Source organism: Oncorhynchus nerka, linkage group LG5, assembly GCF_034236695.1.
Source record: "Oncorhynchus nerka isolate Pitt River linkage group LG5, Oner_Uvic_2.0, whole genome shotgun sequence".
Classification (NCBI taxonomy): domain Eukaryota; kingdom Metazoa; phylum Chordata; class Actinopteri; order Salmoniformes; family Salmonidae; genus Oncorhynchus; species Oncorhynchus nerka.
Window position 1 is genome coordinate 55,023,059 of NC_088400.1, and position 135,756 is coordinate 55,158,814.

At 44.0% G+C, this 135,756-nt stretch overlaps 4 protein-coding genes and 1 pseudogene across 4 annotated transcripts; 3 read left to right on the forward strand and 2 right to left on the reverse strand.

Moving 5' to 3' along the window:
- The first annotated feature begins 5,748 nt into the window (after positions 1–5,748).
- si:ch211-246m6.5 (von Willebrand factor D and EGF domain-containing protein) lies at positions 5,749–54,376 on the forward strand. The gene is made up of 35 exons (XM_029660244.2): positions 5,749–6,075; positions 12,990–13,174; positions 13,779–14,007; positions 14,203–14,268; positions 14,369–14,604; positions 16,777–16,866; positions 17,063–17,204; positions 17,702–17,931; positions 18,529–18,602; positions 19,474–19,621; positions 21,560–21,700; positions 22,741–22,943; positions 23,218–23,677; positions 23,784–24,062; positions 24,319–24,574; positions 25,628–25,764; positions 26,852–27,016; positions 27,790–27,894; positions 28,955–29,069; positions 30,647–30,912; positions 31,659–31,878; positions 34,205–34,342; positions 38,541–38,798; positions 40,622–40,801; positions 43,857–44,861; positions 45,521–45,616; positions 45,965–46,060; positions 46,718–46,813; positions 49,565–49,660; positions 49,912–50,007; positions 50,613–50,708; positions 51,347–51,442; positions 52,158–52,253; positions 53,568–53,665; positions 53,880–54,376. The coding sequence occupies exons 1-35, from the start codon at positions 5,976–5,978 to the stop codon at positions 53,898–53,900; spliced, it is 6,315 nt and encodes a 2,104-aa protein (XP_029516104.2). The 5' UTR covers positions 5,749–5,975; the 3' UTR covers positions 53,901–54,376.
- A 5,380-nt stretch (positions 54,377–59,756) lies between these two features.
- On the forward strand, positions 59,757–62,232 carry LOC115129656 (basic helix-loop-helix transcription factor scleraxis-like). Its single transcript, XM_029660259.2, has 2 exons — positions 59,757–60,322; positions 60,549–62,232. The coding sequence occupies exons 1-2, from the start codon at positions 59,822–59,824 to the stop codon at positions 60,579–60,581; spliced, it is 534 nt and encodes a 177-aa protein (XP_029516119.1). The 5' UTR covers positions 59,757–59,821; the 3' UTR covers positions 60,582–62,232.
- A 370-nt stretch (positions 62,233–62,602) lies between these two features.
- On the reverse strand, positions 62,603–73,513 carry LOC115129652 (eIF5-mimic protein 2-A-like). Its single transcript, XM_029660253.2, has 12 exons — positions 73,397–73,513; positions 72,561–72,634; positions 72,278–72,454; positions 71,945–72,039; positions 71,774–71,839; positions 71,482–71,617; positions 71,078–71,187; positions 65,857–66,027; positions 64,566–64,712; positions 63,810–63,948; positions 63,492–63,614; positions 62,603–63,383 (listed from the first exon to the last, which is right to left on the reverse strand). Exons 2-12 carry the CDS (start codon positions 72,622–72,624, stop codon positions 63,352–63,354), a joined length of 1,260 nt encoding a protein of 419 aa, XP_029516113.1. The 5' UTR covers positions 72,625–72,634; positions 73,397–73,513; the 3' UTR covers positions 62,603–63,351.
- A 209-nt stretch (positions 73,514–73,722) lies between these two features.
- On the forward strand, positions 73,723–98,520 carry aox5 (aldehyde oxidase 5). The gene is made up of 33 exons (XM_029660245.2): positions 73,723–73,826; positions 74,941–74,998; positions 75,388–75,484; positions 75,691–75,799; positions 75,923–76,049; positions 76,226–76,287; positions 76,426–76,518; positions 77,350–77,430; positions 77,531–77,675; positions 77,855–77,947; positions 78,037–78,188; positions 78,771–78,864; positions 79,013–79,125; positions 79,456–79,640; positions 91,299–91,461; positions 91,650–91,739; positions 91,835–92,004; positions 92,607–92,733; positions 92,964–93,183; positions 93,279–93,403; positions 93,644–93,777; positions 94,426–94,513; positions 94,615–94,701; positions 94,897–95,088; positions 95,206–95,436; positions 95,928–96,152; positions 96,366–96,440; positions 96,547–96,599; positions 96,761–96,875; positions 97,056–97,121; positions 97,257–97,445; positions 97,660–97,827; positions 98,059–98,520. Exons 1-33 carry the CDS (start codon positions 73,770–73,772, stop codon positions 98,107–98,109), a joined length of 4,035 nt encoding a protein of 1,344 aa, XP_029516105.2. The 5' UTR covers positions 73,723–73,769; the 3' UTR covers positions 98,110–98,520.
- A 346-nt stretch (positions 98,521–98,866) lies between these two features.
- LOC115129654 (aldehyde oxidase 1-like) lies at positions 98,867–104,531 on the reverse strand (annotated as a pseudogene).
- Between the last annotated feature and the right edge of the window lie 31,225 nt (positions 104,532–135,756).

Sequence of the window (135,756 nt, forward strand, 5' to 3'; positions counted from 1 at the left end):
TATAGGACTCGTTTTACTATGGATATAGATACTTTTGTACCTGTTCCCTCCAGCATTTTCACACTGTTGTTCTGGGATTGATTTGCACTTTTCGCACCAAAGTAAGTTTATATCTAGGAGACAGAACGTGTCCCCTTCCTGAGCAGTATGATGGCTGCGCAGTCCCATGGTGTTTATACTTGGGAACTACTGTTTGTACAGATGAATGTGGTACCTTCAGGCATTTGGAAATTGCTCCCAAGGATGAACCAGACTTGTGGATTGGCTGATTTCTTTTGATTTTCCCATGATGTCAAGCAAAGAGGCACTGAGCTTCAAGGTAGGCCTTGAAATGCATCGACAGGTACAAAGTAGATGTCCTAACCGACTTGCCAAACTATAGTTTGTTAACAAGAAATGTGTGTAGTGGTTGAAAAACAAGTTTTAATGACTCCAACCTAAGTGTATGTAAACTTCCGACTTCAACTGTATACTGAATATATATATATATATATATATATATATATATATATATATATATATATATTGTAATTTACAGTACCAGTCAAAAGTTTGGACACTACTCATTCAAGGGTTGTAATTCATTATTACTTTTTTCTACATTGTAGTTTCATATAGTTTCGTTTTTCTGAAAAACTGCTGTACAATGAGTCTACCAAACATTAGGAGCAGGACATGGACTCTACAAGATGTCGAAAGCGTTCTACAGGGATGCTGGCCCATGTTGACTTGAAGTGGATTCAACAAGTGATATCCATAAGGGATCATAGCTTTCCCCTGAATCGGAATCCACGCTTCAAGATTATTTTGATCACCATGGACTGCGATATATTCTGCCTCTAAGAATAACATTGACGAATACACTGATACGGTGACTGAGTTTATCAGGAAGTGTATATGAGATGTAGTATCCAGTGTGACTATTATAACCTACGCTAACCAGATACCGTGGATAGATGGCAGCATTCGCGCAAAACTGAAAGCACAAGCCATCATATTTAACAATGGCAAGGTGACTGAGAATATGGCCGAATACAGTGCCGTTATCCCCTCCGTAAGGCAATCAAACAGGCAAAAGTCACAGTATAGAGACAAAGTGGAGTCGCAATTCAACAGCTCAGACACGGGGACGTATGTGGCAGGATCTACAGACAATCATGGACTACAAAGGGAAAACCAGCCATGTGGATAGATGGCAGCAACGACGTTGTCCGGAAGCAACGATGTCTTGCTTCCGGACAAGTTAAACACCTTCTTCGCCCACTTTGAGGATAACACGGAGCCACTGACGCGGCCCACTATCAAGGACTGTGGTCTCTCCTCCGTGGCCGACGTAAGACTTACTTGTTGGAAAGGTGGCATTCTATGTTGTGCTACGTTGAAAGCATGACTCATATGGTGGGGACTTAAAACTTCCGTATGCTTCAGTGGTCTCTCCTCCGTGGCCGACGTAAGACGTTTAAGCGCGTTAACCCTCGCAAGGCTGCCGACCCAGACGGCATCCCTAGCCGCATCCTCAGAGCATGCACAGGACCAGCTGGCTGGAGTGTTAACGGACATATTCAATCAATCCCTATCCCAGTCTGCTGTCCCCACATCATTGTTCCTGTACCCAAGAAGCAAAGGTAACTGAACTAAATGACTACGGCCCTGTAGCACTCACTTCTGTCATCATGTGCTTTGAGAGACTAGTCAAGGATCATATCATCTCTACCTTACCTGACACACTAGACCCACTTCAATTTGCTTACTGCCCCATTAGATCCACAGATGATGCAATCACCATTGCACTGCACACTACCCTATCCCATCTGGACAAGAGGAATACCTATGTAAGAATGCTGTTCATTGACTATAGCTCAGCATTCAACACCATAGTATCCCTCCAAGCTCATCATTAAACTCGAGGCCCTTGGTCTGTACCCTGCCCTGTTCAACTGAGTCCTGGACTTCCTGATGGGCCAACCCCAGGTGGTGAAGGTAGGAAACAACACCTCCACTTCGCTGATCCTCAACACTAGGGCAACCCACAAGGATGCGTGCTCAGCCCCCTCCTGTACTCCCGGTTCACCCATGACTACGTGGCCACACACGCCTCCAACTCAATCATCAACTTTGCAGACGACACAAAAGTAGTAGGCCTGATTACCAACAATGACAAGACAGCGTACAGGGAGGAGGTGAGGGCTCTGGAGAAGGTGGAAAGCTTCAAATTCTGAAATGGTGCACCCACACAGACAGTGTGGTGAAGAAGGTGCGACAGCACCTCTTCAACCTTAGGTGGCTGAAGAAATTTGGCTTGGCACCTAAAACCCTCACAAACTTTTACAGATGCACAATTGAGAGCATCCTGTCGGGCTGTATCACCACCTGGTACGGCAACTGCACCTCCCGCAACCGCAGGGCTCTCCAGAGGGTGGTGCGGTCTGCCCAACTACCTGCCCTCTAGGACAACCTACAGCACATGATGTCACAGGATGGTCAAAAGATCATCAAGACAACAACTAACCGAGCCACTGCTTGTTCACCCCACTATCATTCAGAAGGCAAGGTCAGTACAGGTGCATCAACGCTGGGACCGAGAGACTGAAAAACAGCTTATATCTCAAGGCCATCAGACTGGTAAACACCATCACTAGCACATTAGAGGCTGCTGCCCCATACACATAGACTTGAAATCACTGGCCACTTTAATATAGAACACTAGTCACTTTTAATAATGTTTACATATTTTGCATTACTTATTTCATATGTATATACTGTATTCTATGATATTCTACTGTATTTTAGACTATGATGCTCTGACACTGCTCACCCAAATATTTATATATTCTTAATTCCATCCCTTTACTTTAGAGTTGTATGTATTGTGTGTTGTGTTGTGAAATTGTTAGATATTACTTGTTAGATATTACTGCACTGATGGAGCTAGAAACACAAGCATTTCGCTATACCCACAATAACATCTGCTAAACACGTGTATGTGACAAATACACGTTATTGTATTTTATTTGAATTCACCTGATTAGTCTATGTCATTGAAAGAACAGTATTTACTTTTACTATAAGTCCATATAACCTACTATAAGACCAGTGGTGTAAAGTGCTTAAGGAAAAATACTTTAAAGTACTACTTAAGTAGTTTTTGGGGGTATCTGTACTTTACTTTACTCTTAATATGTTTGATTACTTTTACTTTTACTCCACTACATTCCGAAAGAAAAGAATGTACTTTTTACTCCATATATTTTCTCTGACACCCAAAAATTACTTGTTACATTTTGATTGCTTAGCCAGACAGGAAAATGGTCCAATTCACACACTTATCAAGAGACCATCCCCGGTCATCCCTACTAGCTCTATCTGGCGGACTCACTAAACACAAATCTTAGTTTGTAAATTATGAATGTTGGTGTGTGCCCCTGGTTATCTGTAAATTTAAAAAACAAGAAAATTGTGCCATCTGGTTTGCTTAATATAAGTGAAATGATTTATACGTTTACTTTGATACTGATATTTTTGCAATTATATTTACTTTTGATACTTAAGTATATTTAAGACCAAGTACTTTTAGACTTTTACTCAAGTAGTATTTTACTGGTTGATTTTCACTTTCACCTGAGTCATTTTCTATTAAAGGTATCTTTACTTTTACTCTCAAGTATGACAATTGGGTACTTTTTCCACCACTGTATCAGACCATGTTGAACACTGCTTCAATTAACCCATTATTCAGAACATAAGTTTGTAATCTATTTATTCCATCCTCACTGGCGGACTCAATTCCACAACAGCAGCAGTGAGTATTACCAGACTTGTGAAGTTCACATACTGCAAGAGTAGTAAAGATTAGCAGCAATCCCAGTAAAGCCTGCTCCAGGAACGTAAACTTTCTATTAGCCTTCATCTCGTCTTTGACCCAATGACCTGCTCACATCAGCGTCACATACACAACGTCTGACTCAAGGCTTGTGTCTCAAATGGCCTCTTATTTCCTATATAGTGCACTACTTTTGACCAGTGCCCTATGTGCCCTGGTCAAAAGTAGTGCACTATGTAGGGAATAGGGTGCCATTTGGGACGACCCATGGTAGATAGGCTGTTAGGTATATAGTCTGACTCATTGTAGAGCTGTAGAATCCAGGCCTGGGTGAGACGGATAGGAGGGTGGCTCCTGGGTCGCATTTCTTAACAAACAATCATTTTTCTCCCCAATTTCCAATTGGTAGTTACAATCTTGCAACTCCCGTATGGACTCGGGAGAGGCGAAGCTCGAGAGCTATGCGTCCCCCTCCAAGCCGCACTGCTTCTTGACACACTGATCGCTTAGCCTGTATGCCACACCAATATGTCGGAGGAAACACAGTACAGCTGGCGACCAAAAAAGGAGTCACTCAAGCGCGATTGGACAAGGACATCCTGGCCGGCCAAAAACTGTGCGCCGCCTCATGTGTCTCCCGTCGCGGACGGATGTGACACAGCCTGGGATCGAACCGGGTCTGTAGTGACGCCCCTAGCACTGGAATACAACGGCTTAAACGACTGCGCCAACAAACCAATTTTCAACCAAAAAATACATTCTGATTCAGGTAGTCCAACCATGTTTTCGTCCTGTTTCCATCCAGGCCTGGGTCATCCAGAGGCAGACAGGAGGGGAAGTTGGCACCTGCCTTCCAGCTTGTCACCCTTAACCCAGGGCATGTAGCATCTGGCTAAGGGAGACCGCCAGGACACAACTTCAGACTCATGGTAGTCTGTCTGTGGAATCGGATTTGAGGCAGATGGAAGAAGAGGGAGGCACCTGCCCTTCAGTATGTCTCCAACCCCTTTCCCTCCATACTGTATTTGTTCTACGTTTACTGGACAGAGACCGTGTGGGACAGCAGAACCCATCCTGTCACCGGCATACGAGTGCTTCGTTGGCTGCGCAGTGACTCCTAGACCACCCCAGGACACTGTCTCCAACCATTAATCCAGGGCATCTGTCTGGGGGAGGCTGGGAGAATACAGAGGCACTGCAGGACCGTAGCAGGGCCATGCCATTCAGCAGAGCCCCAGCTCTACTACTACTTCCAGAGCAGGCTAGAATGAGGGCAAGCCAAGTCTAATAGATGGCATCTGGACAAAGCAATAACTTTAAATTGGGACAGAGCCACATTCTGTGGCACAGCGTCGACAGTGTGATGACCCTATCTCTCTCTCCAGGCGACAGAGTGCTTATTCTTCTCACATACATTTAGGGGATTACAGTGTTATTGGCTGGTCACCCTGACGGTGAGAATAAACGGTGAGAATAAACAACATAGCTGTAGCATTCTAAATCAGATGGAAAAAGGAGCATGTGGGAATAGTTCCCAGGACTTATGTTAGTTCCCAGAACGAATGTCTAGGCTTTAGCTCAGTGGACTAAATCAGTTTTGAGATCACACCAACAAGCTGGATTCAATTTACATGATTCGAATTATCATTGAGCTAACATCATAAATTGGTAAATTATAATTTTGTATATTATAGTATAACCGTAATAACTTTTCTATTCACGAAAAAAAGTGTAGATATCCCACAAAAATATGTGAGGCTTTTGTCCCTGTTGGTCAAGGAGGAGTTGAATTTGCCAAAGACTATTGTTACAGTATGGATTCTTCAAGAGGGTCCACCTACACCCCAGGGGGTAGTATGGAGACTTGAAGGCGGGATGTGCTGTCCTCCCTCCTCCTTGTAAGACTGAGCAACTTGTTGTGTCTTGATTGGAAAAGTTGGTTGAAAAGAAAAGAACGCTCTAAAACTACCCACGGATTCAACCTTTAATACAATCTGAGGAGCCACGGTTCTGAACCGATGCTCCGAAACAACTAAACGATAACTATTTCGTCACTCAAGAACATTTGGAAAACTTTCGAAGATTCTCAAATGGGATCTAACATCTGTGAAAATTTGTGGCATATTTTCCTTCGGTGAAATTGTGAACCGCTACTATGGATTGCGTAGTTTGCAGCCTCTTACAGGCGTCAGTCCCGGGATATCTGCGCATTGTGTTTCTCTGTTTGATGCAGTTGAGAGCGCTTGCCCAGTTAGGTAAGTCGAATAAATCAGAACGTTTAAAAAAAAAAGTACAGTAAGACGTGAATGCCTCGACTATTGCCCTTAATAAAAAAAGGAAGATATCACAATTTAGTTTAGCGCACAATTGTTGACTGATGAGAGCTTTGCAGTTTGATTATTTTTTATGATCCAGGGAATATAACAAAGTGTATTGTCAGTGTTCTTTCACTCCTCCAGATACTTTTTAATAACAAAAATGCACAGATAAGACGTGAGAGGATCAGAACATTTTCCCAAACTTTTCCATTGTCAGACAGCTGCATCAGATTTAAGGCAGTGTGATATGGCGGTATGGACCATATGGTAAGAAAGCAGCAGTTTATTGGACACATCCGTAGACAATATAGCAGGGCTGAAAATCATTATAGCCTTACATACAGTTACAGTCTGGATTGCTTTTGGGGGAGGTGGAACACATGTCTCCCTTGGTACCTAAAACCAGCCTTTTGTTGTTCTACTTATACATTAAATACTGTTAAACAATCATAGTATAGTATGGCATAGCTCTGTATAGGTCTATGGCAAGTGTTGTGCTTTGACACCTTACCTAATGATGCACTGGACTCTCTATTATTATAAGTGATCTAGAAATACAACCAGCTGGAGAACTTGGCACTGTGTTGCTTAGGTCTCTTTCTCAACACCTTACAGTAGGCCTATAATGTAAGTTGTATATAATGCATAATACTGTAGGCCTAAGTGTTTTAGAAATGCAAGCTGCTGGAGAACTTGGCACTGTGGCCAGTTGCTGAGGAGGACACAATTAGAGGTTGTGTGGCTGTGTCATTTGGTGTCTAGTTCTAAAGCCGTGCATACCTGTCACTCACCACCAGCCAACAAGTAGATAAGTAGATATGCATAAGGAGTTTTGTCGTGGGCAGCTTTACAGGATTGTAACCATGTTACCAGTAATACAACCTTAAAACAATGTCAATACAGAGTTGTAAATATAGCCTATGTGGGACAGTACAGAACAGACAGCACATACAGTACATGTAATGAATTTCATTTTAAACATAGAAAATTGTAGACTTGGAGTTGGACGTTTTCTCCCCAACACTGTAAGCCCCAAGGCATTTTTTACTCAAAAACGTCTAGTAAATTGAACACAAAGTAAATTTAAAAAATCATTATTGTTTAAATTGTTTGTGCGGTACTGATCTTTTTTTTAAGAAGTTATGACAACAAATGTACTTTTTTCCCTAGCATGGGCTATTACAGAGGTAGATTTTTGTGAATTGTATTTAATATCTGTGTTTTTGCATGGACATTAAGTGATTGATGAAACAATCGTATGCCACACATGCTATTTAGTTTGATTTTTTTTGCACCCGTTACTGAAATGGTTGTTTCAGTTTAAATGGCTTAGGTAGTCTCCTCACACTGTTCCTAACCCTGGCAGTCATAACGAATGCAGTTTGTGGGTGAATAAATATTTTAACTGTTGGATATCTTAACTCTGGCTGGATTCCAATAGGAATTACACATCACTTTGCAAGCCAGCATAATGTGACTTGCAGGTAGGGTTGCAAAACTCTGGTAAATTTCAGAGGTTTTCCAGAACTTTGGGTTGGGAAATTCCTGGAAATCCTTCATCCAGGATTTTTTGAAAATCTGGGAATTTTGGGAAAGTTACTGGAATTTTGCAACCCTACTTGCAGGCCTGATGTGGCCTATAAACCATGAGTTTCAGGCCACTGTATTAGGGTAAAAAATAAGGCCATATGAGATTTATACTGAATAGAGTTGAATTATAATGATAACATTTGCCTAGGAACTCACTTGGTGAAGGCCACAGGACTGAAAATGAATGAATTCAGCAGCTATGTCTCTGTCACTAACAAATACATTCATGGGTGGTAACTCTACAATTCACTCAAAAAGGCAAAGCACACTGGGAAATTATACTAGAGAAGTGGCTTTGTGGGGGCATTACTCAAAATGTTCAAGCTGATTAAAAAAAATATATAAAAAATTGGCCAATCAGCATTGAGCTGACCTCAACTGTGGATTGTCCTGCTGCAGCAAAATGCCCCCAAGGGAGGCCAGTTTGGATTTGGTTTCACACTCATTTGGACTTGTGGTTTTGACTTAATTCTCTGTACAGGCCAATTATTATAACGGAAGTTCTGATCTAACCATAAATTAACGTATTGTGCCACTGGCCTGAGACGACTGAAGTTCAATACAGTGTGGCAAAAAAGTATTTAGTCAGCCACCAATTGTGTAAGTTCTCCCACTTAAAAAGATGAGAGAGGCCTGTAATTTTCATCATAGGTACACTTCAATGACAGACAAAATGAGAAAAAAAATCCAGAAAATTACATTGTAGGATTTTTAAATTAATTTATTTGCAAATGATTGTGGAAAATAAGTATTTGGTCACCTACAAACAAGCAAGATTTCTGGCTCTAACAGACCTGTAACTTCTTCTTTAAGAGGCTCCTCTGTCCTCCACTCGTTACCTGTATTAATGGCACCTGTTTGAACTTGTTATCAGTATAAAAGACACCTGTCCACAACCTCAAACAGTCACACTCCAAACTCCACTGTGGCCAAGACCAAAGAGCTGTCAAAGGAAACCAGAAACAAAATTGTAGACCTGCACCAGGCTTGGAAGACTGAATCTGAAATAGGTAAGCAGCTTGGTTTGAAGAAATCAACTGTGGGAGCAATTATTAGGAAATGGAAGACATACAAGACCACTGATAATCTCCCTCGATCTGGGGCTCCACGCAAGATCTCACCCCGTGGGGTCAAAATGATCACAAGACCAGTGAGCAAAAATCCCAGAACCACACGGGGGGACCTAGTGAATGACCTGCAGAGAGCTGGGACCAAACAAACAAAGCCTACCATCAGTAACACACTACGCCGCAAGGGACTCTAATCCTGCAGTGCCAGACGTGTCCCTCTGCTTAAGCCAGTACATGTCCAGGCCCGTCTGAAGTTTGCTAGAGAGCATTTGGATGATCCAGAAGAAGATTGGGAGAATGTCATATGGTCAGATGAAACCAAAATAGAACATTTTGGTAAAAACTCAACTCGTCGTGTTTGGAGGACAAAGAATGCTGAGTTGCATCCAAAGAACACCATACCTACCGTGAAGCATGGGGGTGGAAACATCATGCTTTGGGGCTGTTTTTCTGCAAAGGGACCAGGACGACTGATCCGTGTAAAGGAAAGAATGAATGAGATCGTGAGATTTTGAGTGAAAACCTCCTTCCATCAGCAAGGGCATTGGAGATGAAACGTGGCTGGGTCTTTCAGCATGACAATGATCCCAAACATTGAGATATTGAGATAAACTTTTGTTATTGACCAAATACTTATTTTCCACCATAATTTGAAAATAAATTCATTAAAAATCCTACAATGTGATTTTCTGGATTTTTTTTCTCATTTTGTCTGTCATAGTTGAAGTGTACCTATGATGAAAGTTACAGGCCTCTCATATTTTTAAGTGGGAGAACTTGCACAATTGGTGGCTGACTAAATACTTTTTGCCCCACTGTATATTAAAGGGATACTTTGGGATTTTGGCAATGAGGCCCTTTATATACTTCCTCAGAGTTAGATGAACTTGTACATACCATTAAATTGTCTCTGTGTCAAGTATGAAGGAAATTAGATATAGTTTCGCAAGCCAAAGCTAACTAGCATGAGTGCAATGACTGGAAGTCTATGTGTATCTGCTAGCAGATACCATAGACTTATGTGTATCTGCTAGCAGATACCATAGACTTCCAGTAATTATGCTAACGCTAGTTAGCAATTGCACTACCGCAAGTTAGCAACGTCCTTCAAACTGCCTGTACGCAGAGACATAAGAAATGGTATCCACGAGTTCATCTTACTCTGGGGAAGTTAATAAAGGGCCTCATTGCCAAAATTCTGAAGTATCCTTTTAAGTGCAACGGGTTTACTCAAAGGTTTTGAGTAATTGGGTTACACAGTGCAGGGGACTAGTAGTTATACCATTAGGGAAAGTAAGCACTAGTTCCTTGGTGTTTCTCCTCTCCCACATCCAATTTGCTCCTTCAGCAGAGTTGTCACAACAAATAAATCAAAGAATGGGCCCTGACCCTTCAGTTCAACACAGCACGGCGTGTGTGTTGGTGAGTGCGCACATGTGTGCGTGTGCCTGTATGTGTGTGTGCATTTGTGCATGTGTGTGTGTAGCCAGAGAGTTAAACCACTAAACAACTGCCCTGAGAATGGACTCTGATGGCCATCTCTTCATGAGACAACAAAGCATTCTTTCACTAGCAGCACCATGGTTGGGGTCATAGGTCAGATCATGATGGGGAGCCTGTTGTTGTGTGTCACCCACTCTGTGTCTAAAATGGCACCCTATTCTCTATATAATGCACTTGTATTGCACTATGTAGGGAAAAGGGTGCCATTTTAGATGAAGTCTCAGCTTTTGTGTTATGGCTTTTCAACCTCTGCCATATTGTAGATTCAGAGCTATTTATCTAATAGAACTCAAAGGGTTTTCTTTAATGGAAGCTTCTCTATTGTCAAACATGTAAAGTGTGGTGTACCGCAGGGCAGCTCTCGAGGCCCTCTTTTCTATTTTTGCCAATGACCTGCCACTGGTATTAAACAAAGCATGTGTGTCCATGTATGATGATGATTCAACCATATATGCATCAGCAACCACAGCTAATGAAGTCACGGAAACCCTTAACAAAGAGTTGCAGTCTGTTTTGGAATGGGTGGCCAGTAATAAACGGGTCCTGAACATCTCTAAAACTAAGAGCATTGTATTTGGTACAAATCATTTCTTAAGTTCTAGACCTCAGCTTAATCTGGTAATGAATATTGTGGCTTTTGAACAAGTTGAGGAGACCAAATTAGTTGGCATTATCTTAGATTGTAAAGTGTCATGGTCAAAACATAGATTTAATGGTTACAAAGATGGGGAGAGGTCTGTCCGTAATAAAGAGGTGCTCTGATTTTTTGACACCACACTCCAAAAAGCAAGTTCTGCAGGCTCTAGTTTTGTCTAATCTTGATTATTGTCCAGTCATGTGGTCCAGTGCTTCAAGGAAAGACCTAGTTAAGCTGCAACTGGCACAGAAGAGAGCGGCACGTTCTTCTCTTCATTGTAATCAGAGGGCTGATATAAATACTATGCATGCCAGTCTCTCTTAGCTAAGAGTTGAGAAGAGACTGACTGCAATACTTCATTTTATAAGAAACGTTAATGTGTTGGAAATCCCAAACTTTTTGCACAGTCAACTTCCACACAGCTCTGACACATACACTTACCCTACCAGACATGCCACTAGGTCTTTTCCCAGTCCCCAAACAAATTCAAGTACAGTATTATATAGAGCCCTTATTGCATGGAACTTCCTTCCATCTCATATTGCTCAAATAAACAGCAAACCTGGTTTTAAAAAAACAGATAAAGCAACACCTCACGGCACAACGCTTCTCCCATATTTGACCTAGATAGTTTGTGTGTATGTATTGATATGTAGGCTGCAGTACATGTGCCTTTAAAAAATATATATGTGGTTCTATCCTTGAGCTGTCTATTGATGTTCTGTATTATGTCATGTTTCATGTTTTGTGTGGACCCCAGGAAGAGTAGATGCTACTTTTGCAATATCTAATGGGGATCCTAATAAAATACCAAATACCAAATTCCATCCAACCAAGTTACTCCATACAGCAGGGGTGTCTAACTCATTTTGCCACATTCAGTCTTCAACAAGGTCCGGAGGGCCGCACTGAAAATGTGTATTTATATTTCTTTGCCGTCCAAATGTGTTGTATTTACAAATCCTCTATCTCTCTGCATACACCCACCTTGTCTGGTAGCTTTACACCTCGTCTGTGTCTGTGTCTGGGAACTAATTCTCTCCCAGCACTAAGGTCAAAGGTTTTCCAAACAGCCATGTTTTCCAGAGGAGAGGAAAGGAGAGGCTGTTGCTGTTGGGTAAACCTAGTCAAATTGGCCTTTAACAGAGTTTACAGTGCGGTAGGGAGGTAACCTCATAAATAGTCTCTAGGGAACTCTCACCCCAGGACAAACCTTCATCATTAGCCCAGGGGAGCAGACTGTTGCCGCATCCAACTGATGCGAAATATGTAACGTCATTTGGGGGTACTGTAAGAAATGTGCTACATGCCATGTTTTGTGATTGATCATTCAACATACATTTCATAATATGGTCACCTAGGTAGGATTTCTAAAGTATGCTCTTCATTAGGTAGAAACGCAGTAAGGCCTTCCTATTCCTCTGTCATAGCTCTGACTGATATCCTGAAGTCCTAGTCGTTTTGACCCATTTTCAATTTACAGACAGGGAAGTGTGATATTGGTGCAGGTTCTTTGACACTTGAATGGACATAGGATGTGAGAGGTCTGACTTTAAAGTCATTTTCTCTCCATTTTTAGCCTTCAGCTGAGAGCTATGTTCAGAACCTGTCATGGATCGCTGGCTTTATTGTCTAACCCTCCAGGGGTGAGTTTAGAAAGGAGGGGAATTAGGTAAATGAATGAGTGTTATTTTTACCTGTTTGAATATACCCTCCTCATCTCTCCCTCTCAACGTTACAGTAAATTAACTCTAGTTCAACCCTTTAAGGAACTGACTGAAGTTATAGAGCCACTGGGATGACATATTTTGCTACCTTTTTGTGGTACCATGCCCTGCTCACTCCCTCCCTCCCTCCAACCCTCCCTACCTTCCTCACTCCCTCCCTCCAACCCTCCCTTCCTCCATCCCTCCCTCCCTTCCTCCCTCCACAGTCCAGGTTGACATCACAGTAACTACCCAGAAAGACTCCTATATTCCAAATACGTTCATCTTTAAAAAAAATGAATGTAACGTATTTTCTTACTAACTTTATCCTTCTGCCTCCCCCAGCTCCAGAGTGCTACCCGGGAGGTTACCGCATGTTGAGAAACCCGTATCGCAGCGTGGACTTTGACTCCAGTGACCTGCAGAACACTGCTATACAGGACCTGATCTGTGATCACTCCCTCTCCCCAGGATGGTACCGCTTCAGCATTAACAACAAGCCTGCAGAGATGCCCACCAGCTGTGTGGAAGTAAGCTAAAGCTGTTAAACCATGCCGTCTTGCCCCTAGTGTGTAAAGTGGTTCCACCAGGCTCCATTTTAGGGCCTCTTTTATTTACCATTCACATAAATGATACAGGCAAAACTATGATTAACTCTTCACAGTGCAAGGGATTTTCATTAATTACGTTGTCCACTACAGGAGATAATGTACTTAATCAAGTGGTTTTCTTGATGGAACATGTTGTGCATCCAATATTTAAAGTGTGGTGTATTATGAGAATCATAAAGATTATTCTTTATAAACATCCCAACTGTAGTTACCAATGCAAGGTATGAATTACACGGTTCATTCCCATGTAAATGAGTTCATACAACTGATCTCATTCAATACAGCTGTGTTTGGTTTTTGCTTTTTGCAGGGTTTTTTTTTACAGTGAAAAGTTGAGTGTAATCTGTATAATGAGTAGCTACAGAACAGGTGGAAGCTTTTTCACAAAGCGTCTCAAAGTAGGAATGCTGATCTAGGATCAGGTCCCCCCTCATATCCATTACAATTTAAAAGGCAAAACTGATCCTCGATCAGCACTTACTCTGAGATGCTTTGTAAATACGGGTCATTGTCTTCTCTCCAGATGAACAGATGTGGCACCCAGGCGCCTGTGTGGCTGTCTCTCACTGATAGCTCATTGCCCCGCCCAGGGGAGGTCCGCCAGCTCTCGGCCTGTGCCACCTGGCAGTTCTTCCACGGGAGCACCAAGGACTGCTGCCTCTTCCGCATCCCCATCTCAGTACGCAACTGTGGGGAGTTTCTCCTGTACTACCTGCAGCCCACCCAGGGGTGTATGGGATATTGTGCCAAAGGTGAATTAGAATGACAGAATCACTGTCAGTTTGTTGTGAATGGATGTATGGGTGACTGCTTCGCTGGAATTTGGAATTTGTTATTAGCCTTAAGATATGTCTGCTGCTCTATTTGTTCACTCTGGTCTAAAGCCTTTAAGTACATAGTGGAACTGAGGAAATAAAAATAAAAAACTGTATTTTTCTTGTTTTTAGTCATATCAGAATTTGGACCTAAATTATGTGCCACGGGTGAGGTGGAAGTCAATGGGCAATGCAAAGGTAAACAACCACAACAAGCTCAAATAAATATTATTCACATTTATTCTTTATTTAATCATGTCTGGGTGGTCCTTGATATCAGCTTTTGTTCATCCCTCAGCAAGTCTCCCTGCATTATCCTACAAGCCTGTGATCATCCCAGAGCTGGTGGGCAGCAGTGTCCACCTGCGATGCACCTTCAGTGGGGTGAAGACCTCGGGACTCCCCTTGGGCTATCTGGTGGTCTGGGCCCGACACCTGGCATCCAATATGAAGGTGGAGATCAGGAAAGATTCTATCATGGAGACCTTCTCATTGGTGGAGATGGACGGAGTCCACTTCAGACTGGGGGAGACGGTAATAATGCCTACCAGACGTGTGTGTGTGTTACGTGTGTGTGTGTGTGTGAGCTTACATGCATGCGTTTGTGTGATGGGGGTTGACCATCTTCGGTGGCTTAACCAATGGATGGATCCTGTTGACCTCTTGACCTTTATGGCTGGGGTTCAACATGTAGAAAATGTAAAAGATTAGAAGAAGGTGTGTCAGATTGTCAGGGAAGAGAAAGGAGGTCAGGAAGGGTAGAGGAATACATCAGACTGAGTTTAGGGTTGGTCTTTCTTACTTTTAATTGTTGCGAGGACTCTTTCACATGATTCCCATCAAATGCTTTCTTTGCAATTGGTATGTGGCATTGAGGCTCTTCTTCTAACGCAGATATTAGATATCTTCAACCGGTCCCTGTCACAGTAGTAGTCACCACTTGCTTCAAGGAGACCAGCATAGTCCCAGTGCCCAAGAAAGTCATTTGGCATGTAATCTTGGTTATCGCCCTGTCACACTCACTCCTGTAATCGTAAAGTGCTTCGAAAGGCTGGTCATGGCCCACGTCAAGGCCAGCATGCCAGGCACACTGGACCCACTCCAATTTGCCTACCGCTCCAACAGATCCACGGAAGATGCCATTTCCATCGCTATTCATGCAGCCCTAAGGCATCTGGACTAGAGGAACACCTAAAGTATGTAAGAATGCTGTTCAGTGACTACAGTTCAGCATTCACCACTATTGTTCCCTCCAAGTTCATCACCAAGCTCAGAGCCCTTGGTCTGGACACTACCCTCTGCAACTGGGTCCTGGACTTCCTGAAAGGCAGACCACAGGCTGTGAGGATTGGCAACAACACCTCCACCACACTGACTCTAACACTGGGGCCCCCCAAGGGTGTGTCCTCAGCCCTCTGCTACACTCCCTGTTCACCCGTGACGCCATGGCTTTGCATGATCCCAATTCCATCATTAAGTTTGCTGATGACACCACGGTTGTAGGCCTGAAAACCAACAACGACGAGTCAGCCTCTAGATAGGAGGTAAGTGACCTGGCATTGTGGTGCCAGGAAAACAACCTCTCCCTCAACGGCAGCAAAACCTCAACGGCAGCAAAAAAGGAGTTGATTGTTTACTTTAGGAAGCAGAGGGAACATGCCCTATCCACATCAACGGGACTGCAGTAGAGAGAGTCAGCATTTTTAAGTTCCTCAGTGTCCACACCACAGATGACTTCACATGGACCAACAACATCACCACTGTTGTCAAGAGGGTGCAACAGCGCCTCTACTTCCTAAGGCGGCTTAAGAAATTTGGCCCGTGCAGGAGTGTTGTGACACACAGGAGGAAGACATTGAATAGGACCACCGCAAGCACACACCTTTGCCTCACACTAGTGCCAACTCCAAAGGGTTCAGACTCCTGACCTCCAACTGTTATCCTACACACACATCACAACTGCTGCTACCAATAGTTATTTACTATTGTTAATACTGCACTATTTAAACAGTTGCCCCCAAATCCACCCCTCCCCAATACACGTGTAAATATTGGACTATAAATTGTGCCTTCCTGTATTATACTTATGCTTAAATGTTTATTCTATTCTACTCAGCCATTTACTTTATGTTCGTATTCTTATATTCTCTTATTTCTTATTGTTGTTGCATTGTCGAGAAGGAACCTGCAAGTAAGCATTTCATTGGACAGTGTAATACCATGTGTATCCTGTATACGACTAATACAACATGAAACTTCAGATAGCAATTACTGTATTAGCCATTAGAAGCCATGTGTGGATGGATACAACGTGCGATGCTAGTTGTGTGTATCCATGACAAGCTGTGCAGTACAAAGCAGGCCTGGCCTCACTCATCAGGCTCTGTTCCACACATGCTGATGTCACAGCTGGGCTAGATCAGGGGTGACTACTTTACTGAGGATGGGAGTTAAACACACAACGGCTCCAGCCCTAGCACATTGCTCATGTAGCCTACAAGCCACATGACTCAGTGAAATGTTTGGATGAATTACACATGCAAGCCAACACAAATTAGAAAGACCATTTTTAATGGCCTTGTGCTTTTTTGAAGGGAAAATATTGGTGTTTCATTTGTGTCATAGATAGCTTTGTCACTGACTTGCCAGGTGAACACTTGATAGTAGCTACTTGTGTCATTCTTAACGTAGGATTATTTTTTACAGTTCTCCTGCAGTGTTTCCACGTTACTGGGTAACTCCAGCCGGACACAATCTCTGGCCAAAGAGAGTGAGAGCTTCTACGCTGGAATTAAGGTAAACCATCATGACTGATGCAATTGACTAAAACCCTCATCGTTCTGAATGTGTTTGAAGCTGGGATGGTTGTTGGTTGACCTCTAAGTTGTGTATAATCCATTGTTGAGCATTAAACTCCTCCTGAACTGCATGTACTCTGTGTGTCTGTACTCTCGCTTCCTCTCTCTCTCTCTCTCTCTCTCTTTGCCTGCAGTTTGTTCCAGATGTGCTGCACATTGCGGAGGACGGAAAAGAGCATGCTGTAACCATCCACAGTACAGTGCCTATCCCTTGTTACGGGACAGAGCATGGCCGACCATGTGGAGTCACTCTCACTCTGAGTGTCCGTGACTCAGGTGAGAATTAGAATAGCCTAATTTCCATGACCATGCCATCTCTGTGTTTGTTTTTCTTTCTTTAATTGAACCTTTATTTAACTAGGCAAGTCAGTTTAGGACAAGTTCTTATTTACAATGACAGCCTAGCCTGGCCAAATCCTAACCCGGACGACGCTGGGCCACTTGTGCGCTGCCCTATGGGACTCCCAATCACGGCCTGTTGTTATACAGCCTGGAATCAAACCAGGGTCTCTAGTGACGCCTCTAGCACTGAGATGCAGTGCCTTAGACCACTCGGGAGCCCCACTGTGTGAGCCAGTGCTTACTGTACTAGTGCCAGAGGGGTTTAAAACCAAAAGACTCAACATGTGATTAATTCCTGTTTGTTTACACCCATCCAATCCTTTCTCAGATCTAGGGGCTAGGGGTTGATTTCATATTCAGGCTATCTGTCTTGCAGCTCTGTGGGGGTATTTACTAACCAGACACTGTTATGTGTCCTGTTGCCCTCCCAGACAGCCTGGATCCCAGCGTGGAGGCCCCCAACATGGCCCTGTCTACCTGCCAGGTGGAGCTGCAGCCTACTGCAGCCTGCAGCCGGAGACAGGGGTGTGCCTGGGCCAGCCTCACCCTCACCGCCGTCACAGACTTCACCCGCGACGGCAACCGCCCCAGCCTACTCAGCGCCACGCCACGCTCTGACGCACCGCGCCTCTGGAGGGGTTACAGCCCCACACCTCTCAAGGTCCGACCGGGAGACCCATAGAAATATAATTAGAACACATTACAACACTACAATGGAATTAGAACTTTGGAATATTCTAATTCACTTTTTTTTTCTGCAAACCCTGCCTCCGGATGGGCTATAGCCCACTCCACTCAAGGTCCGAGAGAGAGAGATAATGTAGCTGTAAGCCTCAGAACAGCTGCTTATAACACTAACAGAACTGCAGTAAATGTCTGCATGACATAGCACCACAGTGTTTACATGGTTAAAGAGAAGACTGTTATGAACCAACGACAAATCACTCACACTGCTTTTCTACGTGGGCTTCCACTCTTTCCTTTAAACTAAGTCTTAGCATTACTCATGTAGCAAAACCCGTTGTGTCCTCCTAAACCGCTCGACTTCCCCTTTGTTTTGTCATCATTCAGTCATGCAGTCAGGCTAGCCACATCTGTGTTTAGTGTTTTAAGCCAGTGAGACATGAAAGCATTTCGGCCTGTTTTTCAGACACTAACGCACACGCACATGCTCACGAAAGCCCTGTGCTGTTGCAGACACTTTAATCAGCACGACCAGAGTGGGTCACGCCAAGCTTTGTTCCTCATACCTCTGTAGGTCACAGTTCAAGATGTTCCCACTGCAAGCTGCTACTCTCTGACTGATCCACACATCATTACGTTGGATGGCAGGTAGGTAACTGGGGCATTGGTGGTTAGCATGCTGTGTCCTCTGTTGCTCAGTTGGTAGAGCATGTCGCTTGTTAGATTCCCAGGACCACCCATTATGTAAATCACTTTAGATTTACGATTTATGTCACTTTGGATAAAAGCATCTGCTAAATGGCATATATTATTATTATATATTCGTGTGTTACATACAGACTTGGAGACTAGACCCAATAGACCTTCTTGTACATTGAAATACAGTGTGTTTCAAAATTGTTCTCATTTACTATGCATTTTCCCCCACATTACCTTGTTTTGGCCGATTTTAATGATCAAGAAGAGCTATTTAAATCACCACTCCACCTCCTGCTAACTGATTAAGTTCTTTCCTGTAATTATTATTATTAACTATACTCTCAAAGCTGGTACTTGAAAACATTGCAAAAAACACCCACTAATCAGAGATAAATATGTTTAAAATGTTTTTCAGACTGAACAGGTCCAAAGGGGACCAGTCCATAACCTTCTAAATAGATAGAACATTTTAAATCCTAATTATTTTTAAATAATTGCTTCACCTTCATCGTGCTTATGCAATCTCTAGATCCCATAATCAAAATACCCTTTTTGCTTGATTAGATTGAAAGGTGTTTTTTTTTTCGATGATAATTATTGGAAACTAGGTCTTACCATTTATTTGAACTTGCCAGTAAAATAACTTTAAGTTGAACTTATTTGATGCACATGTTCAATTCTAACAAATTGCCACAGACATTTTCACGAGCAAGATGCCCAATACATATATGTTGTTTTGGTATTTTCAAGTAAGAACATCACAGCTATGATATCAGTCCAATTTATCACCCCTGTTTTAAGACCTGTTTCTCCCCACCAGACGCTATGAGAACCAACAGACGGGTACCTTCCTCCTCTACAAGAGCCTCCACCGAGCGTTCGAGGTCCAGGCTCGTCAGTGGGACTGTGGCAGCCGCCATTACGCTGTGTCCTGCAACTGTGGAGTGGCGGCCAGGGAGGGAAACGAGGTTGATTCATTCAATTGTTATTTTTGTACCTTTTATTTGACCAAGTTTGTCTCATTGAGATTAAATATCTATTTTACAAGAGAGACCTGGCCAAAAACGGCAGCACGAGAAGTTGAATACAAAGACACATTTACAACATAAAACACAAAGCACTATAGTTTAACACGCCCATTTACACATTGATCAGGCAAGATGGTTTGAGGAAATCATTTATTGATTGAATGAATGATTCATAGATTAATTTAATTGATTTGAAAATTAACCCTAGAAGTCGTCAAATGGAGGTCAAATGGAGGAATGAAACGTAAATCACTCTTTTCTATACTAGTGGTGCGTGGCTAAGCTTTAAATGTCTCAAGAGGAAACTTTGTGACAAAAGCACCAAATTTGGCACAGAGGTAGATGTATGTACCCTGAACAGATATAGATATTCTCATTCTCATCGACGGGGCTGCAGTGGAGCAGGTTGAGAGCTTCACGTTCCTTGGTGTCAAACTAACATGGTCCAAGCACACCATGACAGCTGTGAAGCGGGCTGGACAAAACCTATTCCCCCGCAGGAGACTGAAAAGATCTGGCATGGGTCCTCAGATCCTCAAAAGGTTCTACAGCTGCACCATCGAGAGCATGGTTGCATCACTGCCTGGTATGGCAACTGCTCAGCCTCCGACCGCAAGGCACTACAGCGGTTAGAGCGAATGGCCCAGTGCATCACTGGGGCCAAGCTTCCTGCCATCTAGGACATCTCTACTAGGTGGTGTCAGAGGAAGGCCCTAAAATGTGTCAAAGACTCCAGCCACTCTAGTTATGGACTGTTCTCTCTGCTACCACACATCAAGCAGTACTGGAGCGCCAAGTCTAGGTCCAAAAGGCTTCTTAACAGCTTCTACCCCCAAGCCATAAGACTCCTGAACATCTAGTCAAATGGCTACCCAGACTATTTGCATTGCCCCTCCCCCTCCCCCTCCCATCTCCACACCACTGCCAATCTCTGTTGTCATCTATGCGTAGTCACTTTAATTAACTCTACCTACTGTACATGTACATACTACCTCAACTAACCGGTGCCCCCGCACATTGACTCTGTACCGGCATCCCCCCTATATATATATAGTTATTTGTTACTGCTTTAATTACGTCTTACTTGTATCTTTTTTTTGTCCGTATTTTTTGAAACTGCACTGTTCGTTAGAGGCTCGTAAGTAAGCATTTCACTGTAAGGTCTACTTTGTATTCTGCGCATGTGACTAATAAAATTTGATTTGATTTGCTATGGAGCCACCCCAGATTTGGACCCCGGGAGGGTGTGGCAGCCAGTATAAAAAAAAAACATAAATGCGCTTTCATTCAATATCTCGATACCAATTGGAGAGTCTCATCTTTGATATGCAAATTGAACTGAGTTGATAACCCATAGCATTCCAGAGTTAGAGCTAAAAGTCTGATGGCGCCCATATCACCCATTTTGGTGGCTCAATCGCCAATTTGTCAGCCTCTGAGTACCACAGAAACACTTTGAATGACTAACAGACAAATGTTCATAGCAAGTGGCTATGAATAAAATTGATCAAAGTATCTCTTAAAACATGGAAAACATTCAAAACTTATATTTTGAAATATCACATTTTGATTGTAAATGTATGACTTTTTTTTATATATATGCTTATTTTGGGGAATTTAAACTGTTTACTTGTGTTTCATCGGTTAATAAAACAAAAAGCGATACTTGCTGACAGACAGTGTCTCTTTGCAATCATTACCAATTTGGGGTAAAAAAAAAAGACACCACAATTGGCGCTTTTAAGCTAAAAAATATGTTGCCGCTTTTATGGTTAAAGAAATGTATATATACAGTATATACAGCTTGTAAATACAGTAGAGAACTATAAGGATAACACAATACAGTCAATTACTTCTTTTATTTTGTGGTCCTTTAAGGTGGTCATGCTGGACATGTGTAATGGTCAGCTTCAGGAGACCAGGCCCCAGCTCTCTCTGAAGAACCTGGGAGGATATAACAGAGGCTCCAGTCAGTATCGGATCAAGATCCATGAATCTCACCAGGGGAAGAAAATTACAGTAGGTATTGGTTCATTTAACGGGATTACTTTTACCAAGTAGGTTTACCCATTAAATTGTTGGGAGAATATATTGCTTGTGCGACTTTCTTTTTCTTCCCTTTTCGTGGTATCCAATTGTTAGTATTTACTGTCTTGTCTCATCGCTACAACTCCCGTACGGGCTCGGGAGAGACGAAGGTCAAAAGCCATGCGTCCTCCGATACACAACCCAACCAAGCCGCACTGCTTCTTAACACAGCGCGCATCCAACCCGGAAGCCAGCCGCACCAATGTGTCAGAGGAAACACTGTGCACCTGGCGACCTTGGTTGGCGCGCACTGCGCCCGGCCCGCCACAGGAGTCGCTGGTGTGCGATGAGACAAGGATATCTCTACCGGCCAAAACCTCCCTAACCCGGACGACGCTAGGCCAATTCTGCGTCGCCCCACGGACCTCCCGGTCGCAGCCGGCTGCGACAGAGCCTGGGCGCGAACCCAGGGTCTCTGGTGGCACAGCTGGCGCTGCGATGCAGTGACCTAGACCATTGCGCCACCCAGGAGGCGACTTTCTATCTTTTTGTAAAAGAAATTCTCAAGCATTTTTGTTTATGCGTCAGCTCATGCTTTTTTACTAAAGTCATTAAAACCACTTTTATGGGCTGTTTCCTCCCTCACTGTCTAGACAGGTTTAGGGGATGTGTGAGTTTGTGAGCCCAATGAGCCCAATATTGAATGAAACGACTTTTACAAGTCATGGGAAAACACATTTCTGCTCGCGGCAATCTGCAACACTGTACGATTGATGTAATGTAATGTCCAACACTAGTTCACCAGATAGAAAGATTTGGAGTTTGATGTTGTTGTTTTGATGAGTCCCAGTATGTACTACACTGATCCACACAGGAAAACAATGAGTGAACTCTTTCTATAATATGCAGTTTGCATTAAGATCTGTTAGAATTGGCGTCTGGGTGTAATAAAAGTGAACTCTTACTTTTATAATATATAATAATATATGCCATTTAGCAGACGTTTTTATCCCTTCTTATTCCTTTTGTAGTTGATCTTTCCATCTGGGGCCTTTGTAAGGGCGGACATCAGTGATTGGGGGATGAGCCTGTCAATCAGAGCTCCCAGTGTGGACTACAGCAGTACCACAGGACTCTGTGGGACGTTCGACCGGAACGGTCACAACGACTTCCATGGACCTGATGGGACCACCTATGGGAGCACTGAACAAGAACGCTTTGTGGAGGAATGGAGGTAACTATTAATGATTCTATATAGATCTGAGAGTGGTCCCCTGAGCTAGTAACTGTTCAGTGTACAATCCCCCACCCCTTTCCTTTTTTGTCATTTAGTTTGTAAGTGAATTGTTGTTCCGTAATAACCTTGGGTTACCTTTTCTATTTTAGCTGGCATGAGAAAAGAAATCCTTTATCAAATCCTGTGTTATCCCCAAGGCTTACTCTAATTCAGAGTCTGATGAGATAGCTCGTTGTCTGATCCATATCCCTCTGTTTCTTCTTCGTGTCAGGCTAGCCGCGGGGGAGAGCTTATTTGACACCATGCCCCCTGTAATGGAGGTGGAGGAACTACGGCCTTTCTGTCGGTGTCAGGAGGGCTACAGCATGTCTCTGCATTTCACCACGGGCCACACTGGCGATAGCCACTACAACTTTAACCCCTCGTCACCCCAGCACCAGGCCCAGTGCCAGTCTCATGACAACGTGGATTACACCTCTGTCTTCCCCTGGGTGGACACTACCACTGAGTACATTAGTAGCTCTGAGCCAGAACAAAGTGACCACCAGGGAGTGTCCATCCTGAACGGCCCAGCTCTGCCTATGGAGATACACAAACAGCCGAGTTCCCAGATGGTGGACTATGGTGGGTTTGGGGACCACGGTGATAAGAGTGAGAGAGAGGTTGACAGGGAGCTCAGAAGAGACTTCCTGGTTGCCGTAGACGACAACAGGCCCAAGACAAAGAGACAGGTGCTCATCCTTTGAATTATTTTCTTCTATTTTGTCCTTGAGTTTATTTGAATGGCCCTTTGTTGTTGTTATTGTCATTATTGCTCTTATTACTCGTCATTATCAGGCGCTGTACGAGTTCCAGCCCATCTTCACCTCTCAGTCCCTGAGCCAAGCGGACCTGGAGAGCTTAGCCTATTTCTTCCCTGAGGACCACCACCTGTCTGCAGAGCGACCAGTGGCTCAGCCTGTGTGGCCCACCCCGAGTGGGCTTACCTCGGTCAAGGCCCTGGAGGTGTGCCAGCTAGCCCTGGGGAACTCCACGGTGGGAACAGTGTGTAGAGGGCTGCTAGGCCGGAGGCTGGATGAGGCAGTGGACCTGTGCATCCTGGATCTGCAGCTCAAGGTATTTCTGTTTGTGTCTGTGTCTGAAATGACCTTCTATTCCTTATATAGTTCACTACTTTTGACCAGAGCCCATAAGGGCGAGGAAATCTTGTGTCATTTTGGACACTACCGTTGTTGATTTTGTAACTTGTTAGTATAGGTCTTGTCTGCCCTTTTGTTAAGCCAATTGTACAGTATGCTCATGGATTTCAGTTTCCATATTGACTGCAATGTGAGTGCAGTTCAACTTGAACTTACTGATCTTGATGTTGTAGGATGACCTGGCCTGGGAGGAGGCTCTGGTGCACTACCTGGAGAACGAGTGTGAGAGGAGGCTATTGGAGAACCGGACCCAGAGGGTCCTGGAGCTGGGGGAGTCCAGGGCTGGGCTGGAGGGGGTTGAGGGGATCATTGGGACGGTACTCACCGCACTGCGCTGCCCCAACTTCTGCAACGGGAACGGCCAGTGCACTGAGTGGGGTTGTCAATGCTATCCTGGCCACAGCTTCTACGACTGCAGCCTGGCTATCAGTGAGTATTCACTTGCAAACTGCTCAGAGATTGGGCATAATTTGAATCAAAACATCTTATCTTAAAATTGGATTTCACCAGCTTATTGGTCATTTTGTTGTTAAGTCTGCAACATTAGACTACTGCAGTCTCAAGTTATTTTTAATATTGGATACAGTGAGTAATCCTAATCCACATCCACAAAGGTCCATATAATTATAATGCAAAAGACAAAACTGACCCGAGATCAGTACTCCTATTTTGGTATGCTTCGTGAACATAGATCCTGATTGAGAGATGGGAGATAGTAGGATGCTGTTTATCACCAGGTAGTGGACCTCTCTCTGTGTGTTGTGTGATTTATAGTAGCTGATCTGGGATCAGGGTCCTAGGGGAATATGGCAGGGCGCGCCAATAAATCCAGCTAATAGCTCAACTGATCACAGGCGAGCATCAAGTCTCCCCCTGGGCCAGAGCACAGGGGGAGGAGGGGACATTGAAGGGGAATTGTTTCCTCTTTTGTGTTGATTGTTTGTTGTCATTCTTATTCAAGCAAATGCCATCGACTTCAAGAGTTTAATATCACTTAGGACCTTGTTTTCTGTAGAAAGTAGAATCAAACTAGAATCAAAGGAGGCAGACATACTAGTACTGTACTTTATGCAGACAGAGTCAAAGGGACTCTTTGTTAAACTCATTCTGGCAGGTATTATAAAACAGCTTGCTGCTTCATGACAATGTACTTGAACACGACCTCCCAATTCTACGACTTTGTGTCTGGCTGGTGATGTTTTTATTGCGACGGTCTCTGCAAATGTACTAACTGTGTTGTAGTCATGGACAACGTGCCATTTTGTCACATCATACGTAATGTATACATGAGTGCCCTTGAATTGGTGAATCTTCCATTTTGGTTTGTTAGCGAGTGGGCTTGTAATTGCACTAGACTTGCATATTGAGTCTTTCTGTTTTGGCGCTTCCTCACTTACACATATTCCATTCCGTCTTTCCTCAACTCTGATGATCTATCTCTCTTCTCCTCTCCCCTCTCATCCCTTTCTCCTCTCTCCTCAGGTCAGCCCGTGGAGTTGACAGACCTGGAGAACAGTGGTCTGTGTGACATCAGAGCGTTCGACTGTCGCAGCGTCCGGGTCTTCGGCCTCGGCTTCATCGACTCTCCCAACCTGGGCTGCCACCTCACACGACTGATGGTGAGAGAAATACCTCAGACAATCGTCACGGTCATACAAGGACATACCTCCAAAGTGTTGCTGCATTCAACAGAGTGGGGAACACAGAAAAAGAAGACAGGATGCTGAAATCTCTCCAAATCAGTATTTTTTCATTGAAAGAGTTCAGCAAAACTATGGTGCTCTAGATTCCCTTTTTCTATCATAGGAGGGGGGCTCATTTCAGTAGGCCTCATAATCATCCCTCAGACAGACTGGTAAACTGCTAGTTTTACAACAGGACTCCAACGTCAGCTATGTGAATAGGCAGAAGGTGGTGGGAGAATGGGTCTGTCTAACCAACCCAGTATCACAGATTATTGTGAAATAGACATACATTGCTTATTGGACTGTATATTTTTGTGCGTGCAGTTTACGGTTTTGTATAGAGTGCATTTCAATCACAGATGAGGACAGTGGGTTACTTAAGACAGAAATGATAGGAGGGAGGTTGGTCAGGGAGGATGGGTTGGCATGTAACGTGAACGTCTTTCAACCCAAAGGTTGTGTGTTCAAATCTGATCACGGATAACTTTACCATTTTTGCTAATTAGCTACTTTGCAACTACTTACTACTTTCTAGCTACTTTTCAATTACTTAGCATGTTAGCTAACCCTTCCCCTAACCTGAACCCTTTATCCTAACTCCTAAATTGAACCTGTTAACTACTTAGCTAGCATGCTAACTAACCTAAACCCCTAAACCCCTAACCCCTAGCCTAGCTAACATTAGCCACCTAGCTAGACTACCTAACATTAGCCACAAAAAAATTGAATTTGTGTAATGTACACCAATGCGTTATGAAGAAAGAAAATCATGTAATACACACAAAATGCGTTGTGATGAAAATTGTGCAATACTCTTTTTTTTTCATGTGCCTGTCACGAATTTCGAATAAGTCATTTGTGTCTATTTCACAATTAAGCTGTGATATTGTGTAGGTCTTAACAAACTACTGCTCTGCAGGACTGGGGTTCAGCCATGATCAACGTTGTAATTACACATTAGACACACAATATTCACATGCTCTGATGGTGACCTATCGATCTATCGATCTATCTCCTCTAGTACCTGAATGGTGAGCGGGTTCCACGAGAGAAGCAGAGGACCAGAGCTACCTTCCTGAGCTCCAAGGCTTTAGACTGTTCTGTCCCCTCGCTGAACAGCATGATGACTCTCAACTCTGTCGACTTTATGGTGGATGACAAACCCTATGCTCGCTGGGAAGTCAAGGTAAAGTTATTTACAGTATTATATAGTTATATCAATCAAGTTCATTCGTTGCGTCGTTCATTTTACTAAAGCGCATGGAAAGTCACCTCGTTTCCTTGCAAGAAACTGTGATTATGGCTCACTTGTTTTTAAAGTCAACTTGAAGTCTTCTGCTTTGCCCTATTCCTGACCTTCTCCTTGCCTGCTCTATAGCCTATATATCATGTTCCAGCATGTCCCTGAGTGGTTTGGGATCGCTGTTTGTTTACTGCCGTATTAGAAGACATTAGCATAAATCTCAATGTAGGAGACAGAGCCGTGGGGCCTCTCTCCTCACCCCCAAGGTTAGCCCAAAGTCAGGTCTGTCTGCTGAAGTGGATTATGTGAGCCTGGGTAAGTGGGCTTAGAAGATGAGCCCAATATTACCTACCTTAGCCCTGGCTCTGCCATTAATCTACAAGGTTTAGGGGAGCTTGAGTCACCCATCCCATAGGAGTGTGAGGTACATTTGTATTGGATGCTGTGAAAATGTCTAAGTGTGCATAAGCATGAATTTCAAATCCTATATCAAATTGTTTTTATGTTGTTGTTTTTTGTTTTTTTTACAGTATGTGAGCTTCAACCTTCTGTAATCATCGTAAATAATTTACTTAGCTAAACCACCAAACCATTTGTCCATCCATACCAAGCTCAAGACACGGAAGCCCTCCTAATTGATATGAATGTCTGAAACTGGTTAGCACTAGAGTGTGTTGAGTATTGTTTGGTTACAGTGTTGTTCCTTCCTGTCTCAGGTGACCAATGACGGCTCTCAGTACAGTGAGCCTAAGTTGCTAACAATCTACGATGGTGTGTGCCAGGTGTGTGAACCAACCCACTCCGGACTCTGTAAGTTAAAGGTAACTACTATACACCACACAAACCCGCGCACACATGCATGCACGACCACACACACACACACATTCATATTTCCCCTAAAAGACGCAGTGTATCTCCTCAAGAACCATGCAGTATTAGGACAACTCTTCACCACTGAGAAAGGCGTAAGCTATTCGTATAACGAGAAGAAGTGAAAACCAGGCTGTCTCGTAATGTCTGCAGGGTAGCTGTTGTTGAACATGCTGTGCAATATGTTTAGTGAAGTGTTGTTGTACATCTTTACTCTTGGGTTTACTGTACAGTGGAAACCAGGCTCTGGAATACCGGTTGTCTCTAGGATGACTAAAACAGACACTCACAACATCACTTTCAGAGCTCCCTACGTCCAAGGATGTTTGTTCTACACCACAGATGTTATGAATGTCCTCCCCACACACCATACAGTACGCACACACACACACACACACACACACACCACGCACCCCCCACACACACACACACACAGACACACACACACATTGGAACGCAAGCACAAACACACACACACACACACACAGGGGACTACTGTAGCTGCTCCTGCCAATTATGTTTTAATCAAATTGAGTTACATTTTGGAAGATATGGATTTGTTAGTGTTTGTTTTCTGTTCATTTCCTGCTGTGATTTTCTTCTATGGTCTCCAGAGGGAGGCTCAGACATGTCCTAGTGCTAAACATTGAGAAGATCATATTGCATGACACTTTATCAAAAAATTGTTGCTTCATAAATTTGTACAAGTTCATCTCTCACACACTCTTCCTTGAACCTTTTTATTCCTATGTATCATCTCAGTAAATGTAGTAACAGTGAATGTCTTCCTTCCTTCCTTCCTTCCTTCCTTCCTTCCTTCCTTCCTTCCTTCCTTCCTTCCTTCCTTCCTTCCTTCCTTCCTTCCTTCCTTCCTTCCTTCCTGTCTTTCTGTCACCCTCTCTCTCTCTCTGTCTCTGTCTCTGTCTCTCTCTGTCTCTCTCTGTCTCTCTCTGTCTCTCTCTCTCTCTGTCTCTGTCTCTGTCTCTGTCTCTCTCTGTCTCTCTCTGTCAGGAGAGGACATGCAATATAGATGGAATGTGTTTTGCTAAAGGAGACTCCAATCCTGCCAGCCCCTGCCTCCTCTGTAATCCAAACACATCCAAATTCACATGGTCCGTAAATGAAGGTAAATCAAATCCGTCAAATGGAAATTACTGCTGAATATTGTGGAACAAAATATGCTTGAAAAGTCTCAAACTACACACTGATACAACAGACTGCAAACAGCTATGGTGACCGTGATCGGCATGTAAGGTTTGAAAAAGGATCAACATGTTGTCAATCGGAGAATATCAATTGCATATCCTTGATTCATTGCGTCCTCTCTCCTCCTTTTCAAAAACCATTCGATGAGAAGGTCAGATCTCCCTCCCCTTTGATCTCATCCAATGGGTTTTGAGAAGGAGGCGAGGAGAGAGGACGCGAAGGATCAAAGAAATGCAATTCAAATTCTCGGCAAAGACTAAAGTGGTAGGTGACCGTCTTGAGGAATGATAGAAGGAAACGATAGATAGCGGTGCTCTTGATCACGGTCATTCATTTTCACTTGGAGGGGGTCTGTCACACTGGTATAGAGAGGAGAGACAATCTCTCTCTTTCTCCATTTTCTCTCCTTTCTTCTCTCTCTCCCTTTTCTCTCCTTCCTTCCCTCTCTCTCACCCCCCCTCTTTCTACCCCTCCTCAGGTATATTTACAGTCTGCCTGCCGGCCTGCAACACACCCACCCGCCCAGGGCTACAGATGCTTCCTATATCTTTGCGCTGCATGGTTCACTTCATTAACACCGTCTAATAGGGATTAATAATAGACCGTCAGACAAGATTGATCATGATTGGCACAGGGTACATTTGATGGAGTGGAGAACTTTGGAGTTTTATGACTTTTATGACTCAGATGACATGATTCTCTTTTAGTTGAGTTAGAGGTCAGGAAGTTTCATTTATGGGCTTTGAACAGATTTCCCTTTGAAGGTTAAATTGTTGGATTTATACTTGCAAACACACCCATGCACAGGCACACACACACACACACACACACACACACATGAGAAAATAGTCTCTTAGTAGGCCTCGAACAGGCCCTGCCTTCCTCTCTTCTCGGGGGCTGTGTGTTTCTGAAGCAGCCTGTCCCTGTGTTACTGTCTATGTCATTAGGTCTCAGCTCTGAGGAAGATGTCTGGTCCCATTAGCTGTGTCATCAGTCTCTGTCCCAGTGTCAGATCAAAGGAGAGCAGGCCATCTGCAGGGGCTCTGTTTCTTTACCTGTCAGGACCTGTCTAAATGCACTCTGCAACAGAGGAGCCTGTCTTCACATGTCTCTGTGTCCCTGTAGAGAGACTGTACCCCTCCCTCTCACCCTTCACCCCCTCCCTCTTCCTCTCCTCTCCCTCCCGCCATCCCCAATCCTCTCTCTCTCCCTTCCTCCTTCCCTCCCTTCCTCCATCCCTCCATCCCACCCCGGACACTAACATGTTGTGACACCCCTTTGGGGCTTCACAGTGTCAGTGATGCTCTCTGTAGTAGACTACAGTACACCAGTTCCCCCTCAATTTCCCTGTGTGCTCGGAACTAACCTCTCAAACAGCTGGAGTACAATAATGAATACCGTCTGTCAACCACAGTGGATAAAAAGAGAATACTTTTGACTGTTTTATCTTTTGTCTGTACCTCTCTCTCTCTCTCTCTCTCTCTCCCCTACCCACAGTCAACCAGCCCCCCATCCTGCACCAGCCTCAGGGGGGCCTCAGCACCTTCGCGGGGGAGAACTTTGTGTTCCAGTTCACGGCGGCGGACCCCGAGGGCTCGGCGCTCCTCTTCCTCCTGGAGCAGGGCCCTCCCGACGCCAGCCTCTCCCCCGCCGGCCTCCTCATCTGGAAAGTCCATCCAGTGGAGACACAGGGGAAGTCTCGGCAGAGCTTCGAGTTCACGCTGTCCGACGAGTGCAATGCCCAGAGCAGCTACACCGTCGAGGTGAGAAAAGGGGGAGGGAGTGACTTGTAAACAGTTTATTCCTACCTCCCTCATTCCCTCCCTCCCTTGGTGGGTGGTGCACCACCGTTTAGCCCCCAAAGCCTGAAAACAGACCTCAGTCAACACATGCATTCATCACGGATGTGTTTCTCTCCACACCATAGCTCCTCCGTACGTGCTTATCCTCTGTTGACGTGACGTCCGTCTGCTTAGAGCTGGAGAGGACACTGGTTACCATGGGATGCGTGTGACAACAAGTTGAAAACCCAGGGTTTTGTCATTCCCAGGTTCATGCCCATAGTTGGTCATGTGGTTATAAAACCGTTTACCCCAGAGCTGTGAGACAGCTGCAGTATCTGCACCTTAGCCTGTGAGCCCAGGTCTGGCTTGGCACGGACAGCAATAAAGAAGTCATTGATATGATGCTGATAATCACCCTCAACTCCCATGGTATAAAACAGTAATACGAGGATCTCTTTCCGTGATCATAAGAGAGCTGGAAGCAGATGGTGGTTTCCTGTCTGAGGGTATTGTAGAGTCAGAGTGGGTATTCATCTCTTTATTAGCAGTGAGAAGACTTGAGGATCTAGGGAAAGTGAAAATAGCCATACGCTGTGATTAAGGAGACCATATGAAGCTATTCTGTTCCTATAACAGGCTGAGTATGATGCCATTTAATTGGCTATGTTGAAAGCTATGTAGGCAACAGCTGTTTGTCTGTCCTTCCGTCTGTCTCTTCTCTTCAGGTGGCTGTGAAACCTTGTGGGTGTTTGAACGGCGGGACGTGCGTGACCAACGTGGCCTTCCCGGCGGGCAGCGGAGAATACCTGTGTGCGTGTCCCCAGGGGATAGGAGGGGTCCTGTGTCAGGAGGACTTTGACGCGTGTCTTTCGGCTCCATGCGGTGCCGGGGGGTGTGTTGATACCGTTGATGGCTTCCTCTGTGAATGCCCTGCAGGCCTGAGAGGTAAAGGCTACAGGAACACACACGCAGGTGCACACACACAAAGGCAGAGAAACCCAGAACTGTGTATTGACACTGTCAGAGATCTGATATATTTTACCCCCTCCCCGTTCACCACTAGCAGCTGTGCTGTCGTGGGTTAACAAACAGCTGCAGGCTAGTTCCAAGCATCCTGATCACTCCCTCTAGGCTGTGTGTGTAACTAGTAAGTGTTGAAAGGTCAGGGGTGAGGTGAAGTGGGCGTCGGGAGTAGCTAAGAGCTGAAAACAGTGACGTGCGTTGAGGTCTGACGGCGTGCAGGCACTTTCTATTGAGGCCCCCCCCTGGTCCCTGTCACTCACTCACTCACTCACTCACTCACTCACTCATAAAGTGGATTATTGCTACGGTGTTTATCGGTATGACACGATCACAAAGATAACCATCAAACAACCACAACCATCCATCAAACAGCATCAGGTAGGCGGCTTAACCCTTGGACACACGCCCTCACAGGCCCTAATAGGTTGTGCCCCTCTCAACTACTGCCCTGCACAAACAGGCGACTTTCAGCACCACGGACAGCAACCCAAATGCCAGCGAAAAGGCCTACTTGTGACAGCGCCTGCAAACGCAACATGGTAGTCAGCACTACCGATTTGAGAGAGATATTCTGTCCTCACACAATAGACACGCAATGTAATAATAGTAGACGGCACTACTGTAAATAAACACTTGCACGCGTAAACAAAGTCCATCCGTCTGTACTTCTGGGTTAAGTCATCAGTGACTGAACTGTAACACTCGTCCCAGTTGGCCCTCGGTTTTAAAAGTCGGTCTGATGATGGCAATGGTCTTAAGACGTTGGTGGCACCCGTGGGGGAACTGGGTTTGTATCCCGTAGGTTAGACAAGCTCTTGTCTGTACATTGATATTGTCCATTATGTTATAGTAGATTAGCCCCCTCTCTACTCTGATCGACTGTTGAGTTTTCGCATACCTCCAGGCCCAGTTCACAGGTCATAGAAACGATCAAAGTCTTGTCGCTGCCCTTCCAGTGCTTTCGTTGTGATTCTGATACTGATAAAGCATATGCCAATATCCATCACTTTGTTCTGCAGAACACGGAAGAAGCAATTTTACATAGAAAATTCCATCATATGAGTAAAAAAACGAACAATTTGTCAGTCTCTACATGGGTTGCTAACTGTTTAATAGTTCCACATAGGGGCCCCTGGGCCTGTTTGATGAGCTGGCGCTCTCATCGTCGGCACGGAATGCCCACTCCCACCGAGGTAGCGTGACGTAGCATTGTTTAAGCAGGTCTTTCGAAATCTCTCGGTTCTCTTTCTGTGCACCCTGAACATCTCCGGTGTTCATTCATTGCCACATGTTTGAAGAACTACCTGGCTTTGGATATGAGACTTAGACTTCTCATGCTTGTTGAGTGCTATGTGCAAGTTGTTCAAGTCGCCGTAACCCGGCTCTCGTCTACACGCTGTCGCTGGTGAAGAAGCAGGCAGGGGAAGTAGTCGAGTCGGCTGTTAGCAGCGCAGCCACAGAGTCAGTCTTTCCGTTGATGCCACTCATATTGAAGTTATTGTGTTGTTTTCTGTGTTGGTCGTCGATCCCTTTTATCACCCGCTGTTTCGCTAGAAGATTCAACTTTGAAAACGGTTTCAGATGCAATATGTTAGCCATGCCGATCAGCTTACTTTATCTCGCTGTAAAACGAACGTAACTGGCAGATGACGTGTGACGTCCACAGCCGGGAGCTGGCTGTCCCCCTGCCTGTCCCATAACTCCCATAAGTGCCTTGCTTTGAGTTTGGAGTTTGGCCTACTTGTGTCTTTTGTAGCAGATCACCGCAAGTTCGGAAAGCGCGTGTTCAGAAATGGATTTTATCATGCAGAAGAAAAATGAATGACGACAAAAATTATTATTGATAAAAATGTATGTTTATTTATTTTTCATTGCAGTTCTTCTTTCATTCATTGTGCCTGCCCTGACCGCACGTCACCGGCTGAAAATACATGAACTCTCTGTTGTTGTATTGGGCTTCCTTGGCTCTATGTCTCTATGTCTGTGAGCTTGACTCAGACCTTGGCTTTTTGTGTCTTTTTGTCTGTGAGCTTGTCGTTCTGTCTTTGTGGTTATAAGGGCTACCTGTTGTAGTAATGGACCTTGTCGTTCTGTCTTTGTAGGTATAAGGGCTACCTGTTGTAGTAATGGACTTTGGCTGTCTGTCTTTGTGGGTATAAGGGCTACCTGTTGTAGTAATGGACTTTGGCTGTCTGGCTTTGTGTTGTCTGTTGTAATAATGTCTGTCCGTCTCTGGGACTCTGTGTAGGCGCTACCTGTCAGGAAGATGTGAATGAGTGTGAGAGGACCCCCTGCTTGCCTGGAGTCCAGTGCTTCAACAGCTTCGGCTCCTACAGGTGTGGAGGCTGTCCCCACGGCATGCTGAGAGATGGGACCACCTGCACAAGTAGGCATGGTCAATCAATCAAATGTATTTATCAACACTTTTTACATCAACAGGTAGGCATGGCCAATCAAATCACTAGTGCTACCACACTACTGTATCAGTTAGCCAATTCACTCCCATATAAACAGACTGTGGGCCTTGTTTGTCAATGTGGAAAAGGGATTGATTTGATATGAATATAAGACATGTTACAAAGACGTTCCAGAGGTACTTGCAACTTTCTCCCACCTGTAATATGGAAGTGGATGGAAACGTAAAGCTGCATGGACCGGTAACTGTGGGAAGACCAGACCGTCACTGTTATCTTTGACGTGACACACGGAAACAATACGACATTCCAGCTCAGCATTCCACAATTCCCATATCTGGATAACATTACTCACACAACAATAATGGGAATAATAATTGCCACCGCACTTTGAACCGCTCACATGATAACCAACAGGGATGCATGTCCAATGGAAACCAGAAACCCCCTCCATATATTATTTTTGGGTGTTTAGCTGAGTTAATTGGTGAAGCACTTCTTCCCTGAGGGAGAGCAGAGCAGAGTGTATCCTGACACCTGGCCCCGGGCTTAGAGTGCTGCCGCAGCACCTCAGGTGTGACAGCTAACTGACAAAGGCCATTAGAGGTGAAGTGTGGGAACCTGGAAGGGTGCAGAGGAGGGAGCAGAGAGTAGGGCTGGGAGGAAGGAGCATGGCAGAAGGCAGTGATGAGGTAAGGGGCCTGGCTAGCAGCAGGGAGATGGAAGAGGAGCATGACCTGGTGGAATGGAGAGTGATCTACCGCCTGGGCCACAGAGCTGAGACGAGGCAAGGTAATGTAAGGTGAGGTGAGGTGTGGGGCCTGGGTGAGCAGGGAGCACAGAGCTGAGGCGAGGCAAGGTAATGTAAGGTGAGGTGAGGTGTGGGGCCTGGGTGAGCAGGGAGTACAGAGCTGAGGCGAGGCAAGGTAATGTAAGGTGAGGTGTGGGGCCTGGGTGAGCAGGGAGTACAGAGCTGAGGCGAGGCGAGGCAAGGTAATGTAAGGTGAGATGAGGTGTGGGGCCTGGTTGAATACAGAGGGATCAACAGTACTGCCTGAGCCTAAAGCTGAGGTGAGGAGAATTGAGGGGGGAGAGCATGGAAGGATCATGGCCTAGTTGAATACAGAGTGATCTACCGCCTGGCCGCAGGGCGAGGGGAACAGGGTGAGGGGAACAGGGCGAGGGGAACAGGGCTAGGGGAACAGGGCGAGGGGAACAGGGCGAGGGGAACAGGGCGGGGGAACAGGGCGGGGGAACAGGGCGAGGGGAACAGGGCGAGGGAACAGGGCTAGGGGAACAGGGCTAGGGGGCAGGGCGAGGGGAGCAGGACTAGGGGAGCAGGGCTAGGGGAGCAGGGCTAGGGGAGCAGGGCGAGGGGAACAGGGGCGAGGGGAGCAGGGCTAAGGGCTAAGGGGAGCAGGGCTAAGGGGAACAGGCGGAGGGGAACAGGGCTAAGGGGAACAGGGCGAGGGGTTTCTGGGCTAAGGGGAACAGGGAAACAGGACGAGGGGTACAGGGCTAAGGGGAACAGGGCGAGGGAGCAGGGCTAAGGGGAGCAGGGCTAAGGGGAACAGGGCGAGGGGAACGGGGCTAAGGGGAACAGGGCAAGGGGTTTCTGGGCTAAGGGGAACAGGGGAACAGGACGAGGGGTACAGGGCTAAGGGGAACAGGGCTAAGGGGAACAGGGCGATGGGAGCAGGGCTAGGGGAGCAGGGCGAGGGGAGCAGGGCTAGGGGAGCAGGGCTAGGGGAGCAGGGTGAGGGGAGCAGGGCTAGGGGAGCAGGGCGAGGGGAACAGGGCTAAGGGGAGCAGGGGCAGGGGAGCAGGGCTAAGGGGAGCAGGGCTAAGGGGAACAGGGCGAGGGGAACAGGGCTAAGGGGAACAGGGCGAGGGGTTTCTGGGCTAAGGGGAACAGGGGAACAGGACGAGGGGTACAGGGCTAAGGGGAACAGGGCTAAGGGGAACAGGGCTAAGGGGAACAGGGCGATGGGAGCAGGGCTAGGGGAGCAGGGCGAGGGGAGCAGGGCTAAGGGGAACAGGGCTAGGGGAACAGGGCGAGGGGAGCAGGGCTAAGGGGAGCAGGGCGAGGGGAGCAGGGCGAGGGGAACAGGGCGAGGGGAACAGGGCGAGGGGAACAGGGCGAGGGGAACAGGGCTAGGTGCGGTGAGGGGGGAGAGCATGGAAGGAGCATGGAGAGTGATCTACCGCCTGGGCCACAGAGCTGAGACGAGGCAAGGTAATGTAAGGTGAGATGAGGTGTGGGGCCTGGGTGAGCAGGGAGCACAGAGCTGAGGCGAGACAAGGTCATGTAAGGTGAGATGAGGTGTGGGGCCTGGTTGAATACAGAGTGATCTACCGCCTGGCCGCAGGGCGAGGGGAACAGGGCTAGGGGAACAGGGCTAGGGGAACAGGGCTAGGGGAACAGAGCTAGGGGAACAGGGCTAGGGGAACAGGGCTAGGGGAACAGGGCTAGGGGAGCAGGGCTAGGGGAACAGGGCTAGGGGAGCAGGGCTAGGGGAACAGGGCTAGGGGAGCAGGGCGAGTGGAACAGGGCGAGTGGAACAGAGCTAGGGGAACAGGGCTAGGGGAGCAGGGCTAGGGGAACAGGGCTAGGGGAGCAGGGCGAGGGGAACAGTGCTAGGGGGAGCAGGGCGAGGGGAACAGGGCGAGGGGTTTCTGGGCTAAGGGGAACAGGGGAACAGGACAAGGGGTACAGGGCTAAGGGGAACAGGGCTAAGGGGAACAGGGCTAAGGGGAACAGGGCGAGGGGAACAGGGCGAGGGGAGCAGGGCTAGGGGAGCAGGGCGAGGGGAGCAGGGCGAGGGGAACAGGGCTAGGGGAACAGTGCGAGGGGAACAGGGCTAAGGGGAACAGGGCTAGGGGAACAGGGCTAGGGGAGCAGGGCGAGGGGAACAGGGCTAAGGGGAACAGGGCTAAGGGGACCAGGGCTAAGGGAACAGGGCTAGGGGAACAGGGCGAGGGGAACAGGCTAAGGGGAACAGGGCTAGGGGAACAGGGCTAGGGGAGCAGGGCGAGGGGAACAGGGCTAAGGGGGCAGGGGCGAGGGGAGCAGGGCTAAGGGGAGCAGGGCTAAGGGGAACAGGGCGAGGGAACAGGGCTAAGGGGAACAGGGCGAGGGGTTTCTGGGCTAAGGGGAACAGGGAACAGGACGAGGGGTACAGGGCTAAGGGGAACAGGGCTAAGGGGAGCAGGGGCGAGGGGAGCAGGGCTAAGGGGAGCAGGGCTAAGGGGAACAGGGCGAGGGGAACAGGGCTAAGGGGAACAGGGCGAGGGGTTTCTGGGCTAAGGGGAACAGGGGAACAGGACGAGGGGTACAGGGCTAAGGGGAACAGGGCTAAGGGGAACAGGGCGAGGGGAGCAGGGCTAAGGGGAGCAGGGCTAAAGGGAACGGGGCGAGGGGAACCGGGCTAAGGGGAACAGGGCAATGGGTTTCTGGGCTAAGCGGAACAGGGCGAGGGGTACAGGGCTAAGGAGAACAGGGGTAGGTGGAGCAGGGGCGAAGCTGGGGAACACACACACACACATACACACACATACACTTAGTTACCATTTTGCTACCGAAAAGCCATGCCATGTTTCCACCAACATCCCTCTTTTATTTCCCAAGCATCTTAGTCTTTCTCTCTCCTTGATCCTTTTTCTGCCTCTGAGCGATGAGTTTCGACTGAGTGGTCCTCTGCTTTGTTTATTACAGTGCCATGCTGCCTCGACAGGAGTTACACTGCCAGGTTTATTTCACTTGCCATCGCTCCACTCTGCCATCATCAATCACACAGTCTCTCTCTCTCTCTCTCCTCCTGCTCTGCTTTTCTTTCTTTTTTAAAAACATCTTTTTTTACACAAATCTGCTGCTCGCAGATCTATTGTGGAGCTGTGATTTCTAGCGGTGTAGGTGTGAGATGAAAAGTGTTGTAAAAAAAAAGAGCTGATAAACTGTGGACCAACATTCTTGAATAGAGTGTGAGAAGTTTCTATGAAATGTTTTTAATAAAAACAGTATTGGTTGTGTGACAGCATAAGACAAACATTTGGCTCTGAACATGAAGTGTCCTCTATCTATCTCTCTCCCAGCATCATAAAAGCGCTGAGGTGTTACGAAGTCCACCTCTTACTCTCTCCATGTGTCCACATCTGTCTCTAACACAACAGCAGCTGTACGGTCAATCCCCATTGTCCCCAGCATTGGACCCACCACTGTCCCTACCACCACCACCACCTCTAAGTCCTCACCCAACAACAGACCAGACCAACACAATCCACCCAGGATGGACACTGGCCGACCTGGAATCCCACCGACCAATCAGCCTGGACTCCCACAAACCAACATGCCTGGAGTTCCAGAGGCCAACAGGGCACCTGTCAAGGCCCCAGCTCTACATACACCGTCGAAGAATGGACAAAAAACTGGCAAGTACCCTGAGTACACCAAACATTAGGAACACCTTCCTAATATTGAGTTGCATACCCCCCCTCCCCTTTTGCCCGCAGAACAGTCTCAATTCGTCGGGACATGGACTCTACAAGGTGCCGAAAGCGTTCCACAGGGATGCTGGCCAATGTCGACTCCAATTCTTCCGACATTTGTCAAGTTTTCTGGACGTTTTTTTTGGGGGTGGTGGACCATTCTTGACACGCACAGGGAAACTGTTGAGCGTGAACAATCCAGCAGCATTGCAGTTCTTGACACAAACCGGTGTACCATACCCCCGTATTTCCCAAAAGCCCCTGGCTGATACTCTTCAGATCGCCTACAAAAGGCTGTTTAACACCTGGGCTCCTATAATAGTTCATCAGGGGTGTCACATTGCTCCGCGACTGAGTACCTCGTTGGCATTGGCAGCTATAGCCAGCCCAGTTAGCGGCCTTGCAAAATTGCCTGTCATCATCATCACACTAAAGGGCTGGAGATGGGATTGAAAGGCACACAGCGAAATATGCCATCTCCCGTCGACCCCGTCGTTCCGATAAAACCACCCGTTGTCTGAGTGGATTCTGCTGCCCTAGTCAAAAAATGAGACACAATTCACAGGCGATAAGCCTTAATATGTGGAGTCATAACGCTGATAAATCACTTCCTAATAAAAGACAGATGGTCCATTCTTTTTCCTATTTTGTCACCGTGAAGATGGAATGCTTTATTAGACTGAGAGGGAGACGAAACGCTGTGCGGCACACGCAAATGGGAAAAAGAGAAGGGTTGCCAGTGTCACGTTTCAAAGCTTCTAACCGCACTGCAATGACAGTCATTCGGTCTCAGTCTGCTCTCTTCCATAGATCCGTCACAGAATAGAGATATGCTGAGAAACGTGCAATACCAACGTAACACAGCAGAGTCGAGCCATAATACACTTTTGATGATGTGGTGGTTTGATGTGGTGCCTGTGCATGGTGCGAAACAAAGGACAAGGACGAAGTTATGGGTCAAACTTGACAGAATCCATCTAAAAGTGCCAATGATACCAGCAGTTTCAGTTCTGAAGTACATAGCTTCGTTTAAGACGAATAGGGCGATTGGCATTTTCATCACTCTTCTTTGTGGGTGGGGGTGAGAGGGGCGCCCAGGAGGGGAGTGAAGGCCTCTGGGTAGAGGGAAGATGATGCAGTTGGATTGGGGGTGAGGGCAGGTCTGGAGGTGAAGACAGGGGACACAGTCGGGGTCTCACACACACACATCTCTCTCTCGCTCGCTCCAAGGGGTTTCTGACCTTGATCGTGTATCAATCAATTACTCCGAGACTTTCATCCCGAAGCACCGTAATGAGCCTCCTGCCATCAAAACACAAAGTGCCAACTAAGAGTTTCTCCACAGTCCTAATTTCAGTTATAAAGTACCTTTATATAATTGGTCTTCCCAGACTTTGCATTTTAATCAAAGACATTTGAGCAATTAGCAACTGTAGCAGCTTTGGATTTAACTGCGAGTTCTGCCACATAAAATCTGTCAGGCGGTGTTGAATATATCACCCCGGTAGGCAACTGTATGTCAGTGGTATTTGTGAGCTGTTTACATCTATGGGGCTGCACTGATTTGAATTATGACTAATCACGAAATGTGCAAACGAAGACAGCATGGTGTGGCCGATGCAGAGGCATTGACAGCTGATTACAGCATCCCACTGAGCATAAACAAATGGTGAACATCGCTGTTCATGTGAAGGCGAGGGGGAAGGGAATTAATTGGATAAATATGTACGTGTCCTGGGGATGATGACAGTGATTATGTGTTCCAGGCTTAGGGCTATCATCCCATGCAGGGAACAACAACAATGTGACAGGTACGTGTGCCAGCCGACCGTGCTTCCTGGGGGTCCAGTGCATCGACCGACGTCCACCCTACACGGGCTATGTCTGCGGGCGCTGCCCACCGCCCCTCAATGGCAACGGACGCACCTGCACCAAAACCGCTCGAGGTAAGACTTCGTCTTGAAGTGTTACACCACCTCCCTGGCCGTAGTTACTAGCCTGGTCCCAGATCTGTTGGTGCTGTATAGCCAACACCTGTTGTTGCCTATGCCAAGGACCATAGGAATCGGCAAGACAAAAACAGATCGGGCATCAGGCTATCTAAATACGTTAGTACTTTCAAAAATATGTAAATAAAAAGTACATGCACCACCACGCATTGGCTTTTAGTATTTATTCTACTCTCACTGTTGGAAAACTATTTGAAAACAATCTGATGTAGTGTGAATGGTCCTCAAGTGCCTCTGTGCCGTTACCATCCCTAGTAAACCTGGTCTCAGGGCAATTTGTAAGATTTGGTATGGAAACATGTTTCCTCCCTTTAGTGTTGTATATTTAATTATATTAGGTTACATTATGAAGAGAATAGTGGTTGTACAATATCGTACGATTTAGGGGACGTATAGCGTCAAACATCTTACCCGGTCGTACAAAAGCATACGAATTGGATGAGTTATCATACATCGTATAGTATTATACGTCTTTTTCTGAGACCAGGTTGCCTGTTGCATCCTAACAACCAAGGAGAATGACTTAATTTGTTTTAACCCATCCCGCCCTTCAGAGGACACAAAAATATATTTGTATTTTTACAGCTTTTTTGTGGTAGCCATTTTACGTATCACACTTTACATATACATATTTACGTTGTTGGTTAGGAGAACAAACGACAAGGGTTAGGGTCATTTATGTAAAATGTGAACAAAAACAGGTTAGGAGAACTAAGATTAGGAAAAAGTTAGGGGAAGGTTTAGCTAAAATGCTACAGTTGTCCCCGACATGACTAAAGCACGCAACCTTTGAATTGCTAGATGGTCGCGGAATATGCCCACCCATCCTTCCCCACCAACATCCCTACACCAACATCCCTACTTTAGTTTCTGTCTAAGGTAACTAGACCAGGGATTTTCTTGAGCGGATGGTCGGGGGGGCCAGAACGTACGCTGCAAATTGACCACAAGAAGTCCAAACAGATATTTAATTTCAAGCCTTGCTTATATTTGTTTACGATGCGTGGGAATACTTGGGAACATGTTTCTTCAATTAAAATTACTTGGAGCTGTTTTTACAATCTATTATGTCCAGCAATAAAAATATTGAATTTTTTTTTTCTCAAAAAACTTCGGAGGCCAAATAAATAAAAAAACACTGGCCAAACTCGGGTCGCCAGTTGAGGAACGCTGAACTAGACCATTAGAACATATCATACGTCTTGGAGGTCCATAAAAAGAGGTCTATAAAAATACATATAGCATGCTCCATATGGCTCTGAGGCCAAGCTGCCCTATTAATGAGCTCAATATGCTAATCATCATCACTTTGTTTTGTAGATCAGTGAAATGCGGAAAGCTTTGCACTCTCTCTTCTCCTCTCAGCTTAGTTCTGTTTTATATCCTCCGTATTTGTCCCTTCCTTCTTTGGACTCTGTCCCTGTGTGCCTACTGTCCACGTCAACCGCAGGCACTTCCAGATGATAAATGAATGTCAGTGGAATTTGCTTTTCTCATGCATTCGTCTTTCATGAGGATGTGAAACATTTAAACACATTTATTTAGAGTGAGAGTTCAAGTATTTTCCATCATTAGTCAGTCCTACTAGTCCTCCACTCCTGGGGTGGTGACCTGTTGCACCCTCGACGACTACTTGTGATTATTATTATTTGACCATGCTGGTCATTTATGAACATTTGAACATCTTGGTCATGTTCTGTTATAATCTCCACCTGGCACAGCCAGAAGAGGACTGGCCACCCCTCATAGCCTGGTTCCTCTCTAGGTTTCTTCCTAGGTTTTTGGCCTTTCTAGGGAGTTTTTCCTAGCCACCGTGCTTCTACACCTGCATTGCTTGCTGTTTGGGGTTTTAGGCTGGGTTTCTGTACAGCACTTTGAGATATCAGCTGATGTATGAAAGGCTAAATAAATCAATTTGATTTGATTTACTATTGAGTGGCTAGGACCCATGCCGGGTTGTTTGGAAGAGCACAGACGAGTTTAGTGTTTCAATATTTTTGGGCAGTGTTTATGTCTTTTGTTTCTTTACCCAGCCAGTGTGATGGCATTTTTCTTAATTGTACTAAATAGATCATTTTAGTGCATCTCATAATTTGTGCCGCCACCTTTCTAAATCACATAAGTGTTTAATACCCAACCCTGTTGGCATGAGTTTCTATACAGTCAGTTCCCTTTCAGTGTGTGTGTGTGTGTGTGTGTGTGTGTGTGTGTGTGTGTGTGTGGTTTATAATTCCCTCACTGTGTATCAGATTCCTCTATGAAGTGATTTGGGCATCTTTTGTGAGGTTTCAATACAGGTGATGTTTCCAGTCAGTCTCAGTTGGGGACAATAAATCAATGAAGCGTTGGGTGGCGTCTCTCAATATGTCAGTAAAGCTGGTGTCGGGTAATATTTGTCGGGGAACACTTTAATTTAATTTCAATTCGAATTTAAATAACTTTATTGTTCCCATGAGTCGTCCAATGGTCTTGATTCTGTTCCAACCATGTTCTGTGTCAACATCAGTGTTTATAGCAGATGTTAATTAGATTAGAACAGATATTTAACACATCTTTGTTTTCTCTTGCACTGTGTCTGATGACGCAATGACATTTTATACTGCTGTTATACATTTATTTGGAGAGTCCAGCGTGTCTACATTCCAGTTCAATCCTAACCCTCAACCACAACCATAACCCTACACCCTTAGAAAAAAGGTGCTATCTAGAATCGAAAAAGGGTTCTTCAGCTTTCCCCATAGGAGAAACCATTGAAGGACCCTTTTTGGTTCCAGGTAGAACCCTTTTGGTTCCTTTCTGCAGAGGGCTCTACATGGAACCCAAAGGCGTTGTACCTGGACCCATACGGGTTCTACCTGGAACTAAAAGGGGTTCTCCTATGGGGACAGGCGAAGAACCCTTTAGGAATCCTTTTTTCTAAGACAATAACCTTATACAGCTGTAGGTATAGAGTTTTTTTGTGTCACATCATTATCTCCCCATCTCCCCTCAGGTAACCCTCACCTGACCCAGCAGCAGCTGACAATAGCCAAGAGCAGCAAACTCTACCACCACAGCAACAGTAAAGTGTCCCAACTCCACCTTCCCACCTTGCCCCCCAGGCACGCAGTCAAACATCTCTCCTCCCTCTCCTCGCCAGTCTCCAGGGGAGCCTATCAGAGCCCCCCGCACCTTCCCCTCTCGCCCGTCCGAGGGCCAATCACTGGGTGGAGAGAGGCGGCCACACCCCTATTTCCTAGACACACCCCTATGTCACCTGAAGGTTCCAACAGCCTCACCATGGGCAGGCATCATGCCATCAGTGCCCTCACTAGGACTCGTGCCAAAACAGGTGCCAATGCCAGCGCTACCTCACTCAAGGTGACAACCAGAGAGTCTGTAGCTGTCATGCAGAGTGCCACCTCTTCCAAGGTTACTCCTCCATACTCCACCTACCCCAAGGTTACTCCACCCCAATCCAAGGTTACTCCACCCCAATCCAAGTTTACTCCACCCCAATCCAAGGTGACTCCACCCCATTCCTCAGCCAACGCAGAGTCCGGGCAGACAACCCAAGGGAAGCTCATAAATGTGGTAGTGGTGCCCACCATAACCAAGCCCTGGACCCTCCCTAAAGCCGTGGCCCCGCTGACCGCAGCCCTCTCCTCCATTACCTACTCCCTCTCTGAGTCCGAGTTCTCCGCCGACGGAGCACTGACGGGGCCTGGCTCGAACCCCTCTGACCTACCTGACCACCCACAGGAACCCCTGGTCTCCCTCGCCCTCACCACCCCTGCCCGGAAGCACCACTACACTCCCCCCCTCCACAGGGCCACGTCTCCCCACCTCCACCGTGGGACCAGGATCAGTAATACTGTGGCAGTGGAGCGGGAGCGGCCTCTGACCTGCGCTGACATGCCCTGTTTCCCAGGGGTCCCCTGTGAACCCACCAGGGACGGGGGCTTCCACTGTGGAAGGTGTCCCCTGGGATACACCGGAGACAGACAAACATGCAGAGGTAATTTTATTGGATTGATTTATTGATTTATTTAAAAACAAAAGATTACAGGAACATGAGAACAAGGAACATGAGAGGTGCAAAAAATGAAGAGGCTTGTGAAGTAGGCCTACGGTTGATCCCTCTTCTTGAGGAAGAGCTACTGCTGAAGAGCTACTGCTTTGAGAAACCCCATCTATTATCACTGTATCACTGCTTGAGAAAGAGCTACTGCTTTGAGAAATGCTATCTATTATCACTGGCCCATTATAGAGGACCCTTACCCTTGCTATTTACCGGCTGTATTGAATACCACCTGTGCATCAATCCTTTTCAATGACTGAAAGTGATGCCTTTCTCTAGCCTCTCCAAAAGGCATCCTAATGATGGTCGTTTTTCAAGATGACTAGCTGAGTGCTCCCTGTACCAGAGCAGCGTGGGTTGGGTTGAGTTGACATATGTTTCTGTACAGATGCTGTAAGTGAGGTTGGAGTTGGAATAGATGGAAGCAGCTTGTAATTGGCCTATGGTTGTGTGTGTGTGTGTGTGTGTGTGTGTGTGTGTGAGTGTGTGTGTGTGTGTGTGTGTGTGTGTGTGTGTGTGTGTGTGTGTGTGTGTGTGTGTGTGTGTGTGTGTGTGTGTGTGTGTGTGTGTGTTGCCTGCCTGCCTGTTATTTATAGCTGTGTGCAGGCATGCGTGTGGCAGGAACATGGAGTGTGCCGCTCCCAACACATGCCGCTGTAAACCAGGCTACACCGGGACCAACTGTCAAACAGGTAAAACACTGTCTTTCACTCTCTTTCTCGCTCTATTTCTCTCTCTCCTTTCTCTCCTTTCGCTCTCTCTCCCTCTTCTCCCCTCTCACTCTCTCTCTCTCTCCCTTCTTTCTCCCTCTTCTCCCCTCTCACTCTCTCTCTCTTGCTCTCTCTCTCTCCCTTCTTTCTCCCTCTTCTCCCCTCTCTCTCTCTCTCTCTTGCTCTCTCTCCCTCCCTCTTCTCCCCTCTCACTCTCTAGCTCTCTCTTAGCCTCTCAAAATACCACATCATCATTCTGATGTTGTTTTTGATTCCCATGCCTTGCCCAACCTTTTGCATCGTTTGATGTCTTTACAATCTTCTCCTCAGCGATCTGTAAACCTGAGTGTAGGAACGGAGGCCAGTGCGTCGCCCCGGGGGCGTGTGAGTGCCTGAAAGGCAACCACGGGGAGACGTGTGAGACAGGTAATTATACCTCTGCCTCCCAAATGGCACATTTGCCCATTGGGATCTGGTCAAAAGTAGTGCGTTATGTAAGGAATAGGGTGCCATATCGGACGCGGCCTATCTGTTCTCGTTAGGGCCAATCAGAACTGTCTCTGTGTGCTGTTTCAGACTACAGACAGGAGCTTGTTGTCGCACAGCGAAAGCAAGCTCATCAGTAAAAAACAGAAAGGCACTGCTGAGAGAATGCCGGTCTATGTCTGGTACTGTATAGTTGGGTGCCTGCCTGCCTGCCTGTCTGCCTGCGTGCGTGCGTGCGAGTGCAGATCTAAGGAAGCAGTTGTGAGCATTTGATAAGCCCTCCCTCCTTGAGCTGGTCTGACACATTACTGACAGAGGCTTGAAACACTACTGCCACCTACAGCTCAAAGTCAGAGTCCACCCCACCAATGCAATGGAGATAAGGCTAACCAAGCTGTAGTGAGACACTGGTTCCTAGTCCTAGCTAACTGACGTGGAACTGTGAGGGCAAAGCCTTGCTGCTTATCGCCGTGAATATTTTCCCGTTAACACTTTATTTGAAGGCTACCTACAGAAGAACTTCATAACACATTCATAACCAATGCATAACACATTCATAACCCATGCATAACACATTCATATCATCTCCACCCACAGCTCTGTGCAGTCTGCCCTGTGAGCATGGAGGAACATGCGTGGGACCCAGAACCTGCTCCTGTCCCTACGGCTTTGTGGGCCCCAGATGTGAGACCAGTGAGTTCAGCACACATCATCACAAATCATTCATCATGCAAATTGAATATGCCATCACTCACACATTGTTCAAATGATGTAGGACCCACGCACATGACTGCTTCTCCACGTACAGAGGGTAGCATGTACAGCCCAATGCATCACTGGGGCCAAGTTCCTGCCATCCAGGACCTGAACTCAGCAAAAAAAGAAATGTCCTCTCACTGTCAGATGCGTTTATTTTCAGCAAACTTAACATGTGTAAATATTTGTATGACCATAACAAGATTCAACAACTAAGACATAAACTGAACAAGTTCCACAGACATGTGACTAACAGAAATTGAATAATGTATCCCTGGATAAAAGGGGGGTCAAAACACTGACATTCCTATCTTGAAGGAAATCACTCACAGAATGAGCAGTATTGCTGGTGGCATTGTCATGCTGGAGGGTCATGTCAGGATGAGCCTGCAGGAAGGGTACCACATGAGGGAGGAGATTGTCTTCCCTGCAACGCACAGCGTTGAGATTGCCTGCAATGACAACAAGCTCAGTCCGATGATGCTGTGACACACGGCCCCAGACCATGACGTACCCTCCACCTCCAAATGAATCCCGCTCCAGAGTACAGGCCTTGGTGTAATGCTCATTCCTTTGACGATAAACACGAATCCGACCGTCACCCCTGGTGAGACAAAACCGGGACTCGTCAGTGAAGGGCACTTTTTGCCAGTCCTGTCTGGTCCAGTGACGGTGGGTTTGTGCTCATAGGCGACGTTGTTGCCGGTGATGTCTCGTGAGGATCTGCCTTACAACAGGCCTACAAGCCCTCAGTCCAGCCTCTATCAGCCTATTGCGGACAGTCTGAGCACTGATGGAGGAATTGTGCATTCCTGGTGTAATTCGTGCAGTTGTTGTTGCCATCCTGTACCTGTCCCGCAGGTGTGATGTTCAGGTGTACTGATCCTGTGCAGGTGTTGTTACACGTTGTCTGCCACTGCGAGGACAATCAGCTGTCCATCCTGTCTCCCTGTAGCACTCTATTAGGCTTCTCACAGTACGGACATAGCAATTTATTGCCCTGGTCACATCTGCAGTAATCATGCCTCCTTGCAGCATGCCTAAGGTACGTTCACGCAGATGAGCAGGGACCTTGGGCATCTTTCTTTTGGTGTTTTTCAGAGTCAGTAGAAAGGCCTCTTTAGTGTCCTAAGTTTTCATAACTGTGACCTTAATTGCCTACCGTCTGTAAGCTGTTGTCAATGGTGGGTGTAGCTGGTGCATGGAAGTCAGGCGCAGGAGAGCAGAGATGAACGGACAAAGCACTTTACTTAGGCAATCATAAAACAGAACGCAACCGCGTCACAACACAAAATGCCCAAAGAACAAGTGAGGCACAAAGCACGGGTAAAATAAAACAAAACCCGGCGCAAACCAGCCGGAAGTGTGCCAACCTTGACAATAAACAATACCCCACACAGACATGGAGGGAACAGAGGGACTAGGACTAGAACTAGGTGTGCAGGAAGACGAGACAAAACAAGTGGAAAATGAAAGGTGGATCGGCGATGGCTATAAGACCGGCGACGTCGACCGCCGAACGCCGCCCGAACAAGGAGAGATTAACCGACTTCGGCGGAAGTTGTGACAGCTGTTAGTGTCTTAACAACCGTTCCACAGGTGCATGTTCATTAATAGTTTATGGTTCATTAAACAAGCATCGGAAACAGTGTTTAAACCCTTTACAATGAAGATCGGTTTAGTTATTTGGATTTTTACAAATTATCTTTGAAAGACAGGGTCCTGAAAAAGGGACGTTTCTTTTTTTGCTGAGTTTACATACTAGTCGGTGTCAGAGGAAGGCCCAAAAAATGGTCCAAGTCCCCAGTCACCCAAGTCATAGACTGTTCTCTCTGCTACCTCACGACAAGCGGTACCAGCGGTACCAGAGCGCCAAGTCGAGGTCCAAAAGGCTCCTTAACAGCTTTTACCTTAATCAGATTTTACCATTAATCAAATGGCCACCCGGACTATTTACATTGACAGCCCTCCTTTGTTTTTACACTGCTGCTACTCGCTGTTTATTATCTATGCATAGTCACTTTACCTCTACCTACATGTACAAATTACCTCAACTAACCTGTACCCCCACACATTGACTCAGTACTGGTACCCCCTGTACATAGCCTCATTATTGTTATTTTATTGTGTTCATTTTATTTTAAAAAATTACCTTTTTTTTTTTACTTTGTTGGTTAAAGGGCTTGTAAGTTAGCATTTCACAGTAAGGTCTACACCTGTTGTGTTCGGCGCATGTGACAAAAAACATTTGATACGATTTGATACCTTTAACTAGGCTTTTATTTATCTTTGTCAGGTTACTCACGTTGAAATTGGATTGGATTTGAATGGCAAACCAATGGTGTTCATGCCAATGCTGTGTCTCTCCTCATCGCAGAATTAAATAGAACTGTATTGCTAGAGATAGAAAGGTTTATAACATAAGCCACTTTAGTAATATTGTGACTTTGGAATTATATGGTTTTATCTGCCAAAATAGGATTCTGAGATAATTTGCTTTAAAGTTTACGAACCCTCATTGGTTTGAATGTTTTTATATTTTTAATCTTGTATTCTTTTTAACTTAACATCAATTGGGGTATACTATATACTGTAGGTAGAGAACTTTACAGAACAATGCTATGTCAATAACTCAGTTTATATCGTATCTCTGTGTTGCTCACTCTCTCCCATCTATCTGTTCCGTAGTGGTGTGTAACCGCCACTGTCACAACGGAGGAGAGTGTGTGTCTCCTGATGAGTGTTCCTGTCTGCCTGGCTGGACCGGACCCTCCTGTGAGACAGGTACAGCTCTGGTCCTGAACAGGGTTTTCAAAAGTTGATTAGGATCCCCAGTACGCTGTTGCTCGTGCAGCAGCTACTCTTCCTGGTGTCTTCTGTCCTTCCTGTCCTTCCGCTTGCTCTTTTGGGGGGGTTTGAGGTCTGTTTGCTGTAACGCGCTGTGTGACAGCTGCAGACGTACGAAGGGCTTTATTGATTGGTCAGTTGATGTGTTGGTTGATTTGATTGATTGGTTGACGTGTCTGTCTGTCTAGCTGTGTGCTTCCCTATGTGTCGGAACGGAGGGACTTGTCTTCGTCCGAACACATGTGGCTGTCCCCGGGGCTTCTACGGCGCCCAGTGTCAAAACGGTAAAACACATTCTTCATTTAATTGTTGCACTTAGGAGACACTTTTATCCAAAGTGCTTTACAGTAAAGTGGCTGCATACAGTTTTAGTGTGTGGTCCCTGCGGGAATTGACCTTGGCATTGCTAGCAATCACACTCTTACCAGCTGAGCCGCACACACACACAATTCAGTCCGCCCATGTCCTTGTCCACATACTATCCTGACAACACACAGAGTCATGGGCCCGCTGTGGGAGTTTTAACTTGTGTATTTACTTGTTGAATGAAAGGGAAACTAATCCAATAGATTGACAGGGGTTTAGGTTTGAATTGAGGGAGCCCATCAAGGGCTCTGGCAGAGTTCCACTGTGTCCAATTATCAAGGGATTTCTCTAAGTAACTGTTTAATGGGGACTGTTTTTGTCCCTCATATATCGTGAAGCCTCGGGTTTGGACGGACTACTGTATCGATCAATGGAGTGATGTTTCCGCCTCTTTGAAATGGTGCATCTCTCTCTCTCTCTCTCTCTCTGTCTCTCTCTCTCTCACCCCCATTTCTCCCCACCTCTCTTTATCTCTATCTTTCTCCATCTCTCCCATCTCTCTCAATCCCTTGCTGTTTCCCAGCTGTCTGCAGCCCTGCCTGTAAGAACGGGGGCGTATGCATGAGAAACAGTGTCTGCTCCTGCGCCGAGGGATACACCGGATGGCGCTGTGAAAAAAGTGAGTAAAGCCACGCCACCTCCTCCTCCATGGCCCGCCCCTTCCACCTGCTCCTCATCCGCCTCCTCTTCCTCCGCCTCCTCTCTTCCTCCTCTACCCCTTCTCCCCTCCTCCTCCTCATTATCATCATCATCATCTATTACCCACCACCATATGTGTCAGCCTGACAAAGTGCCCTCAAGAGCCTTGTTAATGTACAGCATATTGGCGGGTAAATTGAGCCATATGGATGAGGGAAGCATTTGACGGATGCACCCAGTAAGAGGCTCCGCCCGAGGGAGCAGGAACCAACATTTCAGAGCCTCATGTGGAGACTGGGAATAGTCAGATTGACGCTATGGAGTGCTATTGACTAAGAATAGTGCTGCATGCAGGGGGGTTTGACGTCAAGGTTTTAATTTAGCTATACATTACCAACTTGCTACTAATGGGTTATTAGTGCCGTGACAGCTTCAGCAATGTGCTCATTGTCGAACTGTCTGTCCTCTCCATGGCAATGATTGCGCCTATCAGGTACAGTAAATGCATGGGTCAGTTGAAAATCTCTCTGCCATGCAAGATACTGTGGATAATTATTCTGGTGAATATGTATGAGCTGAGTTGGTAAGTTTGAGTCTCTCCCTCCATCCCCGGTGCAGGTGTGTGTGAGCCCATGTGTATGAACGGCGGGCGGTGCGTGGGTCCAGATGTGTGTGACTGTCCATCTGGATGGAGAGGAAAGCGGTGCGATAAACGTAAGTGGGCTCACGTAGGAGTTCCACAGTTGCGCCGCCACCTGTAAACAGATGCTTCCATTGCTAGCTGTGGAGGCATGTGCATACGGAAACAATTCATCATGGTGCTTGGGATGTGTGGTGGTTCACCGATGGCAGGCTTCTGTCATGCCCTCACAAACAAGCATTTAATGGCAGCAGGTAGTCGCATAGAATGTAAACAGATTGTAAGCCGCTTTATACAAGCCTATTAGCCTATTTATAACACAATATGAACACAATTACAACATACCAAAAGATGTTCTGGTAACACTCTTTTTATTTAAATGGTCCCTACGCAATACATTTAGAACATTCATAAGCCATACATAACTCATTCATAAGCCATACATAACTCATTCATAAGCCATACATAACTCATTCATAAGCCATACATAACTCATTCATAAGCCATACATAACTCATTCATAAGCCATACATAACTCATTCATAAGCCATACATAACTCATTCATAAGCCATACATAACTCATTCATAAGCCATACATAACTCGTTCATAAGCCATACATAACTCGTTCATAAGCCATACATACCTCGTTCATAAGCCATACATACCTCGTTCATAAGCCATACATAACTCGTTCATAAGCCATACATAACTCATTCATAAGCCATACATAACTCATTCATAAGCAGTGGTTTGTGAGTTGATTGGTGTTGTGTTTGTCTCGCCCCAGCCACTTGTCTACAGAAGTGTCTGAATGGAGGAGAGTGTGTTGGCCATAACACTTGCCACTGTCCTCCAGGCTGGCAGGGCATGCTATGCCAAGCCCGTAAGTACGCCTACATACACGAGCCTGCTCGTACACACACGCACACACACGCACACACACACACACACACACACACACTTACCAATGAGAAACTGATTTAGACAGTGGTTATTCCCCCAAAGTTACCGCTGATAAAAATCTTTATTGACGTTTATTTTATTAATGTATTTATTTTCTAAGGGGGAAGATCAGCTTTAATAATGCAGATAGATTGTGGCTTTCATAAATGTCATTGTCTGCATCATTTCCAATCCCCATATATTTTGGGGGGAAATATATATATGAATGTATGTATATATTTTTTCAAAAGTATTATCCTTTATTATTTCCCACAAACCCTACCACCCCTCCCCTAATTGGAGTAAACTAATAAACAATAACACTTAGGCTTCTACTTCCAGCTTTTACATACTATATACATTTTATGGACACAGTATATTTTGCAATAGTTCTCTTTCATTGACGTTTATTGCCAGTTTCATATGTCTCTAAAACGTCCCTCGTCAGCCCACTCTCACCACCACCATGCTGAAGAAGCTCCCCTCGTTAACAACTTTTATCACCTGGTCCACGTTAACCACGTTAAAAATCAGCTGTGTGTTTGTTACACACACACAAACACTAACAGCTACATCTCATCAGAGTGTTACTAATAGTTCCTGCATAAAGCTCGTTCAGCATCCCAGCATTAACCAGCCAATACGTGACTTTGAAGAATGACTCGGGAGTCATGAGAAAAGTACTTAACTCCCTTTAAAGTGAAGTCGCCGTCCGTAAAGATGATTCATCATTTCTGTTTACTCTGCCTCGGCCCTATTTATTTATTTCTATCAAACCACTAATAGCTGTAAGTAACTCTCCCAAATATACAGCGCAGTAAAATCTATAAACTCAGAACAAGAAGCAGAGAGAATTCAGTCCACACAGGGGTATCCAAGTGCATAATAAAATAATTTCTGTCATAAATTCAAAGGCAGACTCCGTCATAGTGTACGCATTTAGCTATGCATAGCAATGATTCAGAGGTTTGATGGGATGATTATGGTAACTGTGTTGCCATGGCTCCATTTTGGACCCCTCTCTGGGACTTACCCAGAATCCTCAGGGTGGTAATATGAGCAGAGAGAGATTAGTGTCAGCTCTGTCGTTATGACAGTGTCGTTATTAGGATGCGAGGCTGATTTAGGACTTGTCCCTCACCTGCTCTCTCTCTCTCTCTCTCTCTCTCTCTCTCACGTTCTCTCTTCTCTGCATTGTGATTTTCATTTCACATGTATCATTCCCACATTGTGATTTTCTCTATCCTTTCTACAGCACTCTGTGAACAGAAGTGTCTTTATGGGAGCCGGTGTATCCGCCCTAATGTATGTGCCTGCAGGAAAGGGTATTCCGGGGTCCTGTGTTCCCATAAGGTAAGTAGATACATGCCCCCAGCACTTACTGTGACTGGAATCAAGAGAGGAATTGGGAATATAATTTGAAAGCTGAGCACTAAGCTTACTGACAGTCAGAAATCTCTTATTGGTGGGGGGGCTTTTCCAGCTTTTTGCATTTGCTGGTCCACTTCAAGACTGTGTGGATGCACGGTGGAATAAGTGTGGCCAAAATATGTGTGGTGTTTTTCAGCTCCCAATTCCACGAGGCTAATGGAGGACTGGGAGCTATGTACTGAAGAAGCTGGGCTGAAACAAGACAATGAAACTCCTAATGGAACCACCACACTGACTATTAGGATGCTCAATGCCCACGGCTTTTGTTTCTTCAAAAACAAAATTGTAATATACGGCACAATTCCAAATATTAGGATCTGTACATGACCAATGTATGTATAATATTTGTATAATTTTTTTTCTTAGAACCAGTAATACTGTATTTTATCTATTAAAGTCTGGCTTTTTTAAAAGATTAAAACAAAGCACAACACAGTCCTTTTTACTGTGGAACAAACTCATCAAGTTGGCAGTTTACGATCAAACTAAAAACTCACTTGGAATTGTTATTTATTTGGTTGTCTGATCTTTTATAATTTCATACTGTTGTAAATATCATCAAATAGGGTTTTTCATTACTCACAAATAAAACCCAGGCAATGTATGATATTAAAGTCCATTTGTTATGTACAATACATAGTCTCGATCCTCATTCTGCATGCAATGATTTCTTAAAATGTGAGAAGAAATGCGGTTTGTGTAATGTTTCTATTATTTAAACAGAGAGTCACCATTGAGATCAGTCTCTTTTGCAAAATAGCCCTGCACATACAATTCATAGACCAAATCAAATGAAAATCAGAAAACAAACTCAAATACAGCACAACAAACAATCAGGAAAACAGCCACATTACTTAGTAAATAGTTCCCCAATCAATATTTACATTTTCCCAAGCGGCATCAAAGTGTCCAATTGCAGTCTCTTTTGCAGTTGGTTCCAGTAATGAGGTGCATTAAAACTAAAAACCTAATTAAAGCTAAAAACCTAATTCGGTGGAGCCCCGAGGAATCTCAAGGGTTAACTAACCATGTGACCGGGTTATGTATCTCATGTTTAAAAAAAAATATATATATATATACATATACATTAACAACAAAGTTAGGTAAGTTGGAAGCTTGTGTAGTAGGGATTTGAACAAATAGGGAGTAATAAATTGATCTACGGGACTTTAAATGAGGACTAGCCAACCTTTTGATACAGGATACAGTGGTGAGTATTAAACCTGTCACCATTGATAAAAACAAACGGCGCTGTGGTAGACGACATCCAAAGGTCTAAGAGTAGTGGCTTCTGCAATCTGATAAATGGTGTCATCATATAATCAAGAACTGGCAAGAAGGATGACTGTACAACCTGCTTCCTGCTATTTAGGGAGAGGCCAGATCTATTTTATAAAAAAGGAGCCCACTTTAAATCTTAGCTTTTTCACGAGCTCGTCCGTCTGTTTTTTCATAAGCAATAACACTTGGTCAACCCAAATGTCCAGGTATTTGTAGGCGGGAACCCGATCAACGGGAGAACCGTCCAATTAATAAATATGTAGTCCATCTGAAACATTCTTGTGAGAACTAGAGAATAACATATATTTAGTCTTGCCAGCAATAAGTACACATTTTAAGACAACCAGTTTCTGTAAGGTAACAAGGTCAGATTGCAGCTCTAAGGGAACAAGGTCAGATTGCAGCTCTAAACATACAAAAGGTGTGATGGGTCGGCACTTTGCAGCCTTCTTGTACTTACACACTGAAGAAGGCTGCAAAGCCATAATGTCTGTGTAGAATATCCCTGATTCAGTGAAAATAATTAAAGAAATTAAGTAAGCTTTATGCAACATCTTTATGAGTGCGTACCATCATATCTTTTGCTTGTCTGAATTCACAGGTTTTACTCACCAGCCAAGCTTCTGGGAGAGCGTGATGGTCCCATTTTGCTTTGTGCAGCTCTAATCAAAGCCTGGTCAACAGTTGGGGCAATGACGTATAAACTCAGCAAAAAAAGAAACGTCCCTTTTTCAGGACTCTGTCTTGCCTTGCTGGAAGAGTGAGATAACATCTCACAGCAAGAACGGGCAAATCTGGTGCAGTCCATGAGGAAGAGATGCACTGCAGTACTTAATGCAGCTGGTGGCCACACCAGATACTGACTGTTACTTTGGAGGACCTTTGAAGACGTTTCATTTTTTGTTTATAACAGTGTTGTTTACATACAGATTAATATTACAAGCTAACAGATATACCATTATTATTTATGTAAATAGTAAAGAGTACAGGTCCCAGTACTGACCCCTGTGGTACACCTTTTGTAATATCCATGAACAATTTATGATCAAATATGTGCATACCAAACCATTTATAAATGAGCCCCCTGATAATTATGCAGTGAAGGAGTTAGGGGGATAGGGGTTAGAGGGATGCCTACCTAGCCCAGGGGCCACAGACGTTCACTGTGTGAGTCACTGGAGGTGGAGGATGAGGAGGAAATGGGGATTAACAGATAAAACCATCACCAAACTGCATCACCTCTGAGCCAATTTTGACAGGCTATTCTGCTCTAGCAGCCTTTTGTCTTCGGTTTTCAAATCTCATTAAAATCAGTCTTAGTTGCCCTGTTTGAGCTCAGTAGGATTAGTCTTTTTGCAAGTCAGTTGATGTTTGTGTAGCTTTGTTCTAATCCCCCGTACTCTACATACTGGCAGCTAATTCTAGTTCAACCCAAGCAAGCAGCCTCTGCTTTTGAAATAGTGTTCCGAATAATTCTGTGGCAACCCCTCACTAACTCCTGGATGGTAAATATCACGGGAAGGCCTGAGATCCACCCTCAGTGATTGTCTCTCACGGTCAAAACTTTGAGAAGCCAAACAAACTTTGTTAGGGAAATTACTGTTGTGTTCTCTGCTGTTCATCCCTCACAGGATGCTGAAAGATATTAGTTTATGGTAATGTGTTTATTTTGGAATAAACGGAATTGCTCACGTTAAATAAAAACGCTGTTCATTTTGTCACGGCAATGACAATGTATCTTCATTTCCGGCAAATTCAGTTACAACCGCCATTTACCTTTCTGTGTCTGTCTGAATGTCTCTGTCAGATCCTCAGAAGCAGCACCATTGAAAGCATCTTGACTGGCTGCATCGCCACTCGGTACGACAACTCCAAGGCACCCGACTGCAAGGCACTACAGAGGGTGGTGAGTACGGGCAGTACAACACTGGGGCTGAGCTCCCTGCCATCCATACCAGGTGCTGTCAGAGGAAGGCCCAAAAAATTGTCAAAGACTCCAGCCACCCAAGCCATAGACTGTTCTCTCTGCAACCGCACAGCAAGCAATACCAGTGCACCAAGTTTGGAACCAACAGGACCGTGAACAGCTTCTACCCCCAAGCCATAAGACTGCTAAACAAGACTGCTAAATAGCTAATCAAATCGGTGCCTGGACTTTCTGCATTGACCCTATGTACACATACTGGACTCTACCCACACACTCACACATATTTACACTGAAACCCCAACACACACATACACACAAACTACATATGCCCAAACACACATAACATGCGCGCACATGCATACTGACGCCACACTCACTCACTCACTCACTCACTCACACACACACACACACACTTTCACACTCAACACATATGCTGCTGCTACTGTCTGTTATCTATCCTGTTGCCTTGTCACTTTACCCCTACCTACATATACATAGCTACCTCAATTACCTCTTACCCCTGCACATCGACTCTGTACTGGCACTGCTTGTAAATAGCCATGTTATTTTTACTCGTTATTGTTATTCGTTATTAACTGTGTATATATTCCTTGTGCCACTATTTCTATTTTTTTATGTTTAACTCTGCATTGTTGGAAAATGACACGTAAATTAGCATTTCACTGTTAGTCTACACATGTTGTTTACGATGCATGTGACAAATACAAATGCATTTTATTTTATTCTCTCTCTCTCTCTCTCTCTCTCTCTATTTTCACCCTGTCCTTCGTTAGTCCCCAGGCTCATTGTCTGATCTTTCTAAACCCTCCCTAGTTACCAATCAAATGTGCCTGTACACATCTATGGGTGATAATCAAAGTGATTTGGGAAGTGCAAAGTTTCCCAATGTTGCATAATGGTCCAGAAGCGAAGGGGAGAAGCAGCTGCTAATGTTACCCTACTAAATGAAAGAAGAAGCTGAGCTACACCTAACTACACCACTCTTTTAGCACAGACAGACAAGCATGTAGACCTGCACCTTGTTCCTTGAATCTCTCAGCCCCCTCCTCTCCTCTCCTTCTCTTTCTCCTTTTTCCTCCTCTCTCGCTCTCCTCTCTCTCCCACCAATCGTTCCCTCTCCTCTCGCTCTTCTCCCTCTGTCAGCAGTGTTAGTCACAGAGCTGCTACGTCAACATGTCACGCACTTGTCACTAGTAAGTCTCCAATGTGCTGTCACACAGCCCACACACGGCTGACACAGCTCCGTTTCTGTGGATGTATGCCCGTGCCCACCTACACAAAGAAAGGCTGTCAAAAGTACTTCTGTCAAAATGGCTCGTAGTAATTCCACACCAGTGCTATATTGCCATCTAGTGATGACATGCAGTCTATTGCTATATAACCCGTAGTGTAGACCTGAAATACCAAAACAACAACTTGACAACGGACATACAAATCAACTCCCCTAATGTTTAATATTTTCATTTCCACAATATATGGTTGCGTTGATTAGCTCAGTTGGCCCTTTGAAATCATTCCAACCTATTGATGTGCAATTGCTGTGGTTATAATTCTCTTTTCACACAACTTTGTGCTCTCAGGAACACTAAAACTATTGTTGGTATCATGATGAAAATCTTGGTATGATGATCTGAAATTTGACTGAAGTAACACTATATAAGTGACTTGTACATTCACAGATATTTATATCAAGGCTAAAGATGGCACAAGTTAATGGGGAGACTGCCATGGGGTGGAGGAACAGCTGGAGGGTGACTGATACACCTGGACTACTCACTCACGGTCCTGGTCGGAGAGCACTGAAGCTGGTGTCATGACTCTAAGACCAAGGAGTGATTCCTTCACTGGGGTTTGAACCGAGTTTGAATTTGAGTTCTGAGAATTGTTGACATGCTGTAACGAAGTAGCACTTCCCCCGAAACACTTCACCAAATAATAGTGACAGGATTTCTAGGAACACACATCCTAATGTGACACGATGCAACGTGAAAAAAAAAAAAAACATCCGCCATTTGCCTGACACAGTGGCCTCGCGTAAACCGGACGAATGGTTTCACTATGTCAAGATTAGCCTTATCATCTTTTCGTGACCTTCGCACAGCGTGCAATAGACGTGTGTGCGATTGTGTGTATGTTGTTGAGGCTTCAGGTAAGTTAGACCGGCATTTGGATCAGCGGGAGAAGATGAAAGACTTCCAGGAAGCAGGAGATAAGACAATGAAGGTTCGTGATGGAGGGAGTAGAGAGTCACAGCACGACTGTGTTTACATGGGCTGAGACTGGGAGAGGGTTAATGTCGTGCATCTGCAGTCACACTGTCACACCCCGACCCCTCAATGCTTGCAGATCTGAAGGGGCTGGATAAGTATAAGCAGTGTGATGGTCAAGCTTCCACCATATTGCTTCCACCTTCCACAGATCTGCAAACATGGAAGGGTTAGGGGTCAAGGGGCAGGGGTTAGGAGCAAAGTGGGAGTGTGCTGGCTCTCTGTGGGGGTTATATATATATATATATATAAACCTCAAGCACCCAAAGAACCACGACCGGTGGATTCTCCTCTCCAGCCTCCACCTGTCTTTCTGTTTCCAGAGACCACATGCATGGTGACCGGGCCCAGAAAGGGTCCGTTATTCAAGAAATGGCATGATGCTCTGCCAAGGGGATGGCGTGAGCCCAGTTAGCGCAGGATCCCCGCACCCCCAGTCACCGGATCACACGGTGGCAGCTGGTCCCAGGTGCTATTTTCACTCTGCATTTATAAAGCAGTCACCATGAAACAGACACAGGAGCAGAGCCAGTCCCAGATCCCAACTCATTCCCCCGCCTTAGACACCCAGCCAGGTCCACCATGAAGTCCACAGGGAGCGAACAGGGTGCCGCGCCGGACGGTTTCCCCTCCGACTTGGACGAACTGGATAGCGGAAGCGAGGAGAGCTCCGACAACAAGTCGACGGGCAGCGGCTGTAGCCCCCAGGGAGGGGGTCGGGAGGGGGCCAGGCAGAGGGAGAGGGGGTGCAGCAGGCGTCTGCAGGGCGTTAGCAAACAGAGGCAGGCAGCCAACGCGCGGGAACGGGACCGGACCCACAGCGTGAACACGGCCTTCAGCGCGCTGCGCACCCTCATTCCCACAGAACCAGCGGACAGGAAACTGTCCAAGATCGAGACGCTGCGCCTGGCGTCCAGCTACATCTCCCACCTTGCCAACGTGCTGCTGCTGGGGGACGAGTGTTTAGACGGACAGCCCTGTCTCGGGTACCACAGCATCCTGCAGAGCAGCACCAACATCAACAGCAGCAGCCCCCCACTCAGGCCCATATGCACTTTCTGTCTCAGTAACCAGAAGAAAATGGTGAGTCCTCAAAATAAATCAGTATATATTGGTTGACAGGCTGTGGGCTATCATAGAAGGCTGCATGTAATCTCATAAAATAAAATGGATGGGATTTGGCTACATTTAGATAATGGGTCAGTACTTTATTTAAGATTGGAGCAATTCCATAACAGCCATCCCAATCAATAGTATTCCAATGGTTTTTATTTCAATGTAAACTACTACAATTTCTCTACTCTCACAGCTCAGAGATGGAGGAAAGCACACAGCCATCTGACATGGTCAAGCACTACTGTCAAAACAAGGATGCAACAAGGATGCATACCAAGTCACACGGATGTTTACATGTACCTAAGAGTGGGAAAAATTTAACTTTGCACATATTTTTGCAAAATCTTAGGACAAACCCCCCCCACTGAAATGCACTTTCCGTTCACTACATGTGCGTCTTTTCCACCGTGTTTTGGTAAAATTGGAAATCGAGCGCAATGTGTAAGGTTCCACCTGACAGTGGGCTATTTCGGTATCAGAAATAGTAAGCCCTAGTGTCGCGCTCCTAAAAAAACAGTCTCGCCTCCCCCATGCAGCCAGTCACATGGTTGTAACCCAAGCCTAGGCCGTGCAGCGGTTCGTCGGTGGAGTAGCGGACTGGTTAGCTTGTCTCCTGGCTGATTCATCTTTTGCCAACTGAGGAGGGGGTGACGTGCTTGACAATTATGAATTCAAACTGCCATTCAAACTCAATTCAATAGTTCCAAATATACTTTGGTAGCAGTAATATTTAAATTAATCTTAACCAGGATAGTTCACTTAATTTAAATGGGGGAGGCAAAACAATATACAAAATGTGCTTGAATCCAAATATGAAGTGTTATATGTAGGCCCCACCTGCTAGCAGAGCAGAAGCAACCAGACTTGGTGTTTAGAAACTTTACCACAACATCAAGTTATATTCCATGTCAAATGTAACATGGTGTAGATCAAAAGAAAACGTAACATACATATTAAACACTCATTTTGGGAGCTCAATGCTATACTGTACGTTGAGAAATGTTTACTTGCATGTATTGCACAAGCCTTTTCACAATCCACAAACAATAGTTCTGCATATGTTTGTGCAGTATTGGTTGCACCTTTGAAGGCCCAATGCAACTGTTTTTATATCATCATCAAATAATTTATAGTTAACAAAATACCTTACTGTAATATATATTCCACACAATTTTTTTTTTTAAAGAAGCTTTTTAGCACAAAACTTTTTCAAGCAAGAATTTGACTAGGACTGTCTGGGAGTGGTCTGAGTGGGAAGGTTAAACTGACAACTAGCCATTATTGGAAGAGGGGTTTGGAACTCTTATTGGTCATGGTCTATTAACCAATTAACCACATGGTGATGTCACCATGGAAAGCCAAAACTCATACCCATGGAAACCTGCTGATCAGAAGGGCCTGTGTAGATTGTATTTTCAACCAGCAACTATCAGGAAATAACACTAATCAAATGTTTTCACACTTTTACAGTGTTGGTTTCATCAGCCATTTCACAATATAATTTAAAAGGCAGGAACATAATTGACTGCACTGATTTGGGTATATAATAAATTACTTCAAAATCATGCAAAATAAAAATACAATCATATTTGGATGAATTATCCAAAACAAATAACGATGTTGCACACTGACTGCAATACACTTTTACCTCAATGAAGACCTCAATGTATTAAATTAATAGAATTATAGGCCTACCTCCAAGTCTATTGTAATGTGTAACATTGTTGTAAACATACTTGAATTTCTCCTAACTTATGTAAGACAATTGTCCTCTTCACATAGCAACCAATGAGAAGCTGTTTGAAGGAGAAAAATGCATTTTTGTACAAGAAGTAAAAAAATATATTTGACTTGTAAACACAATCATTAAACTACTTTCAAAATAAATATTGGACTGATGAGTTGAATGTGCATGTAAAATACCTTCTTAGGCCAAGTTTACACAGAGTCCAATTCTGAACTTTTCCCACTAACTTGACCAATCAGATCAGCTCTTTAGTTAATAATTGGGCAAAAGATCAGAATTGTGCTGCCTGTGTAAACACAGCCTTAGAAAATCAGTCACGACCATTTACTGTGGATTGTGTAGTTCATTAAAATCAGGTTTACCCAGTAATAACATTAAACTGTATGTGCATTTGGGACCTCAGGTGGAGTTGTATTAGTACAGCAGGCACCAAAGTTTAGTAATTGATCGCAATGCTACACACCAAACATACAAGAAATGTATACCATAAATAATCAGAATAAGAATTTTAGTCATCTTTATTTCTTTAAAAAATAATTGGTTTAATCAGATTAAAGAAATTAACCAATATTACTTAGCTGGCATTGCATCTTCCAGAGAGGATGTCAGTCAGGTCAAGAGGTGGTTCTACCAAGATGAGTCACTGCACAACGTTCATCCGATCACCAATTCAACTGTTTATTACAGGTTTGTCCAAAAGGCCAAGGTCAGGAAAGGAGCTAACATGAGGATAGGGCTACCGGGTAAAACCTTTGGCGAGAAGGCAATGACTTGTCATTTTAGGGTGCCTTTAAGTCACATAGCAAGAAGGCGCACTGCTGCAATATTAACAGTTACAGCAGTATCAGGGATATCAGACTGGATGCAGCAACATCAATAGAGTATCTTAATCAAGTGGAATGTTCCATTTCCAAAACACAGAAGGCATAATAGTAATACTAATAAAAGGGGGTCATTTCTGCTTCTTCCCAAACAAATCAACACCTCATTTGTTAATCTTATGATTGAGGTTTTAATTCACAATACGTGTGAACCATTAAGGGTAAGTTTAAAACAAAATGTAATAAGGAGTGTACCGTTCACGCCACAGCCCTCGAGTTAAAACGTAAATGTTGAAGTTGGAGAGGGGTGAAAGAAAACAGAAGGTAAAATAAGAAAACAGGACTGGGAGAGACTAGCACTTCAGTAACAAAAACATTCTACTGCTCCTACTGTGCTGTTTAAAATGCACATGTGGAGGGTTGAGTTCTCAGTTCTCTTCCTCGTCCTCGGACTCAGACTCTGGAAGACAGAAAAGAGTCCAGTCAAATCAGAACATTACAATTTACAGCAACATGAATATTAAGATCATTTTCAAAAAGGTAACTATTAAACACTGTTTCTTTTTACCTTCCTCTGCATTCTTCAGCCACTCAACAAATTTCTTCATCTGCTCGAGGAAAACACTCTTTCCTTTAGCAACGTGGGCCTCTGCGTACCATTTAACAATGGCCTCTTCACTCAAAACATCCGCTGTGTTGGGAGAAGGCGAAACACGGAACATTAGAATGTTCAGATCAAAGGTAATGAGTGCACACCATATAGGGCACACCATGGTACCTAAACAACATGTCACATGAGAGCCATTGTGCCCCCCCACACACAGGTTGTATCCCAAATGGCACCCTATTCCCTTTATAGTGCACTACTTTCAACCAGGGCCCACACCTTTGTAGAGGAGCACCACAATCTTCTGGAAGGCCTTCATGAAGTGGATGTTGTCATAGCAGTACTCCTGGATTTTCACCAGCAGGATGATCTCAGAGGCTCCCTGGGAGGTGAATGCCTTCAGGAGAGGACTGTATTGCTGTGGAGAAGAGAGAAAGATGGGGGGTTAGGGTACAGGAGGGTTAGAGACTCCTTGGGAGGTGAACACCGTCAGGAGAGGACTATTGCTGTGGTGGAGAGGATCAAATTAGTTCCCATTCATCCAATCTGTTTTTATTAATAGGCAAGTCAATTAAGAACAGATTCAATTTTAGTTGCAATGACACAATGTCAGGGGCAAGCAAAGCAGCAATATAAGCACCTACATTTGAGTCATTTAGCAGATGCTCTTATCCAGAGCAATTAGGGTTAAGTGCCTTTCTTAAGGGCATATCAACAGTATTTTCACCTAGTCGTCTTGCGGATTTGAACCAGCAAACTTCCAGTTATTGGCCCAACACTCTTAAATTGCTATACATGGAGGGAGGGGGGCACAAGGTGGTTGACTGGACTAAAACCAGCCAACTAAAACCTAATCATGCTCCAATCTGGCCTATATTAGTACCGCTCCACCCTCCTCTTCCAATACTATACAGTTCCAAAAAAACGCTAATCTGAAGTTAATTTAGCAGCAACTAATTTAACCTTCATCTAGGTTTGTCTCATTGATAAATCTTTTTGGCAAGAGACCGGTTCAAGACCGCAGAAGACATTTACCTTCAAGTGTTTGATAGATTGTTCGCAGACCAGCTCTTCCTTCTTGTTCCATTCCACACAGCTCATGACACTAGACCACACGATGCCGATCATCAGTTGTTCAGAGATGTTGGTCTTCTTCATCTCCTCCCTGACGTAGGCAATTATCTAAACACAGCAGGGAACACCTCAATGAACAATGCCCAGCTATCAAGCATATATACACCGAACAAAAATATAAAAACGCAACATGTAAAGTGTTGGTCCCATGTTTCATGAGCCAGAAATAAAAAATCCCAGATATTCTCCAAACGCACCAAAAACATTCATTTGTTTACTTCCCTGTTAGTGAGCATTTCTCCTTTGCCAATGTAATCCAGCTACCTGACAGGTGTGGGCATATCAAGAAGCTGATTAAACATTAGACAGGTGCACCATGTGCTGAGGACAAAAGGCCACTAAGATGTGCAGTTGTGTCACACAACGTCCCAGTTGTCTCAAGTTGAGGGAGCGTGCAATTCACATGCAGACTAGAGGAAGGTCCACCAGAGCTGTTGCCAGAGAATTTAAAATTAATTTCCCTACCATAAGTAATTTTAAAGAATTTTGCAGTACTTCCAGCCTCACTAACACAGACCATGTGAGCCCAGAACCTCCACAACCGGCTTCTTCGCCTACGGGATCGGTAGAGACCAGCCACCCGGTACGTTGATGAAACTGAGGAGTTTCTCTGTCTATAATAAAGTAGTTTTGTGAAGAAGCACTCATTGTGATTGGCTGGGTCTGGCTCCCCATGGGTGTGCCTGGCTCCCAAGTGGGTGGGCTGATGCCCTCCCAGGGCCACCCATGGCTTCGCACCTAGTCATGTGAAATCCATAGATTAGCCTAAAATGTATTTCAATGAACTGTACAGTGCAAAACTGGTTACTAGACCATTTACTCAGTACTTTGTTGAAGCACCTTCAGTAGCGATTACAGCCTCTAGTCTTCTTGGATATTACACTACAATCATTGCATGCTAGGAATATGGGACCAAATACTAAATTGTTGACTACTTTAATACACAAGTGAATTTGTTTCAATACTTTGTCCCAAAAAAAAAAAACATGGGGACTATGTACAAAAAGTGCTGTAATTTCTCAAATGGTTCACCCGATCTATGAAAACACCATGAAATGAAAGCGGACAGTCTGCACTTGAATCTGTCATTGTAATTCAAATAACCAAGTGCTGCATGCAGTACAGAGTCAAAATAACACAAATGTGTCACTGTCCCAATATTTTGAACCCACTGTATAAGAATAAGTCTCACATCTTTGAAGTTGTCCCCACGGGCCATCATCTCTTGGAGCTCTTTCTGCAGCTCCTTACGGGACCCGATGGCCTCCTGGTTCCTGGCAAAGTCTGACAGCTCTTTCAGTCCCGCGTCAGTGAAGTACTTTGAAAAATGCTCACAGCTCCGCTTGTTGGCAGGAAAGAGTTCCTGTGACAGATATTGATACAAGTAATTAGTTACCATTCAATATTTATTTTGTTTTAAATCTAAAAGGCCTATATAAAAACTTAAGCTGGTTTAACAGACAATGTTTTTTAAACTATGACTAGTCTTGAAGGGATAGTTCACCCAAATTACAAAAGTATACTTGCTTCCTTACCCTGTAAGCAGTCTACGGATAAGGTATGACAGAAATCCATGCTTTGGTGAAGTATCCCTCGCACCATGCTAACGTTTCAGCATTAAAAAGTAATGGGACCGATTAGCATTCGTCGCACATGTCCAAATCATCCAAAAGTATCTAAAATTGATTGTGAAGCACAGTCACTTATAGATCATTTGAAAATGGTTTGAAATGTTAATATCGGTCCCATGACTAATGGGATGTGCCACAAATGCTAAAATGTTATCGTATGGAAACAGTTCCAGGGATACCAAAGCATAGACCGCATACAGCAGGTGTCAAACTCAGTCCATGGAGGGCCTAGTGCCTGCTGTTTTTTCCTTTAAATTAAGACCTAGACGAGCAGGCGAGGGGAGTGCCTTACTAATTAGTGACCTTAAAATCAATCAAGTACAATGACTGTCTGCGGGTGTCCGTGGAATTAGTATGACACGTGGCTTACAAATAACATTTTGTCACATGCGCCAAATACAACAGGTATAGAGACCTTACAGTGAAACGCTTACTTACAAACCCTTAACCAACAATGCAGTTAAGAAAATAACAAATAAAATAAATAATTAAAGGGCAGCAGTAAAATAACAATAATGAGGTTATATACAGGGGGTACCGGTACAGAGTCAATGTGCATGGGCACCGGTTAGTCGAGATAATATGTACATGTAGGTAGAGTTAAAGTGACTATGCATAGATAATAAGTAGCAGCAGCGTGGGGGGGCAAGGCAAATAGTCTGGGTGGTCATTTGATTAGATGTTCATGAGTCTTATGGTTTGGGGGGGGGGGGGGGGGGGTAGAAGCGGTTTAGAAGCCTGGGCCATACGCACTACCCTCCGTAGTGCCTTGTGGTTGGAGGCCGAGCAGTTGCCATACCAGGCAGTGACGCAACCAGTCAGAATGCTCTTGATGGTGCAGCTGTAGAACCTTTTGAGAATCTGAGGACCCATGCCAAATCTTTTCAGTCTCCTGAGGGGGAATAGAGTTTGTCGTGGCCTCTCCACAACTGTCTTGGTGTGCTTGGATCATGTTAGTTTGTTGGTGATGTGGATGTCAAGGAACTTGAAGCGCTCAACCTGCTCCACTACAGCCCTGTCAATGAGGGCGTGCTCAGTCCTTTTCCTATAGTCCACAATCATCTCCTTTGTCTTGATCATATTGAAGGAGAGGTTGTTGTCCTTGCACCACAAGGTCAGGTCTCTGACCTCCTCCCTATAGGCCGTCTCGTCGTTATCAGTGATCTGGCCTACCACAGTTGTGTCATCGGAAAACTTAATGGTGTTGGGAGTCGTGCCTGGACATGCAGTCATGAGTGAACAGGGAGTACAGGAGGGGACTGAGGATGTGTTGTCACCTACCCTTACCACTTGGGGGCGGCCCATCAGGAAGTCAAGGATCCAGTTGCAGAGGGAGGTGTTTAGTCCCAGGGTCCTTAGCTTAGTGATGAGCATTGATGGCACTATGGTGTTGAACACTGAACTGTAGTCAATGAATAGCATTCTCACATAGGTGTTCCTTTTGTCCAGGTGGAAAAGGGCAGTGTGGAGTGCAATAGAGATTGCATCATCTGTGGATCTGTTGATGCGGTATGCAAATTGGAGTGGGTTTAGGGTTTCTGGGATAATGGTGATGTGAGCCATGACCAGCTTTTCAAAGCACTTCATGGATACTAATGTGAGTGCTATGGGTCAGTAGTCATTTAGGCAGGTTACCTTAGTGTTCTTGGGCACAGGGACTATGGTGGTCTGCTTGAAACATGTTGGTATTACAGACTCAGACAGGGAGAGGTTGAAAATGTCAGTGAAGACACTTGCCAGTTGGTCAGCGCATGCTCGGAGAACACATCCTGGTAATCCGTTTGGCCCTGCGGCCTTGTAAATGTTGACCTGTTAAAGGTCTTACATCGACTGAGGAGAGAGTGATCAGTCATCCTGAACAGATGATGCTCTCATGCATGTTTCAGTGTCACTTTCCTCAAAGCGAAGTTATTTAGCTCGTCTGGTAGGCTCGTGTGACTGGGCAGCTCTCGGTTGTGCTTCCCTTTGTAGTATAATAGTTTTCAAGCCCTGCCACATCCGACAAGCGTTGTTGCAGTACGATTCGATCTTGGTCCTGTATCGATGCTTTGCCTGTTTGATGGTTCGTTGGAGGGCATAGCGGGATTTCTTATAAGCTTCAAGGTTAGTCCCACTCCTTGAATGCAGCAGCTCTACCGTTTACCTCAGTGATGATGTTGCCTGTAATCCATGGCTTCTGGTTGGGGTATGTACGTAGTCACTGTGGGGACGATGTCGTCGATGCACTTATTGATGAAGCCAGTGACCGATATGGTGTACTCATCAATGCAATTGGAAGAATGACAGAACATATTCCAGTCTGTGCAAGCAAAACAGTCCTGAAGTTTAGCATCTGCTTCTTCTGACCACTTTTTTATTGACTGGGTAACTGGTGGTTACTGTTTAAATGTTTGCTTGTAAGCAGGAATCAGGAGGATAGAATTCTCTCTCTCTGGTTGCACATTTAGCATGATGAAAGAAATTAGGCAAAACTGATTTGTTTCCCTGCGTTAAAGTCCCCGGCAGTAGGAGCACCGCCTCTGGATGAGCGTTTTTCTGTTTGCTTATGGGGTATACAGTTCATTGAATGCTGTCTTAGTGCCAGCATCGGTCTGTGGTGGTATGCAGGCTACGGAAAATACAGATGAAAACTCTAGGTAGATAGAGTATCTCATGATAAGCTGTAAACCACACTACCTCAGGCAAGCAAAACCTTGAGACTTCCTTAGATATCATGCACCAGCTGTTGTTTACAAATATACATAGACTACTACCTCTTAAAGCTAGGGGGCAGAATTTTCACTTCTGGATAAATAGCGTGCCCAATTTCAACTTCCTGCTACTCATGCCAAGAATATAAGATATACATATTATTTATATATTTGGATAGAAAACACTGAAGTTTCTAAAACGGTTTGAATCATGTCTGTGAGGAAAACAGAACTTATGTAGCAGGCAAAACCCCGAGGACTAACTGTTCAGATTTTCTCTCCCCTCTCTGTTTCCTGTATTGTCTTTGCCATGGGATATTTCTTAGGAACCTATTTTCAGTTCCTACCGCTTCCACTGGATGTCGCCAGTCTTTGACATTTGGTTGAGGTTATTCCTTTGTGCAATGAAGTAGGCCAACTCAGAACTGGGGACACTTGTGAGTTGCGCAATTCGTGAAAAGCAGCGCTGGTTTCTTTTCTTTCCTGTAATGTATAACCTTGTATTACAAAAGTAGTTTGAAATATTTTAGCAAAGTTTATAGGCAACTTTTGAAATATTTTGTAGTGACTGTTTTTGTATGCTGTTTTTTTTCTGGATCAAACGCTCTTTATAAATGGACATTTTGGATATATATGGACGGAATTAATCGAACAAAAGGACCAATTGTGATGTTTATGGGACATATTGGAGTGCCAACAAAAGAAGCTCGTCAAAGGTAATGCTTGTTTTATATTTTATTTCAGCGTTTTGTGTAGCACCTGCAGGGTTGTAATATACTAGCTCCTTTGTTCACTGCTGGTGCAGATTGTGCAGGCTATCAGATAATAGCTTCTTATGCTTTCGCCAAAAAGCATTTTTAAAATCTGACAAGTTGGCTGGATTCACAACGAGTGTAGCTTTAATTGAGTATCTTACACGTGTGATTTAACGAAAGTTTGAATTTTATAGCATTTTATTTGAATCTGGCTCTGCATTTCTCCTGGCAATTGGCCAGTTGAGACATTTGCGTCCCGCTTATCCTTAAGAGGTTTACATTTACATTTACATTTAAGTCATTTAGCAGACGCTCTTATCCAGAGCGACTTACAAATTGGTGCGTTCACCTTAAGACATCCAGTGGAACAGCCACTTTACAATAGTGCATCTAAATCTTTTAAGGGGGGTGAGAAGGATTACTTTATCCTATCCTAGGTATTCCTGAAAGAGGTGGGGTTTCAGGTGTCTCCGGAAGGTGGTGATTGACTCCGCTGTCCTGGCGTCGTGAGGGAGTTTGTTCCACCATTGGGGGGCCAGAGCAGCGAACAGTTTTGACTGGGCTGCGTGGGAACTGTACTTCCTCAGTGGTAGGGAGGCGAGCAGGCCAGAGGCGGATGAACGCAGTGCCCTTGTTTGGGTGTAGGGCCTGATCAGAGCCTGGTTTTCAGGTTTTAAGAGAGGCTGCTGTTCTATCCTGCCGATAGCTTGTATAACCCGCCAGCTTTATGTTACTCATGTCGTCATTCAGCCACGACTCTGTGAAACATAAGATATTACAGTTTAATGTCCCATTGGTAGAATATACATGCTTTTAGATCATCCCATTTATTTTCCAGTGATTGTACATTGGCTAATAGTACGGATGGCAAAGGCAGATTAGTCACTCGTCGCCGGATCCTCACAAGGCACCTCGATCTCCTTCCGCAAAACCTCTTTCTCCTGTGAATGACGGGGATGAGGGCCTGTTCGGGTGACTGGAGTAAATCCCTCTTGTCCGACTCATTAAAGAAAAATTCTTAGTCCAATTCAAGGGGAGTAATCGCTGTTTCTGATGTCCAGAAGCTCCTTTCGGTCATAAGAGACAGTAGCAGCAACATTATGCACAAAATAAGTTACAAACAATGCGGGGGAAAAACAATAGCACGGTTGGTTAAGAGCCAATAAAACGTCAGCCATCCTCTCCAGTGCCAATAAATGTTGTAAGAAATGTATATCATTTTGGAGAACTATCCCTTTCATCTGTGTTGAGGAAACCGCCCCTTACTCTTCTATATGTATTGGTATGCTTGGAAGGGGGGGGGGGGGGGTATATAAAGTAAGGAATTGTAGCTTTACCATCAGCCTGTTGTCCATGCTGACTTTGCGGAGAGCGACAGCAACAGCATTGATGTCCCTTTCGTAGATCCAGGACTTGAACAGTTTGACAGCAAAGGCTGCAGATACTCCTGCAAACAGTCATAAAGCAACAGTCAAAGCAGCAGGTACCCTGCAATGAACAGCACTCAAATCACTATTTTGTATGAACTAAAAACATGTTCATTTCAGAGACATTGGGTTCATACAATGTGCCTGAATACTGTGTCCATTTCAGAGACCATTTAACAAAAAGTTTCCAGTGAAGAGGGCCATGTTCATTTGGTGCCACCGTAACCAAACATTTGGGAAAAATTAAAATGAAAACAAGCAGCTCTTATTGGACAGGTCCAAGTAAAGATAGTGGTGGGCTGGCAGACACTCACCCTCTTTGACCACGTTCTCATTGAAGAGACTTCCAATGACGGCAGCTGATATGTTTCCATTGGCCAACAGAATGCCAGTGAGCATGGCCAGCTTGTTGCGCTCTGATTCAGTGAACCCTTTTAAAAACAGCAGCAACTGCGGAGTAGATAAAATAATGAGCCTGCAGGGTAAATGATTTAGTTCTTTGTTGTGAAAATAAAATATCCCATTCAAATAATCCATGCAGGTTCCATTGTGTGTAACATTCATCAGTGCCAACTGCCAAGCAGGAGTTCAAACCAACTGTCTCACCTTCTTGATCTCCTCCTCAAACCCTTTCTCCAGGTACTTGTAACGCCGGATCAGCTTGTTAAAAACCTACAGGTTCAAAACAAAGTAAGATGTGACACTGTGGTAAATGTGTTATTATACAGCATTGATATAGATACTTTGCAGTAATAAATTATTTCCACATCCTCTTACCTGAGCATATGCTTGCATTGTCTCAAGGTCCTCTTGTGCAGTGAAGAGGCAGAACTCTGTGCGGGTCAGGTCATCAGATATACTCCCTCCTGGGGCTGCAGACAGGTGAAGGGGGAGAAAGAGAGTGTCAGTGCGCTAATCTGGACAACAGCAGCTTTCCAAATGGAATGGAAACTGACATCCAACACTACACTTCCTCTAAAACTTCCCCAGAATCCTCTTTCCTCCTCAAAGCACATTGTAGAAGAAGGTCAGATGGGTGGGACTTTGGAAGGAGGCAAGGGATCCCTGAAAGCTACTGACTTTCAACACTACTTAAAGATCTGTACTCACCAAGCATTCCGCCAGCCACCAGGATGTCAAAGAGTGTTTCTGCATACCGGCGGTAGTCAAGCTTGGCGCCAGAGGCATCAAGGAATTTTGCAACAGCTTCCAAATCAGATCCAGTTTGATTCAAGCCTTGTACGATACTTTCTTGAAACTGAGTAGGGTCAAATCTCTCCTTTTCATCTGTTGAAAAACATGTCATAATTTCACCGCCGGTACCATGTTGACACAGCTAGGTGAACCAAACAAGTAGAGGCAAATTGGTCGACAATGAAGATGCCCAACTTACCTCTTTTCCTCGTTTTGAAACGCTGGCCGGTTAGCGTTGGCTTTTGCTGCTTTTGATTATTCATAAAAGACACTCTGGATGAGAAAAGTTTAACATTAACGTCTGATTGCGCACCGTCAAGATAATTAGTCAACATTAGCAGGCTATGTATAGCTAGTTGGGAACGTGCTCTGCCCAACAGGATTTCTGTAACGTTAGGCCCATGCGAGAGCTATGCTATGCCTTGTTCTGGCTATATTTTAGCTAATTAGTAAGCCACGCCTGGTAATTTGGAGAATTTTCAAAGTTGACATTGTAACCTGGCTTTGTCATGATGAATATAAAATACAATCAAAATTTAGTTAGGTGAAGTTAGTTAGCTAGCCTGCTTAGTTGCCCTCCAAGATGGTAGGCTTTAGTATGAGCACGGGGACCTTCCGGCAATGCGCCCGTTCAGACAGGCCTTGTTTGTTCGTGTGGCACCTGCGAAACTCCCATAGCAGCTAACTTTAGCTAACAAGCCACAATTTCCTGTAACGCTAACAAAACTTGGAACAAAGGACGTCGATATTCACGCCTGATTATCAAATATCATGGGCAACTAAGTGGCTCTACAGTGGGCAGATAAATAAAGCCTGTGTTTCAACGTGCCATATATACAAAGTCAGTTCTTCCGACATGATAGCCAACGTTATGTTAGCCATTTAGTTTGTTAGGTAGCGAAGTTGTGCTTGCTAGCTAACAATGAAGGAAAATAACTCTATATACAATACTTTCCTAGCTAGCCAATGTTAGTTTAAACAGACACGTGTAGATTACATTGTCAACCGAATGTGCAAAGTATGCAGGCCACCTACCGAAATGTATGCAGATAAAAAAACGGTTAGAGAAAGAACAAATTCAAAACACCCGAATTCAGTCCTATCGACCTAACAAAAATACCCTTTCCAGAACCAACTAGTGACAGGTTTTCGCAAGTACGCATGCGTATTTAAATATGGCTCTATGGTGTCACTTTATCTGGTCAGGGGGGGTGACTTTGCGTGGGTGGGGTGGGGTGGGGGGGGGTATATATGTAATGTTTCTTTGTCATGATATAACTTTGTTGATAATGTGTGAAAATTGTCAAGCTCAAGCCATGTGATGTTGGTCAATCCCAAAGGTATTTAAACTGCCACAAATGATAATTCAGAGACAGAGTTTCAGATTGCTGCTTTTGAGTAAACATCAATGATGTCCTCGCCCAACAGTTGCAGTGAATTGATTTTCTATGTAAATGGACAAAAGGTAAGAAATATTTTTTTTCTAATATGTGACTATGGCTGTGTTCACACAGGTAGCCCAATTTTGATCTTTTGCCCTATTATTGGTATTTTGACCAACCAAATTGGCTCCCGAGTAGTGCAGCAGTCTAAGACCCCTGCATCTTGCTTGAGGCCTCACTACAGACACCCTGGTTCGAATCCAGGCTGTATCACAACCAGCCGTGATTGGGAGTCCCATTGGGCGGCGCGCAATTGGCCCAGCGTCGGCTGGTGTAGGCCTTCACTGTAAATAAGAATTTGTTCTTAACTGACTTGCCTAGTTAAAAAAAAAAAAAATTAATCAGATATTTTGCCAGTAATGGAGCAAAAGATCCAGACTATGCTTAATCATATTGGATCAACACATTATTTAGTCTCTATTAGATGTTGGTTTGACCACTGTTCCTAGGCCGTCATTGAAAATAAGAATTTGTTCTTAACTGACTTGCCTAGTTAAATAAAGGTAAAATAAAATAAATAAAATAAATTTATACTGTACTGGTCTTTTGGAATAACATTAGGCCACATTTTCAAACTGCAGAGGACAGTATATTTTCCTTTTGCTGAGCAGCTCAGTTGACATGAGTTCCAAATGCAATTGAATAATAATTGTAATTTACGCAATGAAGTTGTCTGGTAAATGTCTATTGTGTTTGTGATACTTTCTATTATTTCTATGGTTAGTATGAGGAAGTCATATCACTTCAACACTGTAAGAAAATATTAAACAAAAGGCTGCTTTCTAAAATGTATAATCTACAGTTTTTCTGCATCTGAAATATTTTCTTATACAGTATTCAATATATTGATACAGATTCCTCCAGTCCTCCCACCTCAAAATGTTGACTTTTATGTAAAGCACATGATTGTCAGCAGACTGACACACCAATGTCCTGATTATAGTCACAGATAACACTATAGATTAGATGCAGAGCATATGGCATTCTCAAGCCACCCGTGATATCATTTTGACTCTCCAGAGTGTTTGCCTTCGCCTGATGTAGATATGCCTTGTTACTGTTTTTTTCACAGACAGAGGCTTGGTTGTCTTAGAATAGATTGTGACCTCTGTCTGTGTGCGTTTGTGTGTGTTTCAGATCTTAGAGAGGAATGCCGATCCAGAGGAGGTGCTCCTCAAATTCCTCAGAAGGAAAGGTACTTTTCCTCAACAAAATTATAACACCTTTTTGTATGTAAATAACAGCACATAATGTCTATGTTCTTCAAATCTAATTTTATTGGTCACATACACATATTAAGCAGATGTTGTAGCGAAATGCCAACAGTGCAGTTTTGGACGAGCAATGAAGTAGTGGCATTGACTAAATACAGTAGAATAGAATAAAGTATATACTGTACGTATGAGATGAGTAAGCAGTATGTAAACATTATTAAAGTAACTAGTGTTCCATTATTAAAGTGGCCAGTGATTCCATGTCTATATATACAGGGCAGCAGCCTCTAAGGTGCAGGGTTGAGTAGCAGTGAAGGTCATTTCAAAATGCTTAGCCAAAATCATCTACACGTGTCTCTTCTCTATATAGTACTTCTAACTGGGACTAAGTATGGTTGTGGAGGGGGTGGATGTGGGGCCTGCACGGTCATGGTGTCCAAATATGACCAACTCAACAACAGAGTTCTGTATCCTTTCTTTCTAATAGTGCCCTCACAACCATATGTGGGAAGCAAACCATTTAATTTAATATTTTACTAAATAACACCATCACAAAATATAATGACTGAGAAATATAGTTTTGGAGTAAAATGACTGGAATCTTCTTCAGTTTGTATCACACTATTCTATTCGACACGGCACTGCTTGTTATATCCTTGACCACTGATCCTAGCCACTACACTGTTAACGCCTGTCTGCAGCCCATCTGCACACTGCATGGAGCTGCTGTGGTAACAGTGGAGGGTATTGGCAGCACCAAGACCAAACTGCATCCGGTTCAGGTAGGTCCTACTATACGGTTATATATGGTTTTGTGATCCTAAATCCTACAAGTGGAGCTCACCATTCATTGTGGCTGGATGATATTTTTTGTAAGGAAAACTGATATATCTACGTTCTTGCAGGAGCGTATAGCCAAGGCCCATGGCTCTCAATGTGGTTTCTGTACTCCAGGCATGGTGATGTCCATGTACACTTTACTGAGGAACAAACCACACCCTACCATGGAAGACATCAGAGAGGCTCTAGGAGGTCATTCATTTATATTTTATAGATTTAAAAAAATAAACATACTCTATTTCTTCTTCTTCTTCTTTTTTTAAATCATCTTTAGTAGTCCAAAGGTCTCCACAAAAACATTGGCTGTAGGTTCATCGCTAGCTTTTTTCAAACGTCATTGACAGTTTTTTTTGACCCCATTCTCAAAGGAAACCTCTGCCGCTGTACTGGCTACAGGCCGATCATTGACGGGTTCAAAACGTTCTGTGATGTGAGTAATGCCTTTAACCTATTTCCACAAGCTAGTTGTTTGATTCAAAGCACATGTCTCTTAACCAAAATGCACATGTTTTCTCTTTTGATTACTTCGAAACATGTTCTGTAAAATGCATGTGTTACATATCACTAGGCATCAGAGAACGGAGAGGGATGTTGCCAGAATGGAGAATCTGTGGGAAAGTGCTGTATAGAGAATGGAACTAAGCAACACAAGGATAGTGATGTGAGTTAAATACTTTACATTTTCACCGAATGAATTCCAACCTTGTACATGTGCAAGATGCGTTAGGGAACGGTATTGTCCCTTTAACCCAACGAGTCCCACCGTAACGTCGGCGTGTTTTGGACTTTTAATACCTTTTAAACATTGTGTTTTTTAGCTACAGACTTCTGGTGTGAACCATTGGCTTTTATATTTCTTCTGCGTCCATGCGTCTGTGTGATTAATGGGGCTGAGCTAGAGTGGTGTTTGTGAGACAAGGGCGGATCCCGAAGGGGCGCGGGGCAGGGTCTTTTCCAAAAATGTCTTTAGAGTTCGAATGGTTTCAGCTACAAACTATTATAAGCTGTCAATGAAAAGCTGAGACTCACAGATATGCACGTTTTGTGTCTATTGTGGCATGGTGTCTATAATACGCTCACATAGGTGTCATTGACTAGTTGGTTATTCATTTACCATTAAGCAAACTATTTCTTTACTAACAGCATTCATATAAATACGTTTTTGCTTTGTCCAGACCCTGTTTTATGCCAATAAAAGTCATGAATGCAACTGTTTATATCTAATTGTTTTGTGTGGTATTCTACTTGTAGCCCTGGTTGTCGTGAAAATGAAATGGTAAAACATTTTATTGTCAGGCTAAATATGAGTGCTTGCCATGCAGATAAATGAAAGTCCAAAGAATACCGTAACAGTACTTCATGTAAATGTAATCACAGCACATAACTACGGTGGCCCAAGAGGCAAAGTAGCTTTTTCAATTGAGGGGTAGTTGAAATTATGACACCAGGAAAGAATGATTGTGTTCTAAATAAATATTTGATACCTTGTCAGATCTCAGAGGAGCTGTTCCATATGGACAATGTTCTTCCGCTTGACCCATCCCAGGACCTCATTTTCCCTCCAGAACTCATGGTACGTTAGATTCAGTCTTCACTCTAAAGAGACTTGTCTATTGTCAACTCAAACAGAACTAACTTGCAGAGAAATTTGATTTCACTCTTCTCTATACCAGATTATGGGAAAGAAACGTGCCTGTGGCAGTCTGTGTTTCCAAGGCGATAGGCTGAAGTTGATATCTCCAGTAGATCTGACCAATCTGCTTGAGTTGAAAACAGAATATCCCGAAGCCCCTGTGGTGGTTGGCAACACAACTATAGGTATTAACCTTTTGCTTTGCCATCTTGCTTTTGTGTTTCAGAACTGCTTTCACTCAAACCCAAAATATTTTCCCCCATTAAAAAAATAGACCCATACGTTGTACACGGTACAAAAAATATTCATCCTGACGACTGCTCAGCCACATTGTATCTATTATGTGTTTATTTATTTTGAGCAGGACCAAATATGCAAGTGAAAGGAGTCCATCATCCTCTCACCATCTACGCCGGGAGAGTTTCAGATTTACATACTGTGAGGTGGGGGAAGGATGGTAGGTTTAGAAGTGTATTCATTGTCCGTTCGTTGAAAGAACTTTTCAGCTTTTCGTCATCTATTTACTGTGTGTTCATGTCCATGCAGGTGTGAGTATGGGGGCAGTCTGCACCCTGTCCAGTCTGAAGGAGGAGATGGAGAGGGCTGTGAGGGAGATGGAGGCAGAGAGAACCAGGGGGTACCAGGCCCTGCTACAGACCCTACGGTGTCTAGCAGGGAAACAGATCCGCAACATGGCTGTAAGCCCTACAACTATTACCCACAGATACAGATGTTCTATCATAATTTGACCCGTATCTCACAGCAGGAAAGTAATCCTGCAGCAACAGTACACTTTAATCATTATGTGGATTATAATTAATGGACATTTTTGTATCGGCTGATACATTTTTAGTTAGGATAAATCAAGTCTGACTTTTTAAATGACCAACTTTAGAAGCCTTTTTAAACCTTGAATACACTAGAATTTGCATTTCCTCCTGCACAAGAGGAACCTCCTGCATTTCCTCCTGCACATTCTCTGTGACAACAGAATTATCAAATTATGATAGCACCTGTATGTACCCAACAAACTTAACTGTGTTGGCTCAGATATTTTCTCCTCACGTTGTCCTTTTCAGCATGGTTCCAGAAACTATGGTCAATGCGTAACCAGGCAAGCACAGACAGTACAGCTTGGCTTGGCTATGTAGTGTGAAAAGGGTGTCGCTGGGCCACTGTCGTACAATAGGCGTATACCGTTAGACCACTGCATTACTCTTGCCTGAAAGCCTTATTGATGTGTTTTATTTGATCGGCTTTATGATGTCCCATGTCTACAGACCATTGGAGGCAATATCCTCAGTGCCAACCCAAAGTATGATCTCAATAGTGTTCTAGCTGCCTTGGACTGCACGCTCCAGGTCATGTCTAAAGGTACTGTTGGCCAAAAGCATTGATTCTTCTTGATTTGATCCTTTTCTTTCAGTTCGTGATCATGCAATATCACATGACCTAAATGGGAAGGACATGGTTGATTGAGTGATTCCTAGATTCATAGTATGAAACTGTCTTTTTGTTGTAGAAAATGGGACAAGGGCGATCACTCTGAATGAAGAACTCTTCACTGGCTTTGGCAAGACAGCGCTTAGACCAGATGAAGTCCTCCTGTCCATTGACATCCCCTACTCCAAACCAGTGAGGAATAACTGTTTTAATCTCTCATACAAATACCTCTCTGGATATTGATGATGACCTTAGTTTAACTCATAACTCCAACCTCTTTCAAGCTTTGGGTGCTGAGGATTTGGTTAATTGGTAAGTAAACATGAATAATCTGTTGCGAGGTTTTCAGGTTGGAGAAATGGTCTGTTGACTGTATTGAGGATGACTGATTATTGACTCTATTATGTCTGTTGACTGTAATTGAGGATGACTGTTGATTATTGACTGTATTATGTCTGTTGACTGACTGTATTATGTTTGTTGATTGTAGTACAGTATTTCTTTTTACTTTGATCTCTGCAGTGGGAGTTTGTGTCCGCCTTCCGTCAGGCCCAGAGGAGGGAGTTTGCCTTCTCCATAGTCAATGCTGGGATGAAGGTGCTCTTCAGGGAGGGCACTAACATAGTGGAGTCTCTCAACATCTACTACGGGGGAGTGGGACCCACACTGGTCAAGGTTGGACGCACATGCCAGAAGCTTGTTGGACGGTATGTAGACTGAAAACAACATACTTTACAGACAAATTATCTGCAATTTCCTATAAATAGCCTACTATTTTAAAGTTTTTTTCAAATACTTATTTAAAATACAATTTTCCAAATGCCGGGGTTAAATGCATGAGGGGAGTGTATTTCAGTCAGTGTATTTGAGTATTTTCAAATACATGCCAATAGTTTCAACCTGGAATCCGGGGTAGACGTAACATAGTAAATCCTGGATACTCCAATTAGCAGAGGTGGGACCAAGTCATTGTTTTACAAGTCACAACTAAGTCTCAAGTCTTAGCACTCAAGTCCCAAGTCAAGACAGGCAAGTTCGAGTCAAATCTCAAGTCAAGACCATCAAGTCATGTCTCAAGTCCTAAACTTTGAGTTTCGAGTCCTAAACAAGTCATGTAATACCGTTTCATATTTTTAACAAGAGTAATAGTTAGTATATTACATTTACGCAAATCATTAATGCTTATCTATATATTTATTATTTTCCAAATAAACGTTATATTTCCAAGGAAATACATGGGTAGCCATGAGAAAGACCCCCCCCCCCAACAGTGATCGACTATTGAGGATGGCTATGGGGCGCAATCAGCCGATGTAGACTTGTACACAATCACACAATCACCCAACCTTAACACACACACACACACGCTCTCTCTGTGTGGTTCCAGTAGGCTAACGTATGTCAATGGTTTTTAGGAACAACAGTAACATCAGGCAGGATTTAGGCTACCGACTGCCTAGCCATTTATAGCTCAATCTTGGGTGCAATGATCACATTCCCGCACTAACTGACTGTGTGGAGACTCATTGATTTAACGTTGCGTTAGCCTACATGATACACTAGTAAAATAATAAAATATATGGCTGTCGGCTATATTAGCCATGACTTACCCTTCTTTGTGCAGCTTCAAATGTCGAACAAAGTTGGAAATTGTTGCGTCTCCGTCTGTAATTTTCTTCCCACATGTTTTGCAAGTTGCAATCCTTTTTTTTTTTATACAGAGTCGTCTTTATATCTAAAAATAAATAATTTTGGGTATCATCTTTCTAAGGGCTCCATCTGAATTCACCCGCCGACGTTCCTCTGCACTGTCACGCACAACTTTTTCTCAGCTGGCACAATTTGATTGGCTGCTGTCCGATTCAAACTGTAATCCGTTAAATGAAGAGTTGATGCGCTGCACACTTTGTTTAATAGCATAATTGTTCATATTTGGGCTTGGGGAGGGTATCAAGTCAAGTCACGAGTCATTGGTGTTAAAGTCGAGTTGCAAGTCATCATTTTTGTGACTCGAGTCTGACTCGAGTCCAAGTCATGTTACTCGAGTCTACACCTCTGCCAATTAGTATGATATGTTATGTTTCGTATGGTAGTTATTACATTTTGGAATTCAATAATCCATTTTGTATGATATTTTATAATTTGTATGATATGTAACTAATTTTAATTCGTACTGTTAGGTTCTAATTTTTCAGAGTAAATAACTCACACACACTAGAAAAGCTTAACCAAGTTTAATTCTTTCCAAAGAGTCGACACAGCTGTATTCAGATAAAGACATGTTTCCACCACTACAAGTATATATACTCCACTTTAGGCACCCCTCCTTCTCTCCAATCCTTACATCTTATGGTTCGACAGGAAGACGAAGTGATAGAGAGTAATAAACGGTTCTGTCTCTCTTAAGGTGACCTGAACTGACCTCAACCCCCTTGATGTCTAATCCAATGCTCTCCACCCGTATCACCTATTGCACTTCCATGACTCCCTCCCATCCACCCAGCACATTCCACAGCCACTCTGTCTTTCTACAGAGAACCATTAACTTCTAACATAAAAACCAGTCTCTTTCACTCCTTTATATTCCATGCTTCTGATCTATCATGACTTTAGTATATCAATGTTCAAAGTTTACCCCGAATCCAACAGTCCCTCCTCTTGAACAATAGCTTCCTAATGTTCAATTTACATAAACTTGGAAATTACTTAAAAATGGACAAACGATGATAATAAAACATGAATTAAAATAAAATAAAAAATGATTATAAATTAACGCACAATGATAAAAAACAAACAAATAATTATAAATGAACAAACAATGATAACAAAACATTCGCCGTGAGGTTTCCAAACTCAGAGACTTATGGCCTCCGTTCTGTGATCACACCATACACAATTTTATTTTATACATCTCTCATCACACAACAAAATGCCATTCCAGCTCAATCTGTCTTGTCTTGTTCCATGTCAGCTGGAAAGCTTTTTGTTTCTCCACTCTCTCCATCTGGTTCCTAAGAAAGTGATAGCATAAGACTTGGAAAGCAACAAAAAAAAGACACACAACGTAACAGTATTAACAATGTGATAACCTATGCATAATTATACATTGCTCAAAAAAATAAAGGAAACACTTAAACAACACAATGTAACTCCAAGTCAATCACACTTCTGTGAAATCAAATTGTCCACTTAGGAAGCAACACTGATTGACAATAAATTTCACATGCTGTTGTGCAAATGGAATAGACAACAGGTGGAAATTATAGGCAATTAGCAAGACACCCCCAATAAAGGAGTGGTTCTGCAGGTGGTGACCACAGACCACTTCTCAGTTCCTATGCTTCTTTGCTGATGTTTTGGTCACTTTTGAACTGGCGGTGCTTTCACTCTAGTGGTAGCATGAGGTCGGAGTCTACAACCCACACAAGTGGCTCAGGTAGTGCAGCTCATCCAGGATGGCACATCAATGCGAGCTGTGGCAAGAAAGTTTGCTGTGTCTGTCAGTGTAGTGTCCAGAGCATGGAGGTGCTACCAGGAGCAGGCCAGTATATCAGGAGACGTGGAGGAGGCCGTAGGAGGGCAACAACCCAGCAGCAGGACCGCTACCTCCGCCTTTGTGCAAGGAGGAGCAGGAGGAGCACTGCCAGAGCCCTGCAAAATGACCTCCAGCAGGCCACAAATGTGCATGTGTCTGCTCAAACGGTCAGAAACAGACTCCATGAGGGTGGTATGAGGGCCCGACGTCCACAGGTGGGGGTTGTGCTTACAGCCCAACACCGTGCAGGACGTTTGGCATTTGCCAGAGAACACCAAGATTGGAAAATTCGCCACTGGCGCCCTGTGCTCTTCACAGATGAAAGCAGGTTCACACTGAGCACATGTGACAGACGTGACAGAGTCTGGAGACGCCGTGGAGAACGTTCTGCTGCCTGCAACATCCTCCAGCATGACCGGTTTGGCGGTGGGTCAGTCATGGTGTGGGGTGGCATTTCTTTGGGGGGCGCACAGCCCTCCATGTGCTCGCCAGAGGTAGCCTGACTGCCATTAGGTACCGAGATGAGATCCTCAGACCCCTTGTGAGAACATATGCTGGTGCGGTTGGCCCTGGGTTCCTCCTAATGCAAGACAATGCTAGACCTCATGTGGCTGGAGTGTGTCAGCAGTTCCTGCTAGAGGAAGGCATTGATGCTATGGACTGGCCCGCCCGTTCCCCAGACCTGAATCCAATTGAGCACATCTGGGACATCATGTCTCGCTCCATCCACCAACGCCACGTTGCACCACAGACTGTCCAGTTGGCGGATGCTTTAGTCCAGGTCTGGGAGGAGATCCCTCAGGAGACCATCCTCCACCTCATCAGGAGCATGCCCAGGCGTTGTAGGGAGGTCATACAGGCACGTGGAGGCCACACACACTACTGAGCCTCATTTTGACTTGTTTTAAGGACATTACATCAAAGTTGGATCAGCCTGTAGTGTGGTTTTCCACTTTAATTTTGAGTGTGACTCCAAATCCAGACCTCCATGGGTTGATAAATTTGATTTCCATTGATCATTTTTGTGTGAATTTGTTGTCAGCACATTCAACTATGTAAAGAAAAAAGTATTTAATAAGAATATTTCATTCATTCAGATCTAGGATGTGTTATTTTAGTGTTCCCTTTATTTTTTTGAGCAGTGTACATGCATGGAAACCAAAGTCTGAGACCATGACGATTCCCCCTTTCTCTTCACCAGACTCTATGCCTCCAGGATACTTTTATGCTGGATTCCACAAAAACTAAAGCCCTAAAAAAAATCTCCTCATGCTTCCACCAAGACTTCCCTTTTAGCCCCCAGGTTCCGAGAGGTGTTCCCAAGTCATGTCATTGTCACTTTTTTCCCCCATCTCCTCCATTTCCACAACTCTACATCCTCTTAAGGTAACTCAGCGCTGTATATGCTTTCACATCAATTCCTTCAAAATGTTGTTCAGAGTACAATTACCCCAACATCTATCCTCTTTCATGTGATACATTAACCAATAAAGCAGCTAAACCCCAACCCAACTATATGATGTTTAAAGTAGCTCCCAGACCCAACCCATCTGCATGTCTTACAGTGGAATCTAGTTTTCTCTCTCTCTCTCTCTCTCTCTCTCTCTCTCTCTCTCTCTCTCTCTCTCTCTCTCTCGCAAAGCTTCCTCTGTCATGGTGTCTTCAAGCTCACCCATGATGCAGCTGGACCTCACTTTACGTGAGAACTATGCACCACCCCCAAGGAGAGACATGACAATCTTTACCGCTGCAGGCGCTGTAAGGAGTAGTGTGTGTGGACCAAACCAACACTGTCCCCAACACCCCCGCCTGGTGTGTCTTGATGCACATTCAATCTCCAGAATTCAGCACGTGCTTTTGGTTATCTCTGCTTTCACCTGAGGATATACACACTGCAACACATGGGTCATTTCCTGACAACATTAACAATCCTCTTATGGCAAGAGGATTGGGAAAAAGATGAACGAGTTGGGAATAATATCCAACCTAACAAAACTCGGAGTCACAGGTTTCCTGAAAGTTTACCATAGTGTCTGAAATGCCACCACTATCTCTTCTACTCTCGCCATGATCTGGGTATGTGTAATGTTCAATTAAATCCCCATGTTGTGTACTGTTAGCTGTCCTCCCTCTCCTATGAGCTATCTCCTGTAACAATATACAGTCTCTAGGCATGATACTCCTCTATCATCCCATCTAACGCATAACACGCAAGTCACTTCTCCTAATGCATTTCTACAGTTATAAACATACTAAAACATTATCAAATCAATTAGTCAATATACATCAATGTTCAAAGTTTACCCCGAATCCAACAGTACAATATATTACAGATTGCAATTCGCACAACATGTTACAAATGTGCAAACGTATGATATGTTACGAATTCCTATTTGTTGTGGCTAACACTAGGTTAAGGGATTATTTTATATATATATATAAAATGTTTTTTTATATAACCTTTATTTATCTAGGCAAGTCAGTTAAGAACAAATTATTATTTACAATGATGGCCTAACCTAATTAACAATAGGTTAATTGCCTTTTTCAGGGGTTTCGCGTGGGGATTCGATCCAGCAACCTTTCGGTTACTAGCCCAACATGCTAAGTAATTGCAAAGATGCTAAAGTGCTAAAGTTGTCCGTGATGAGATTTGAACATGCAACCTTTAGGTTGCTAGACTTTGCTTTATACGCCTGACCCAGCACCCTGCTGTTGTGGACATTCATCACTAAGGACTCAAATTCAAAGTAAATTAAGTAATCTTAATTATCACTGCCGGAGAGTTTCATAAACTCAATACAAGCTTGATAAAAACTCTGAAAACAGTGTTCCCTTTCAGTCCTTATAAATTGCTACACAAACAAATCATATAAGCATGATTTACATGATTTATTATTAAACTTGGTTCCTGAATTTGACTGACTGATACTCCTTTTGGGTCCCAGAGCAATGTTCTGGGCGTACTGCCAAATTGCTTATCTTCTAATGGCTGGGGGCAGTATTTAGTAGCTTGGCTGAATAAGGTGCCCAGAGGTGCCCAGAGTAAACTGCCTGCTACTCAGTCCCAGTTGCTAATATATGCATATTATTAGTATATTTGGATAGAAACCACTCTGAAGTTTCTAAAACTGTTTGAATGATGTCTGTGAGTATAACAGAACTCATATGGCAGGAAAAAACCTGAGAAAAAATCCAACCAGGAAGTGGGAAATCTGAGGCTAGTCGTTTTTCAACTCATTCCCTATTGAATATACAGTGGGATATTGGTCATGTTGCACTTCCTGAGGCTTCCACTGGATGTCAACAGTCTTTAGAGCCTAGTTTGATGCTTCTACTGTAAAGTGGGGGCGAATGAGAGGGGAATGAGTCAGAGGTCTGGTAGAATGCTTTGAGCTCGTGACGATCGTTCACGTGAGAACAAGCTCTGTTCCATCGCAATTCTAGAGACAAAGGAATTCTCCGGTTGGAACATTATTGAAGATTTATGTTAAGAACATCCTAAAGATTGATTCTATACATCGTTTGACATGTTTCTACGGACTGTAATGGAACTTTTTGACATTTCGTCTGCTCCTAGTGAACGCGCTTCGTGACTTTGGATTTGTTTACAAAACGCGCTAACAAAAGTAGCTATTTGGACATAAATGATGGACATTATCGAACAAAAACAAACATTTAATGTGGAACTGGGATTCCTGGGAGTGCATTTTGATGAAGATCATTAAAGGTAAGTGAATATTTATAATGCTATTTCTTACTGATGTTGACTGCACAATATGGTGGATATCTTTTTGGCTTGTTTGGTCTCTGAGCGCCGTACTCAGATTATAGCATGGTTAGCTTTTTCCGTAAAGCTTTTTTGGAATCTGACACAGCGGTTGCATCAAGGAGAAGTGTATCTAAAGTTCCATGCATAACACTTGTATTTTCATCACCATTTATAATGAGTATTTCTGTAAATTGATGTGGCTCTCTGCAAAATCACCGGATGTTTTTGGAACTACTGAACATAACGCACCAATGTATACTGAGATTTTTTTATATAAATATGAACTTTATCGAACAAAAAATATGTGTATTGTGTAACATGAAGTCCTATGAGTGTCATCTGATGAAGATCATCAAAGGTTAGTGATTCATTTTATCTCTATTTCTGATTTTTGTGACTCCTCTCTTTGGCTGGAAAAATGGCTGTGTTTTTCTGTGACTTGGCTCTGACCTAACATAATCATTTGTGGTGCTTTCGCCGTAAAGCCTATTTGAAATCGGACACTGTGGTGGGATTAACAAGAAGTGTATTTTTAAAATGGTGTGATATACTTCTATGTTTGAGGAATTTTAATTATGCAATTTCTGTTGTTTTGAATTTGGCGCCCTGCACTTTCACTGGCTGTTGTCATATCGAACCCGTTAGCGGGATCTCAGCCCTAAGAAGATTTATCAGTGATAGAAGAAATCCCTCCCATGTACAATCAATCAGTCACTCTCATGAACCAAGACAGGTTATTAGAAAAGCAGCATTACGCTAAACATACGAGCTGATACACAGAGCAAATTTCCATCACACTCCCTCCTTTTATTACTCTGTGATAATTATTGCTACATTTTAAGGTAAGCATTAGATTATGGCTTACATTATCAAAGGTTATATCAAAATACTTCCATTAAAAGTAAAACCAGACACTTTATCATTTCAAACCCTTCACTCTGGGTTGTACAATCTAACTAGTAACTGATCCTTATTCCATAAATCAAATCAAATTGTATTGGTCACATACTCATTGTTAGCAGATGTTTCTGCGAGTGTAGCGAAAGTGCAGCAATATCTAACAAGTAATATCTAACAATTCCACAACAAATACCTAATACATACAAATCTCTCGGTATAGGAATTGAATAAGAATATATATGGATGAGCAATGACAGAGCGCATAGGCTAAGATGCAATAGATGAGTAATGCAAGAAATGCAAACATTATTAAAGTGACTAGTGTTCCATTTATTAAAGTGGCCAATGATTTCAAGTCTGTATGTAGGCAGCAGCCTCTCTGTGCTAGTGATGGCTGTTTAACAGTCTGATTTCCTTGTGATAGAGGCTGTTTTTCAGTCTCTCGGTCCCAGCTTTGATGCACCTGTACTGTCCTCACCTTCCGGATGGTAGCAGGTTGAACAGGCAGTGGCTCGGGTGGTTTTTGTCCTTGATGATCTTTTTGGTCTTTCTGTGACATTGTGTGCTGTAGGTGTCCTGGTGGGGGCAGGTAGTTTGCCCCCTGTGATGCGTTGTGCAGACTGCACCACCCACTGGAGAGCCCTGCTCTCAATTGTGCATCTGTAAAAGTTTGTGAGGGTTTTGGTTTACAAGCCAAATTTATTCAGCCTCCTGAGGTTGAAGAGGTGCTGTTGCGCCTTCTTCACCACACTGTCTGTGTGGGTGGACCATTTCAGTTTGTCAGTGATGTGTACGCAGAGGAACTTAAAATGTTCCATCTTCCCCATTGCTGTCCCGTCGATGTGGATAGGGGGTGCTCCCTCTGCTGTTTCCTGTAGTCTACAATCATCTCCTTTGTTTTGGTAACGTTGAGTGAAAGGTTGTTTTCCTGACACCACACTCCGAGTGCCCTCACCTCCTCCCTGTTGGTAATCAGGCCTACTACTGTTGTGTTGTCTCCAACCCTGATGACTGAGTTGGAGGCATGCATGGCCACGCAGTCATGGGTGAACAGGGAGTACAGGAGAGGGCTGATCACGCACCCTTCTGGGGCCCCAGTGTTGAGGATCAGTGAAGTGGAGATGTTGTTTCCTACCTTCACCACCTGGGGGCAGCCCATCAGGAAGTCCTGCACCCAATTGCCCAGGGCGGGGTTGAGACCCAGGGCCTCAAGCTTAATGATGAGCTTGGAGGGTACTATGGTGTTGAATGCTGAGCTATAGTCAGTGAACAGCATTCTTACATAGGTATTCCACAGCCCTTACATTTGTAAAATCATTGCAGTAGAATGGTTTATTAATACCTTCATTTCATACACATATGCTTTATTACACAATTTAATTTATGGAAACACTATTGTCATGAGCAGAGGGGAGAACATGGTTATACTCTTCATGACCTTCAGTGAGTTCCTTATAGTCCACATTATCTTCATCATTCTCATCAGAAAAGGACATTTATCTTAGCCCAATCAAACTAACAGTCTCTCCTGCAGTTGCAGAATTGAACAAAATAGTTGCTGAGACCTGTGAGACAAAAGAAGAGCACAGAGCCTTACAACATGAAATCAGTGTTATCACATACAAGGACATACTCCCAACATGGCCCATTTTGCAAAGTTCACAGACTATGATTCAAACATATTTGGCAGCCAAGCTGTCACCTCCAACTTGTTATCTTTATTGTCAGAGTAGCTTCTAGCGGTTTCTGATAATGACATTTCAGTGAGAGTTTTTGCAATTCTCTTCCTCCGGGTTCCTAAGAGAGTGATAGCAAAAGACTTGAAAAGCAAAAGAAATCACAAAATATGACAAGTATTAGTAATGCATTATGCTATGCATAATCATATATGGCAGGAAACGAAGTTTGATGATGATGACATGATGATTCCCACTCTCCCTTAGCCTGACTCTATACCTTCAGGAATACTGTACTGCTGGGGTCCAAACAAAATGGAGTCTGTAAAAAAACATCAACTTATGCTTTTTTACCCAGGAATACCAGTTAGGCAGCATGTTTTACAAGCGGTATTCCGACACCATATCACGCTCACTTCGCCCTTTTTTGCATGCTATGGCGGTCAACTAGTATAATTATTGTTCTACCAAACAAGCCCTCCCTCCTGAGTCTAGGATGTACAATAAATCTCTGTGGCTAGGCAGGTGTTGTTATCTTCCCAGCCCAAGTTCAGTACTCCCAGTCTTCTTATCAGTCAGGAAGAGCCTTGGAATTAGGAAGTGTACATTCATGCAGCCTGCCGCAGTCAGCTAAATTCAGAGGCTGGACCCCTTTGTACTTTGTTTCCTGCGACAAATATATTTGCACAAAAATCATTCCATCTAACCCATAACATGCTAAACACTACTGCTAGGTCACTTACAGTGCATTTGGAAAGTAATCAGACCCCTGGACTTTTTCCAAATTTTGTTCCGTTACAGCCTTATTCTAAAATGGATTAAATATATGTTTTTCCTCATAAAACTACACACAATACCCTATAATGGCAAAACGAAAACAATTTTTTCTAAATGTTTGCAAAAAACAGAAATACCTTATTAACATAAGTATTCAGACCCTTTGCTATGAGACTAGAAATTGAGCTCAGGTGCATCTCATTGATCATCCTTAAGATGTTTCTACAACTTGATTGGAATCTACCTGTGGTAAATTCAATTGATTGGAAATTATTTGGAAAGGCACACACCTGTCCATATAAGGTCCCACAGTTGACATTGCATGTCAGAGCAAAAACCAAGCCATGATGTTGAAGGAATTGTGCTTATAGCGCTAAGACAGGATTGTGTCGGGGTACAGATCTGGGGAACCGGTCAGCACCTCAGGAGTAAATGTCAGTTGGCTTTTCATAGCCGATCATTCAGAGTATCTCTACCACTCCTGCTGTCTCTAGAGAGCAAGAGTTACAATGTCAGGGAGTTAGAGGGCTAATGCTTAGGGAGAAATCCTGACCATACAGCAGACCCAATTTGGTGAGATTTGTTTTGACACAAGACAAAAACAAAACAAACAAAACAACAACACTTCCTCATATTTACCAGCATTTACATACTACACTTAAATCCCACCCAATGTCTCTAGCCTTTCTAGCGAGGGTGATTAGGTGTACCAGGTTTACATTGAGTTTTTCAGTAAATTTCTCATCAGGAGAACTTACACCTGTGCAACCAAAATTCGGACAATAGATGCTTCAGAAAGTTGTATTTGTGTGCCCTTTAAGGTGCATCCTTTCCAACCTGTGAAGAACCCACAAAACCCAAATAAAAAGACCCCACACAATGAATCAGACACGGTATTAAACACCACTAACAAATATGTGGGTTAACAGGTGGGTTGTGTTTTTGCCAGGCCTTACTTAATTGGGAGCTGGGTACCTTTATACTTAATAGAACAGCAGAATTTCACTAACTGCTCTCCCAAGGCAACCCGGCCTCCGGAAACATTTCAAATGATGAGATAGGGACACCCCATCCTTTGCTAAAAGAGAAAATAAACATTTTGTCAGATTTCACCCTGCCAAATCTTAAATTAGCAACAAAAAGGTTTTAATTACAGGCAAAACAAAACATGATAACTTCTGGCCACTGTCCTCCCTCCACTCTTTAATCATTTGTGTTTTAATCCACCCCAATGTTTACTGGTAATATACTATTACCAATCTCTGTTGGATATTCATGACTTGCTTCATAGTCATTGTCTACTATTCTAAGATGAATATGCACTAAATGGAGACAGATCTACTTTTTAACAATTTTAAAGGTAATTGTAGGTTTGGTAACCCAAATGCTGGTGCTTTTTTATACCTCTACAATTGCAATTGTTTATTTTACTCTACAAACACTTCCTCACAATATTACTCCTTTATAATTCTGGTTATTTCTTTATAGTACAGGAGTTGAGATATTCATTCTTCACAAACTCCTCCTTCACACTAGTGTTCTATTCATACAACATATTCGGTAATAGTGATCTCTCCTTTCCTATCATCACACACACATCACATCAAACAGAATTAAATGAACCAAACTGAACTGAACTGGTGAACTTAACCGGTGATCTGGTGAACTTGTGAATTGCAATTGAAGTGTTGGTTGATTGGCTCAGGTCCTGGGGGGAGGATCTTCTGGCTGATGCCTGCAGGCTTTTGGAGGAGGAGGTGGAGCTATCTGACTCTGCCCACGGAGGGAAGGTGGAGTATCGCAAGACTCTTACCACCAGCTTCTTCTTCAAATTCTACATGCAGGTCCTCCAGGAGCTCAGAGAGAGGGTACATATACAGGACAGGCACAATCCTTAATTATTTTTCAGCGAAACATCAAATCTGCCACTTGTTTTGCTGAATCTGAGGGATGTGACAATATTTCTGTGTAGCAATATTACATTGGCTCTCTAAAAGGTGTTTTACAATCATTTTTATTATGCTTCATGTTTCTTGATTTCTACCCAATTGTGCAGGATGTGAACGTGTGTCTTCTACCCCTTGAGTACCTCAGTGCTCTCAAGCATTTCAAAAACGAAGTGCCCCAGGGACATCACTCTTTCCAGGTTTGCGATCAACAATGGCTTATATGTAAAAGGTTACAACTTACTCCGATGGATGATGGTTGTATCCCCATAGTGTCTGCCTCTTTCCTCTGCAGCTTGTGTCCAATGCCCAGTCCTCCCAGGACCCTGTGGGCCATCCCATGATGCATCAAGCAGCCTTCCATCAGGCTACAGGAGAGGCCCAGTATTACGATGACATACCAGCTGTCCAGGGGGAACTCTTTGTCTACATGGTGACCAGCACCAGAGCGCACGCCAAGATCATGTGAGTCTATGTTAGTGGGTCATTATTTGACCGTTTTTGGATTGGCCATACAAACTTCTACAGTTGGATCTGTATGATAAGACAATCACCTAAATCCAGACTCGTCTTTTTGAAATTGCATGTAGGTTTTCTTCTTATAATTTTTTTCTCCCCAATTTCGTGATACCCAATTGGTAGTTACAGTCTTGTCCCATCGCTGAATCTCCCGTACGGACTCAGGAGAGGCTAAAGTCGAGAGCCATGCGTCCTCCGAAACACACTTAACCAGGAAGCCAGCCGCACCAATGTGTTGGAGAAAACACCGTACAACTGGGAACCGTGTCAACGTGCATGAGCCCAGCCCTCCACAGGAGTTGCTAGAGCGCGATAGGACAAGGACATCCCGTCCGACCAAACTCTCCCCTAACCTGGACGACGCTGCGACAATTGTGTGCCGCCTCATGGATCGCCCGGTCGCGGCCAGCTGCGACACAGCCCGGGATCGAATCCGGGTCTGTAGTGATGCCTCAAGTACTGTGATGCAGTGCCTTAGACCGCTGTGCCACTCAGGAGGCCGCATGTAGGTCTTCTGATCATGTGTCTTTATTCCACTTCAAAACCAGCAACATTGACCCATCCGAAGCACTTGGCATGACTGGGGTAGTCACGTTCCTATCAGCTGGGGACGTCCCTGGTCAGAACCGACGGATGTTGTTCAATAACCCAGAGGAACTCTTTGCTGAGGAGGAGGTAGGCTACCGTACTGTCCCCTCTCACTACCATTCCCAGTCTGTAGCACCGTACCATAGACAGAAAGTATGACCATGGCAATGACCGAGGATGATAATTGAGGAGAATAGAGAACCTCTGTTCTAATGGCATTTCTAATTATGAGAGGTCTATTATATTGTATTTTGGCTTACCATGGTGGTTTTTGATTGATTGAATGATTGGTTTGTTGATTGGTTGTTCCTGTGCAGGTGTCTTGTGTGGGGCAGATCATTGGGGCTGTGGTAACAGAGAGCAGAGAGCAGGCCAGGAGAGCAGCTCAAATGGTAAAGGTCACCTACCAGGATCTACTTCCTGTCTTCTTCACAATAGAAGAGGCCATCCAGCATCAGTCCTTCTTTGACCCAAAGAGGAAGCTGGAGAGAGGAGACGTGGACAAAGCCTTTGAGACAGTGGATCAGATTCTGGAGGGTAAAACGCAATGGTTTACATCTGTGCATCTCCTTCTTCTAATGCAAGTTCATGTCTTCAAATGTCTTGATGATATGTGATTGTGTTGTGAGCAGATGAGATATACTTGGGAGGTCAGGAGCATTTCTACATGGAGACTCAGGGCCTTATTGCAGTGCCCAAAGGAGAGAATGGAGAACTGGAACTGTTTGTGGCCAGCCAGCATTCAGCATACACTCAGGTTAGACACAAATAAACTATCTATGTTTTAGTTTTCTCCTCTGTTATGTTGCTACATACATTAGATATTGGACTCTTGTTAACCCTTTCCCGCCAATCAGAATCTTTGATTTTTGACACACGACAACCATCAGTCCCCCAATGCTGGTTGATTGATATGATCAGAAAAAAAGTATTCCAATCGAAAAGTTATTCCAATTTGTTATTTGAATGTCATTTTGTTTTGTCCCTGCAACCCCAGGAAGTAGTAGGAATCACTCTGGGCATCGACTCCAATAAGATCACATGTCACGTGAGGAGGTTGGGGGGAGCGTTCGGTGGCAAAGTCATGAAGATTGCCTCCCTCTCTGCTATCACTGCCACAGCTGCAGTCAAGTAAGAGCTTTCAACAGAGTGTTGATAACACACATTAGTGGAATATAATACATTTAATAATACCTTGAATACATATAATACCTTGAATAGATATAGTACATTGAATAGATATAGTACATTGAATACATACAGCATAATACCTTGAATACATATAATACATTGAATAATACCTTGAATACATGTAATACCTTGAATACATATAATACCTTGAATACATATAATACATTGAGTACATACAGTATAATACCTTGAATACATGTAATACCTTGAATAGATGTAATACCTTGAATACATGTAATACCTTGAATACATGTAATACCTTGAATACACATAATACCTTGAATACATATAATACCTTGAATACATGTAATACTTTGAATACATGTAATACATATAATACCTTGAATACATGTAATACCTTGAATACATATAATACCTTGAATACAAGTAATACCTTGAATACAAGTAATACCTTGAATACAAGTAATACCTTGAATACATGTAATACCTTGAATACATGTAATACCTTGAATACATGTAATACCTTGAATACATGTAATACCTTGAATACATGTAATACATATACTACCTTGAATACATATAATAACTTGAATACTTAGAGTAAATATGCCTATGTTTTCATTGTAGGACAGGGCGACCAGTACGCTGTGTCCTGGAACGTGGAGATGACATGCTGATCACCAGTGGCAGACACCCCTTCCTAGGAAAATACAAGGTATTGTAGAGTAGCCCTCTCAGATGAGCATCATCAACAACAACTGTGTGATCAGGGGAATTTTTACCTCAGCATTTCTAACGGCCCGTTTTTTTTCTCAGGTGGGATACAACAACGATGGAACCATCATGGCAGCGGACATCACCTACTACAGTAACGGGGGGTGCACCCTGAATGAATCATTAGCTGTAAGCTTGTTAAGAACTTTGAATTCAATACTGTGTATGACTCAATGGTTATCTGTGATTGTCCAATATATTGCCTATCAGTTGAAAAGTCCTTGACAACAGGGACTGAGGATTCTCACCACGTTTAAAAATGGACAGCAGAAACACCCTAGCATAAGACACATTTTCATTTCCCTGTAATGTGCTGTGATTCAGATCATGGAGAAAGCCCTGCTTCACATGGACAATGGCTACAAGATCCCTAACCTGCGTGGGCGTGGCTTGGTGTGTAAGACCTACCTGCCCTCCTACACAGCGTTCCGAGGCTTCGGAGGACCCCAGGGACTCATGGTGATGGAGAGCGTGCTGCACGAGGTGGCTGTCAAATGTGGCCTCCCTCCACAGAAGGTTAGTGAGAGGTTACTGGAGGATTCAGGGTCATGTTTAGTTAGTTAATTACCCACCTTTTATCCATCCATTCAATCTTCCTACTGATGATGAATGTGGCCTGGTGTGTCTCTGCAGGTGAGGGAGATCAACATGTACCGGGAGGAGGAGAGCTATACCCACCACAAGCAGCTCTTCTCCCCCCGCGACATGCTCCGTTGCTGGGACGAGTGTCTAGACAAGGCTGGGTACCACGATCGCCTCCAGGCCATCCAGCAGTTCAACACCTCCAACCGCTGGAAGAAGAGGGGCATCTCTGCTGTGCCTATGAAGTTTGGCGTCGGCTTCTCCAAAGGCTTCTTCAACCAGGTGAGGATGAAGAACTCCCTTTAAACATATGTTAAATTTAGAATGCCCCATGTTTATTTTTCCACTGTGCTAGGAAGATGCTTTGACAAAGGACATTGTTGACTGAAAAGTTAGCTATTTTAACACTGTAACTTGTGTCTGGTTCGGGTGTTCAGATACTTATTTGCATAGCTGTAAGCACTTGTAAGTTACTGTGGAGAAATATATTTTTACATTTAAATGTAACCTTTACTTAAACTAGGCAAGGCAGTTAAGAACCAATTCTTATTTACGGTGACAGCCAATCGTGCGCTGCCCTATGGGACTCCTAATGACGGCCGGTTTTGATACAGCCTGGATTCGAACCAGGGTGTCTGTAGTGACGCCTCTAGCACTGAGATGCAATACCTTCGACCGCTGCGCCACTCAGGAGCCCACAGTATAAACTGTGTTCATCCCCATAGAGACACAATATAACAGTTGTTCATTATCTGGTTCCACCTCTGCTCAAGGGTGCAGCTCTGGTGAACATCTACAAGGATGGCTCGGTGTTGGTGGCACACGGAGGCACAGAGATGGGCCAGGGAATCAACACAAAAGCCCTCCAGATTGCCAGTCGTATCCTGAAGGTGCCCATGTCCTCAATCCACATCAAAGAGACCTGTACGGGCAACGTTCCCAATGCTGCACCCTCAGCAGCCTCCTTTGGCACGGACGCAGTGGGCATGGCAGTCAAGGTATTTCAACGAAGCCTGGCCTCCGATCTGTTTGTGTTGTCACGCCAACTGCCTTGGACAATGACCGTAGGAGTTGGCAAGACTACACAAACAGATCTGGGACCAGGCTAGCTCCAATGTTCTGTTATCACAGGCTTCTCATAGGCTTATAAAGACATATGGTATAGATGTGTTTATTGTACTGTTACCAAATGTTACTGTGTATGATTTTAGGATGCTTGTGAGAAACTGATGCGGCGCTTGAAGCCATTCATGGAAAATCATCCCAAATATACATGGCAACAATGGGTAATCAACCAACATCCACCAGGCTATAATAAAGTCAACATAATGATGTTATTGTGTCTATCTCCATAATGGTATAGCATGCAATGACTTGTGTTCTTTCCCACAGATTTTTGATGCTTATTGCCAGAAGGTCAGCTTATCTGCAACTGGCTTCTTCATGTACGTACCCTGTCAATACTGTAGACTGTAGTGTGTAATGAAGCAACGCGGCGTATCACTCACTGACTGTTTATAAGACCATGATAACTGCAATGGCGCGATTTACGGCGCTCATATTAGGAACGTCTCTATCCTAATGCGGTCACCGTATGGGTTTCCAGGGGACCTCACACGGATATGGACTGGGAGAACAGCGAGGGTCCAGCCTACTATTACTTCACCTTTGGGGCCTGCTGCTCAGAAGTGGAGATTGACTGTCTCACTGGAGATCACAAAGTACAGTAGTATTACCCTTGGTCTAAATCAGGGAAATGTTCATTAACACTACTTCAGTACCTGCAGGCATAGAACTAGAACTAGAACTAGAACTTGCAATGAGCATGTATGAGCCTCTGTTTTATATGTTGTCTTAAGGGCGTCATTGGCTTTATACAATTAGCTGTGTGTTCGTTGCAGAATCTCAGAACAGATATTGTGATGGATGTCGGGAGGAGCCTCAACCCAGCTCTAGATATAGGACAGGTACAGTACTGTCTAACACTCACAGGTCGAGTGGCTCTACATTTCTACAGTATTATGGATCAATATAGGACATCTTCAGTAGTATACATTCCAATATGACTTGAGACAAAGTTAACATGGTGCTATATATTCCAGATCGAGGGCGGCTTCGTCCAGGGCATAGGTCTGTACACCATAGAGGAGCTGCAGTTCTCTCTCGAGGGGGTTCTGATGACCAGGGGTCCATCCCAGTACAAGATTCCTGCCCTCTGTGACGTCCCTCCTCAGTTTAACGTCCACCTGCTGGCCAACGCACAGAACCCACATGCCATCTACAGGTCCAAGGCAAGTCAAACGACATGACATCATGCGACACATCCATAAAGGCATCAATTAGGCCTAAATACAGAGCATTTTTTTGGACTGAACAATTTGCACCATGCCAAATTGTCAAGTTCCAAGTTTATTTGTTGTATAAAACATGATAAAATGCTTTCACTCAAGGTTCCTGAGGATTCACTTCCTAAGTGGTAATTGATAGTCGGCCATGTTGTTACAGGGTATAGGCGAGCCTCCAGTGTTCTTGGCCAGCACCATCTTCTTTGCTATAAAGGAGGCAGTTGCTGCAGCCCGTAGAGAGAGGGGTCTAGGGGACAGCTTCCCTCTTAGTTCCCCTGCTACTGCGGAGAGGATACGCATGGCCTGTGAGGACCAGTTCACTGAGATGGTAATATTTCTTCATATCAAAAGGACTGTTTTTCCAGAGGACACAGATCAAGCCTAGTTCCAGACTAAAAAGTTGTTTGAGGAAAACGCTCCATTGAAAGTGCCTTTTTTAGTTCAGGACTAGGCTTATTCTGAGTTCACTAACTGGCCCATGTCTACCGTTTTGGTCTCACCAATACCCTTTCTCCAAAAACATTCGTTTAACGGCATTATATATATTTTTTTCCTCAAGGCTCCATCTCCAAAGAAAGGAACATTCAAACCATGGAGTATCAACATATGAAGCCAACTGAATATGACTTGGCGGCCTCGTCAGACCTGGACTTGGCTCCAACTATTAATCATTCACCTCATCGTAATGTATTGTTCGGTGTTGGTGGGTTGCTTTTGCAGATTGTGTGCTTTCTGGATGACTTGGAAATGTGTCTAGAGTATGTGCTTGACGCTGTCGCTTGAAATTTCACTTTTGTCCTAGGGTAAGATAAATACACCATCTGGTGTTGGGTCGTGTATGTTTTGGGCTGTTTGTTAAAACTTGAACAACCTGCATCTGTGACCTACAGCCAAGTGCAGTCAACATACAGAACTCAGATGAACCTAAAATTAGAACTGAACTTTGAGCGTTGGTTTAATTCTGTGCCCTAAAGCCTTCTGATGTCTAACTGACTAATAAAGGATGCATTTTTGAAGCATATATTTTCGTATATTCAAGTTGAGACACGTGCAATATATTGAAAGTGAAATAAGGTATACATGACATTGGACGGATTCACAGGATGGACACACAATTGGACAACCCTACCTTTTTACATCCAATTTCATTTGAGACAAACTTGTTTTTTTTTAAGCAAAGTATAGGTTGACAGCAAAAGTGTAGGCTTATTCTGTAATTTGATATTTAAAGTAGTGCAGTTAGTGTTATTTATCATTATTCAGCTAAATATAGAATTACAATGTTAGTAACATTTTATGATTAGGTATTATTCCTGATGGCAGTGATCAATACCTCATTGATTGACAAATCATAATGTTATTTTAATTCAGGGAATATTCAAAACCTATGGTTGGAATGATCCTGGTTTGCTGGCTGGAATCTGGAAAAGAACAATAGTTGACATTACTCTTGAGTAGTAAGTTGGATTTCAAACAGTCAAGGCTCCCATGTGAATAAGATACAGTACATTGAACTGGTGACCTCCCGGTTCCATTTCCCTCCCTACCCCTTCTCCTTGTCTCTAACTATTTTATGGAAGCAGTATGAAAACTCCTTATTCAAATTGGCAAATATTGATGGGTTAGGGTCAAGTATTATGGGTTGGGGTAGGGAGCGAATTGAGACCGGCTGGTGGTATCGCCTTACCTTCTGAGTAAAGGGGTTGTTACAGGCCAGACAGGTCCTCTCTGGGGTAGCAGGGCTTTCCAGGGTAAAGGGCCCCACTATACCAGCCTCTACCCGGGCTGCTGCCACCGCCTCTTTAATGGCGAAGAACACAGAGCTACCCAGGAACTGCACTGGCTTTCCGATGCCCTGTAGAGAAGAAGATTTACTTTTCCGTCAATTGAACTCGACAGAACATTCTTTACGGACTACTGTAGACACCAAAGGTCTTGGTTAGACTTGGTATTTACTTTTCCGTCAATTGAACTCGACAGAACATTCTTTACGGACTACTGTAGACACCAAAGGTCTTGGTTAGACTTGGTTAAAGGCTATAACTAGTTTGACTATAGTTTTTCCTGGTCCCACACACACACACACACCCTTCTCTCACCTTAGATGAGTAGATGGCATGTGGGTTGTCAGAGCCTGAAAGCAGGTAGACGTTGAACTGCAGTGGTATGTCACAGACAGCGGGGATCTTGTACTGGGACGGGCTACGTGTGTACAACACTCCAGAGGGAGAGAACCTCAGCTCCTCCATGGTGTACAGACCCAAACCCTGCATGCCCTCAATCTGGCCAATGTCTACAGATGGGTTGATCCTCCTTCCAATATCCATAACAATGTCTGTCTTCACAGTCTAGAAATGGGCAGAAGAAAACGTCAAATTCTGCATATTTAATAGTATGAAATGGTGAATACTGTATGTCCATCTGACTAGTACTGAAGATAAAAGGTAAAGTGTGTAACAATAGTAAATGCATGCAAGAGATACTGGTTGTGTAAGTGAGGTTACCCTGTAGTCTCCAGTGAGACAGTCGACCTCCACCTCACTGCAGCGGGCACCGTAGGTGTAGTAGGCACACGGCTGACCCTCCTGCTTCTCCCAGTCCAACATAAACATCAGCAGTTTATATTGTTATACAGTACATACACACAATGCTATCTACTGTAAATATATACATTAAAGATTTGTGTATCTTCCACATTAGGTAACAGTAGCCATATGTTACACATAGGCCCTACAGTCCTAAAAGTCAATGGTTTTGTATCTGCAATAGTGAAATAGAAGACAGTGTGTAAGGCTTCTATAAACTCATATGTGTAAGGTCTGCATGGAAATCTCTGAGGTATCCAGTAGCTGACAGACTGATCTTTTGGATGAATGCTTAGTTCACCTATTTTTCAGAACACAAACAGGTCATTTAGGACCATGTCGATATTCATGAACTGATTTATATCCCTCTGTTCTACTTAAATACATTTTGTCTTGGGAAGTGGACATCAATAGGAAATACCCAGGTCTGCCATGTGCCTTCTGGGTTCAGTTTCCTGGCAGGTTCCAGTCTTTGGAACAGGGTCTCACAGGCATCCTTAGGGACGAAACGAAAAATGGAAAAAAACATACCGGTTGAATATGACTGAATGATTGGTTGAATATCCATACTAACAGGCCAACAGGAAAATATCCACATCAGCACCAACTGATCTGGGATCAGGCTAGCTGGGGAGATCCCAGGCAATACTGTACCTTCACAGGCCATGCCATTGGCATCCTTGCCAAAGGAGGCGGCGGAGGGGCAGGTGTTGGGGACAGCACTGGTGTTGGTCTCTGTGATGTGGATGAGAGAGGCGGGGATGTGCAGCTCTGTACTCGCCACCTGGAGGTATTGATGAATTGATTGAATGTAAAAAGTACATACGGCCAAGTAGAAGCGGTACACATTTATGGAATAGTTACATAGTTAGTACAGAATGTGTACTACAATCATTATTTCACTCCAACTAGTCAAGCTAAGTGAGAAGGTATTGTACCTTCCTGTTGCATTTTAGGGTGTATTCCCTGGCCCATCTCTGTTCCACCATGACTGACTAAAACAGAACCATCCTTGTAGATGTGTACCAGAGATGCAGCCTGTCTCACAGACACACACACAAAAAAAATATAAAACCTTTATTTTATTGATTAATTATGTACAGTTGAAGTCGAAAGTTTACATACACTTAGATTGGAGTCATTAAAACTCGTTTTTCAACCACACACACACATTTCTTGTTAACAAACTATAGTTTTGGCAAGTCGGTTAGGACATCTACTTTGTGCATGACACAAGTCATTTTTCCAACAATTGTTAAGACAGATTATTTCACTTATAATTCACTGCATCACAATTCCAGTGGGTCAGAAGTTTACATACACTAAGTTGACATAACTTGAAAGGCCGCTCAGCAAGGAAAAAGCCACTGCTCCAAAACCGGCATAAAAAAGCCAGACTACGGTTTGCAACTGCACATGGGGACAAAGATTGTACTTTTTGGAAAAATGTCCTCTGGTCTGATGAAACAAAAATAGAACTGTTTGGCCATGATGACCATTGTTTGGTTTGGAGGAAAAAGGGGGAGGCTTGTAAGCCTATGAACACCATCCCAACTGGGAAGCACGGGGGTGGCAGCATTCATGTTGTGAGGGTGCTTTGCTGCAGGAGGGACTGGTGCACTTCACAAAATAGATGGCATCATGTCGATATATTGAAGCAACATCTCAAGACATCAGTCAGAAAGTTAAAGCTTGGTCACAAATGGGTCTTCCAAATGGACAATGAACCCAAGCATACTTCCAAAGTTGTGTCAAAATGGCTTAAGGACAACCAAGTCAAGGTATTGGAGTGGCCATCACAAAGCCCTGACCTCAATCCTATAGACAATTTGTGGGCAGAACTGAAAAAGCGTGAGCGAGCAAGGAGGCCTACAAACCCGACTCAGTTACACCAGCTCTGCCAGGAGGAATGGGCCAAAATTCACCCAACTTATTGTGGGAAGCTTGTGGAAGGCTACCCAAAACGTTTGACCTAAGTTAAACAATGTAAAGGCCATGCTACCAAATACTAATTGAGCGTATGTAAACTTCTGACCCACTGGGAATGTGATGAAAGAAATAAAAGCTGAAGTAAATCATTCTCTCTACTATTATTCTGACATTTCACATTATTTTAATAAAGTGGTGATCTTAACTGACCTAAGACAGGGAATTTTTACTGATTTGACAGTGCAAAGGCAAAGCTAACCTGGTTAAGGAAGCCGTCTGAGAATGCGATGCCATACTTAATGGGTATCGTGGCCATGCCTCTCTTCTTCCAGCGGTTCTGCTGGTTAAACTGGGCGATGGATTTGCGTCTGCTGCAGTAGTCAGACTTCTCCCTACATTCGTCCCAGCAACGCAGGAGGTTCTTAGGATCAAACTCAAACTTGTAATGTGTCAGGGACACCTCCTTGTACATGTTTATCTCACGGATCTGCTCAAGAAGGAGAAAATATTTAAGGAGAACTGTATTATAAAGTGTGTAATAAAGTGTATACAGTACTTTATGAAATCTATAAGGTATTTATAGCACATTGATTTTATAGCATATTCAGCTATTCATCCATCTTAATAATCTCCGACATCATCCGTTTTTGAATAGACTTAATTTAAGTATGTCTGTCATGAGACTACCCACTTTGAGAGATTTTTGTTAATATCAATTAGATTTCTCAATATAAGGCACTGGTACCACCCATTCTATTATCATAGAAATATAATTAACTAGATCCTATTCATATGGCTTTCCTCCCTGTCCCCATTATCCTCTCTGACCCCTAACCTCTTCAGCATTGCAGCCCAACTTCATGGCCACGTAATGTTTTTTTTTTTACCTTTATTTAACTAGTCAAGTCAGTTAAGAACAAATACTTATTTTCAATGACGGCCTAGGAACAGTGGGTTAACTGCCTTGTTCAGGGGCAGAATGACATATTTTTACCTTGTCAGCTGGGGGATTCCATCTTGCAACCTTTCTGTTACTAGTCCAACGCTCTAACCACTAGACTACCTGCCGTGTCATTGATCATGTTCTCAGTGACCAGCATGCTATGGAGCCCGCTGAAGGCTCGGAACACCGTGTTGGGGGGCAGGTTGGTTTTACATGCCACCGAGCGACCGCGAAGGTTGGGCATGTTGTACGCGTGGTCCAGGTGAAGGAGAATCTTCTCTATTACCTGGAGAAAGGGAGGGGGCAAAGAGCTCAGACACTGCCTATGACAAGCATAGAGACAGCGTCTGGTAATAGATTTCAAGGATGACTTGGGACTTGGGGTTAAGAAGTGAATGGTGAAAGGCAGAGGAAGAGTGACTCACCAACAAAGACTCATCTGCAGTGTTTCCAGAGTTGGCATAATATTGTAGGTCAGCAGGCATTATCCTCCCATCGTTCATAAAGCCCACCTGGAGACATTAACACATTATCAGTCAAATCTACAGTACCACTTAGAGATCCCTCAAATGCTCTGACAGTCAGTCACATCACAAAGCCATAAGAGGGGGAGCACCTGGTGTTTGCCCAGGACAGGTTGGCGGGCCCCAGTGATCAGTATTTCCTCTCCTCTCTCCCGAACACAACGCACGGCCCGACCAGTCCTGGGTCGAGAGATCAGAACAGGCTGGGATTCAAACAAACACATCAATGATGGTTTTGGATTCACAGAGTACCATTGCATTTGGGTTAAATATGTAAAATATCATTAGATCAAGTCATACACTGGGGCAGAAAGAAGGACTGTTTCTCAATAGCCTTCTCAACAGTTAACACTAGGCCTGGCAGATCCTCATTGCCGATCTTCACTACAGCCGCCCCTCTCTTAGCCTGCTTCCTGGTGTCAGCCACCACTGCACACACCATGTGGCCCACGCATGACACCTGAGGAACAGAGACGTACATAAACCTGGCAATAACATTTGTGAACATAGTATTAACTAACAGGCATGCATCTGTGTGAGAATGGCCTTCAAACAAGACCAAACGTATGTGGACACCTGCTCGTCGAACATCTCATTCCAAAATCATGGGCATTAATATGGAGTTGGTCCTCCCCTTTGCTCATATAACAGCCGCCACTCTTCTGGGAAGTCTTTCCACTAGATGTTGGAACATTGCTGCGGGGACTTGCTTCCATTCAGCCACAAGATCATTAGTGAGGTCCGGCACTGATGTTGGGCGATTAGGTCTGGCTCGCAGTCGGCGTTCCAATTTATCCCAAAGGTTTTTGATGAGGTCAGGGCTCTGTGCAGTCCAGTCAAGTTCTTCCACACAGATCTCGACATACCATTTATGTGCAGACCTTGCTTTGTGCACAGGGGCATTGTCTTGCTGAAACAGGAAAGGGCCAACCCAAACTGTTGCCACAAAGTTGGAAGCACAGAATCTTTACAGTCAGCATTCTCCTGGCATCCACCAAATCCAGATTAGTCCGTTGGACTGCCAGATTGTGAAGCGTGATTCATCACTCCAGAGAATGCGTTTCCACTGCTCCAGAGTCCAATGTCGATGAGCTTCACACCACTCCAGCCGACGCTTGGTATTGAGCACGGTGATCTTAGGCTTGTGTGCAGCTGCTCGGCCATGGAAACTCATTTCATGAAGCTCCCGGCAACGTTGCTTCCAGAGGCAGTTTGGAAGTCGGTAGTGAGTGTTGCAACCAAGGACAGATAATTTTTTACGCGATGTGCGCTTTAGCACTAGGTGGTCCCGTTCTGTGAGCTTATGTAGCCTAAGATTTCGCGGCTGAGCCATTGTTGCTCCTAAACATTTCCACTTCACAATAACAGTGCTTACAGTTGACTGGGGCAGCTCTAGCAGGGCAGAAATTTGAAGAACCGACTTGTTGGAAAGGTGGCATCTTCTGAAGGTGCCACATTGAAAGTCACTGAGCTCTTCAGTGCCAATATTTGTCTATGGAGATTACATGGCTGTGTGTTCGATTTTACACACCTATCAGCAATGGGTGTGGCTGAAATAGCAGAATCCACCAATTTGAAGGGGTGTCTACATACCTTTGTATATACACAGTATAGTGTACACGGTAAGGTGAATAAACTGCATGGCTACTCAGTTCCAGTGTGACAACACACACACACACACATTTTAACTGTTGGCTGTGGATAAAGGGTTCTATTGGATTTTTAGAATTCAATATTTATTAGGGATGATGATTCAGCACATTGCAGCCAAATGAACATCTTAAGATTCCTCATTAAAATGAGAGGTAGAATTGGTGATTATCTGAATGATTGGGACTCACTGTATGGTCTACAGCAGGGGTATACAACAGGCGGACCGTGGGCCAAAACTGGCCTGCAAGTGACTTGTTTTTCGGGAAAATAAAAATATATTTTAAGGTAGGAAATCTGTTCCCAAGTATTCCCACAAATACAAAGAGAGACGTGATCGTGTCTCAATGTAACCAAGGTATGAAATGGCTATGCTATTTTCAAATACATTTTGAAATGTAGTTTTGTGCCAACAAAAAAGGGGCCACATATCTGTCCAAAAAAATATTTCCTGAGATTTCTTACTGTATATCTCCTACATTTTATTAAAATAAATTCATTAGGCCTTAATCTATGGATTTCACATGACTGAGAATACAGATATGCATCTGTTGGTCACAGATACCTTAAACAAATGGTAGGGACGTGGATCAGAAAACCTGTCCGTATCTGGGTGACCACCATTTGCCTCGTGCAGGGCAAAGCATATATTTCGCATAGAGTTGATCAGGCTGTTGATTGTGGCCTGTGGAATGTTGTCCCACTCCTCTTCAATGGCTGGATATGGGCAGGAACTCGAACGCGCTGTTGTGCACGTCGATCCAGAGGATCCAAAACAGGCTCAATGGGTGACATGTCTGGTGAGTATACAGTCCAAGGAAGGACATTTTCAGGAATTGTGTGCAGATCCTAGTGACATGGGGCTGTGCATTATCATGCTGAAACATGAGGTGATGGCGGCAGATGAATGGCAAAACAATGGGTCTCAGGATCTCGTCACAGTACCTCTCTGCATCACCACGTGCTCTCACCACTGGTGTCCCCCAGGGCTCTGTTCTAGGCCCTCTCCTATTCTCGCTATACACCAAGTCACTTGGCTCTGTCATAACCTCACATGGTCTCTCCTATCATTGCTATGCAGACGACACACAATTAATCTTCTCCTTTCCCCCTTCTGACGACCAGGTGGCGAATCGCATCTCTGCATGTCTGGCAGACATATCAGTGTGGATGACGGATCATCACCTCAAGCTGAACCTCGGCAAGACGGAGCTGCTCTTCCTCCCGGGGAAGGACTGCCCGTTCCATGATCTCGCCATCACGGTTGACAACTCCATTGTGTCCTCCTCCCAGAGCGCTAAGAACCTTGGCGTGATCCTGGACAACACCCTGTCGTTCTCAAATAACATCAAGGCGGTGGCCCGTTCCTGTAGGTTCTTGCTCTACAACATCCGCAGAGTACGACCCTGCCTCACACAGGAAGCGGCGCAGGTCCTAATCCAGGCACTTGTCATCTCCCGTCTGGATTACTGCAACTCGCTGTTGGCTGGGCTCCCTGCCTGTGCCATTAAACCCCTACAGCTCATCCAGAACGCCGCAGCCCGTCTGGTGTTCAACCTTCCCAAGTTCTCTCACGTCACCCCGCTCCTCCGCTCTCTCCACTGGCTTCCAGTTGAAGCTCGCATCCGCTACAAGACCATGGTGCTTGCCTACGGAGCTGTGAGGGGAACGGCACCTCAGTACCTCCAGGCTCTGATCAGGCCCTACACCCAAACAAGGGCACTGCGTTCATCCACCTCTGGCCTGCTCGCCTCCCTACCACTGAGGAAGTACAGTTCCCGCTCAGCCCAGTCAAAACTGTTCGCTGCTCTGGCCCCCCAATGGTGGAACAAACTCCCTCACGACGCCAGGACAGCGGAGTCAATCACCACCTTCCGGAGACACCTGAAACCCCACCTCTTTAAGGAATACCTAGGATAGGATAAAGTAATCCTTCTCACCCCCTTAAAAGATTTAGATGCACTATTGTAAAGTGGCAGTTCCACTGGATGTCATAAGGTGAACGCACCAATTTGTAAGTCGCTCTGGATAAGAGCGTCTGCTAAATGACTTAAATGTAAATGTAAATGTAATGCATTCAAATTGCCATTGATAAAATGCAATTGTGTTCGTTGTCCGTAGCTTATGTCTGCCCATACCATAACCCCACCGCCACCATGGGGCACTCTGTTCACAATGTTGACATCAGCAAACCACTCACCCACACATACACACGGTCTGAGGTTGTGAGGCCAGTTGGACATACTAAATTCTCTAAAATGATGTTGGAGGCAGCTTATGGTAGAGAAATGAACATTCAATTATCTGGCAACAGCACTGCTGGACATTGCTGCAGTCAGCATGCCAATTGCACGCTCTCAAAACTTGAGACATCTGTGGCACTGTGTTGTGTGACAAAACTGCACTTTTTAGAGTGGCCTTTTATTGTCCCAGAACAAGGTGCACCTGCGTAATGATCATGCTGTTTAATCAGCTGCTTGATATGCCACACCTGTCATGTGGATGGATTATCTTGGCAAAGGAGAAATACTGCCTAACAGGGAGTAACCACATTTCTGCTTAAAATCTGAGAGAAATAAGGTTTTTGTGCATATGGAACCTTTCTGGGATCTTTTGTTTCAGCTCATGAAAAAAACACTAGATGTTGCGTTTACATTTTTGTTCAGTATACATTACATTGTCCAGCTCCTTTTAATATTTCAGATGTGTGTATAAAAAAAAACTCCACGTATGCCAGAGATGGGCCTACACATTTTGCATTGGGGTGGAGAGAAAAATATGCAATTTTACAGCAAATTTTCTGCATTCTAGCAGATTTTGCCATAGGTTAGAGGCAAATGTTTGCCGTTTTTAACATGATAACTGATGATCAATGGACCCCACACAGGTCTGTAATTCGACCATGCTTACTACAAGTTTAGATAGCTGGCCGATACACTAACTTACCAACCTAAAAAGAAATTAGCTGACATGGACTAATTGTGTGACTGCTTATGCATAACCCAATTTCTAAATGGCACCTTGTGTATTCTATTGTTCTAACTCTAAACAGTAAGTTTTGAACCAGAATGAGTTCCAACTGTTTTTTGTTTTTAATAAAGGGGGACTAGGACGAGAATATACCATTCCCCCAGTCGAATTAGAGTTGATGATAACGCACAGACCGCCATAACCTACAGAACTTGACAATAAAATGCAGTATTAAGCCATAGAATGCCTTGATTGGCCAGTGAGTGGCCAAGCCCTCTTCACACCTACAACTTGTTTATTCATCGTGCCACCACTAGCTATTGCGCTCACAATTCCGGCTGTGAAAATAGCACAAATATTTCTGACACCCTCCGACCTATAGCGCTACCGCTAGTGCTTAGATCTACCATTTCTTTAGGTTTGTTAAAAAAGAGAACTGTATGTTACCAACTAAAACAGTTGTTTGTGAGGAAACCTATCCATGAATCCTTTACAATGTTCCCCAGGACTCACAGGATGTTAGAGTGTGGTCTGGTGCTGGTGACCAGGACCAGGTGGAGCTCTTTGTCTGTCTTGGGGATGTCATCACGGTAAACAGCCTCTCCAGTAGCAGAAAGCTGAGCGGTGCATGATAGGCCGACCTACTGGGTCAGGCACCGTCAAGGAATATAATAGTATATAATAGTATATAATATAATAGTATATGCCACTTAGCATACATTTTTTTATCCAATGTGATTTAAAGTACAGCGAGTGATCGATGGATACATTTTCAGTATGTGATCAATGCAGAAATTCAACCTACAGCGTTACCAACTGAGGAGACACTCTGCTTAGGCTAGACAATCTATCAGTATCCATTTTTCCACAAACCAATGATTTTAACGGATTTATTATGCAGCCAATCCTAATCCTAAGGAAAGTGCACACTCACAGTGACATGCCATGGAACTCTCTGATAGGCCGTAACATTATTGTCACACCTCAAACTCTGGACCTGCTTGGGGGACAAAAAACACTTACAAAATCAGAGCTTCACTCTAGGCTACCCATAAAGTGTGGATTTCTATAAGCTACTGACTGCACAATCAGTTGGTTATAGGCTACACAACATCTATCTGTTTTTCTTTAGGATAAATATTCATCAGAATATAATCATAATTACTCAAATATATGGTACACTATATCATTAATATCAATGTAAATAGTTCATTTAATTTATGTGCCTCACGTCTGATCTATATTTTTTTCAGCAAGGAAAGCATACACCCCTCTCCGAGGTAAGACAGTAACATACTCTCTGGGTCTGCATTGTTTTCAGTTTTTCGGTCATTCTTAGAGAGCAGGCCTGAGGCCTACATCCAGTATATTTGGTACAAACACAGACGACGGGAAGTAATCATTGGTCAACAATAACATTAGCAGACAGTTTTGTAGAGGAACGGTAGGTAGTAGGCTAAAGTTAGGCAAAGTGCTACAACTTAAACCAACGTACAGCTAATGCACAACACAATAATACAGTCAATTATTTACCTTTTTACCGTTGACATAGAAACACAAGCATTCGGTTTCTTTATTCTCACTCATTTTCCTTTCATTTGCGCATTAAAGTCCAGTGTTGACTGTTTCTGCAACTACTCAATAATCATCCAGTGACCTCACGCGCTTCCTTAACGAAAGCAAATTCAGCTGCGTTCCTGACGTTTTGTAGAACTTTTCACCTAGTAGTTGATCTACAACAGTCCTCTAAACCAGTTGATAATTACTGGTTTTAAATCAATACTATAGTCAGAGGAGAGAGTACATTTGGGGTGCATAGCCTACTGTAACTTGACTCCACCTCCCAATGTTAATGTTGTGTAACAACTGCACTCTTAATTCAATCAACACTAACCGATACAGTGCCAATAAAGGATTAAGACATTTCGATGAATGACAACATCTTGGTATCGTATCGTGCCCTAAATGGAAAAATAACCTATTAAATGTTATTTTGTTTGTATAACTTTGACCAAATAGAATGAAACTATGCACTTCTAACCAGAGGGTGGCACTATAACCTTACCTACCTAAATCCTCTCAACAAAATCATTGCCAATCACTTGTTAGGCAACCACATTGATTGATATAGAAAGCTTACATTTATAATATACAACAATTGCCCTTTGAGCAATTTTCTTTCTGAGACTGTGCCAAATCATAATGTGATGAGCAGTAAAATAAGTAGAATAAATCATTTCCAATATCCTGACGTTGTTTGTGGAGTGTTGTTTTGATTTCATAGATATGTAACCGATGTCAAATGGCTAGCTAGTCAGCGGTGGTGTGAGCTAATAGCATTTCAATCTGTGACATTGAAGTAGTTGTTCCCCTCGTAGCGCGGTGGGTAACGGTGCTTCGAGGGTGGCAGTTGTTGATGTGTGCAGAGGGTCCTTGGTTCGAGGAGAGGGACGGAAGCTATACTGTTACAGATACATGGTTAAGGTTAAATGTGTTCTGCCCATGTGCACTAAATTCCACACTCCCAGAGGAAGACTGATAGACATCGTTTTTGGGTGTTGGCAGGTCACCTTGTTCTCTCTCTCTCTCTCTCTCTCTCTCTCTCTCTCTCTCTCTCTCTCTCTCTCTCTCTCTCTCTCTCTCTCTCTCTCTCTCTCTCTCTCTCTCTCTCTCTCTCTCTCTCTCTCAGTCAGACAGGCTGACCTAGACTGTGCTTCCTGTCTGTGGGCTGTTGTTCCGTTGCCAGGTCCCTCTCTTGTCTGCTGCTCTGTAGGACAGGTCTGTCCCAGGGGACTGAGAATGAGGAATGCACTGAGAGCACTTTCACAAGAAAATTGTCTCTAACAATTCTGTATGACAAGACACAAAAAAATAGTTTTAATGAATGAATCTATTCATTTGTTAAAGTGACCCCATCGAGTTCGTGACTTCGTGTACCAGGTGTTGCTATAGATAAGCCCCAAACCATACATACAATTAGCATGTCAGCTGAAAATGAGCTTCTTCTAGGTTATTTGTGTGAATAGGGAGAGAGAAAAATGTTATGGTAAGCTAGGTACCACATCAATGTTCTATTCCTTTTTTCCCTAAGGGGTTCACATTGATATTATTCCTTTAATCTGATACTGGGTGTACCCTACCTAAAACAACATCAGTGTACATACAGTACAGTCTAGTTTCTGTTTTTGGGTTACTCAGCTAGGAGATCTGAGCGATTTCAGCCGTGCTGCTGTGTCCAATGTGGTGTCTTACATGCTGTTTCAACAGTCAACTTTGAAGATAGGATCAGGACTGCAGAACAGAGTTACATAATGCTCAGACGACGAGAGCACAGTCAGACGGATTTACGTTCTCACCTTGTTTCCAATTCAGTCTGACTTCACCGAGAGGTTGAGTGGAGAACACGACTCTGAATTTGACTTGAAAACCTCTTCCCTTCATTTCTTCCCCTCACTTAATAAGCAAAACCTCTCAGGAATCCAGACTGGGGAATTTAACCCAGTGGTGTTACTACTCAGCCAAACTCTGGAGTTGAAATGAAGGGGAAACATGATTTAAATGAAGGGGAGATATCAAAATAGCCCTTAAATCAATGTTAAGTGGTGAAGGACAGGGCAGACACTTTTGGGTGTTGAGTGAGTAGTGGTGGTGGGCCACCACCATGGATGCCCAGTGGGACTAGGCTTAATGTTTATGCATGAGCCCCAGACTGCAACTGGCTCCCTGCTGGCCCCCTGCTGGGGAATGATCATGGGCAGCGTGCCTCCTGGAGCGCTCATCACAGTGCTGCTAATGCATGGTGCTGTAAGGCTGTGGAAGGCTTCTCTCCTCTGGGATGACTGGGATTAGCCTAGCACACATAGGCATATTGAGATTAGTAGTCGACTGCTCATGTTGTGTCTCGCCCACTGTGTCCGTTGTGTCTCTCTCAACCCCAGTTCAAACATCTACTTTTCTAACTTAAAAACTATATATACAGTTTCTCTCAGGCTGGCAGTGTTGTTCAAGTGTATGGCATAGCGTAACAAGGTCCCTGTATTGTAGGCATGCCCCTATGGGCCAGTGTCACTGAAACGTTACAATCTATCACCCTGGCATAGTTGTTTCCTCCTTCCATTAGCCCATCACTCCTTCCAAATCCCATCTGCTTCCCATTCCACCACATATTTATGTATGTATGGTCTTAGCTTCTCTCCCAGGGTGAAACAGCTGCAAATCCAACAAGACACAGATCTGGGCTGCGTTCAGTACGCAAACACTTAGTGGAACGTTCAAATAAAATGAAACAGTGTTGTACTGAATAACCAGTTGAAAAACAGGGAGGTGTTGTGTTGTTGTGTTGTGTTGGGTTGGGTTGGGCTGGGCTGGGCTGGGTAGGGGGTTCAAAATGCACTGCTGCCCGTTAAATACATCACTCATTGTTTCAAGCCACACCCGCCTCACCCACCAAATGGAGCAAATGTACCTCAAAGTCTGTTCAAGAAAGTGCATGAGTGTTTTGGGGAACCGTGTCATTCAGTACAAATCGTTACGCAATGTAGCAAACATTCAATCAACTGAAGGCACCTCAGATCTGCATTACTTACTAATTAAAGCTCTTGCATGTGGCTAGCTAGAGAGCATTCCCTTCTCCGCCCTCACTCAAATCTAATTTATAAATCTTCAGCTGAGGCGAAGGCTGTTAGAATTCACTTTTTTTTCAAAGCGTCAAAACAGAGGCTTCAGTCGTGGCATTTACAATCACAGAGTCTTTGCACAGTGCTCAACTACTCACTCTCTCTTGCTCTTTCTCTCAAACTGTCCCTCGTATTCTCAGTTATGAAGTCTAGGATTCAAGGCTGCAAACAGAAAGTCTACTCTGATTTATTGAGTCAGAAAGGGAATGAAGATACTGTAAAGTGAGAGAAAGTAGCAAGAGGCGAAACGGTCACTGCCAGGGACCATTTGTAATTAATTTAACTCAGAGGAGAATAGCTTAATGGCAGCAGCCAGTGTATAAGCATGTTAAATAATAACTGAAGTGCCCTGAGGATGTGCACTGTACACAATGTAATCTGACATGCAGGCAAGAGACCGCTTACACAGTCTGAGATAGAGAAGAGAAGAGAGAGAAAGAGTGAGAGAGAGGATGGATAAAAAAAGTAAGACCCTGATCAGACAAGACAGAGAAAGAGAGCGAGTGGTAAATATTTCTTAATCACAGGCTTTTTTCTAGATTTATTCAAAGAGCTCAGAGTTTATGATGTAAAAATAAGAGGAAAGCCTGCATGGGCATTGGGGATATTGGCATGGATATTTCTTTGAAGATTTAATATACCATGAACAGATCAAAACTACAAAGAAACTCAATAAACCTGGCAGTCCAGAGTATCTGATAGAACCTAGCTGCTATAGGTGTACATACAGTGTTGGTTCCATGTGAGACCACTTTTGATATACAGTATGTATACCAAATGTCACATTGACAATCTGTTCGTGGAACATGTTTGGAATGTGCAAAATCGTCAACAGTTCTTGCGGATACTTTTTGTGTACCGAAGGAGTGCCTATCATACTGCTACATACTGTAGTTCTACTCTGAGCCACGGCTCTTGTTCTACCTGCCCAACCCAAGCATTTGGTCTCGAGAAGTAACATCTCACCTTGGGAAAGTCTGGAAGCTACATGATCAGAGGGTGAAGTGAATAACAGGGGGGACCAGTAGCAAAGCCCATTAGACCTATAGGATCAGAGTGATCTAGTAATCTAGTCCAGACTTTGCCCTCAGGCTTTCCCAGTTCTCAGGTCCTTCTCATGGGCCGTCCCATGAGTGTTGCTGTTTGATGTAGGGCTGCAGGTGTTTGCACAGCCTGGTCCTGTGAGCTGTGGGTAGGGCTGGCCTGCAGGGTCTGAGTGGCTCCAGCTGCAGTAGGTACAGTAGCTATCCAGGGTCGTGTTCATTAGGGCACGTTGATAACGAAAACATGCGTTTCTTATTGGACAAGTTCACGTAGCCCCTCCCGGTTTCAGTCGGTTTTGATGCCTAATGAATGCACTCCAACTCTCCATCATCTCAGAGTTACAGCCCAAACTTTCTGTTTACACATATTAAAGGGGCTTTGGATGGAGGCTTTAAGGCTCAGCCGCATCAGACATGGTCAAGACAGGGCAGCACTGAAAGCTACTTGGCTGGTTGGTTGGTTGGTTGGTTTTGATAAACACTTCTGTGATTGTGGAACACTAACCACCATCCCCATTCTTCATTGTGCAGTGCTCTATCCAGAGAGGTAATGCTTAATGATAATAGTTCACGGGGGTATGGGGTACTGTCTCGTCTCACACTACTAGAGTCAGTCACTACTTCATCTCTCTCTCACAGCCTCTCTCCAACCCCTCTGGGACTCGTGTTGAGTGTGAGTGCACCCAGATCTAGACACACTACCCTCTGAATTACTGTCCTCTGCTGTACAATTTCATCTGGGGAAATTCAGCGGTGTTGAGGCTTCGGGCTTGTAGGATGTAAATGACATGCTTTCACCCCTCCACAGCAACATGGTGTCGTTAATAAGCCGCTGAGAGGGAAGCTTTTGCGAAAATGTTGGCATCACGATGACAGACGATAACACGTTCAAGTCTTTCATTTACATGAAGCTCTGCCCTGATGTCAGACGCTAGTCGACTACATTCAAGATACGGTACTTTGCTTTGTTTACTTAACATAGCTCTGTTATCTCTCAGTTTTTTTTACACAATTGTGCCCTTCAGACAGAAAAGGGAATTGGCCAAAGAAAACTTCAGGGCATTGTGTTGTTGTGATTGCATGCCAGACATGGAATTTTACACATACCTTAACATCTTGTCTGGGAATGAAAATCCACAAACAATAATGGCTAGAGTGATATTAAAAGTACCTAAGATACCATCTGTTAAATGACAACCACCGTGAAATATAGGAAGCATTAAATCTATATAGATTGGAAAGGGTTAATAAAATAGAAGCTCCCGTGTGCTCACTTGTTTCATGTCACTCAATGGAATGATCAGCATTAGGATGAAGGGGACCAACAGAAAAGACAGACAGAACATTGAGGATCAAAAGCTTATAGGCCTACTGCCCAAAGACCACATTGCACCCATATGCAAACATCCCACTCTGGATCTGCAGTCAATCAGTTATTATTGGATCACACCTCTCTGCATATGGTGAGTTTATGGTGGTTGCTGAGGTTACACCCCCTTCCCGGTTCCCTTACCTCAGCCCTCAGAGCTGGTTGCTGTAATAGTATCATTCCCACTGTGTTGGTGTGAAGGGGAAGCATATCCCAGACTCCTCTCTGCCTACGTAAAGGCATTTGGTGGCGGCAAACAGGGGTGTGTTTGTGTGTGCCTGTGCGTGTGTGTGTGTAGTCTAACCCAGGGGGCTCATTCATTTTCTGAAGGGATGCCAGTCTCTCTCATTATCCTGCAGCACTCTGCCTGCCGAATACCTGTAATTGAATTTACCTTTGGGCAGCAAAGCCCAGCAGCCGTTGTTTATCTGACGCTGTAGATCCCCCGTTTACATTGACTTACTGCTCGGCGTGTTCCTGCAGAGAGGTGGGCGTGCTGCACCCTCAGGGATCCTTCTACTGCTGTGTGTGTGTGTGTGTGTGTGTGTGTGTGTGTTTATTCTCTTCCAATCCACTTGTCTTCGATTTCAATGTCGCTCTGGATAAGAGCGTCTGCTAAATGACTTAAATGTAAATGTAAATGTAAAAGGATCACGGGCCTCCCTCCCGACTTCCACATTTCTCATGTTTCTATGTCGTCTTATGTTTCGGCTGTCCTTTTTTGAGCGACTATTTACATTCCATGCCTGCAAATCGGATTTCCGTTCCGCATACGTCTGCATGCAAAGCTCCTCATTATTCATCCCTTCCTTTAGTGTCACATCAGAAATAATTGACAAAGACAGGGAGCGATAGAGGGAGAGAAACAGGCTGCCACCTACACAGCAGTGGTAATAAACACATCTTTAAGCTCTTCCTGTTGAAGGATTTCTTTCCTCCCTTTCATGTGAGAGAGGAGGATAGAGATGCATCTACAGTATAGCATACAGTCAGGTCCATAAATATTTGGACATTGACCAAGTTATTATTATTTTAGCTGTCTAGGCCATGAGAAAGTGCAGACTTTCAGCGTTAATTTGAGGGTATTCGCATCCAAATTGGGTGAACGGTGTAGAAATTACAGTACTTTGTATATGTGCCCAACCCCCCTTTTTAAGGGACCAAAATGAATTGGACAATTGGCTGCTCAGCTGTTCCATGGCCAGGTGTGTGTTATTCCCTCATTAGTTAATTTACAAGTAAGCAGATTAAAGGTCAAGAGTTGGCTTCAAGTGTGGCATTTGCATTTGGAATCTGTTGCTGTTAACCCTCAATATGAAGTCCAAAGAGCTGTCGCTGCCAGTGACGCAAGCCTTCATTAAACTCAAAACAAACTCATCAGAGAGATAGCAAAAACATTACATTTGGGTACATTCTTATAAAGAAAGAACGCGCTGGTGAACCCAGGAACACCAAAAAGCCCGTAAGACCACGGAAAACAACTGAGGTGAATGATGAAAAAAAAAAAATAATAACTTTACAACAGTTGATCAAGATCAAGAACACCCTCCAGGATGTGGGCATATCTGTATCAAAGACATTTTTTTTATTTCACCTTTATTTAACCAGGTAAGCTAGTTGAGAACAAGTTCTCATTTACAACTGCGACCTGGCCAAGATAAAGCAAAGCAAGAGAAGACTTCACCAGAGTAAATACAGAGGGTTTACCACAAGATGTAAACCATTGGTAAGCCTCAAAAACAGGAAGTTCAGATTAGAGTTTGCCAAAAAAAACATCTAAAAAAAAAAGCTTGTACAGTTCTGGAACAACATCCTATGGACAGATGAGACAAAGATCAACTTGTACCAGAATGATGAGAAGAGTATGGAGAAGGGGAGGAACTGCTCATGATCCGAAGCACACCACCTCCTCTGTGAAACATGGTGGAGGTAGGGTTATGGCGTGGTCATGTAAAAAAGTATTGGGTTACTACTTTCGCAGTGTGCTTCGGGTCATTGTCACAGCAGAATTCATCTGCTGCCAATGGAACTGGTTCACCTTGGATCTAATGATGCTGTGACAGCTGACAAGAGGAGCAGGATGAATTCTGAAGTGTTAACGGCTATATTATCTGCTCAGATTCAACCAAATGTTTCAAAACTCTTTGAATGGCGCTTCACAGTGCAGGTGGACAATGACCCGAAGCATGCTGCGAAAGTAACCCAATACTTTTTTAAGGCAAATGAGTGGAATGTTCTGCAATGGCCAAGTCAATCACCTGACCTGAATCCAATTGAGCATTTCATTTCACTTGCTGAAGGCAAAACTGAAGGCAAAATGCCCCAACAACATGCAGGAACTGAAGACAGCTGCAGTAAAGGCCTGGCAGAGCATCACCAGGGAAGACCACAGCATCTGGTGATGTCTATGGGGTCCATACATCAGGCAGTCAAGGATTTCCAACCAAGTATTAAAACTCACAATTTTATGATTGTTAGTTTGTCCAATTACTTTTGAGCCCTTAAAATTGGGGGACTTGTGTATAACAATGGTTGTAATTCCTACAGGGTTCATACAATAATTTTGACAAAACCCTTAAATTAAAGATGAAAGTCTACACTTTCAAGCACATCTTGATTGTTTCCTTTCAAATCCATTGTGGTAGCGCACAGAGCCAAAATGATGCAAATTGTGTCACTGTCCAAGCACTTATGGACCTGACTGTATATTACATTGAGTGTACAAAACATTAGGAACACATGCTCTTTCCCATGACAGACTGACCAGGTGAATCCAGGTTAAAGCTATGATCCATTATTGAGGTCACATGTTAAATCCACTTCAATCAGTGTAGATGGAGGGGAGGAGACGGGTTAAAGAAGCCTTCAGACAATTGATGGATTGTGTCTATGTGCCATTCAGAGGGTGGATGGGCAAGACAAAGTGCCTTTGAACAGGGTATGGTGGTAGGTGCACCGGTTTGAGTGTGTCAAGAACTGCAACGCTACTGGGTTTTTCATGCTCAACAGTTTCCCGTGTGTTTCATGACTTGTCCACCACCCAAAGGACATCCAGTCAACTTGGCACAACTGTGGGAAGCAATGCGGTCAACATGGGCCAGCATCCCTGTGGAATGCTTTTGACACTTTGTGAAGTCCCATGCCCCCACGGATTCAGGTTGTTCGGAGGGCAAAAGGGGGTGCAACTCTTGATTGAGGAACGAACTGCTCTCATTATGTAAAATAATATACAGTGCCTTGCGAAAGTATTCGGCCCCCTTGAACTTTGCGACCTTTTGCCACATTTCAGGCTTCCAACATAAAGATATAAAACTGTATTTTTTTGTGAAGAATCAACAACAAGTGGGACACAATCATGAAGTGGAACGACATTTATTGGATATTTCAAACTTTTTTAACAAATCAAAAACTGAAAAATTGGGCGTACTTTCGCAAGGCTCTGTATATTAAAAAAGATTGACTTAAGCTCAACAATCATCCCTGCTGTTGACAGGGAGCCAAGGGGGTTGCTCTGCTCTGCGCTCACATCTCACATTCCTGCCAAATGACTAGTTAATGCTGAGACTGAGAGGGGGCATTGTATTGACACCTTCCTCCTCTCCTTGCATAGTCTGATCCTCCTGCCTCTAAACATGATATCTGTAAGAAGAGAAAAGAGAGGTTAATAATTCTGAGTCACTTGCCCCCGTGTTCGGTCACGAAGGTAGATGTCACACCAGCCTTCGCTTTGGCTCCCCAGCCTGTCCAGCTCAGGCGTTCGTCGGCCTTATAGCTGCTGCCGCACCCTTCACTCATCAACCCCGGACTTGTCTCGTCATCATTACACACACACCTCGTTCCAATCCCCACTCTATTTATACACTCCCTCTGTCATTTGTCGGTCATTGTAAATGTTGCTGTAATCAACACGAGGGAGACAGAGAGTTGGTTTCTAGCACAGAGCGCAGGTGTTTAATTAATGAAAGGGACCATGGGAGGAGGCAGGTAGCTGGGTCCAGGGGCAGGCAGAAGGTCATACACGGTAGGTCCAAAAATGGCAAAAGTACAGGCAGGGAATAGGCAAAGGGCGTCGTCAGTGAGGCAGGCAAAAACTATCATACATGGGAGGAGAGAAGGATGGGGGGAAAAAAAACAGAGCTCTGAAAAAGTGTGTCTCAAAACAAACAATACCTTACAGTGATGGGGTGCAAGGAACTGAACTAAATAATGTGGGATGATGACATGCAGGTGTGTGAACAGGTGATTAGAATTCCGGTGATTGAGATCTGGAGAGTGAGCTGGAAAGTGGGCTGCGTTCAGGGGATCTAAGTGTTTGGGAGTGTGAGTTGGACGTAGACGTTACAGTTGCTTGTTTTCCCGAGAGGAATCTCTCCTACTATTTCCTGAGTACTTTATTCTTTTGCACTTTGGGTTTCGTCCCGCTTTTATATATATATATATATAGTGCTTTAATAAACTCAGTAGTTCTAAACCTGTGACTGCCTCTTGCCTACTCCTGACTACACTTGTGACAGTAGAGAGCTTTTGCAAGTGCAGCTGCATTATGGTGGCATGGATCTAGGTCTAGGATATGAACTTTCATGTCCGGGGACGTTCTGAGAGCAAGCTTTCCTCTGTCCCATTCCATTTACAATGCACTCACCCAACAGCTGACCTAGACCTAGAGGAACGAACTACTCTATTATTATGTAAAAAATAAAAATAAATGAAAGAAATTGACTTAAACTCAACAATCAACCCATGATTAACATTCCTTAGTATGTGCAGAACCAAAACAGCTCAAAACACTGTATTGTCTAAACTAGGAAGAGTTGAATGCTTAAACACCTGAGGGATATAACTACCTCAAGGGTCAGATCCTTGCAATACTGCAAAATGTCTGCGGTGGATGGAGTGAAACAACTGGTGGGGTATATACCAAAGCAGGATCAATGAATGAGCCAGCTAACTAAATATTCTGAAATAACTTTATTTTTTAGAAAGATAAGCTTGAAATGGGCATGGTCTAATTGACTCAACAACCCCTCCCCCCCCAAAAAAAACCATATCTACATTTACCTTTCTTAATGAACCAGAAAATCTATAGTTATTCCTGATTATTCCTCATTGATCCTGCTTTGTAGTATACCCCTTTGATGGAGTGCAAAGCCCAGTAAACCACTGTAGGATTCTGAGTATCTCTTTTACCCATGCAGAGGTTACAGAACAGCCAGTGCTTTCACCAGGCTCCACCTGGAGTGTGTGTGTGTGTGTGTGTGTGTGTGTGTGTGTGTGTGTGTGTGTGTGTGTGTGTGTGTGTGTGTGTGTGTGTGTGTGTGTGTGTGTGTGTGTTTGTGTGTGTGGTGGGATTGGTCTATCCTACTGTTGACAGGGAGCCAAGGGGGTAGCTCTGCTCTGCGCTCACATCTCACATTCCTGCCAAATGACTAGTTAATACTGGGAGCACTGAGACAGAGAGGGGCCATTGTACTGACGCCTTCCTGCTCTCCTTGCAAAGTCTGATCCACCTGCCTCTAAACGTGATATCTGTAAGAGGAGAAAAAGAGAGCTTCATTCTGAGTCACTTGCCCCTGTGTTCTGTCATAATGGGCAGAGGGCTTTTGCAAGTTCAGCTGCATTATAATGGCATGGATCTAGGATATGAACTTTCATGTCCGGGGACGTTCTGAGAGAAAGCTTTCCTCTGGCCCATTCCATTTACAATACGCTCACCCAACTGCTGACCTAGACAGATATTGGAGACCATTTGAACCATATATCTTGTACACAAAAGCAATTATGATACACTACTACTGTCTTCTGTAACTCATCAAGCATAAAACAAACTAGGAGGTTGAGTTTTGAGTTTTTCTGGATGATTTCAGCTGAGCTCAGAGAAAAATCAACCCAATCCCAAACAATCATCTGATCATGTCATATACACTCATGACGTGACAGGGCTCTTGGGGGGGAAGGTGAAAGGTGAAATACCTTATTTAACTCATCCTGGCCTTTACAGAATGGGGCCTGAAATGACTTAGTAATGCATGTGTTGTGAGTAAGATTGATGGCATCTTGTGAAGGAGAGTTATGAGACACTCCTCTCTCCTTAGGACTCTTACTGCATTCACTCCCATATGCAGCAAGATTGATGGGTGAATTTGTGGCAGTGAATCAAAGATCAGAAACTGCTATGCATATCACGATACAACATGTACAGTATGCACAAAATTAGTGTCTTGAGGCAGCCTGGCATCAGTTTGAGTCAGATTCATGAATGTAGCCTTATGCTGTTAGACCTTGGTGCTGCTGATACTGTATAAATGTAGTGGCTACATGGGAAAATGATAACCTGAACTGGCATTAACCAGGGAATACCTAGATGTCAGAGAATAACAGCTGAAGAGGAGGACTGAGCCCCAAATGGCACCCGATTCCCGGCACCCTATTCCCTATATAGTGCACCACTTTTGTCCAGAGCCCAATGGGGCATGGTCGCACTATATAGGGAATAGGGTGTCATTTGGTACTCAAACGAGGTCTCTCTTGTTTCCTTTTTCTGTAAACGGCAGATCCTGCAGAACTAAAACCTCTAACCTGCACCAGTCACATAGAGCTAACGGGGCCATACTACAAAACAATTAAGGTAACCAACGTGTGGTATCAGCACGTTTCAACCAGATGACATTGGCCTAGACCACATGTCAAACTCCAGTCCCCAAGGGCTGTGTGTCTGTGGGTTTTCGCTCCTCCCTTGTATTTGACTGATCATTTAAGGTCATTGACTAATTAGGAACTCCCCTCACCTGGTTGTGTAGGTCTTAGTTGGACCCAAATTGAAAGTACAGGGGCTTGTGAAAGTATTCACCCCCCTTGGTATTTTTCCTTTTTTGTTGCCTTACAACCTGGAATTAAAATATATATTTTTTGGGGGGGGTTGTATCAATTGATTTACACAACATGCCTACCACTTTGAATATGCAAAATATTTTTTCTTGTGAAACAAACAAGAAATAAGACAAAAATAAAAAATAAAACCTGAGCGTGCATAACTATTCACCCCCCAAAGTCAATACTTTGTAGAACCACCTTTTGCAGCAATTACAACTGCAAGTCTCTTGGGATATGTCTCTATAAGCTTGGCACATCTAGCCACTGGGATTTTTGCCCATTCTTCAAGGCATAAGTGTTCCAGCTCCTTCAAGTTGGATGGGTTCTGCTGGTGTACAGCAATTTTTAAGTCATACCACAGATTCTCAATTGGATGAACATCTGGGCTTTGACTAGGCCATTCCAAGCTATTTTGTGTATGTCCATAACATGAAATCCAAATAAAAATCTATTTCAATTACAGGTTGCAATGCAACAAAATAGGAAAAATACCAAGGGAGATGAATACTTTTGCAAAGCACTGCAAATAATAAAAACCAGCATACACACAGCCTTCCTTCAATTGGGTTTTGACACCCCTGCGGCTTAGACGATACATCTGACAATAGAACTCATGCTAAGATACTTGTTGGGTCTGTAAAGCACGTGCAATTGTACATCTGATACATCACAAGACAAAACTGTCACAACAGAGCAGAGTACACATTGACTTGGAAATCACATGGACTTCATCACTGATTCTTCAGTCACACTTTTTAGCTTGTTTTTCTCGCTCTCCCTTCTCGCATGTCTTTAATCGCTGCCTCTGAAAAGAGGATTTGCAGCCTTCACCACTAACTACCACCTAACTGAAGCCTCTGTGAAGGATCGTCTCCGTCTCCATTCCCATCTCTGTCTCTGCTACGCCAATAATTCAAATTATAATGAGACATTTTTATAGCTCCGGATAGCATGCAAATGAGGCCCTGTCTCTCTCTCTCTCTCTCTGGCTGTCTCTCTGTCCCTCTCTCTGGCTGTCTCATTCTCTCTCTCTGTCTCTCTCTCGCTCTCTATCTCTGTCTCTCCCTCTGTCTCTCTCTCTCTCTCTCTCTCTCTCTCTCTCTCTCTCACTCTCAGTCTGTCTGTCTCTCTCTGTCTGACTCAAACTATGCCACTCCGTCTCCCTGGCAAACTAAACTCTTCACAACTGCTGCTTCTCAGAGAGGATCAACAGAGAAACGATAAATAAACCAGCAGCGGGTTACCCTGTGTCTGAACTCTGATTCATCTAGCTTTCAACAGAATTATAGATGAGAATATTAATCAGAGTGATTACCACCAGAGCCTACTGTGATGTTCAACAGACCCTGGTTCGATCCCGGGCTGTATCATAACCGGCTGTGATCGGGAGTCCCATACGGTGGCACACAATTGGCCCAGCGTCTTCCAGGTTAGGGAAGGGTTTGGCCGTGGTAGGCCGTCATTGTAAAATTAGAATTTGCTCTTAACTGACTTGCCTAGTTAAATAAAGGTTAAATAAGAAATGAAATAAATAAACACGAGTGTGACCTCTTTAGTGAATTGTTTGTTTCTGCACGTGGATCCCTGTTATGCCATAGTATGCTCTGAAGTGCATGGGCAAGATCTGGCTTCATCAGAAAGCTGTGAGAGTCTTTGTCTTTCCTCACTTCAACAGTCTTTCCTCACCTTTTCTTGCATATGTAACCTACCGCGGCTGTCAAAGCAGACAGTAGCTCCACATAAAAGTGGTTGTTCTTCTCTTTGTGTTAACCCGCGCTCCAGAGAGAGACAGCCAGGGTTTGGATTCAGTCTGACTGAGCCTCCACAGACAGATGCCATTAAGTGTGTGTGTGTGTCCCCCCCTCCTCTCTCCCTGTCCTCTCTATAATCTGTTGAGCTGTTGTGGGGAATTCGACAGAGAACCGGCCATAGATCATATTCTTCTCTCAGACTTTAGTTGTTGCAGCTTGTTTATTATGTTAAAACTCGTAAAAGTGTTTCGGAATATAATTATAGCATTCTTCTGTCCCCCTTCGAAACAGTCTGCTTCATCAAATGGCTGTCTTACATCATGCAATTATGTCCTGTCTCAGCCTCCAGTATTTATGCTGCAGTAGTTTGTGTCGGGGGGCTAGGGTCAGTTTGTTATATCTGGAGTACTTCTCCTGTCCTATTCGGTGTCCTGTGTGAATCTAAGTGTGCGTTCTCTAATTCTCTCCTTCTCTCTTTCTTTCCCTCTCTCGGAGGACCTGAGCCCTAGGACCATGCCCCAGGACTACCTGACATGATGACTCCTTGCTGTCCCCAGTCCACCTGGCTGTGCTGCTGCTCCAGTTTCAACTGTTCTGCCTTATTATTATTCGACCATGCTGGTCATTTATGAACATTTTAACATCTTGGCCATGTTCTGTTATAATCTCCACCCGGCACTGCCAGAAGAGGACTGGCCACCCCACATATGCTCTCTCTAATTCTCTCTTTCTTTCTCTCTCTCGGAGGACCTGAGCCCTAGGACCATGCCCCAGGACTACCTGACATGATGACTCCTTGCTGTCCCCAGTCCACCTGGCCGTGCTGCTGCTCCAGTTTCAACTGTTCTGCCTTATTATTATTCGACCATGCTGGTCATTTATGAACATTTTAACATCTTGGCCATGTTCTGTTATAATCTCCACCCGGCACAGCCAGAAGAGGACTGGCCACCCCACATAGCCTGGTTCCTCTCTAGGTTTCTTCCTAGATTTTGGCCTTTCTAGGGAGTTTTTCCTAGCCACCGTGCTTCTACACCTGCATTGCTTGCTGTTTGGGGTTTTAGGCTGGGTTTCTGTACAGCACTTTGAGATATCAGCTGATGTACGAAGGGCTATATAAATTGATTTGATTTGATTTGATTTATGAAGGAGGAAGTCTCAGTTATTGTTCGTCCAGCAATGCTCACCTCTATGACCCTGTACCATCCTCTATGAACCCTCTATAAACCCGTATAACCTTTTATGTTTCCCTATGAACTCTTGGTTCATGACAATGGACATGCTGTACTCAAAGACCCCGTTTGTTGATATGTCACATCCTTAGGGTTTGTCACAAGGCAGTTACTCAAAATGTACTTAGCTTACATAACACTGCAGTTGATTTCTATCCTGTCTAAATGGCAAATGGGATTTCATTACTTTCCTCATCTCTCAATGGTGTATGTGTCTGAAACCCTCTGGCAAAAACGTGAAAATGTTAAGTTCAACTCCTTGACCGGTAATGGAACTTACATAACATGGAAAAATAAGTAATAAAACATATTGAAAGGACATTACATTTTTTTATGCAAAGTCTCAAAAGAACGAGGGTCAGAATAGTTTTGAACATTAGGGCCCTTAATTAGTATATAGTCTATATTGGGTCATAACAAGTTAACCACGTGAAAGGGACTTTGACAAAATCCAAGTGTCCCCTCTGGCTCTTTTTCCTTACACTTTGATCAGAAAATGATTAATGGCTAGTGTGAAGATTAAGACTTATGGTTTGGTTTGAGAGATAAAAGAGGAGAGGAATGAGGGGATGAGTGTGGTGTTCTATTTGAACAGAGGAATAATGGAATGATCATGTCCCGAGATGGACAACACATGTGCAGCCCAAGTGACTATAAAGCTAGCACATGTTCACATCAACAACAAAAAAGAGGTGCTGACTTAACGTGTACAACCTGCGTGTCAGAACGGCCACCGTGCTCTCCAAGTGACTCTGAAGCTTGCACATGGTCGCTGAATGATGTCCTGGCAAAACGTGCGCAATATGGTTATTATGGTGTCTTCCTAATCGCTGGGCCACATGGAAAGGAGAGGCTTAAGCACATCCCCATCCCCATCATCATTGTGTGTGGAGAACAAAGCAGCCTCAAGCTCGGCGGAGAAAAAAAGAGCACAGTCTCTCTTCTCTTTTCGGGAACGAGCTCAGCTGATGTCGCTGGAGATGAAAGTCAATGGGTTAATCTACCGAAGAAGAAGAAAAACCCCGGAGAGATTTAAATATCCCCCCACATTCATTCATGACCACCGACATAATCCCATAAGAACAGGGGGCTGAAAAAGCAAGGATATTCAATATTTAAGACCTGGATGGATAAACAAAAGAGAGAGTACAGTATATACATGTGGATACGTAGGTCTGTGTTTTACAGTAGGTTGGGGATGAATGAGTGCGAGAGAGAAACGGTAAAAGGGCAAGAGTTTTACATGTGAGTGGGCGGGAAATGATGCGGGGGAAACTAGGGCAACAAAATAACACATTCAATTGGAGTTCTCTTTTTCTGTAGCTCCCCCTGTCTGCCTCTGCTTGAGTCAGAGAGAAATAAGCGAGGAAATGTTTTAACGTGAGTTTTTGGGACTCTCACTGGAGCTACCTGAGGAGGCAGTTTAATAAAGTGCCGCTTTTTGCCAGCCGTGTAGTTGAATATATAGAGAAACATAAAGTATATAAAATTATACTCCTATGGAGCCACTAGAAATACTTACCACTTGAAGTAGACCTTATAGAGAAATCGAGCTATTTACATCTACTAGGAAATTCAGTTAAAGATGGAGAAGTAGAAGAAGAGAAAAGGGGCACCGAGGGCAGAAACTAGTACTCAACTCCAACTTCTAACAGGCTCCTTATAGCAGAATAACATCACTCTCTCTGCAGACATACCTCTAGGGCCTTTCACTCCTCACTCCTGAAAGTGAGTGCATCTCCTCTACATGCCCCCATAGATACATGTGTTCACTGACATCCCCAAGCCTACCAAGGGGAAATGTTATGGCCGGGATGGAGGATGGAGTCTGTGTGTGTGTGTGTGTGTGTGTGTGTTAGGAGATGAGAGTTAAAAGCCTCTGTGAGAGGCACTGAAGAGAGTATGGATGACAGGTGAACGGATGTGAGAGGAGACAGGAGCAGAGTGTGTGCACTTCAGGATGAGTTTGTGAGAGAGAGACGAGAGAGAGAGAGCAAGAGAGAGAGCGAAAAGGGTGGGGGGTGGCTGTCAAAAATGTGCACTAGAGGGATGCCTTCACACCACACTCACACAGGTAGGAGTGTAGCAAAGTTGTGTGATGGAATGTGAGGGAAGAGAGATCTCCTGAATATTTCAGGAAGTGAGAATGAATGACTGAATCCAATCCCTAGCTGGCTTGTGTCCCAAAATGGCACCCTATTCACTATATAGTGCACTACTTCTGACCAGAGCCCTATGGGTCCTGGTCAAAAGCAGTGCACTAAATAGGCAATAGGGTGCAATTTGGGACTCAGACCTGGTATCCTACAGTAGTTTATCCTAGAGGAGCTACTACTTTAGAGATCCAGAATTCCCTTTCATGTTGTATTTAATTGGCTGTGATGTCTTACTTTAGACAGTAACCCAATAGCTGCAGTCCAGGAGGAATAAGCATTTAGTACACTAATGTTATGGTTGTATATCGTTTTTAATAGATTTATTGTGATTGCTATGCCAAATGACAAGCACTGTGTTTTTCAATTGGCATGCATGATTATGGAGGAAAACATGTTATTACATTGCTATTTCAATATAGAAACGTAATAACCCATTCTAAACAACAGCTTCACAACCCAAATGTACATATGAAATTTGAAGATGACAAAAAGGGTTTTAAATGCTGTTTGTGCAAGACCTTGCATTACCACCACAATAATAGTGGATATCACTGTGACTGTAATCTTGTAGTATAATGACAAACAAAACAATATCTCTTTTGTTTGCAAAAGAACACATAATAGTGTTGACTAAGTCAGGTTAAGAAAGTTATATTTCCTCCCTTTGCAACCTGCACTGTACAAAAATGTCCTGTTCTTTTTACGGTAACTTACTGGCAGCCAGTTGCCTGTAAGTTACCGTAAAAAAGGTACTGTATGTTACCATACCATATTTTACGCTATCCCTACTATTTCTGTAATTGATTTACGGCACCAATAATTCTATTGTAAGTCGCTTTACGGTAACAAATACTCTTATGGTAATCTTTGGTACCGTTGTTTTACTTTAAGTGCCAGAAAGTTACAGTAAAATGTACTGTATTATACAGTAAAAATGTAAATTCTACTTTAATTGTAAATTAATGAATGGATGAATTAATTAATTAAATTCATTGAGGGGAGGTAATGCTTGTTTTTTACATTATTTTACTGTAATTACTTGGATTGGTGCAAGCAGGTTGGCTGCTAGCTAATGTGTTTTCATATTACAGCATACAAATATATATTAGTGTCACGCCCTGACCATAGAGAGATTCTTATTCTCTATGTTGGTTGGGGCATGATAGTGACTAGGGTGTGTCATCTAGGTGAGTAATGGTTTATGTTGGCCTGGTATGGTTCCCAATCAGAGTCAGCTGGTTATCGTCGTCTCTGATTGGGGATCTGATTGGAGATCATATTTAGGTGGCCATTTCCTTATTGTGCTTTGTGGGATCTTGTCTACAGTTAGTTGCCCGTGTGCACACCAGTAGCTTCACGTTTCGTTTGTGCTTTATTGTTTTGTTTGGTGAGTTTCCATTTATTAAAATATGTGGAACTCTACACACACTGCGCCTTGGTCTACTCGTTATGACGAACGTGACAATTAGGGCTGTCAAATGATAAAACCATGTAATCAAGTTAATCGCAGGATTTGCTGTGATTAATCGCGATTAATTGCAAATTCAGAAATTGTTCAAAATGAGCTATAATTTAAGATTGTTTTATACAAAAAACATGAGAAGAATATTGACGTCTTTTTAAACATTTTGTCTGAAGTAACAGTTTGTAAATCGAGGAAGCATTCTTTCTTTAACCTCAACCTTGTTTTTACATGGCATTGTAGATTAATTATGTTTTCAGTATATTTTCAATGCTTTCAGACAACGCAATTCATTAAAAGGTGCACTAAAATGACACAACCTCCCAAGGGATGATGCCAACAGGCTGAACAAAATCATCAAGAAGGCTGAATCTATCATCAGCACTCACTAGGAAAATCTAGAGCCCATCCTGGATAATTGGATCCTCAAGAAGCTCAGGCAAGCGTCAATACAGGACTAAGATCGGATGTGGCAGGGCTTGCAAACTATTACAGACTACAAAGGGAAGCACAGCCGAGAGCTGCCCAGTGACACGAGCCTACCAGACGAGCTAAACTACCTCTATGCTCGCTTCGAGGGAAGAAACACTGAAACATGCACAAGAGCATCAGTTGTTCCGGACAACTGTGTGATCACACTCCCCGCAGCTGATGTGAGTAATACCTTTAAACAGGTAAACATTCACAAGGCTGCAGGGCCAGACGGATTACCAGGACGAGTTCTATGAGCATGCGCTGACCAACTGGCAAGTGTCTTCACTGACATGTTCAACCTCTCCCAGTCTGAGTCTGTAATACCAACATGTTTCAAGCAGACCACCATAGTCGTAGCACTCACGTCTGTAGCTATGAAGTGCTTTGAAAGGCTGGTCACATCAACACCATTAGCCCAGAAACCCTAGACCCACTCCAACCCTAGACCCACTCCAACAGATCCACAGATGATGCAATCTCTATTGCACTCCACACTGCCCTTTCACACCCAGACAAAAGGAACACCTATGTGAGAATGCAATTCATTGACTACAGCTCGGCGTTCAACATCATAGTGCCCTCAAAGCTCATCACTAAGCTAAGCACCCTAGAACTAAACACCTCCCTCTGCAACTGGATCCTGGACTTCCTGATGGGCATCTGCCATGTGGTAAGGGTAGGTAACAACACATCCGCCACGCTGATCCTCAACACGGGGGCCCCTCAGGGGTGTACGGGGGCCCCTCAGGGCCCCTCAGGGGTCAGTCCCCTCCTGTACTCCCTGTTCACTCATGACTGCACAGCCAGGCATGATTCCAACACCATCATTAAGTTTGCTGATGACACAGTGGTAGGCCTGATCACCAACAACGACAAGATAGCATATAGGGAGGAGGTCAGACACTTAGGTCAGACAACCTCTCCCTCAACTTGATCAAGAATAAGGAGATGATTGTAGACTACAGGAAAAGAGGATAGAGCCTGCCCCCATTCTCATCGACGGGGCTGTATTGGAGCAAGTTGAGTGTTTCAAGTTCCTTGGTGTCCACATCACCAACAAACTAACAATGTCCAAGCACATTAAGACTGTCGTGAAGAGTGCACGACCAAACCTATTCCCCCTCAAGAGACTGAAAAGATTTGGGTCCTCAGATCCTCAAATGGTTCTACAGCTGCACCATTGAGAGCATTGCATCACTGCCTGGTTGCATCACTGCCAGGTATGGCAACTGCTCGGCCTCTGACCACAAGGCACTACAGAGGGTAGTGCGTACGGCCCAGTACATCACTGGGGTCAATCTTCCTGCCATCCAGGACCTCTAAACCAGGCAGTGTCAGAGGAAGGCCCTAAAAATCGTCAAAGACTCCAGCCACCCTAGTCATAGACTGTTCTCTCTGCTACCACATGGCAAGTGATACCGGAGCGCCAAGTCTAGGTCCAAGAGACTTCTAAACAGCTTCTACCCCCAAGCCATAAGACTACTGAACATCTAATCAAATGGCTACCCAGACTATTTGCATTGTCCTTTACGCTGCTGCTACTCTCTGTTATTATTATTATATTATATTATATTATATTATATATTATATATATATATAGATATTATATTATATATTATATTATATTATTACGCAGCCCGTCTGGTGTTCAACCTTCCCAAGTTCTCTCACGTCACCCCGCTCCTCCGCTCTCTCCACTGGCTTCCAGTTGAAGCTCGCATCCGCTACAAGACCATGGTGCTTGCCTACGGAGCTGTGAGGGGAACGGCACCTCAGTACCTCCAGGCTCTGATCAGGCCCTACACCCAAACAAGGGCACTGCGTTCATCCACCTCTGGCCTGCTCGCCTCCCTACCACTGAGGAAGTACAGTTCCCGCTCAGCCCAGTCAAAACTGTTCGCTGCTCTGGCCCCCCAATGGTGGAACAAACTCCCTCACGACGCCAGGACAGCGGAGTCAATCACCACCTTCCGGAGACACCTGAAACCCCACCTCTTTCAGGAATACCTAGGATAGGATAAAGTAATCCTTCTCACCCCCCTTAAAAGATTTAGATGCACTATTGTAAAGTGGCTGTTCCACTGGATGTCTTAAGGTGAACGCACCAATTTGTAAGTCGCTCTGGATAAGAGCGTCTGCTAAATGACTTAAATGTAAATGTAAATGTAAAATGTAAATTATCTATGCATAAGTCACCTTAATGAATTACTCTACCCACATGTATATATTACCTCAATTACCTCAACTAACCGGTGCCCCTGCACATTGACTCTGTACCGGTACCCACTGTATATAGCTCTACACCTGTTGTATTCGGCGCACATAAGAAATAATATTTGATTTGATTTGAGTATGGAGGTCAACACTGGCCACCCACCCCACAGTATCTGCTTGGAGCATCGCAGGTGCGATATCAGACAGATTAATTTGACCTAGGTCCAAAATACTGTAGATCATTTCCGCAGCTCCTTTTTTTTACCTCATACTATGAGACTTTTTAACATGAACACTTCATTTTTATGTTCATTGAGGATGTGCTGCTTTTAGTGTCTGTGTGTCCTTGTGTTTTAATTGTGTGTTCATTGTTGATGTCCTGTATGTATTAGCTGGTGCAATCAAATTTCCCCTCTGGGGGATTAATAAAGTACTATCTTATACACCGACTGTACAAAACATTAGGAACACCTTCTTAATATTGAGTTGCACCCCTTTTTGCTCTCACAACAGCCTCAATTCGTCGGGTCATGGACCTTACATGGTGTCGAAAGCGTTCCACAGGGATGCTGGCCCATGTTAACTCCAATGCTTAAAAAAAAGAAATGTTAAGCTTTACATTTTGGCCTCAAGGCCTTCGTCAGAGCTCTTATTCCAATGGCTGGCTGACCATTCTTACATTTACATTCTTGATACACACGGGAAACTGTTGAGTGTGAAAAACCCAGCAGCGTCTCAGTTCTTGAAACACTCAAACTGGTGTGCCTGGCACCTACTACCATACCCCGTTCAAAGACAGTTAAATATTTAGCCTTGCCCATTCACCATCTGAATGGCCCACATACACGATCCATGTCTCAATTGTCGCAAAGCTTCTCTAACCTGTCTTCCCCCTGTTCATCTACACTGATTGAAGTGGATTTAACAAGTGACATCAATAATGGATCACAGCTTTCATGGATTCCCCTGGTCAGTCCATGTCATGGAAAGAGCAGGTGTTCCTAATGTTTTGTGCACTCAGTGTATATACTATATAGTGCCTTCGGAAAGTATTCAGACCCCTTGACTTTTTCCACATTTTGTTAGATTACAGCCGTATTCTAAAATTGATCAAATAGTTTTTTCGCCTCATCAATCTAAAGGCAAAATCCCATAATGACAAAGCAAAAATAGTTTTTTCTTTTTGTGTGCAAAATTAGAAAAATTTATAATATCACATTTACATAAGTATTCAGACCCTTTACTCAGTACTTTGTTGAAGCACCTTTGGCAGTGATTACTGCCTCGAGTAGGGTATAATGCTACAAGCTTGACACACCTGTATTTGGGGAGTTTCTCCCATTCTTCTCTGCAGATCCTTTCAAGCTCTGTCAGGTTGGGTGGGGAACAACACTGCACATCTATTTTCAGGTTTGTCCAGAGATGTTCGATTGGGTTCAAGTCCTGGCTCTGGCTGGGCCACTCAAGGACATTCAGAGATTTGTCCCGAAGCCACTCCTGTGTTGTCTTGGCTGTGTGCTTGGGGTCGTTGTCCTGTTGGAAAGTGAACCTACGCTCTAGTCCGAGGTCCTGAGCGCTCTGGAGCAGGTTTTCATCAAGGATCTCTCTGTACTTTGCTCAGTTCATTTTTCCCTCGATCATGACTAGACTCTGAGTCCCTACTGCTGAAAAACATCCCCACAGCATGATGCTGTCACCATCCTGCTTCACTGTAGGGATGGTGCCAGGTTTCCTCCAGACGTGACGCTTGGCATTTAAGGCCAAAGATTTCAATATTGGTTTCATCAGACCAGAGAATCTTGTTTCTCATGGTCTGAGAGTCCTTTAGGTACCTTTTGGCAAACTCCAAGTGGGCTGTCATGTGCATTTTTACTGAGGAGTGGCTTCCGTCTGGCCACTCTACAATAAAGGCCTGATTTGTACAGTGCTGCAGAGATGGTTGTCCTTCTGGAAGGTTCTCCCATCTCCACAGTGGAACTCTGGAGCTCTGTCAGAGTGACCATCAGGTTCTTGGTCACCTCCCTGACCAAGGCCCTTCTCCCCCGATTGCTCAGTTTGGCAGGGAGGCCAGCTCTAGGAAGAGTCTTGATGGTTCCAAACTTCTTCCATTTAAGAATGATGGAGGCCACTGTGTTCTTGGGGACCTTCATTGCTGTTTTGATACCCTTCCCCAGATCTGTGCCTCGACACAATCCTGTCTAGGAGCTCTACAGACAATTCCATGGCTTGGTTTTCGCTTTGACATGGACTGTCTACTGTGGGACCTTATATAAACAGGTGTGTGCCTTTCCAAATCATATTCAATAAATTGAATTTACTACAGGTAAAGTTGTAGAAACATCTCAAGGATGATCAATGGAAACAGGATGCACCTGACCTCAGTTTTGTGTGTCATAGCAAATATTCTGAATACTTATGTAATTAAGGTATTTCTGTTTTCATTTTGTATAAATTAGCAAATGTTTATAAAAACCTGTTTGGGCTTTGTCATTATGGGGTATTGTGTGTAGATTGATGAGGATTTTTTTTTCTTAATCCATTTTAGAATAAGGCTGTAACGTAACAAAATGTGGAAAAAGTCAAGGGATCTGAATACTTTCCTAATGGACAGTATATACGGAATTCTTGGATCCCTTGATAAAGATTAGCAAAAAAGGCTGTATAAAATAAATAATACAAATACTCCGTTTTATTGTATGCAAAAAAACGTTTTACTATACCAATACAATTGCTCAGAGAGACAGATTTTGTATAACAAGTAATAAAAATATCTTTAGACCATTCATCCATACAGAATCTTTCCAGATCCTTGATATCCTTCGTCTGCTCTTATGGAATGCCCTCGTCAATTCAAACAACAGGTTTTCAATGGGGTTCAAGTCTGCAGACAGAGATGGCCATTGCAAAATGTTGATATTGTGGTCAATTAACCATTTCTTTGTAGCATTTGATGTGTGCTTTGGGTTATTGTCTTGCTGGAAGATCCAAGTGTCAGCCTCCTGGCAGAGGCAACCAGGTTTTAGCTAAAATGTGATAGTACTTGGTAAAGTTCATGATGTTGTTGACCTTAACGTCTTTCTTTCAACGCCAAACCTACCACTGGTGTTCATGGCCAAAGAGCTCTATTTGCATGTCATCTGACCATAGCACAGGTTCCATTCCAAGTGCCAGTGCTGTTTAGCAAACTTCAGGAATTTACATACGTCTATGTAGATATTCCATAGAAAATCATCTGTGTCACGGTCTGACCCTAGTTCTTGTGATATTTGTTTGTTTTAGTTGGTCAGGACGTGAGTTGGGTGGGCATTCTATATTTTGTGTTTCTAGGTTGGTTTTCTGTGTTCGGCCTAGTATGGTTCCCACCTGTCCAGAGCTGCTAGAGTCTCCTGTCTGTCTAACCCTAACCCTGTCTAACCCTAACCCTAACCCTAACCTTAACCCTAACCCTAACAGAGCTGCTAGAGTCTCGCGTCTGTCCAGAGCTGCTAGAGTCTCCCGTCTCTCCAGAGCTGCTAGAGTCTCCCGTCTCTCCAGAACTGCTAGAGTCTCCCGCCTGTCCAGAGCTGCTAGAGTCTCCCGCCTGTCCAGAGCTGCTAGAGTCTCCCGCCTGTCCAGAGCTGCCAGAGTCTCCCGTCTGTCCTGAGCCACCAGAGCCGCCAGTCTGTCCTGAGCAAGCCAGAGTCTCCCATCTGTCCTGAGCCGCCAGAGCCGCCAGTCTGTCCTGAGCCGCCAGAGCCGCCAGTCTGTCATGAGCCGCCAGAGACACCAGTCAGCATGGAGCCACCAGAGCCGCCAGTCAGCATGGAGCCGCCAGAGCCACCAGTCAGCATGGAGCCACCAGAGCCACCAATCAGCTTGGAGCCGCCAGAGCCGCCAGTCAGCCAGGAGCCGCCAGTCAGCCAGGAGCTGCCAGAGCCGTCAGCCAGCCAGGAGCTGCCAGAGTTGTCAACCACCCAGGAGCTGTCAGTACCGTCAACCAGCCAGGAGCTGCCAGAGCCGTCAGCCAGCCAGAAGCTGCCAGAGCCGTCAGCCAGGTACTGTCACGTTCTGACCCTAGTTCTTGTGTTATTTGTTTGTTTTAGTTGGTCAGGACGTGAGTTGGGTGGGCATTCTATGTTTTGTGTTTCTAGGTTGGTTTTCTGTGTTCGGCCTAGTATGGTTATCAATCAGAGGCATGTGTCGTTAGTAGTCTCTGAATGAGAATCATACCTAGGTAGCCTGGGTTTCACTGTTGTTTTGTGGGTGATTGTTTCCGTGTCTGTGTTTGTTTACCACACTGTCCTGTTTCGGTTTTGTTCACGTTTATTGTTTTGTATTCATTGAGTGTTCAGTTTATGTTTTTAAATAAACAACCATGGACACTTACCCCGTCGCATCTTGGTCCGATCCTTGCTACACCTCCTCTTCAG

What these genes read in the sequence shown, in the direction of transcription:
- aox5 (XM_029660245.2), top strand. Translation starts at nt 73,770, where the DNA reads ATGATGTCCTCGCCCAACAGTTGCAGTGAATTGATTTTCTATGTAAAT. An exon ending in AACAGATCCGCAACATGGCT is followed by an intron (nt 78,189 to 78,770) that starts GTAAGCCCTACA and finishes CCATGTCTACAG; the next exon opens with ACCATTGGAGGCAATATCCT. An exon ending in ACATCCCCTACTCCAAACCA is followed by an intron (nt 79,126 to 79,455) that starts GTGAGGAATAAC and finishes TGATCTCTGCAG; the next exon opens with TGGGAGTTTGTGTCCGCCTT.
- si:ch211-246m6.5 (XM_029660244.2), top strand. Translation starts at nt 5,976, where the DNA reads ATGGATTGCGTAGTTTGCAGCCTCTTACAGGCGTCAGTCCCGGGATAT. An exon ending in CCGGACTCTGTAAGTTAAAG is followed by an intron (nt 27,895 to 28,954) that starts GTAACTACTATA and finishes TCTCTCTGTCAG; the next exon opens with GAGAGGACATGCAATATAGA. An exon ending in CGGATGGCGCTGTGAAAAAA is followed by an intron (nt 50,709 to 51,346) that starts GTGAGTAAAGCC and finishes TCCCCGGTGCAG; the next exon opens with GTGTGTGTGAGCCCATGTGT.
- LOC115129652 (XM_029660253.2), bottom strand. Translation starts at nt 72,624, where the DNA reads ATGAATAATCAAAAGCAGCAAAAGCCAACGCTAACCGGCCAGCGTTTC. An exon ending in TTGAGGAGGAGATCAAGAAG is followed by an intron (nt 71,618 to 71,773) that starts GTGAGACAGTTG and finishes TCTACTCCGCAG; the next exon opens with TTGCTGCTGTTTTTAAAAGG. An exon ending in GTGGGGACAACTTCAAAGAT is followed by an intron (nt 64,713 to 65,856) that starts GTGAGACTTATT and finishes TGCTGTGTTTAG; the next exon opens with ATAATTGCCTACGTCAGGGA.
- LOC115129656 (XM_029660259.2), top strand. Translation starts at nt 59,822, where the DNA reads ATGAAGTCCACAGGGAGCGAACAGGGTGCCGCGCCGGACGGTTTCCCC. An exon ending in TCAGTAACCAGAAGAAAATG is followed by an intron (nt 60,323 to 60,548) that starts GTGAGTCCTCAA and finishes CTACTCTCACAG; the next exon opens with CTCAGAGATGGAGGAAAGCA.